The following is a 144,179-nucleotide window of genomic DNA, read 5'->3' as shown; positions in this document are numbered from 1 at the left end:
ACTGGAGAGTCCCCTTTTTCCTAATGTTTGGCCAGGAACCTAGGCTGCCAGTGGACTTCTTGCTGGGTTAGAATCGAGAGTCCTATTAGTGGAACTGTTCGCGAGTGGGTTCAGGAGCATCAGGCCCCGACTGCGGGTGGCATTTGAGGGGGCAAGGGAGCGTTACAGCCGCGGCTGACCGCAGAAAGCAAACCCATGACAGGCATGTTAAGGACCTGCCACTGAGTGAAGGTCAATTGGTGTTCTTGGCGTGACTTCAGTGCCAGGGGGCCCCATAAGATCCGGGATCAGTGGAGCTCTGTGAGGTATAGAGTGTCGAGAGCACCCAGGGAAGGTGGCTCAGTGTACACCATTGTGCCAGTAAATGACCCGACCAAGGTCAGGCAGGTTCACCGCAACATGCTGAAGGCGGTGGTTGGAGTGGACCCCCTGGTGGTGCCTCTTTCCATAACTTGGTTGTGGAAGAGCCACCCTCTGTGGATGAGCATTCAGTTGAGTATGACTTGTGGGTTCTTGGACAACCGCCCTCTGTGCACCCTTCTGCTTTGCCCTCTGACAGATCGAACCCTGGTGACCCTTAATCCCTACCAACTGCCAGTACCATCTGACCCAGATTCTCCGGGGTGTAGCGCGATCGATGACTCCACATGTTGGAGCATCGCCAACTTCTGGCGGCTCCTCCAGTTGGCTGTCCTGGCCCCAGCCATGAAGCGCCCACGTCGGACTACCCGGTCAACTGCTGGCCACCACGCTAATGTTCACCATCTTCCACGGCTGGTGGGAGAGGTGGGGGCTGCTAATCCTCCCACTGTTGTGGCTAATGCTGTTTTTGCTCTTTTCAGACCTTGGTGTTAATTTGTAGCACTTGCTTTGATTTGTCCATCGTCGGGCGTCGATGCAAGAAGGGGGGTAGAAATGTAGCAGTATAGAAAAAGTTGTCTTGTTGCGCCTGCTGACCACTAGGGCGGCAGTATATAAGTGCGGCCTTCCTTCTCGCGCTCCCACTGCTGCATCATTTCCGGGTCAGGTGTCTGTCTGTGCAGGTAATAGTGGTGGGCAGATCGAGGCTTCGTGAAACTATGAAACAGTTGAAGCAAATGTGCCATATTGTGTCGAGGCTTCGAAACAATCCGACACCCGTCTCAACGATGACACCTAGTGGTCACTTGCAGGTGTTACTCTGAAACAACCATGACAACGAGCCATTAAAAAAAATATGTGAAGCTTGTAGGCTCCTCACTGTGCATAATGTTTTTTTGGTCATGGAAATAAATGAATATTAATAAAAGAAATCAAGCCACAATGTCTCACTTTTTTATAGATTTTTATTCCAAAATATTAATTTCTCTGCTGTGAGGACGAACGACTACGTCTACTTCTTTTTACAGATAATTTCTCCAGCCTTTGAAAAAATCCTCTTACAAGGGACACTTGTTGCTGGCATGCAAAGATATTTTTTAGCAAGGACATACAAATGAGGAAAGATTACTGCTCTCTCTTTCGAGTAAGTTAGAGGATCATGAGTTCTGGGCAAAAACGCATAGTTGAGGTATTTCTTCACTTCCACTGTGGCATCAGCTGTAGCATCGTGTATCATCTTGGTTTCACGGATACGATCATCAAAACGTTCCCATAAACTGTCCTGTGCTTCTACTGGTGTTGATGTTGATTATGATGGGCCTGATGTTGACATTTGTGGCTCTGAATGAAAATGAAAACGGAGCTTCCATTTCTATCTATCTATCTTAATCTGTCTATCTATCCATATCTATCTATCTATCTATCTATCTATATATATATATATATATTAATCTATCTATCTATCTATCTATATATATATATATATATCTTAATCTAGCTAGCTAGCTATATATGTATCCATTTACTAATGTGTCACTGTATGTATACTCTGTCTGTCTCTAGCCTATCAGGCAATGTGTAAATTTAAATGTAAGCCTAAATATAACTAAACAAATCGCACTATAACTGTCACTATATCACCAAAAATCCGCTATCTCAAAATCAAACTCCTCTCACAAAACCCCAAGAGATTGTGTGGTCTGTTCCAGACCCTGTCAATCAAACTCTGATTCGGTGGACCATGCCACCTGTCGAAACCCTCGTGAAACACTCCGATGCTTCATTTAGCCGTAGTCACGTGACATGGGTGTTTTGAATCACGCTCGGATCAGTGTTCGAAACATCGCGCGGGGCCGATCTCAACAAAGCTTCAAAACGTCAGTTTCGCGGCCAGCCATCCGAGCAGGTAATGCGCTACGCGCGTTGCGCTTTGCTATTGTTTGTTTCAGCCTTTTTATATCATTATGTTCCTTATGTTTTAAAGCCTGCGTTTTCACTGCAGAGCAGCGACCCGTGTTCGCGGTGGGCGTTCTCCATTTTTATTTCCTGGTTCCCTTGAGCGGTAATAAGTGTTCAGTCTCTCTCCGTGTGTTAAACCGGGTGCTATCCTGTAGCTAATACTAGTGTGGTCACAGGTAGATGTCTGCTGTCGTGTGGGTCTTTCTCTCCCTCCCTCTCGCTGTGCAGGTTTGACTTTGAAAACAGGTATGCTACCTTAAATTTAGCCCCCGAAAACCTTGATTAATGTAGCTTAGCCATGCTAATTTTATGTTTATTGACAGGGAATGCTCATCAGCTGGCCGAAGTCTACCGGTGGTGATTGAGGTGATTCCATCACCAGCTGATTGGGGCCGCTGCTGTTTTGTCTCCACTGCTAAATGCTGCTTGGTCTGTTTTGTCTCCACTGCTAAATGCTGCTTGGTCTGTTTTGTCTCCACTGCTAAATGCTGCTTGGTCTGCCTTTGTCTCCACTGCTAAATGCTGCTAATTGTACAGCTTTCTCTGCTGCTAACTACACAGCCTTGTCTGCTGCTGTGCCTCGGCTGCTAACTGCACAGCTTTGTTTTGGCCGCGAACTACACAGCGTGTCGCTACTGCTTGGCACTGTTGTTGCTGGCTTTTGGTGCGCATGGTGAATTGCCAACACCGACTTTTAGCTTGTTTATTCCTTTAATTTTAACTGACTGAGGAATTAATCATTTAGTTTGTATTATTGTTTTTTTTTTTTTACTTTATTATTTTGATCAAGTAAACTGTTTTTGTTTATCTTATTGTTTTGGTTAACCTGATTTTGTGAATTATCTCCTGTTTTGTTGTACATTTTTGAGATTAATTTTGTTGTAACCTTCTTTTTGTTTGTCCTTTTGGCGCAGTGGCTGCGGGCTGGTGGTGGTGCTGGTGACGTGGGTGGTGGTGTTTTTCCTTTCTGTGTGCCGTGTTAACTTGGATTTGGTGATCTCACTGTGTGTGCTTGTGAACCTTTTTTTTTTTTTTTATTTATTGTTTTTTGTTCTTCTTCCCCTTCACCTGCCCTTCCCACCAGTAGGCCTCAGCCCTGATTAGGTTTCTTTCCTTTTTCTTATTTGTGATCAATGCTATATTTTATATTTATACAGTTTTATTGAATAAACTATTTTTGTAATCTGGGAACCACGTGTTTTTGCCCATTGAGTGGAACGAACCTGTGTGCTTTAAAGGTCTTGGGCCTATCCCAAGTGGCGTTGTCGGAAATCTTAAAATCTCAGAGTGTCATCAAACCCATTCGATTTGCCACATTATTATTATTATTATTATTATTTGAGGCACTTTCTTGCAGGATTTCACTGAACATATCAGACAACGAGGGTGCATGCCCCTCATCTGGTGCAGAGAGACGAGTCTTTTTTTCTGCGCTCTGATCTCCTCCTGCGCGTGGGCGCGCGTTCGTGCTGCTCCGTCTCCGTCTCCACGCGGGTTCTCTGCATCCATCGCGGCCTGGATCATTTCTCCGCGCTCTGCTTTATTTCCGCATCCGTAATGGTCTTTATAACGCGGATCAAGTCCAGTCGCGATGAAGTGCAGAGGATCCGAATAGATCTCACTGAAACGTGTGCTGACAGACTCTAAGAGCGGCGCTTTTCATTGTTTTCACTCCGTGGTCCGTCTCAACCTCTTTGCTTAGGGGACAAGGGGGTAGGCGAATATTCGGTGCATCCCTAGTGCTGATATTTTGAAGTATTTTATGTTATTACTTTAAAACTCTTACTTTTCTAAAGAAATATTTTGAGCTGAAGTTAAACTCTAACCAAGTAGCTAGCATATTAGCTAGCTAGCAAGCAGAGTAAGTCAGCCAACAGCAGCAGAACATAGCAACCATTGCTAAGCTCAGAATGCCCTAACCCTAACCCAAGGCCTCCACCTCACCCACTGCACCCAGCCACCTGAGAAAGCCACAGTATGTCCTCCACAACTTACCGCTCCCCCACCAATCCAAACTGCACCCTCCTCTCCCCACCCACTTCAACCTGCCCAACCTGCCTTATCCCCTGCACCACAGACACACTCCCACTCCACTCCCTCTAGACCATAAATTGTGCTCCTAATAGATTAAAATGGAAAATCCATTGATGAAAAAAAACTACAAGAGCCCTGGAGCTGCTAAGTGAGGACAGACTTGGCTCTCCCAGCCACATCATCATTCATACTGGCACAAATGACCTGCAGACCCAACAAGAGTGAGCGACCTTATCACTAAGGAGAGTGATCGAGAAAGCCAGCAGAAACTTTCCTAACTCCCGCATTGTTGTGTCCATCCTTCTACAACAGAAAGACTTTCACCCTGCTACCATCCAACGGATCAATGTCGGCCTCTCCCAGGACGGTGCCCTGAGACCCAACGTGCACCTGGCCCACCACCCCACCCTCGACCTAGACTGCCTGTATGATCACGTCCACCTCTACAAGCAAGCCGTCCACATCTTCGCAAAGACGCCAAAGGACGCCACTCTGAACCGCAACCCAGCCCCTCCACCCTTTACGTCGCCAAGGCTACCAAGAAATCCCACTACATCAGCAGCGAGGACCCCTCAACCCCGACCGCCCCAGCTGCTATATCACCATCCCCGCCACGTCACCGGCAGGCCGCTCCCTCTTCTCCCCCCCTGAACTGACAATAGCCCCTACAGAGAGACTGACTGACAGACAGAGCTACGCCCAGACAGCGAGAGGAACAGCCAACCCACCACCCACCAGCCAAATGAAGGACATCCTTCAGCACGTTTAGCCTAATCTGTTCACACCGGATGGAACCTTAAACACAATAAGTACACACACACACACACACACAACACACACACACACACACACACAGACACACACAACACAACACAACACTTTAGTTTGCTTTTTATTATTATTTTTTAGCTAAGAAAAGAAAACATTTACATATATCGTTAACAGGAGTTTGTCTCATTTAGATTATTTTTTGGGTCTTTTTCCTTTTATTATAGCGACGAGGGGAGAGAGATGGGGGATGACACGCAGAAAAGGGCCACAGGTCGGATTCGAACCCGGGCCGCTGCAGGACTTAGCCAACATGGGGCGAGTGCTCTTACTGGGTGAGTGTGTGTGTGTGTGTGCGCGCACACAGAGAGAGAGAGACTGTGTAGTACGTGAAAGATCAGAGTGGGTCACGACACAAACAGGTGCTCAGTCAGATATGCTCGTTCGAGATGAGCCAGATCTGCGCAGAATCAATCACCGGCGATCGCCGCCCAATGCATGCCGGTTAGATTTGTGTCCGACTTGATCCCGACTTGCTCTGCACACGTGGGTAACGATAACCTCCCGAGATCTAGGCGGCCACAGTTCTGAGGTGCTTTTCACCAACTGCAAGAGCCAGGCGGACCCAGTGCATGCTGGGAAACGCCGGCCTCTCCCTAAATCAAAAGAGCTGATTGGCTCTTATTTGACTAGGGTTTTGTCAACAAACACCACTCGTTGTAAAATACGTTATTATTTTGTAGGCTATAAGTCTCATGTTGTGCATTAAGAGGTTTGATCTTGTGTGGGTGATCATGTGGGTGATCATGATAAAAAGATTATTCAGCACTGATTAAAATGAGCCATTACAAAATGCATTGCAATGCAGAAACAAATAAGAATGAACTTAATGCCATATATAAATATATATATATATATATATATTCACTTATAATGTAATGTTTTTAGTTTAAGAATCCCACAGGTTAGAATATCTGATTATCTTGACCACTGTAAAAAGTAATTTAATGGCATTAAAACTAACCAGAATTATCAATTAACTCATACAAAGTTTGTTTTTCTATCTGTTAGGTTTGTGAGAATAACATAAAAACACAAACCACATCTTATGTGTGTATTAAGATCATTGATACTGTGAAATTTGTGTAACCATTATTTTGTGGCAAACTGCAAAAAACTAATTACTCACACAGAGTCAAAGTTCAGTTTCAATAAATGTATTGGTTTATTTGACAATTGCAGTAACAACATCATCAGTAAAACTGTCAAAACACTATGCAATTACTACTCAGATAGGCACAACCTGTTGGCAATTATAAAGGGGTTTCCACACAATAGAGCAAGTGTGTGGAGATTTCTTGTCAGACAATTAGGTAGGTATAAAAGGCACCTGCAGAGCCTGGTTTTGATCACAAACAATGGAGGAAAAAATCTATGTCACCGTGAGGGATAGCCAAGGTGCTGTGATGCTGAGAGTGAGCAGAGAAGCAGCTGAAAACAAGAAAAAGAAAAGTCAGTCATCTTAATAACATTATACATGTGGGTGGCAATTATTGAAATGATTGAGATCTGTTTTTTTCAGACAGCAGATATGCCAGTGAGATACCGGAGCAGGTTAGAGCTGCAGAAACCAATCAAGGTACATTCTTTTTTTACAATGCCAGACGTGAATATTAAAATGCATGTAGACCATTCTTTTCAATGTTCTGCTGTTAATACCTGTCCAAACACAGTCCAACCATCACCATCACACGACCCCTAATTCTGAAACCAACCCACCACAGCAGTCATCCTCTTCAGGCAGCTTCCATCCATTTTCATCTGGACAGCCAGAATCCCAGACAGGTACAGTGAATTTGTTTGTATTAGAATATAATGTTAATGGCTTTTAACAACACTGCAATGTTTTTACAGAATTCACACACACAGAACTACATTGCTGCTACTGGAGCTGACCAGACAATACCAACACATCTATAACAACATCAAAACAGCCTTTTACAAAAAACTGGAACATACCTTCACAGAAAGAGGATACACATTCACACTGGACAAGATAAGGAAGAAACTTGGTAACATGTAGTCATGAAAATAAAGGAAACACATTGAATGAGAAGGTGTGTCCAAACCTTTGGCCTGTACTGTATACAAACACTTTATTATCATCTAATATCATCTATATAAACACTATTATTATCTCTAATATCATCGATATAAACACTTTATTATTATATCTAATATCATCTATATAAACACTATTATTATCTCCTATATCATCAATATAAACACTTTATTATTATATCTAATATCTATATAAACACTATTATTATCTCTAATATCATTGATATAAACACTTTATTATTATATCTAATATCGTCTATATAAACACTATTATTATCTCTAATATCATCGTTATAAACACTTTATTATTATCTCTAATATCATCTATATGAACACTGTTTTATTATCTAATGGTTAAGCCGATGTTTTTCGGGGGTAATGTTTTTCGGGGGTAACGCTATTCACTTTAACGGCAGTATTGACAACAGATAAAGTCTTAAGAAGCTCAAGCTTGTCGTTTTATTGTTCACTTTACATCATCTTATCTCTTTTTCCTCTCACTTTTCCTCACAGCGGCATCCATATGCTACTCTCCATTACTGCTCTCTCTCTCTCTCTCTCTCTCTCTCTCTCTCTCTCTCTCTCTATATATATATATATATATATATATATATATATATATATATATATATATATATATATATATACACAGTGTATATAATATAGATACACTACACTACAGCAACAGGATACGGCGGTTGTGCCATCTGGCAAAACGGTCCACAAATACATCAAGATCCAGAGCCTTGGCCCTTCTGGACTCTATGCTCAGGACTCTAATCACTGAGTCTCTCATCAGTAGTGGTGGACCGCAGGAAGGTTTTTATCAGTTTCAGTGTGGAGAAACTGCGTTCGCAAGAAGCTGAGCATACAGGAAGGGTTACAGCAATCTTGCACAGTCTAAGGAGCTCAAAGAAAACTTCCCTGTGTGGCTCAATAAAACCAACCAGCTCAACTGTACTGCATGGCATTGTTGACTTCACCACTCTGTATTTTTCTGTCCAGAACTCTCTTAAATTGATGGAGTTCATGCCCTAAATCTTCATTGTCTGCATTATACAAACGGCCAAATGAAAAAAAAGTGCTCTCCTTTAAAAAGGCATCAATCACTCTGGGGGCTGAGAGACTGAGATGCTTCTCATGAGCTCGCAGAAACGTCTGTTCAACTCATTGAGCATGCTGTCAATTACAGGAGAGAAAAATGACGTGAGAAACATATCTTTGTCACGTTCTGCCTCCCTCTGACCAACAGTGCTTAGTGTGCCGTAGCCACTGAGTCTAGAGCTCAGCATTTTCTCACGTTTCGCCACTGACGTTGTTGCAGAATCACACTACTCACAAATATTCAATGCTTCATCCCACAACTTATCAAAGAAAGACTTCTGCCTGTGGTCTTTCAATGTCAGGACTAAAGCATTTACTAAGTCAACAGCGCGTGACTGTAACATGTCAGACAGTAGCTTTGTCTCCCCAAACAACTTACGCAGAGTGTTATGACCCTGGGGTTATATTTTGTGGGTTGTTTTGCCCTGCACTGTCAGTTTTTCTCCTGAGGGTGCACAGGTGGTGTGGAGCAGGTGTGAGAAACGGATTGGTCCAGCAGAGCTGATTGCTGTCTCCTGGTTGGTCGCTGGGAGGGCAGCAGCCATCTTAAGCCTCATCAGACAGGAGCTCCGCCCCCCTCTCTTCACCCTGCCATTTTCCACCATGCGCCTGTGTAACCTGTATGTTGTGTTCCAAGTTATTGTGAGTACGGTTAGCTGCCTTCAGTAAAAATGGTTGTTTTGAGTTATTATCCTTCAGACATTTTTGTTTTAGTCTGGAATACATTTTTCTTTGTCTTATGTTGTTAGTAGCAGCCTGGTAGGAGTGTGGAGTCCTGTTTTTTTGTTTGTTCCCTTTTTCTCCTGTTTTGTGGTTAGAAGCTTAGGTTAGAGCTTTGTCTTTTCTTTACTTTTTGTTTCGGTTTAGGTAAGTTTAGTTTGCCTTTAGAATTGTTTTGTTTGTTGTGTTGGGGCCTCATCTCCAAAATAAATGACAACTGCTACTTTGAACTTCTTTGTCCTGGCCATGTTTGGAAGTGGGAAGAGTGGGGGGGGCACCTGTTATGTTGCGTCCGCATAACCCCTAGACATCCGGTCGTAACATAAATTGGGGGCTCGTCCGTAACAAGATGCTCAACAAATTCTAGGTCAATCTGAGCCAGAAGATCTCGGGCCTCAACAGTTCTTTCACCATGACGTTCTTGAGCAATCTCTCACAGTAGTCGTTTAAGGGCAGGTAGTGTCCATAATATTACGTAGGGCTAGAAATCGGCATGCCCAACTTGTGTCGCTTAAACGTTGCAGCTCTCTTGTTCTGCACTACATTTCTCTTCGGAGAGACAGCCATTTTGGGTACACATATGAGGAAGAAGTAAACATATGACATATGACAAGACTATGTAACAAAGAAAAAAACTCTTTCTGGGACACTTTTGACTACATCAACTAACACTAAATTCAGACGATGTGCACTACATTGGATGTAGAAGGCAAATTTAGCCTGTTCTTTGATCCTGAACCCCTGAATGCTTACCGCTCATAACGGCAGCGCCATCATACGCCATAACGTTCCAGTAAGTGCACTATTTTTCCAGTAAGCCCTGATGCATCTAACCTCTCTGTAGATTCAAAATGGAGAAAACTCTCCTTAATGGCCCAATTGTAATAGTACCTGAGTGTGAAAGACATCTGTTCTTTTTTGAAATATCCTTAAAACCTCACTTTTCTTCACTTCTTCTATGTTTTCAGAACGAACCATTTCTGCCAAACAACACTACACCTCATTCTGGATGATCTTGCTTGTGTACTTTGCATTATGAATGGAAGTTAATCTTCTCTTAACAAGTTGGTCGTGGTTAGCAACTGTGTTAAGAATTTCCCTAAAGTTTCCTTTGTTATTGGACTCTTCAGATTCATCATGTCCTCTTTGTACTATGTTTTATGTAGCTGTAGGTAACAGCACTATCCCCAACTGTTTTAATAAATGCCCGATTTTCTTGTACTTGTTTATTGTGTTCTTTGTCAAGGCGATCTGTTTGTTGCGTCAGTTTTAACAGCTCTTTGATAATCCCTCCATGCTATCATTGCACACTTGTGGCGTTCAGACTTTGCATGTACTGAAAACTCTGCATCTCTCATAGTTGCTTTTTTCCAGTTTCTTAAACCAGATGTATAGAAATATGTAGATTCCATCATGACAGAATACTCAAGCCATGGATGAGTAGTGTACCAGTTTGGCCTGAAGCTCTGTCTTCTGTCCCCCATCAATGTGGTTGGGAATACCTTCAAGTTGGGCTGTACTGGTACGTCATACTTCTATAGAAAGATGTACAGTAAACATAGGGCACAACTACAACTTTTATTTACTTATTCATGTATATCTGCATGTATTTCAAAATGTAGGCCAAGTATTTACTTAAAAAGCCATATTAACACAAAAAAGAATTTCACAGCAGAAAGCACCATTGTAAAGACACATAGTAGCCCTACAATGAAATTGTAATTGCACTACTTTTCAAATAGTAAGAACCTTCTTCATCACAAACCTGTTGGTGCGTTACTTGATCCACATGGATCCACATGCTGTCCCTCTCTCTGTCCCTGTATGTTTTCTTCCTCCTCACCCTCTTCTTCATGCTTCTCACCCTCTGGAATTCCCTCTCTGTGTCAGATCCCTCACTTTCATCACATGTTGGCTCTCCCTCTTCCTGCTCCTCAACTCTCTCAAAACCTCGATTTGTTTCTCTCACTTTTTTGTTTGCTGGGGCAAAAAATGACGCTATGTCCCTTCCTCATTTCCACAGGGGTGGCCAGGGATATTTCTAGGGAGGCATGGGCCTCCCTAGGCCTCCGTGTAAAACTGCCACTGGTTCTGATGACTGTTTAAGTAGCAAAATTCACTTCAAATTCACAAAGGCTACATCAGCCTCAATGTTTTTCCAATTGTCTCTTTGTGTCAGTGGCGTAACGAGCCAACACCGGGCCCCTATGCAGGATTATCAAGGCGGGCCCCCCTACTACAGCACGTGATGACGGCGCAATGTCCACAAGTAGGCTACCATGAATGGGACAGGATAGGATCATAGAGACACAGCATATAAGATGAGGGATGACTGACAAAATCAGGGGTAGCCTACACGCAACACAACAACAACAAAAACACAAGGGCAGTCACTACAGGATTCCTTTTTTTTTTTTTTTTTGGATTATTGCGGCCCAAAATGCCTGATTTCGCAGGAGCTTTTGTAAAAAAATTGCGATAAAAGTTGTGATGTCTTTTGTATGTTTGTTGCAATGAAGTTTCAGAAGACAGTGAAAGTTGCAAAAAATATATTTTTGTTGTATAGTTCTTTAAAAATAACAAGGAAACTTGTTTTGGGGAGAATAATAATAATTACTATTAATTAATTACTCTGGGCTGAGATTTCCTAGGAACCTTACCACAAAGGCTCAGGATGCTGCAAATGTTGGTATAATATGAAAATGGCTGGTGGATTGAAGACAAAAAATAATTTATTGAATGAATCAAATTAGAACATATCTGTCACTGTCAGTTGCTTGTTGTCTTTACATTGTTAGTTAATTTCCTATCCTGGGCTGGGACACACATTCATACGGTTTGATAAAGTACTTTAACTTATCATTGCACTTACAATAACGAGCGTAGCTGTTCTCAATGTAGGTCATCGTGTACGTCTCCTCTCCGGTTTTTCCTGAATCCACCGTGTGTGATTGTGTGCGTTTGTGTGTGTGCGTCAGTCAGTCGTGGGGGGAACTGAGCAGCCCCACCAGATGCAGAGAGTCGACAGGATTGAAACAGCAGCAGCTTTCAGCGACCTTATAGTGATAAATCATTACAGCGTACATTGATGTTAAAATGTATACAGGTTGGCAGGACGGTCTGAAACGTTTTGCAAGGTCTTTTGCGGTACGTTTTGTTTGTAAATGTGAGATGTTCGAGTCACACACGTGTCTCATCCATGAATGTATTAAAGTGATGGTTCGGAGTAATTTCACTCTAGGGTCCTTTGCACCATGAACTCGAGCCAAACACCCCCAGAAGCTTTTTTCAGCTGGGTCTAACATTGGGCGAGTTAGCGTAGAGCAGCGTTATCAGCTGAATAGCTTAGCGCAGGGGCTAATGGACCCACGTTTGTATCTCGTAAATGACCCCACTAATAATGCCCGAAATGATACCAAAGGTCTACACTAGTACATATAGGTTATGCTCTCATAAAACAATGGATTGGAAAGTTTGTAAGTACACCAGAAGTTTATGTAAATAACACTTGCCTGCTGGCTTCTCCTCTCTGCTGTTGTTGTTGCTGCTGCTGCTACCTGCAGTTAGATGAGTGCTTAGGGCCGTCTACAAATTACAACACCGAAAAGAGATGCAACAAAAATATTTTTTAATTTAACTTTTTTTTTAAGTAAGTGCTGTAGTATAACTAGCAGGAGACAAGTAATAATTGAGGTAAGTTTGGAGACATTACCTTATTTAATCATTAAATTAATAAATATTTTTGTTGTATCTCTTTTCGGTGTAGTAATTTGTAGACGGCCCTAAGCACTCCTCTAACTGCAGGTAGCAGCAGCAACAACAGAGAGCAGAAGAGAGCAGGCAAGTGTTCAATTAGCCTCTGCGCTAAGCTATTCAGCTGATAACGCTACTCTACGCTAACTCTCCCAATGTTAGACCCAGGTGAGAAAAGCTTCTGGGGGGGTGTTTGGCTCGAGGTCATGGTGCAAAGGACCCTAGGGTGAAATAACTCCGAACCATCCCTTTAATGAACCAGTAAAAGGGAACAGGTTTAAGTCTCTTCCCCCCCTGCAAATCAGTTTTGAGACAATATGTTTAATAGTTTAACAAACATTAAATAAATGGCAAAACTGAAATCATACATAACCCTTCCTCTATTCTTCATGTTGCACAGGCGCGGCACTACTGTGCCATTAATGCCACAGTACCGGTGCTGCAGAGGTACTATGGAGGGGAGGACACCCAACCGGACATCAGGCTGGGCAGAGATGCCATGCAGCACCTGATGGTGGTCCTGAAGACGGACAGGCAGCACGGGTGGGGGCCGACCCTGGAGACACTCTTGTGTTCCTGTTCTTGCTGGCAACCGGTTCAGCCTACCGAGTTGTCTCCAGGACCTTCTGCATGCCTCTACCCACGGTGCACAGAGTGGTCCACAGGATGGTGGATGAGGTGGTGGCTGTTCTCCCCCAGTTTGTGCACTTCCCCAACACACAGGAGGAGCTCCAGGTGGTCGGGGATGGCTTTGCCCGGCTGGCTCATCATCGAGCATTTGCCAAGGCAGCAGGGGCGGTAGATGGCTGCCACATCCGAATTAAAGGGATACTTCACAGATTTAGCATTCAGCTTTGTATCAGTAGAAACCCGGTAGTATTTCTGAATGACCGTGCTTCCCTCCCTCATGTCCCCCTGAGACGAGAGAGCTCTGCATTGGGGGTCTGGAAAAAATCTTCCGATGACGTAAAATTACGATTTTTGCGTCATCGGAGGATTTTTTGGCCAGAGGGAAAAAGGACTACAGCCAGTAGTAGGAGCTACTTCCACATGTTTTCAACCCGCCCATAGGGGGTTGGACTGCCGAGTCTGGCCGAGGTATTCCGAATGAAAATGACTGTCAGCCATCTTGAAGCTTCGCTAAACAGGCTCTCTGTTTTCAGTAGCAAACATTTACAACAATTATCTGCATTCAAACTACCGCACGTGTGTACCACCGGGATACATTGGTATAGATCGGAGATTATGCAGGAAACGTTATTACAGATGGAATACTCACTACGCACTACTCACACTACGCGAGCTTCGCCTGCACGGAGACCAGCGGTGTCGCTCAATGCTGCTAGCCGGCTAGGGGACATCCTCATCGGCTAGGTGGAAAGCTAACGCTAGCCGGCCACCTGTTCCATCAATCCTGCTTGCAAGTGTCTGCTCATTAAACAACAAAAGGACTACATCCACATTCAATGAAACTCCCAACGCGAGTTCAGAGACTGCTGTGTTTTTATACCGGACTGTCCAGCTACCAGGCCTGCTAGCCCTCCGAGCTAGAGATGCTCTGTCGCCGGGTAAAAGAGGTGGGCTGTGTTAACACAGAGTGGTGCAGAAATGTGGTGATTTGTATCCATTTAACTGCTAACTGCTGGTGGAGTTTGTGAATGTTAAATGCCGACCATTCTACATTCCACGCTAATTCACGGCTGTGTTTATACTCAGTGTTTACAGCCCACCAAGCGCTAATGCTTGCATGCGTTAGCTGAACTTTACGGAGCCTATAAAGTAGGCAGCACGGGTGGGGGCCGACCCTGGAGACGCTTGTGTTCCTGTTCTGGCTGGCAACCGGTTCAGCCTACCAAGTTGTCTCTAGGGTCTTCTGCATGCCTCTACCCACGGTGCACAGGGTGGTCCACAGGATTGTGGATGAGGTGATGGCTGTGGATGAGGTGGTGGCTGTCCAGGTGGTCGGGGATGGCTTTGCCCGGCTGGCTCATCACCCGAGCATTTGAGAAGGCAGCAGGGGCGGTAGATGGTTGCCACATTAGAATAAAATGTCCTGGCGGCCCTGATGGTCACGACTACAATAACAGAAAACTCTTCCCTCTGTGGTGCTCCAGGCAGTCTGTCGCTTTATGGACATCTTTGTGGGTGACCCAGGAAGCGTGCATGATGCACGCATCCTAAAGAACAGCCCCATACACTAGGGGGACTTACCCTCCACCTGGGTATTTCCTCCTAGCTGATGGTGGCTACCCATGTCTAGAGGAACCCCTGGCCCTTATCACACAGAGTAACAGTTTAATTATTGAAGCGGGTTTTCATCATTCCAAAAGGCACGCTCAATGATTGCGCGACCTTTGGAATGATGAAAACCCGCTTCAGGTGCATCTTTTTAGAAGCACTTTAAGGCCATGTCCACACGGACACGGGTATTTTCATAACCGTGACTTTTTTTACGCGGTTCGGCCTTCCGTCCACACGAAAACGCAGTTTCAGGGCACTGTAACCGAACATTTTTGAAAACTCCGGCCAGGGTGAGCATCTTCAGAAACGCCGGTTACAGTGTTGTCGTGTGGACAGTATAACCAGATTTTTTGCCTTGCGACGTCAGAGTGTGCGCCGTTATCCGCTGTGTTGGATGTCATATTGTGCGCCGCTAACTGCTTTGTTGATGTTTGTTGACGATTCTTTGCAATGGCGGATGTAGCCCAAATCGTGCTTATAATAACTGTGCTGCTAACAGGGCTTCTAACATGTATACAGATACATGCTCAATTATATCACTATATTGAGGAACAAAGGCGTCAGAATGCAATTCTACGCAGGGCACTGCTAATGACAACACTCCCAGTCGGGGGAGACAGACCCGCCGCCACCGACGCCGGTTTTGGACGAACCCGGTCGGACCTCTAGTTGGTGGGACAACTTTGAGCACGAAGTGGTTGTTGCTGAAGAATGGAGAGAGAATTTTCGTATGTCGAGGACATCGCTGTTGAAATTGAGTGACCTGCTTCGCCCGCACATTGAAGGGCAGACAACTGTAATGAGATCACCTGTCAGTGTTGTCAAAAAGGTTGCCTGCACACTGTACTATTTAGCAGACGAGGGGAGATTACGCAAGACGGCAAACGCCTTTGGAATATCTAGACAGGTGGTGTCGAAAATAGTAAGGCATGTATGTGAAGTAATTACAGTCCACTTGGGACCTATGTATATACAGTCACCTGTCACTGAGTGCAAAGTAAAGGAACTTATAGAGGGGTTTCACCGAGCCCATGGCATTCCTCAGTGCATTGGTGCCGTGGATGGGACCCATGTCGAAATAAAACAGCCATCTACAAATTCGATGGATTACTTAAACAGAAAGGGGAGGTTTTCTATTAACATCCAAGCCACATGTGACTACAAATATTCATTTTTTGATGTCGTAGTCAAATGGCCAGGTAGTGTCCATGATGCCCGTATGTTTGCAAATTCGACGGTGAACACACAATTGAAAAATGGCACGATCCCCTCCTCAAAAAAACAAATATTAGAACATGAGGAACCCATTCCAGTTTTTCTTCTTGGGGACCCAGCGTATCCTTTGCTTCCTTACCTGATGAAGGAATACGCAAATGGGGGAAGCACTGTTCAAGAACAGTATTTTGGACTCTCCATATGTCGAGCCAGAATGGTGATTGAATGCGCCTTTGGCAGACTGAAAGCAAGATTTGGAGCATTGAGAAGGGTGATGGACATTAATATAAACGACCTTCCCTTTGTCATCTATGCCTGTTTTGTGCTCCATAACTACTGTGAGGCCACCAAGGAGACGATGGATGAGAACAGAGTCAATGAGGCAATTCAGCACGATAAGGACAACCAGCCAGACACACAGACTTATTTCAGAGCCGACTGCTTAACAGCAGAAGGGAAAAGGGTCAGGAGAGTTCTTACTGAATTTCTTGATCCATAAAAGGGACTGTGGCCACAGTCTTCTCTGCCTAGTACATGAGTGTGTTACATTCCAGTCAAACCTGGTTAACCTGAAAAACTCTTAAGTGCCTTAAGTTAAAAATTGTTGCTGTTTTTTGTTCTAGGAAATCAGTTAAAGCAATTTTCTATGAAAATTTGAGTTTACAGAAAAAACGTGTGAGTTTACAGCATCTACAGTTCACAGTATTGTCTTATGTTAAATAAACACTCAGACATGTACAACTTTATAACTTTTTTTATTGAAAACATTCACATTATTGTGACTGAATAAAAAAAAAAAAAAAAAAATCACAATCTGCCTGAGTACTGTTTCAGCACAATTTAACAAATCAGGATCCATTTTCAAAAATCTTTCAGGAGCATAACTTAAAGAATGAACTGACCTCTTAACTTAAAAGTAGGCTGACTTCCTTTACAGAAAATCTTTCGTACTATAAACAAAGGGTTTGACAGTCCATTATTAAAAAAACAGACGTTATTTTACTCATTGTTTTCTACATAAAATATTGAAGCCATTTAAAACAAATGTAATAAATTTAACACCTCAAAAAAAGGTAAACTTAAACAGTCTTTTGAAGACAAAGTGAAAGTATAATAAATTAAATATAAAGATGCAGCCCAAACAACAGCTTTCTAATGTTTTTTTGTCAAGAACTTCAGATGTCATCCTGGTAAAGTGCTTGTGTGAATGAAAACGGTGTGAATCCCTGCACAGGTGAGGTAGAGCCAGGTGTGTGTTGTGACACACTTACGGTAGTGTTGGGTGGAAATGTGGCAGGTGTAGTGTTGGGTGGAAATGTGGCAGGTGTAGTGTTGAGTGAAAATGTGGCAGGTGGAGTGTTGAGTGAAAATGTGGTAGGTGGAGTGTTGAGTGAAAATGTGGCAGGTGGAGTGTTGAGTGAAAATGTGTTGGGTGGAAATCTGGCAGGTGTATTGGGTGGTGGTGGTGGTGGTGGTGGTGGTGCAGATGCATACACATGTCCATAAGGACCCCTGTTTTGGTATGGTGACTGGTTGAATGGTTGTGGTGGTGGTTGCATTATAACTTGTCTCAGCAGTGAAAACCCATCTGCAATTGAGCTTGTCAGACTCTCAAGATTGGTTGATAATTTTCTGAAATTTTCAGATGCTTGCTTCTCTAATGTCTCCATCATGTCCAGAATTCTTTTTTTTATCTGGATGTCTTCCTCGGCTGCATGCAGAAACTGTGTCTCAGCTGGAAGCTTTCTTTTAAGTCTGTCCTGTTTGTGTCCTGTGAGTTTTGCCTGAAAAAAAATTTAAAAAGTAGATTAAAATAATTATTTCAAGAAAATTTCAACTCCATAGGCCAAGATGATAAAAATGATACAAAATACACCATTGTTGGAATAAAGCTAAGTACACTTACATTGTACTTAAGTACAGATTAGTGTAACTTATGTTTAGACTATTTCCAATGTCTAATACTGCAGTTGATCATTAATACCCACCAGTTTATAAAGTACTTAAGTAACATTAACATGATTAACACATTGATAAGTTATCCAGTAATAACATTTTATTATTATTATTATTAAATTAATTCAGCATTTTTTCTTTTGATACTTAGTCTTTTCATGCTTTTTGTTGAAACGTATATTATTATACCTTTGTACTTTTAACATTTTGAATGCAGGACTTTTAATTGTAACAGTGTACCGTTCTACTGTCCTATTGCTACGTTTATTTAAACAAATGATCCGGTACATATTCCACCACTGCAACAGACACACCGGTACCTGCATGTATATAGAGTTAATCTACATTCAACTTTTATAAACAAATGCACTTCTAAATGTTCAACGATTAATAATACATACATTAAGTAGAGCTCTCCTCTCCTTCACCACTGAGGGGGTCAAATTGCTGCCATCAGAGTCTTGAAGTAGATCAGACACGGGAGACATTTCTGCAGCCGAGAGATCAAGTGTAGATGAAGATGCAGGATCTGAACTGCGATGAGAGGCCGTTTCAACATCTGTCGTTTCTATACCGGATTGAATGGTAGTCGTTGCAGGAGAACCACCCCATATCTGCTCACATAGTTCAAAATAAAGTAGAACCACTCTGCCATGGCCGCTTTTCCGACCGGAATCCACCGCTTGCCTGTATTTAACCCGTATCGCCTTAAGTTTATTGGTGATGATGGTCCTGGTTATATCCTCTTTACGATGAGGAAACTCTTGGGACGTCTCAGGGTAATGCTCTAGGAACAACGCTAGGATGTCGGCATACTTGGACTGGCAAGACTCCCAGTCCACATTTTCATGTGTTTTATTAACTTTATATTCACGTGTGACATTAAGTAAAATCTCAACTTCGCCATCAGTCCAAACATACGACTCTCCCTTTCCTCTGTTCGTCATGTTGTTAGTCTAGCGGAACCGGTAATAACTTTTTTCTAGGCTTCTGATTGGCCAAGGTGACTTTACGATTTGGGTTATATCGCCGCCTGCTGGTGTGGCATGCTCTTGACAGCTCTTGAGAGCGTGTTTTTGCATTTTCATGTGGACGGAGATTTATTTTAAACCGAGCATGTGTGGACGGGTTTTTTTTTTTAAACGGAGGAGAAAAAACTCCGGTTATAAAAATACCCGTGTCCGTGTGGACTAGGCCTAAGTACATCCAGTGTTTGTCCCTAAGGTAATAAATCACTGCAATATTTCTGTAGTGAATTTCATAATCAAATCATAATATCCTATTCAAAACAACAGTTAATGCTTAACAACTGCTAGTCACACTATCTTCTGTGTTCATGTTTTTTCATATCTCAACAAAGTCTCGTCTTCTTTTGCTCTGCTTTGTGCACAGGTGGTGACACACAACATTTGTGTTTGTGTAACTGACCAACAAGGTGTCTGCACTGCATGAGGCACCTCTGGACCACGACTATTTTTCCCAGGTGAATAATTATAAGTGTGGAAGATGACACATCCAAGTACATAAAATACATTCTTTTGTTTCTATGACTATTAGGACATAACATACTTCAAAGTTACCAGCTAGCAATTATCCTTAAACTACTGTAACCAACATATGAAAAGTCATTTAACAACACCATTGGTAAACACCCATACACAGTCAAGAAGGTACATTAAATTAACTTAATGTACTTTATTATGGTCAGTTCCATAATAAAGGTCATTACTAGTACATTAAGTACATTTAATTTACCTTCTTGATACAATATTATATATACTGCAACTGTTTTAGATGCGTTAGATACAATTATCATCTTACAGGACAGATTGGATTACCACTGGACTAACCTAAACTTTCTTCTTCTGTCTGCAGTCTTGAAGCAGCAGCAGCACCGGCAGCTGTAGCTGATGGCCGCTTCTTGTTGTTGGTCTTGTTGTATATAGTTGTAAATGTTTAAGTTTTTGTATATAGTTGTTTATGTTTAAGTTGTTGTATATAGTTGTAGATATGAGAATGTTGTTTGAATTAATGTTTTGCTTCATGTATATAGTTATTATTTATTTAAATGTTTAAATAAATAATTTTGTAACCAAGATGAAATGAATGTTTTTTGTAGAGCTTGGAATACCTAATCACAAAACGTTGTAAATAAGGTTGAAGATATTGTTCAATACATTGTTCTAGGCTTCACATGCTAGTTATTTGTTACTTACCAAGTTGTTTCTATTGCAGTCTAAAGAACAATAAACTTTTAGAAAAATGGACATAGTTTATATTAAATAATTAAAAAAAGGGCAAAGACAAAACCAGTTAAACTGAATTTACTTTATTTTTCCACCAACCTCTCCAACAGTAAAAAAAAACGGTTTGACCTCTCTCTGGCCTCTGCTTCCCTCCTCTCATCTGTCTCCCTCTGGTATCTGATGTCCTCCTTCAGTAGCTCTAGGAACGGATAATCTCTCCCTTCTCCTCTTCTCTCCTCTGTTCCTGCTCTCTCTGCTGCTGGATGTGACTCTCTCCTCCTCCTCATCTCCTCCTTCCTCTACCTCTGGTGCAGTGCTTGGCCCTGGTTTGTCCTCTTGGATCGAGGCAATAAGGCAAGGGGGCGAGACTGCCGCAGACTGCCCTAATGCCCTTATTGCCGTTGCCTTCCCATCCTCTGTCCCCTGACCTGTAGCAGGACACTTGCATTCCTACAACAGTGAAGATCAAAAGGTTGTTGTGATGATGTATTACTACTATAGTACACAACACTGCATCTAAACTTACTGTCAGCTGGCCCAAGCCTGTCAGGTTTACATCCAAGGCTTACTTCAAAAATCACAAGTTACATTAAGATGTGCATAATAATTATGTCCATACATTAATACCGCAAAGTACAATATCTCCCACCTTGTACTTCGTTTTAAGATTGTCCCACTTCTTCTTGGCCTGGGCGTGGGAGACCCTCCCTCCGATCCCCATCTTCTCCAAAATAAGCCTATGTGAATGAGGGGGGAATAAAAAGCAGATTACACAGCTATTACTTCTGAACATTACACAGCTAGCTATTACTTCTGAACATTAAACAATAGTGTAGCTTCTCACCGATATCCGTTCGCCGCGGTGTCCCTCCCCCCGGTAAACAGCTACTTGCTGCCTACCCGGAGACGTATAAACGTCTCCGTTTGTTCCTCAGTCCCTGTCAAAAAAGATGAGAAAGCTATCAGTATAACGTTGTGGATGGTATAACGTTAACGTAACATTAGTCTGTACAACTTACACTGCATGAAAAGTGGGATTTTCGTCAGTATGCGGCACTGTAGATTGTTGTGGAACTTCAGGTTTACGGCTGTATACGGCAATTTACAGGCAACACCGAAAACTGCCGTGAATTGTCGGAAATTGACGTGGGCCTTGCTTGGCAGTTGTCCCCCCATGACCCCTCCTCCCTCTAGTTCTAGGGGAGGCTTTCACATGTAAATTAAAATGCTGTGAGCTATACAAATGCAAATCAGGGTAGCAGGGGGAGTTTTACCCCAGGTGACATTTTTCTAAAAGGTATTAACTTAATTTTAAGAAAATCTCTTAAAATAGATCAGATTCAGTATAGCCTAATTGTAGACTCTTTAGTAGATTTATTTGATGAAAGTATGCTAGATTAATTACTGTGTATGTCATTAGTAATGACTAATTAGATGTAAAAAAAGATACACAAAATAATTTATTTCAACAATTAGTTTTAATCAGGCTTTGCCACAAAAGGTAAAATGTGCAATCCATGATTCATTCACAGTCTCCATAGAGCTCAACCACTGTACATAGTGACATGACTACAGTGATCTTTCTTTGGTCTTGCTCATCCAACATTGTCTGGTGGAATGGAGACAGAGGCTCCACTGTACAGTTTTCTAAGAGAAGTCTTTCTGCTGACACCAGAATGTGCTTCACATAAAGCATATCAGCTTTGTCATTGCATGACAAGGTCCCAACCATTTGTGTTCTTAAAATACTGGCAAATTCAGCACCATATTCACATGTCCATGACATATGAAGCTGTTGGCTCTGCTCAAATGGCCTCATAATCTAGACATCAATTGTCCTATTGTTATTAAACTTTCCCAGTATTCCATTAAATCTCACTGTAATTCACCTCCACACCAGTGGGGCGCTGTTCGCGCCCTGCTGGTTAATCTGCTCCTCTTTGTCTCTCTCTATCACTCTACCCCCGGTCCTCACTGCTACCATTTGAAAATAGCGCGGGGAGATTGCGGGAGATGAGTCCGAGAGTTACAGCAAAAGCTTCCGAAAATATGGGAATATTTCAGGCCAACTGGTAAAAGAGTTATCTGTACCCTCTGTCAAACTTCACTTGGAAACACACAGGAGTTGTTCAAGACATTTGGAGCGATTTTTTCTCTCTCTCCATGTCACCCCGCAGTCTTCACAACTCGGAGAGACAAACTGTAGCAGGCTACTAACCGGAACAAGGGTAAGATTTAAAGAATATGCTTTCATTGAATGAACTTCATTAATTTTTCTGTATAAGGACATAGATACCGATCTTAACCGTATTTTTTTTTTTTTTAACAGACTAACCTATATGACCTATATTTGTTCGGAGCTGTCTGCGGTCCAGATTTACATGACGCTGATAATTACGTGTTTTTTTAAGTATTTTTACTTTTCATCTTTCCTTGTTTAATTTTACTGTAACTTATGTTTTTTTAATTCATGCACATCCACTCTCATTTAATTGTTTTCCAGCTGCCTGTAAGACATATTACGGGAACAGCACGCAGGAGCTTCAGCTAGAAACAACCAGATGTGGCATCACGGGAATATTTTTCAGGTGCATTCATAGATGTGTTGTGTCCGTAAGCAGTGCATTTTGCGCGTTACTGATTGTGTTTATTGATTGATTTTACAGCTGCTGGAAGCGAGACAGAGTGTGCTGGCTGTGGGTGAGGTGGACATTTGGAAGCGGCCGCCCCATAGACTTCCAGGACAACGCACCACAGACGTCTGCTAAATGGACAGAATTTAGAGCGAATGCTGCCGGTTACCAACAGCTCCGGAGCCGGCCGCGGGTTAGATGTGGACGGTGCTGCTTCTCGTGTGCGGAGTATATTTGTTGTGTGTGCTGTGTGTCTCCGATCTCTGTACAGTTTTTTTCTGATTGCGTTTGTGTTTTGTGTCAATAAAGCTCTATCTTTGAATAAACCGCACGTTCCTGGCAAATCATTTTAACTATGATAATCATGACATGAATATACAACATAGCATATATGAAATAAATATAATAAATAAATATATATATATATATATAATTTTATTATAATAATGGCCCAGGTTGACCAATAACCTAACCCGTGACAGACCTGTCAACCAATCACAAGAGATTTTTCTTGTTTAAAAGTAGTGGTTTCAGCCAATAGTGAGTGAGGAAATTTCATCCAGGCCAGACGTTCTTTGGCCAGGCGTCTATTCATATTCTAATTAGACCCATTAGCACCTCCGCGGGGGCTCTCCACATACGTCATGGTTCGTTTCCGACAATATGTGGCACAGACGAACGTGACGTTCGCAGCCTGTAAATTGTCGATAACTGCCGAAAATTAGGGGGATTTCCGGGCGTTTACAGGCATTTACGGGGACGGAAATCCCACTTTTCATGCAGTGTTATGTAGTGATTTATAAAAGAAATGCCGGTGAAGGCAACCAAGCTAACAACTGTTAGCTAGCGTCACTGTGTCCACGTTCGGACACCATTGCTGCTATTGGCCATATCCGGACACTTCCGACGTCACGCACTTTCCGGTCTTTTCGCGGTACTTTGAATTTGCGATCATCGCCCAAAATGTAAGTATAATTGATTTATACCCATCAAACAATCTATGTATGAAATTTCGTATATGTACACGGACATTTACATGTCTATTTAGTATATGAAAGTGACTTTGATGAGGGAAAGTAGTAAAAACACTTGCGCGACGCTCGGGCGGCGATCTTTCGCTCTACAAAGTTTATTATTTTTACTGTACTGCTGATATGATTTAGCGTTAGCATGAGTATGCATTTTTTTGCTAGCTTTAACACGACTCTGTCTAGGCAGTACGCTTGTTCATAAGCCCAGCAACATCACGTTTATTCATGTATTAGCTAGCTAACTATCATCTAACTGCATGTGTGTGAGAGAGAGGGGATATTGTGTTAAAAGCCAGTAGTGGCTCTTGCTATTGGTAAATGTGGTTATAACGTTATAGCTAGCTAGATTAACCTCCAATATAATGCATTTATTAGCTAGCTAGGTTGACAAAGATTGAATGTGTTTTGGCTCTCAACGTTTGTAACTTAGCTACTCTTGTGTGGTTTATGTGCTTGGCTGAAAAGATAAAGAAAGTGAGTCAGAAAAGAATAAGGAATAAGAGAGACAGAAGCAGAGAAGATAAAAAAGAGGAACAGTAGAAAACAAGGTAGGCAGTGTGTATGTGTGTGTGTGTCTCTCTCTCGTGTGTGTGTGTGTGTGTGTGTGTGTGTGTGTGTGTGTGAGTGTGAGTGTGAGTGAGTGTGTGTGTGTGTGTGAGAGAATTGTATTTCCTTTACAGGAGCATCAAGCCCAAAGAAAAAGTGGATATAGAAATTGCCACTTTGGTTGAAGGTAAGTATTTTTGTGTCTATGTAATGTGGCAATTTATAGATTTTGTCAACCTTATTATTAAACAAGACATGACATGCCTAACCTAATTTTGAATTTTAATGTATTTCTAACAAGAAAATGTATGTGCATTTGCAGATGCCCAACATCAGGCAGATGAGGAAGAGGGAGAGGAAGACAAAAAAGTGGACCCAAGAGGCAATGGAGCAGGCCAAGCAGGAGGTGGAAGCAGGCAGGCTCTCTCTACGGCAGGCAGCCATGAGGTTTGGGGTCCCTAAGTCCAGCCTGAGTGACCGAGTCAGCGGAAGAGTGGCCTCCGATTTTTCCATCTGTCGGAGGTCACTCCTCACCCATGCAGACGAAGACTCCCTGGTGGAGTACTGTCTGTACTCTGCTCTGCATGGGTTTCCGCTGACAAAGCCTCAGGTCCTGGCCCACGCTCTGGCCATCTACAACCTCCGCCACCAGGATGCGCAGAGGACCGCGCTTGGCCAGACGTGGTGGATAAACTTTAGGGAACGGCAAAAAGATCGCCTAACATCCAGGACCCCAGACTTCATTGACCGTGGGAGGGCATCCTGTGCTAAGAGGGGGCCCATAGAAGACTATTTCCGGCTCCTCACCACCACCCTGGAGGAGCATGTGCTGAGGGAGAAACCCCGTCAGATTTATAACTGTGACGAGACGGGGTTTCAGCTGGACTCCAACAGACGCCATGTCATCGTGCCCCGGGGGACCAAGCATGCATACAGGCAGGCCCAGGGAACGAGGGAGCACATCACCGTCCTGGCCTGCCTGAACGCGGATGGGGAGGATATCCCCCCATTTATCATCTACAAGGGGGGATATCCAGGGGGCCCCTACAATAAAGTAGGGGTTCCCAATGCCCTCTACGGGAAGTCGCAGGCAGGGTACATAGACAGTGAGCTGTTCAGGAAGTGGTTTGTCGGGCACTTCCTGAAGTTTGCCACCCAGGAGCGCCCGCTGCTGCTGTTAATGGATGGCCACATGTCCCACTTGGATCCAGAGCTTGTCCGGACGGCACAGAGGGAGGGGGTCATTCTCCTTTGCCTGCCACCACATACGTCTCACATCCTTCAGCCACTGGATGTGAGTTTCTTCGGACCCTTGAAGGCAGATTTCTCTGGTGTTACAGGAGATCTGTCGGCAGTGAACCACTCCTTCATGGTTTCCAAGAAGGAGTTTTCAAGGGTCTTAAGGGACTCATACCAGAGGGTGAAGGATCGGGGGCTTGTGGTGGCTGGGTTTAGGAAGAGTGGCCTTTACCCTCTGGACCCGATGGCCATTGACTGGTCACGGGTCATGCCGTCCGGGCGTGGGACCTCCTCACCACCTCCACCAACCCCATCGGCATCTTCCTGGGCTGGGCCTGATGTTACCCACCCCATAATACCCTCACCCCCACTCCAGATTCCACCTACCCACCCCATAACACCCCCACCACAGAGTCCACCTACCCACCCCATAACACCCCCACCACAGAGTCCACCTACCCACCCTATAACACCCCCACCCCAAAGTCAACCAGCCCCTATCCTTCATCCCCAGAATCCACCAGCCAATCCCTACCTCACCCATCCCTTGGTAACATCAGGCCGGATAACAGTAGACCTGGCCCACCTCCTGGCCGAAATAAACTACCACAAAAGCACTGGCAAGGTCAGGAGGAATGTCACCAAGGCCAGGATACTGACAGCCCAGGAGATGTCCGACACCATCGAGGAGGTGGAGGACCGTGCTGCAAGGCAGGAGGCCCAAGCTCTGGTCAGAAGAGACCGAGAGCAGCAGCGGGCCAGAGACACCAGCCCGGCAGCCACTTCCTCTACCCTGCCTAGCGGCTCCCGCCCCAGCCGCAGAAGAACTTGGCCCCTCGGGGCTGCACCAGCAACCAGCTCCGGCATTTCCATCGCCGGTCCCTCAGCACCCTCTGCCCCCTCTTGTGCCTCCCACGGTCCCCAGCTGCCTGCCACCAGCGGCAGACCATCCCGGACGAGCCTGCCTGCAGAGGGACACCACCATCCTCCATCTCCTGGTCAGCAAATTATATCAATCAGTCAAAATACTTGTATTAAACCCTGTTATAATAATAAAATATTATTATTCTTTTAGAGCCTTCCACATCGGGCGCAGGATTGGGCCGCCGAGGGTCCACTTCTTCCTCTCCCTCCCACTGTAAATACTTAATATAATCTGTTAAAAACAAGCAACATTTATATTTATGTTAGTGACATTAGCCATGGTGAAAAGTAAACAAAACATTTTTATTTATACAGCAGAAAGAACCAGCTCCTCCTCCTCCCTGTCTGTTGGGCCCACGACATCCACCGGTAGTGTACTCAATGTTAACAGTCTTTGCATGCCAATTATTATTATTATATTATATATATTCTTAAAACACTTTTCTTTTTGTGAGAAGGTCACACCGCTGCAAAGAGGAGACTGGAGCCGACAGTCTGGCGGTGTGGCCGGTGCAGGGAACCCGAACCTCCAGAGGCTCCAGAGGGATTGGTGTCGTGGGTCCAGTGTGACAACTGCCACAAGTGGTTTCACACCACTTGTGTCAGCTGGGAGGAGGATGAGCTGAGCAACAATGAATTTTGGTGTTTTTGGTGTTCAGATGTTTAATTTATTTGTATTTATTTTTTTAAATGTTTTGTCTGTTTTTATTGTTATTAAATATAATTTTTTAACAATTATGAACACTTTTTTATACTATAAATCTTAGTATAATAATAGTATTTTATTATATATATATATATATATATATATATATATATATATATATATAATGTATGTATGTTGCTTATTTTCATGCAATAGTTGTAAGATATCGAAAATGAGAATTGGTAGTTTAACAAAACATCCAGTAGGTGGTGCTATAGGCTAAAAATGGAAATTAAGATGCTTTTATTGCACAATTCAGAGTTGTAATTTTATTGTGAAGGACGGAAGTATCATCCCGGAAGTTTTGACAGCACTGCAGCAACTTAATACCTCCGAAAACCCACCAGCGCCCATTGTTTACAGCGAGGAGATAGGGGTGTCCGGTTATGGCCAAGGGTAGCGTATGGCTAATTCAGCGGTGTTAGCGGACTTTAGCCAACTCTTATAAAGTAAAAGCTTAAGTAAATTGTTAAAACAATATACCGTTAGAAAGGTAAGAACTTACACTTTAGTTTAACACCATTAAATTAACTGAAAACATTAATAGATCATTTATATTCGTATCATAACAGATATTGTGATAGAACGTTAGCCAATAAGTGTCCGAACGTGGACACAGTGACGCTATATGACAGGTCCGGTTCAGTTAGCTTGCTAGCTAGCTAGCCTACCGTTAGCTTGTGAGGCATCTAGCTAATTATCAATAGCAATTTGTACTGGCATTTAAACTTTATTTTTATGTACTACCGTTTTAACAAATGTACGGTAACGTTAAACACTAAAGATACTTACATTTAAAAGCATATTGCCCCGTCACTCCGGCCCCGCTTAGGTCCGCCATTTTTTTGAAGCGAGGTCTTGGCTTGCTCCAGAATCCTGGCCGTCCAGATGCAGAGAGATGTTTAAATGAAACCTTTAATGAGCATGGAAACCGCAGTAGAAAGTAAATACATGTACTCCAGTTCTGTACTTCAGTCCAAATGTTGAGGTACTTGTACTTTACTTGAGTCTTTTCTTTTCATGCCACTTTCTACTTCTACTTGGCTACATTTCAGAGAGAAATATTGAAAACACACACAGTAAACATGAAATAAAATCCTAACACATGATTGATATGCAATTTAGGAATATGCTATATTCATAGAAAATAATCAATTCTAGATGATATTTAAGAAGTCAAACCCTTAAGTGAGTTGTGATGTATGTGTGTCTGTGTGTGTTTGTGTGTCTGTGTGTGTGGTGTGTGTGTGTGTGTGTGTGTCTGTGCAGTATGTGTGCAGTGTGTGTGTTTGTGTGTCTGTGTGTTTGTCTGTGTGTGTGTGTGGTGTGTGTGTGTATGTGTCAGTGTGTATGTGTGTGTTAGTGTGTATGTGTGCAGTGTGTGTGTGCAGTGTGTGTGTGTGTGTGTGCGCGCAGTGTGTGTGTGTGTGTATGTCTGTGTGTGTGTGTGTGTGTGTCTGTTATGTGTGTGTCTCTGTGCGCGTGTGTTTGTGTGTGTTTGTGTCACACATTACTTCTCTTTGTAGGTTATTGTGATGTTAATAAATTGAATAGAACTAAATAAACATCAAAACAATAGAACATAAACAATAAAACCAAAAAATCATTTTCCTTCCTCCATGGGTCCTGTAATTCAAGAAAATATTGATTAATAATCTGATATTACAAGTGACAGACTGCTCACTATTAAAAGTGTGTTTATTACTTACCTGAGGTCACCTTTTCATTAAGTGGTTGCTGGTGTGACAAAGAAAAAATGTAAATGATTTGATCTCTTGTCTTTTGTAGAACAGATAATGTGATTTGGTGTGTTCTATGTCCAATTCTCACTCACTGCTTGCTGCCCGCTATATACTTTAGGTCCAAGTAAAATCCATGTATCACACTTAACATCCAAAACTCTTTATTGCTTCATCCATCACTGATCATAACATCCAAAACACATCAAAACATTCCATCACACAGGTGGAATGACAAAAACTAAATATATCCCACCCACAGTCACAGCAACATCACGTGACTTCTGAAGATGACTGCAGAGTCAGCAGTCAAAACTGTCAAGGTATGACAACAAACTTTAAGCCTGTCGTATAAGAAAGAATCACTTATAAATACAAATAGCAGGCTAAATGAACTTGTTTGGATTATCACGTCAACATGGCCTTCAACTGAAGGCATCACAAATCACAAACTTCAAACTGACAGAACACAACGATTACACAGCCTGGTTCCCCCAAGTTAATTTACAGTCTACATATCCATGCCAGTACCATATGTAGGGCCCTCCTCCATCTCCTGCTGGTGTCATCTCACCATCTCTCATCTCATGTTTTTTTGGCTGTGCTTACACTTTTACGGCTCCTTTTTGCACTGGTGGAATGGACAGTATTGGCTTTTGAAATACTAGCCATGTCGTCATCCTTCATTGCATTAACAGTCTGTGCTCTGAAGCCACAATTTCTCCATCACAGCCAGCATGGCAGAGGCACCCTCATTAAATATAGAAATTGCCATACTGGCTGCAGCCTCAACTCTGCTTTTCCCCACAAAGACTGTTTTTGGACATCGGGCCCATATGACCGAGTTGAGGCATTCGATGGCATTCTGAGTGTTGGCATTCTATGCTGCATGCGCTTGTGTAGGCTGTCACTGGACATCCGGTGATACACAGGGAGGAGCTTCTGACCCACCTCCTCATATCTTCTCAATCATATACTTCTCATCAATCTTATACTTAACTCCAACACTAATTTTCAAAACCTAATAATACACTAGAATAATACACTATGTCTACCAAAACAATGCAAACATGTCTCAAAATCAAATAATTCTTCTAGAACAGTAACACATGTTGTCTTCCAACAGAAAAATTTAGTCAATCATAGCACACTGACATCAAACACACACACACACAGACACACACACACACACACACAGACAAACATGGATACACACACGCACACACACACTCACACACAGACACAGCATAAGTGTGGAAGTCAAGGCCGAAGGTAAAATGCAGAATGGGGTTCCATTCATTAGGGCATTCCTCAAGTGGAGTGGATTTGAGTGAGGGCAGTTCTCCAGCGCCATCACTGAGTCCATCCTCAGCTGCTCCATCACCATCTGGTACACTGCTGCCACTGCTAAGGACAAGGGCAGACTGCAGCCATGACAACCACTGAGACAGAGACAACTAAGTTATAACTAACTCACAACTAGCTTAGACTAGCTTTTGGCTACCCTTCTACTAGCGTGTAAAGTTAGTGTCTAGCGTCAAAAGTCCCAAAAAGTGTCGAAAGAGTCCAAAAAGCGTCAGATTGTGAATAGAACTAAGAAAAGCTCAGCATTACAAAGATATAAACAGTAGAGCAGTGTGCATACATGTGATGTAATGCTAAACAACAGCTGTGTTTCTGATCATCCAAATCTAACAGGATATTTGGATATTTATGAATGGATTAGTTTTAATAAAGATGATAAATGTAAGTAATCACAATGTTAAATAAACTAGCTTTGGTGAAATATGAATCAAATGTAATGAATCAGAGTTGAATATGTAACATTTATTAATCCTGTTGAGTTTAACACTTTGATCAGCAGAGGGCGATAAAACTCCTTCATTTCATTCTGGATATTATGGTATGTTGTCAGCATCTTTCATAGATTAGAATATTCTTCCTGTTTGGTTGGTTTTTATCTTCTACTCTCCAACTGGTCTCAACAAACTGTCTGGTTTGTTTCAATTATTAATAACTTGGATCTGCTGCAGGTTCCTCTTAAAACTAACAGATATCAGAGCTGCTTACTGATATTACAGTTTTTTCTGATGGCTTAGGCACATTTTTTGTAACTATTGGCTATTTTTGCAGAACTCTACACACAAATAAGAAAACCTTTCACCAAATCAGCAAAACATTGTAGTTCTCTTGCAAAAGCTAATAAACCTTGCTTAACTCTTCAAACCTTTGTAAAAATTGTATTTTTGTATCAAACAGTTAACACAAACCATCACATTAATAAGCACACAATGCGCCAACTACACACTGATGGCATGAATAAAGAACACATCTGGCTTTTGCTTTCTCTGTGCACAAGGGAGGCTATGTCAGTTTGAGGTCATAGTTCTGTAAACATACAGGGATCCAAACTTCAAGTATTGGTGTTATTTACAGACATCAAAACACAAAATAGTAATTTCACTGAGAAGAAAAAGAAATCAGTCTACATCGTGTCGTCTCTCTGGGTCCGGCCACAAAATTTCGTCTACATCACATGCAATGTCCTCTAGTCCAAGGCACCGGGGAAAATATCTTCTGGAATGCCGTATCCAGCCCTGACATGATGCCTGGTCAATATCCCCACATGCCTCCTCCACTGCCTGTAAAAGGGCTATTCGTTGATGGGGATGACGGTCATAGACCTTCCAGCGCCAGGCAGAGAAGAACTCTTCAATTGGATTCAAGAATGGAGAGTATGCAGGGAGGTAGAGTACAGTGAAGAGTGGGTGATCTGTAAACCAGTTGCGGACCAAAGCAGCCCTATGGAAACTAACATTGTCCCATATGATGACGTATCTGGTCTTCTCTGGTCTCTGAACATTAGTGAGCATGTCATGTAAGGTGTCCAGGAATGTAATGATGTGTGCAGTGTTATATGGGCTTAGGGTTGCATGATGGTGAGCAACACCATTTTGACTTATAGCTGCACACATAGTTGTGTTACCACCACATTGTCCTGGGGCATTGATGATGGCACGGTGTCCAATAATGTTCCTGCCACGTCTCCTTGTTTTAGTGAGGTTAAAACCTGCCTCATCCACAAAAAGCAGCTCATGACCCATGGCATCTGCCTCCAGCTCCATCACTCTCTGGACAAGACAAAACAAATACAGCACAGAAGCCCCATTCACAGCACTACAGTATGCCCTTCCAGATTCAGTACCAATGATACTATAGCTTACTTGCACATAATCATATCGCAGTTGTTTCAAACGTTGACTGTTTCTTTCAAAAGGGACTCTGTAGATTTGTTTCATTCGGATTCTGTTGCGGGCAAGTATACAACATAATACAGAAATGCTCACAATCAATCAGAGTTGAATATGTAACATTTATTAATCCTGTTGAGTTTAACACTTTGATCAGCAGAGGGCGATAAAACTCCTTCATTTCATTCTGGATATTATGGTATGTTGTCAGCATCTTTCATAGATTAGAATATTCTTCATGTTTGGTTGGTTGGTTTTTATCTTCTACTCTCCAACTGGTCTCAACAAACTGTCTGGTTTGTACATTGTGTATGTTTTGGAAGGTGGTGTCATCCTCAATTATGCGCTGCTGTATTTCTTGTAGCCTTATGGAATTATTTGCAATCACCATATTGACTATATGGGTCTCTTGTTCTGCAGTGAACATTCTTCCTCTGCCCCCAGCATCTGGACATCTAGCAATTCTGTAAAGTAACAATTTCAGTATTTTTACATGTATGGTATTGTTGTGTTTCTCATTAAAGTATGGCAGTGCTACAAAACTTAGTGCAAAGTGACTGTACTAACCGATTCTCATTTAGAAGTGTCCTTATGATGCTTGCTACAGTGTAGTGGCTCAAGTTAGGCTGAACCCTTTGGTCAGCTGCCCTCAGGGTCATTCCATGGTTGATTACATGGTCCACTATTGGAGCTCTGATGTCATCAGTAATTCTCTTTCTTACTCTTCTTACCCTTCCTCTTCCCCCTCCTCTCCCTCTCACTTCTTCACCTCCGCGTCCTCTTCCTCCTCCTCTTCCTCCTACTTCTTCACCTCCACGTCCTCTTCCTCGGCCTCCTCTAATTCTCACTCTTCTCACTCTTCCTGCTCCCTCCAATGTACTCCATAAGGACAGCTCACCTGTGGCTCATTTATAGTGCTTAGGCTGATTGCAAAGTGAACTAATTATCTAAAACAGTTTTCACATGTGACAGTGTGCCAGTTGGCAAAATAGTGTAAATAATAAAAATACATGTGTATAGTTTGGCTAGGAGTGTGTTGATCATTTGGAAAATGAGCGTAAAGCAATGAGTTGTGTTTACAGTTCTGCAAAAAGAGTGCTGTGCAGTGGATTGTACCTACAGTTTTGCAAAGTGTGTGTTACAAAATTGCAAACTGAGTGCAAAGCAGTGTTTGTGCTTTTAGTTTTGCAAACTCAGTGAGTGGTTTTGCTATAAGTATTAATAGTTTCAGAAATTGTGCTATGACAATCACAGATAGGGTTTAAGCGTTCAGAAAAAAACTAACTAAAACTAAAAATTATTGTGTGTATGTGTGTGTGTTCGGGTTTTTTTTACTTTCTTGATCCTTACTTCTTCTTCAAAGCCCTGCCCAGGGTAAGGTTGTCTATTAACGAAGAAAGTGACTAATCAAACTTGTGTTCAGCGGCAAAATTACCAGTCAGATTCATCTCTTATCAAAAGAAATCTCAACGTAGGCAATATTAGCATCACTGAGTACCTGTGTGTCTACCAGTGTTGTTCAAATTCTGAGAAAACAAAGATGAGTCATATTTCATGTTAAATCATGTTAATTGTGTTGGCAGTTAGAGTTTTCATCAGAGCCAGAGTTCAGAGTTTTTAAATCGTGTAACAGAACAACGTATTCATGACCGGGTTTGTATGTAATTAGGCGGCCGTATTCAGCAGATTTTTTTAAACATTATTACAGTGCATAACTTACTGGAACAAAACTGAGTAACGTGTTGTTGCTGGTGACCAAACCACTGATTAAATATGTACATTGAAATAATACTGGCGTTAAAGACCCGCTGATCGCTGTCAGATTCTCTAATATGAATGACGCATTGCATTGTGGTATATGGGCTTAGAATGCACCCAGCTCGGCTCATATCGTAGTGTTCTGTCTTACAGCATACAGTAATATTTCACTGGTAATAATACCGAAATAATATTATAAAAATAAAGAAATTCATACCATGATAACATCTAAATAAATGTTGATAGATGTAGCGTTATAGTTTTAAAAATATCAATAAAGAACAAAGCAATCCAGCTTCCCTGGCAATAAGACCAAAATAATAACATTAAAAGAAATACATATAAACCATGATAAGATCTGGTGAATAAATGTTGATTAAAACAGCGATTATTGGGCTAAAAATACCAATAATAGCAAAGCTGTATTCAGCTTCTCTGCTGCAGCCGACTAGCCTCGTGAGACCGTCCAGATCTGGCAAGCTCCAGTTTTCCACTCGCAGATCAGTCTGGCATCTTGAGATAGAGAAAATTTGGAGCCGTTCGCCAAATGACCGGGCCAATCAGCGTTGGTTTTGAGGCGTGTTTAGGTGATGATAGACAGATGGTTTATACAATCAGCTAACCAGTATTTTCAGCCAGCGGTAGCCCTAATTCTGTTAGCTGCTCGCTAATGCTTTTTTCTCTTGGATCCTTCTTTTGGAATATGCCTTCAGCAGCAGGGGCGGGCTTGTGGTTGTATTTTCATACGCTTCGTTGATCGGATTGGTTGATTTGGCCCATCTATCACCAACATAGGTGATAGACAGATGGTTTATCCAATCAGCTAACCAGTATTTTCGCGCCAAAGTTCTCCAACGGAAAGTTCCCAGATGGATATGCCGAGCAAATGCAAAGCAATCCATCTGGTGGAGTCAGGTTAGCAGCCGACAGGCAGAAAGAATTGTGATTAAATTACGTGAACATTTCACAAACTGCCATGAGTGGGTTGGATGCAGTTCCAATTGAATCAGGGAATCTGTGCGTAGACCATGCATGATGCCTGTCATTGACTTGCTCAACGGTGTTTTTTGCCCCCAACTGCTCCTTCCAGGCAGCGCTGCGACCGCTGCCTTCAAGGCACCTAACCCTAACCTTAACCTTAACCCTTACTATAACCATTGACTTACATAGGGATCACTTCTGTGGGCCCATCATGGAATTTTCGGAGATTCCATGAAACTGGCACAGATTTTGAGTTAAGGTGCCGTGTTCATTTCACGGAACTCTGTGAGACCAGGTTGGTATTATTCAACTTTTCAAAGACATTCATGCTAATTAAACCCATTCCCACTTTTTCAACTATTCTCACTGCTTCACCTTCTTCTTACAAAAATCAAGCCATCAATCCAGTGTAGCGTCAGCCTTTCAACATACAGCATTCACATCACAATTTCTTCAGAAATTGCATTCTCAAGGCAATTCTTTGTGTCTAACACAACGACAAATGACTTCCTTTTGTGGTGGGGGAGCTTTTTGTAACCACAGAGTTATGGTCATTTGAGTGGATCATGTTGCTGTTGTAAAAATAATACATAAAATATAAATAAAATCAAATATATATGTTTGCATACCACTTGGGTTTGTGCATACGTCATTCTATTCTATTCAAACCGTTAATATGTTTTGCTTTATACCAGGTTGTTGTAGTGGGTAGCTACTTCAATTATTATAAAACTTGTTAGCCTGAGTAAAGGTCTTTCTGTTAAATACATCTATGCCTACCTGATTTTGTTATGTGTGACTGTTATATCATTGGTGCAAAACATGTTTCAGCAGCTACCAAGTAAAACTGGAATCTATTCAAATATTTGTACTGCAGAAATGGTGTGATTATTGGAGCATCTATAGTCTACAGCTTATATTTCCCAGTACAGTAGGTGTGTCTCAATATCTGTGGAAAAATACTGCTAATTCATTTAAACAGTAACCACTGCACCTTGGATTTCATTAAGGTGGATATGTTTTTAGTATTTACTCTGTACCATTTGTGTTTTATTGTATGTAGGTATGTTATCAATGTGTAACTTTATTGCCTTCTTGGCCAGGACACCATTGATTTATAAAGGTCAAATATTAAATAAATTAAAGCTGCAAGAAGCGTTGGAGGGGCCCTCGCACCTCCTTGCACATCGGGGTTACTGGCGAAACAAAGGTGACTCAAACTACGTCTCCCGGGTGAAAGTCCTGAGTTGTTTAACCCATCCACCACCCCAACCTGTGTCCTGATGCAGAGCTTCAGTCTTTAATACTACTCTCTTTCATCATTTAACGTTATCTTCCAGCAACGTGGTCGAGCAGTTGTGACTGTGAGGCCAGAGCTTCTCATACAGACGTTTAAGGGTGCCATGTGCGTCGGTATCAGACTGAGGGCCACTGACCAAGCTGCCGTATTTGACAAGTTAAGAGTGAGAACCGGTTGTCAGATGTCAGATATTACTGAAAACAGACACACTTTGTTACAAAATAGTTTTTTTTTTTTTTTTTCACTAGTAATTGTTTGTCATCATCTGAAGGGCATTGTGTACACCATTTATCCATCTTGTGATATGTCCACAAATGGATTACATGGATGAATGAACTGCATGAAGAGCCAACAAAAGAATGAGTGATAAAAATGTACTGTAACAACAAAAGCGGGCAGAGGCGAACTGCTCTCTCCATCTTTCTGTTTAGTTTCATGCTGTCTGAGGCCAAACTTCCCTGTTGAAAGCAATCATCTGGAAAACAGGATCTGTCACAGGACACATGAGGTGGTGAGGAAAGGTAAACAGCAGCGTGAGAGGGAAAGCGGATTTGAGGAGGGTAAAAGAGAAGCTGTTATCTGACCGCTCTGAGTCAGACAGACTCTATCGTATTGACTTATGGCTCAAACATGCAGGCCTGTTCCGGGATTATCACGCTTGATGGTTGGTTGCATGAAAGTCCTTGATATGATCTTTTACATTGCCGGATGTGTCTGAGATGTGAAATATAAGTATTGGTTGAAGATTGCTATGGTTTTACAGTCCATGGATAGAAGCGGGACATTCTTCTTGCATGCAGTGTCAGCTGTTTCAGGGTATTCTTCAAGGGCAATTGATGCTTTCCATAATGAGATTTACTGTTGAAACCTGTGTTTCTTTAGCCATCCAACCAGTGAGTGAAAGCCCTGATAATGTTCTTGCCATGTTTATAAAAATCAATTGCTAAACTTATCTTCTTATCTCCGACACTCAAATACCTGGTAGCCTCAGTGGTGAAGCTATGAGACTTTGGATAGCATGTCTTTCTTATCAGGGACACTGAGGGCTTTTTGACATCTGTCTTTGTGGCTGCTCTGAAGGTAGATGCTGTTATCCTACCACTTCTCTGATCAAACCAGATTTTGGACCTAGACTGTGCTCCTCCTCCTGAGTCTCCTCCTCTACGATATTACCCTGAATATATGATTCAAATGGTTTCATAATTACATTATTAAGTGTGCAAATGTATAAATTTAGTCTGACAACATACACATACAGTTCATGTTTCCGTTTATATTTGATTATTACCTCTAAGCTCTTGGCTTCATTTATTATAAACAATACTTTTATAAAATGATTTACCTGTTCTTTTGTCACAGTTATGTGTTCAAACAATGAGTCTTGTAACTGCTAGATTTTCCTCCCTTGTCTGCTTGTTATAGAGATTTATGCTGGGTTCTGGTAGCTCTAGCAGGACAGCTTTTGGCACATATGAGGACTGCTACCTTTATGATCTGTCCCTCTTGTGTACAGCTTTTGGAGAGGTTGTTGTAAAGTTGGGCCTGCTCTGTATGGGTCAGAGTTGGGAAAGCTGGTGGTACGGTAGAGTGGCCTTTGGATGATGTCTGTTTTTTGCCTCGTGATTTGTGAAAAATGATGTCCTACCCTTGCTAAGATTCTACTCTTCAACGATTCCTCACTTTGTGTGACCCACTTGCACTTCTTTGATGTTACAGCTACCTCGTCTTATCTTTCTTGGTTATGCTGCCACACCCTGAACAACACAGCTGACATATGGAAGCAGCACTCACCCAGTCCAGCTGTGCAATTACAGTGGGCTCCTAACACAACCCCATCATTCCTGACAACCACCCATGGCTTCAACTGAGGATCATTCAGTGTAATAATAAATAATTCTCTGTAATAAAGATGTAACGGCATTTTTGTGATTAAAAAGTGCACTGATATAATGTACGTTAGCCAACTTTAGTAGCTAACCGTTGGCAAACGTTACAGACTAGCTAACGCTAGCTAGCTATACAAGTTATAACACTGACTGCATTAACGTCACACTTTAACTTACCCTTCCGGTGACGACAAAGCCATTTTTAGCCGGTAGACTCCAAAGCTGTATATTCTTCATAAATCCAGCTGATTGCATCCATTTATATCCCTCCAGGCTTTTGTAGGCTTTCAAAGACTCTGCAGAGTAGGATGAAGGAAAGTTGATTAGATAGTTGTAAATATCTGGATACTGAAGGTCAGGGAAGCTTTCCATTTCACTTGTAAAGGTCGTAAAAATAACTCCGGGAGCATTATATGGATCACTAATAAGTTTTGCTTTATAGATGCCTATGTTTTTTGAATTAAAGTGCGCAGTGAACTCAGACGGGTTGAAATCCGTGCTGGCACCATTCATTTTTGCCACTACTTTCCTACCAAAATGAAGGCGTAAACAGACAAGCCACGTGACGCCTGGAGCTCTATTGGACAATGTACACTTAAGTTACACCCACTTCCTGTTTCGATGGTGAAGTGCACAAAATGGCCGCCACGCCACGGCCATGCCCTATGACCAAAAGATTTTCTTTTAACAACTTTTCATCTTTAACATCTTAAATTTGTTTTGATGTAATTTATCCATTCGCACCTCGGAAAGTTTTTTCACCTGTCGGTCGAACATTGAGAGTTAATAGAGTATCGTAATAGCTAGCGCTAGGGTAATGGACCCACGCTTGTATTCAGGGGCTTATTCACTATAATGCTCGAATGATAACAACGTTTACGTAGTATAAATAGTTTTGCTTCATAAAACGATGGATTGAAGTTTTAAGTACACCAGAAGTTTATGAACACTTGTCCTTCTCTCGTTTCTCTTTGTTGTTGCTGCTGCTACCTGCAGTTAGACGAGTGCTTAGGGCCATCTACAAATTACTACACCGAAAAGAGATACAACAAAAAGATTTAATAATTTAATGATTAAATAAGGTAATGTCTCCAAACTTACCTCAATTATAACTTGTCTCCTGCTAGTTATACTACAGCACTTACTTTAAAAAAAAAAAGTTAAATTAAAAAATATTTTTGTTGCATCTCTTTTCGGTGTTGTAATTTGTAGACGGCCCTAAGCACTCGTCTTACAGCAGCAACAACAACAGCAGAGAGCAGAAGCCAGCAGGCAAGTGTTATTTACATAAACTTCTGGTGTACTTACAAACTTTCCAATCCATCGTTTTATGAGAGCATAACCTATTTGTACTACTTGTAGACGTTTGGTATCATTTCAGGCATTATTAGTGGGGTAACTAACGAGATACAAACGTGGGTCTGTTAGCCCCTGCGCTAAGCTATTCAGCTGATAACGCTACTCTACGCTAACTCTCCCAATGTTAGACCCAGGTGAAAAAAGCTTCAGGGGGGGTGTTTGGCTCGAGGTCATGGTGCAAAGAACCCTAGGGTGAATTACTCCGAACCATCACTTTAAGATAGCACAGACCAAATTTGAAGTCGATTGGATGAAATTTCTAGGAGGAGTTCGTTAAAATACGACATGTGGAAATAACCAAAATTTCAAACTTTCAATTCAAAATTGGCGGATTTCCTGTTGCGTTAAGGGTATGGCTCCCATAAGCTTTTTTGTACGTCTTGACATTCTACTTATAAGTACCACGTTACGTTACTCTACGTTAAACATACTGCAGGGGCTACATTTTTTTTTATTTTGTAGGGGGCGCTAGCGAACCATTTTTGTGCACCTTTTCATTAAAAACCTTAAAATACGTAAATGTTCACCAGGCTTGATGCGAGTTTTTGAGTATGTTATGCCCCTCAAAAAGGTGATTAATTTGCCGGAAAAAGAAAGAAGGCATAATTAAAGCTGCAAGCAGCGTTGGATGGCCCCTCGTACCTCCTTGCACGTCGGGGTTACTGGCGGACGCCGCTCCTTGCGGCCATGCATTTGCACGTCACTCAGACAATGCAAATCATACCATGCATATTTATGAACATTATTGTATAAAAACACCATGTAAATATGTCAGACTTCTGCTAGGCAGGTGACATCAGACTAACATAGAGACAGCCAGCAGTCATACAGCACTCATTCACTATAAATTAAAAATACACATAATGGTAACATATACATCGACAAAACAAACAAACAAAACCAAAATATGATCACAAAGACATTATTCATCCACCTCTATACTGGATTAAATTTAACAGTGAAAGTGTATTGGTGATGAAATGTGTGAAAAGGGAACTCTCTGCTGAGTTCAATATCTCACACAAGACTTACGACGTCATACAGTTCATTAACTGTGAAATGGGGCGTAGCTAAAGCATAGGGGGCGGGCCAAACCTCATCCAACGGGTCATTAGTTCTAAAAAAAAAAATGGGCATGGCTACAGCATAGGGGGCATGCCAAACCATAACCAATGAAGAAGGAACTCTTTGCTGAGTTAAATGACACCTCACACAAGACTCTACCTCAAATGGGTCACCAGTTATGAAAGTGGGCGTGGCCTGTATATATGGGCATTGTTAAAGTATATGGGGCGGCTCAGTATCACATGTAGACCACACATAAGTTTCATGTAAATCGGATGTTTGTCATATAAGGCTGATTTCCTGTTGCCAGTGGGGGGCGCTATGACCAAAAGTCAATTTTGTCCTATAGATGTCCTCAGGCCTGGACAATCGTGAGAAACTTCTTCGTTCATTGATAAATGGTAAAAAAATGGCCACCACGCCCACACTGTTGGACGAAAAGATTTTCTTTTAATAACTTTTCATCATTGAGGTCTTTAGATGACACAGACCGAATTTGAAGTCGATCAGATGAAATCTCTAGGAGGAGTTTGTTAAAGTATAGCACCTATAGTTTTGGGCCTACTTCCTTTTGCCACTAGGGGGCGCTATAACTTTGAGTAAATATCTGTCTCTAAATGTCCTCAGGGTTAGACTCTTATGAATCATGAAAAGTTTTGAGCCAATTGGACAATGTAAACTCAAGTTAGCCCCACTTCCTGTTTCGATGGTGAAACGCATAAAATGGCCGCCCCGCCACGGACATGCCCTTTGACAAAATTGTTTTTATTTTAATTTTTTATAACTTTTCATCTCTAAGGTCTTAAGATGGCACAGACCAAATTTGAAGTTAATCGGATGAAGTCTCTAGGAGGAGTTTTTTATAGTACGACATGGGGAAATAGCCAAAATCGCACAAAATTCGACTTTCAATTTAAAATGGCAGACTTCCTGTTGGGTTAAGGGTATTGCTCCAATGAGCTTTTTTGTACGTCTTGTCATGCTACATATGAGTACCATGTTTCGTTAGTCTACGTTAAACGTACTGCAGGGGATCAATTTTTTTAGGGGGTACTAACGAGCTACTTTTGTGCACCTATTCCCGAAACCCTTAAAATATGTAAATTTTCACTAGGCTTGATGCAACCGCCAATTTTCGTGAGTGTAATTGTAGGTTTACATGAGGAAGACTACTTAAATTATTATTATTAAACATCCTGGGCTGAGTAAATGTCTTTCTGTTAAATACACTGACTACGTTTACATGCACATAATATTCCAGTTTTTGCACTTATTTAGACAATATTTCGAGTAGGCTGTTTACATGGCAAATGGAAGTGAATATTCTTAAAATATTACTCTTTACATGCAGCCTTGCAAAATAGTACAGAATAATTTTTTCAAAGTTGCACTGATGGCGGATTTGTTGGACCATGTAAACACAGCCTCCCTCTTTCATTCCTTCAACCATCTTCTTGAAAAGGTCGGCGTTGCGATGCAATATGTGCACGATGTGCATATCCTAAAACCTGTTGATTTCCAAATCTTTGATAATGTTTAAAAGTATCTGTATGACTCCTTTTCTTTTGCATGCATCTTTACCGGGTCCGCAACCCTGCAAACTGTTTTCTAGTTTGTTTGAGTACAACAACCATAGCAACACACAGAGCTGACTGTAACGGGCCTGCTACATTGCATGCTGCAATTGCAGAGCGGATGTTCCAACACTACGCTTCCACTATAATCAATGAAACCGGCTAAACCGGTCACGAGAACAGCATCTTATTGGTGTGTATGATCTGCTCTTTATATTTTTTACGAGAGATGTGTGCGGCCCTTTAACACAGTAATAGATCATAAAGTTTCTATGTGTCTTTCAAATTATACTATCGATAAACAGGAAATTACTTAATGTCAAGTCAATGTGTGTATTGGCAGTTTGGTTTTGAGAGTTTTTCATTCTTGTTTCCCGCACCTGCGACACTGCTGACAGTTGATGGATGTTTCACAGCGCTGTGCCGGCTCCAAAAACTGAAAAAACAACAACAATCTCAAAGCAAAAGCGCTCCATCTCGCCTGTGACTAACACAATCCTACGCCGTGCGTGTGCAGCAGATGTAGCCAGTTAAAAGATACATTCCGCATATCAATGTAGCTAAAGTGCGGTATTCAAGACGGTTCAACAGAAATGCAAACGCCTCAACACAAATACAAAAGTTGCAACACAAAGCTGTAAACTGGCCATAACTGGCTGTGAATTAGTGATGTGCGATACGGGAATATTTGGTATTGAAGTAAATACAGGACTAGTATCGCTGATACTAATACAATACCGATACTTTCTAATAATTAAGGTGGCTACATCATCAAATTGCTGAATCTGAATGAATTTTCATGACCCTTAAGTGTTTTTGTAAATTTACCTTTGGATTTTTAATAAGTTAAAATCCAGGAAATAATTTGGATGTAAAGCTTATTGTGTTACCACTGTATCTTGCAGCCTTTTTACAAATTATACAGCTTGACATTTTTTAAAACCAATTTTTCCAAAAAATTTAAACTTTTTTTTTCCACTTTCCCACACAAAAAAACAAAACAATCTATCCAAAAAAACCTTCTAAAACCTGAACAAATACCCTAATATATGTCTTAATAGAGGAAATAATTATTCGGCGTTTTCGATATCCAAAAGAATATACTGTTTGTATGACCTGTATCAAATTCGGAATATTGTTATATTAGGAATAATAGTGGAATATTAGTGTGCCTATCTGATTTTTTTCTGTGACTGTTAGATCATAGATGCAAGATATGTCCCAGCAGTTACCAAGTAAAACTTAAATCTATTCAAGTATTATTTCAACAAAAGCAGCTTTATCATTGGAAAGTCCCACAAAAACAACCCACAATAAGAGCATGCTTTCTTTGCCTTCTAACAGGTGATTTAGAGTACCTTCGTTTAGACACATCAGTCTATCCTGTTGCTAAACCTAAATCATTGTGCTGCCAGTTAACAAGACAGGGGCCTTATCAAACTTATCTCTTATTGTTTCTTAATGTAGTCCAGCATATTTAATGAAGTCGATGTACCTGCATTATTTTTGCAATCTTGGGTTGTATCCACATGGTTCTGAGGAAAACCAAAACAAAACACACTTCAAGATTAGTACCACGAAGAATCTAACACATCAGTACTTGTATTTGTCTGAACGATAATAACCTAGTGATATTATCTACGATCTGACACCCGGAGTGAGGAAGAACCGGGGCTGCTTACTATACCAGTATTGTCTACTGATTTGGCCAAAATGTAGCATGTAGTATGCAGTACGCAAACAAAGGCAAAATCTGCAAAATTCTCTTTACCTTGCGACACCATCCACAGCTTTAACACTTCATACATTACTTTTTGCAATCTGCCCAGGTGGCCAACTTGTACAATGCTACCTCTCTCCATTTAGCCAAAGAACTTAGCTTCTAAACTCTTTGATTTAATGTCAGCTCTGAAAGATATAACGTTATTTGCTCTATGAAAGACATTGACAAAGACGAAAACTAAGGACATTTACTCAATCATATTATTTTAGTTATTTTTGCAAACAGACATTACAATTTTAGTTAGTTTTTGTTTTTTTAAATTTTTATTTCAGTTACCTTTTTTTCAACCCGGTCTCACGCCAGGTCGTGCAATAGTCACGTTATTTTGATTCATAAATTCGTGTACAGGTTACGATTTTGACGTTTTTTTCGTGTATATGCAACGACTTTTGAACGTGTACAGGTCACGCTTTTCGAACCTGCTCTGGGGGACGCAACAACGGGGAAATGAGGCGCCGCATGCCGGCCAAAACAACGGGACGGGCCGCCAGTCGCGATCCACCCGCGCAGGGGCACACAACAACAGGGAAATGAAACGCCACACGGCGGCCAAAACAACGGAACGGGCCGCCACTCGCGGGCCGCCACTTGCAGGACACGATCCCCGGCAATAACGAGACGGTTGGGGTTAGGGAAAAAAACAACGGGGAAAGGAACCGTCACACACGGGACACGCCGACAAAGGAACTGCAACACACGGGACAAAGGTACTGCCACACGCGGGGCGCGATCCCCGGTCTCCGGGGTGAAAGTCCTGTGTTTTCTGTGTTTTCTGACCCATCCACCACCCCGACCAACCTCCCTACGCGGACTTTCGCCTTATCAACTACTCGCTACCATCAGCGTTCTGGGATCACGAAATATGCTTCCCATTAAAATGCATTGCTTTCAATTTCGTAATCGCCACACGAAAAAAAACGTCATTTACGTAACCTGTCCACGACTTAATAGATTACAATAACGTGACAATATAACGACCTGGCATGAGACTGGGCTGCTTTTTTTCATTCCTAGATGTCCTTATTTCATTCGTTTTCGATAACAATTATAACCTTGGTCAACATAAAAACACATGAGAAGATAAGATTTAAAGATACCCTTTTAACAATGTAACCATAGATCATCAATGTGTTTATCTTCTCGAGGAAATCTTCTGTGATATGGGGAAGAAGTGGTTACACCCTTGTTCCGCAAACTGACGTTTACACATCATGTGTAACAATATAAATTAACAATTCAACATCTGTGACGTCCTTTTTGCTGTTTTTTGCTGTAGGCTTCTATATAAAGCACACACAGGTTTACAGATGGCACAGTTCAACAGTAAGCTGCCAGTTCGAGAATGAAGATCTCTGTGAGTTTTATGATGTTGCTGCTGCTCGGCTCCGTCCCCGCAAGTGAAAGTGTTGAATGCCAGCGGGCTTTTCCTGAAGACATCTACGCTGCGCTGAGAGAAACAACCGCTTCGTTGGTTCAACTGAAGGCGGACATGACGTTGCAGACTACAGGTACAAAAATTATCTGTTTGCATCGTGTCATAGCAGTTCGAAAATATCCAAAAGGATAGAAATAAGTATTTTTCTGTGTAGTGGAGCAAAGTAGGGCTGAAACTACCGATTATTTTCATTGAGGATTAATGTGTGGAATATCTTCTGGATGAATGGATGAGTTGTTTAGTCTCTAAAAGGTGGATCCGTGTTTCCCAAAGTCCAAGATGACGTCCTCAAATGCCTTGTTTTGTCCACAACTCAAAGATACTCAGTTTCCTGTCACAAAGGAGAGAAGAAACTAGTAAATATTCACATTTAACAAGCTGAAATCACACAAGTTTACCTGTTCTTTTATAAAAAATTACTCAAACCGATTCGATGATCAAAATAGTTGGAGATTTCTTTAATAGTTGACCACTGATTCATGCACCTCTAAAGCTATGTCCATAGAAACTGTCTCTGTTTTTGCAGGTCAAGCACAGCTGAAGACTGAATTGGACAAGTTGAAGCAACAACAGCAAGGTATTGTTCTCTGATAATTTTTCTTGCTGCCTGCTGCTTCTGCTGCTGAGAGATTTACAGCGAGACATTTCGTTTTTACTAAATAAAATAATGGTGGCCAAACACTTCCAACTTCTGGTAAATTTAGACAAATAAACAATGTTTAATAAAATAAATGTTTTCTTTCCACTCATCTAACCCTAACCCTGAATGAAGGGTGGCACTAAAGAACAAAACACAACATTTCACAAATTTTGTGTTTTATCCTTAAGGGCCTCCAGTAAGGAGACATTTTAGGGAAGATAAAGAGTACAAAAAAACTATTAACTGTTAAATGTGTCTGACTGTAGTGTCTCCTCTCAATTTAAAAGTTTGCAACCCCTGCTATTTTCAGCTTCTGTAACAATGAAATGCTTTTAACTGTCAAGCTTCCACGATAGATCATTATTTATGGTTTTGCCTTTCCTTGGAGGATATATTGTTTGTTATTGTTATTAATGTTATTCTGACCTCTTCGAAAAGCTTTTAGTAGCTTATTTAGGGTTCACCATTTTGCACGTTCTACATGTGAACATTGTATCTTCTGAAATTGAGTCTTAAAGACGTGAAGATGAATTGTGAATAAACGGAAACTGAACTGAATACATTTACAGAAAAGGGTCAGAATCTTGACACCTATACGTGAACATATCCTGATTCAAAACATGTATGCATGTATGCATGTATGATCCAATAACTATAACATTCTCAAAAAACAATTTAACATTCTGTTTGTATTTTAAACACATGTCTTGCTTTCTAAATATTAAACCTTGTAAGGAATGTCGTAAATTAAACACCGTGATTACACAGGACTCAAAATTATCCTTTTAATATTTGATGACTTTTAAAATAAAATAGCTCTCTCTATCTATTTCACTCTCTCTCTCTCTCAGTCCGACAGGTTGCATTCTCAACCTCTCTGCTGGCTGGAGGCAAATCAGCAACTATTGGACCCTTTCCCTCAGACTACACCCTGATCTTCAGACACGTTACCACCAACATCGGAAATGCCTACAACTCAAACACAGGTAGCTCTGATATTCTTAACACATTTTAGGGATGCACTGATATCAAAATATTGGCTGATTACCAATATTTTAGTTTTATGGTCTGTATGAATCAAGTTTTTATGATATGTTTTACGCACCGAAAAACAAAGGTAAACACTGAATTTGTAAAAGTAATGTATTTCTGTTTTGCAAAACATTATGTAAATAAACAGTGTTTATTTCAACCAAACTAGATTGTTGGAAGATGAACGACGACTTTTAACAAAAAGTTCTATCTGTAGGGATCCTTTCCATAATGTTGTCAGACACAATCGGAGTCTGTCAGCGGCAAAAACAGAACTTTTAGTGCATGCTAACTGATGCTGAACATTAGTCCTGTAGGGTTACATTACAACTTGTTTCTTACCGACCCATGTCAAAGATGTGATATATTGTGCATCCCTAATATATTTCACTTGTATTTTGCTGTTCAAACACTTTTTTCATTTTCCATTTAAAATGACAAAAACAAATGTCCAACAGGTCTGTTCACTGCCCCGGTGAGAGGAGCTTACCACTTTGAGTTGCATGTCGGTGGAGAAAATGGCGCCCACGCTTCAGGGTGTTGGTTGGTCAAGAACGCAGAGAATGTTTTCATTGCATACGAGAATCAGGTTGCCGGTTTTATGAGTTCTTCTAGTGGCGTTACGCTGTTGCTAGAGGTGGGAGACGTTGTGTTTGTGCGTATGGTGGCTACCACTTTTGTGTTTGACAATGGAAATCACCACACCACCTTCAGTGGGCATCTGCTGTTCACCATGTAAGACAGAAACAGCAGCTCTGTGATAGTCACACAGGTTTTTGTTGTCTTAAAGAAGTCTTCATAGCACTTCATAGATTTGCTCTGATTTCATCTGCATCCAAAATATATTAAGAAATAATTGTAGACAGGTATCTTTTTTCCTTCAAATATAAACTTGTTAATGTTTCTGATTCTCTCTTGTTTGTCACTTTAATCAATTCAATCAGGAGAGACTTCTTTGCAATTATGAACATATTTATTGTACATACAACATGTAAATGTACGAGTCTCTGGAGATTGGACTCCATCGAACCCAAATATCCTAAAGGGTTTAAGGAACCCAAACAAATCCCCTGATGGAGTCCAGACACTGGTGGTGGAGAATAAATAGAGGGACCATCAACAGCCAAGCCGAGATGCAACCCAGGTCCGAGGGCGTGACCACCGGTGGCAGAAGGGGAGGAGGCGGACGCACTCTATTTCCTGAAACGACAACTGCCAACCGTGGAAGAGAGAGCAGATTTAAAGCAGGGTATCAAGCTGTGATAGGCTCGTCGACAAATGGTCGACCCTGATTGGTTTAACTAACAACAACACAGCTGTTCTGATTACTACTGACCAGTGACGTACCGTGAAACAGCTTATCATTATGAGTGATGGAAAAGTGAATGAAGTCTTCCTTTAAGAATTTACGCTGAGCTTCATTTCAATCAGGAGAGACTTCTTTGCAATTATGAACATATTTATTGTACATACAACATGTAAATGTACGAGTCTCTGGAGATTGGACTCCATCGAACCCAAATATCCTAAAGGGTTTAAGGAACCCAAACAAATCCCCCAAAAGGACAATTAGTGAGAAAACTAGTTGGCGCATACATACCTCATGAGCCGCAGGACTCTGCAGACGAACGAGAAAGCAAAGTTGACATAAAAGTACAATAACTAGCCTACCAAAAGCAGAAAGATTACTGCCCACACCATGAAAATAAAAATTTCGGCCACAGCCTAATCAAATTAAAACTCGGCACTCGCCGGTGTAAGCAAAACAAAACCTCGGCATACGACCGGCGCAAAATAAATATGAAATAAAAATAATTCGGTGCCCACCGAATGCAAAACCAAACCTCGGCATACGACCGGCGCAAATAGTAAACCATGGATCTTGCCCATCCACAGCAATAGACCTGTGAAAATAAATGCAAAATAAGAAAGGCAAATAAAAAGACGGCGACAGCCGTAAACCAAAACTCGGCAACTGCCGGAGCAAAACCAAACCTCAGCCGCCCGGCCGGACGGAACATAAGAAAGGCAAATAAAAATCTGCCACGGGAACAGTGGCGAACTAAAAGCAAAATAAGAAAGGCAAATAAAATCGGCAATGGGAAGGGGAAAAATAAGAAAGGCAAAATAATAAATGTAACTACAGATGTAACGAGGCACACAGCCGTTTGCAACATCATGCAATAACAGGCACCCAAGCCGGTTCAAGAGCCACGCATTAGGCTATTATGCCTGAAGCCTGATGCACACGGCCGATGCAGGTATAAGCAGCTTGACAGCGCATGATGCGTACAATGGATAAGACTGACAGAAGCCCACAAAATACACCACCACCAGTTATATGCAAGCATACCCACCATTATGGTTTCAGGGATCTCTGGTTCTCGAGAACGTTATCGACATCCGGACGGATGTAGGATGCGTAGGCAGAGGATGACCATCGTCCCAGTTGTTGCAGAGACGTCCTCGACATGCCCTGATTAGCCGCCGTAGTAGCAGCTCCTATTCTAAATGAATGCCCAGAATAATGCTGGGTGGACATCTTAGCTTTGAGGAGGACTGCATTCAACTGCTGATTAAACCAACATCTATGCATAGGGAAGAACCCAGGAATCAGAAAGAGTGGAGCGGGGGAATCAGTGCGTGGTCTAAGTGACAAATAACTAATCATAGATTTGAATGGACAGAACTGTGAGTCTGTGCGAGCAACCACAATAGAACAGGCGCCACCTCTTTTAGAATGCTTAAGTTTCAAGCAATAATGACTAGCATGAAATACCAGATCAGAGAATGTAATATCTCTACTGGAGTTGAATGATTTTGACTGCGTAGTGAATTCCCCGCACCTAAGGAAAGCATAGAAAGCAACCATAAACACAGCCTCAAGTAACATGTCAGTATACGCGGAAAATACCCCCTGCCTAAGAACACCCACCAATTTATGCAATATACCCAAAGTAATAGGTTGCCTATGGTCGGGGGAAGAAGGGTGAGCTTTATTGATACCCTTCAAAATTAGTTTAACAGCCGGGCGAGAAAATAAGCTAGGAAACGATGGATCATAACACCTGATATTAAATTGGATGCCGGCCAGTAACCCCCTCGTATATTGGGGTTTAAAGTGACGAGTATCAGTACAATAACAAATAAAAGCACAAACACTAGTAAGGAGAACAGGTTTAAGGGGGACACCAATAGACACACAGAATAAAGCAAAAGTACACCACGCAAAATCATATGTTTTCAGAGTAGACACAGCTAAGCCTTTCCTCATATACTCCCTAGCCGCTACTAAATAAGCATCAACGGGATTAGGAATCAATACACTGCTAGCTCCGTGAGAGACGGTAGCACTACTGGTACAGGCCAGGCTGCCGGGCAGAGGCTCCAAAAGGTCTGAAAATGAAAGCGAGACAAAGCATCAGCCACAGAGTTATGATGTCCCGGGACGTGGCGAGCAGTAATAATAAAATTGTGCGTGACAGGCCAGACCAGTGATGCTCCTCATCAGAGGCATTATCTGACAACATGTTGAGCGCCCTCTATTAATAATGTCAACCACACTCTGATTATCACACAGGACTGAAATCCGCTTCCGTGTCCACAGACCGCCCAGGCGACGAAGCTATAGCAATCGGGTAAATCTCATATAGAGCAATGGAATCCGCCGGGGAAAAAGTGGGAGGCCAGTGGCCAGCAAACCACTGCCCTTGAAAATACCCCCCAAACCCCGCGGAAGGTGCAGCATCCGTGTAAAACCTCAACGAATCAGAAGAATATACTACGTCGTCGTAGAAAAACGAAATGCCGTTCCAGTCATCCAGAAGTCGGGACCAGAAACGCAAATCAGACCGGCACCCGTCATCCAGGGACAACACATCATGCAACCCAGGCACCGAAGATGCCAAATCCAGCAACCGGGATATAAAAGAGCGCCCCTGCGGAATAACGCGCATAGCGAAATTCAAATGCCCCAGCAATGAGAGCAACCGCCGCTTAGTAACAAGACACTCAGGCACAAAGGACGCAGCAATGGCACGAATGCGTTCCAACTTCTCACCGGAAGGGACGCTTCCATCGGACCCGAGTCGGGTGATGCCCAGAAACTCCAACCGCGTAACGGACCAACAGTCTTAGCCTCAGACAGAGGGACACCGAGGGAAAAAAACACCGTCTCAATTTGCCCAACGACCCAACACTATCCCCAGGGGGTCAACGAGAAAAAAATCATCCAGCAAATGAATCACCGCTGGAACCCCAACCCTGTTAAGCAGGATCCAGCAAAGTGCCTCGGAAACATGATTAAAAATACACGGGCTGCTCCGGCACCCGAACGTCAGACGCACACCAAAATAGTATTTGGAATCCCACCTGACGCCAAAAAGAGGCCACTGCGAAGGATGTATAGGGACTATCTTAAAGGCATCAGTAATGTCAGCCTTGGAGAGCCAGGCCCCCCTCCCCGCCAACTTAATAAGTTTAACCGCATCATCAACAGTGGCATAATGAAGGGAGAAAGGGACCGGTGGAATGAGACTATTGATACTTAACACGGGCCCGCAGCGCGGCGCGGACAGATCAAATATAAGGCGCTTCTTCCCAGAATATTTCCCAGTCGCAACACCCAAAGGACTAGTGCGAAACACGGAAACGGAGAGGAATCAAACGGCCCCACTATATACCCTTTGCTAACCTCAGACGCAAACCCACTTAGCCACCGTATCAGGGTCAGAAACAGCCGAAAGAAGATTCTTCGCCACATATGTAACCTCCGGATCGTGAGAAGCGCCCACCGAAACCTCTTTGGAAAGCCCAGACAGCAGATGATCGACAAACACAGAATTAGGATGACTAGACAGTTCAGATGCCAACACACGTAAATTTAATGGGGTAGAGGGATGGAGCTTCAATATGTCTTGGAACCAGTTTGAGGTTGACCCCGAGGCTTCCGGCGAGGGGCGGGGCGCCGTGGGCAGACCGACCTGGGATGAGCATCCCGACAATCGCTGCAGATGTGAAGAAAACAGCAATTCCCATAAGTACACACACCTTCATTAAAATTATTACAAATCGGATTATTGTTGGACGTATGAACCTGGCGCCCCCGAGCATCCACTCCAGACACGGGAAACCGCGGGCACCGCGCGGTGCGACTGGGCCGGGCCGGTTGGCTGCCCCACACCCCAGGGCAGAGCGAAGCAACATGTCCCGCAGCCCGCGAGTGAGAACACAAAATAGCTTGAGCACCCCCACGACCATAACCAGGATCTCAGTGTCCAGAATTGACCAGTCCAGGCGAACGTTAGCACGGGCAATATGAGCGGCAGCTTTCCGGAAAAGCTCTATGGTACTGCCAAAAATAGTTCCGCCCGTACCTCAGGAACAAATCGCCCACCAACGCCGAGTGCAGATCCAACTCCACCCTCCGGTTGGGTTACACGGAACAAATAACGTCCGAAGAAATATACCAAACGCCACCACGAACTGCCCAAAGGAAAGATCCTTGTTCAGCCGAGGGTCAGCGGACTTAACCACCGCCGAAAACCCATCCCCCGCCACCAGAGACTTATCACACTCCGGGGACGGCAAAATAAGACTCACCAGATTAACATCACGGCCCTGCAGAATTTTAGAGCGCAGCCTACTGGAAATATTAGCAGACACAGGGATGTAAGGCCTACCTAGGGAAAGAGAAGGCACAGCAGTGGCCAAGGAATGACAATGTTCCACGGAAGGAGAAGGCACCGGCTGAACACCGACCACCGCTGGCACAGACAGGGGAGCCACGAGCGGTAGTAATAGTACCAGACACGCCGCCACCCGCCATGCTCTCCACAGCCCGCATCCTAGCCTCCATGGCCTGCATCGAGCGGAGGGACTGCAGTAGCGAGGATGAGGCCCGAATCGAGGCGCCCCGGAACAGCCGTATCAGCCGGCTGGCTGAGTGCCGCCGCAGCTCTCCTCTTCGCCGGGGCCCTGGCAGGCGGATCCGCCTTCTTGGTCCGTTTCCGACCACGACCACTGGCAACCGGCGTGGCCACAGACGGGGCTGGCGACAGGCAGTCGCCAAGAGCAGCCAGCTCCCGAAGCTCCGGTGAAAGCACGCCCGGAGCCGCCACGACGCCCCGATCCCGAAGCCGAGAAGACATCCGGTCAGCCTCCCCCGAAAGTGAACCAGAGACGGCGGTCAATCTAGAGCTCCGACGCACGCCGTCCGGAGACCCCGTGGAAGCCTCCACGTCCAAACACCCACCAGGACCATCCGACCCCGGATCCAACTCAGAATCCGACATAGCAGCCACAAAAAGCACAAAAGACAGCGTAAACAGGAATGCCATGCAACCGGTCAGGAAACGCACGCACTCTATTTCCTGAAACGACAACTGCCAACCGTGGAAGAGAGAGCAGATTTAAAGCAGGGTATCAAGCTGTGATAGGCTCGTCGACAAATGGTCGACCCTGATTGGTTTAACTAACAACAACACAGCTGTTCTGATTACTACTGACCAGTGACGTACCGTGAAACAGCTTATCATTATGAGTGATGGAAAAGTGAATGAAGTCTTCCTTTAAGAATTTACGCTGAGCTTCATATAATAAACAACTATCATTGCAATTACATCTGTGAGCGTTTCTTAATTCTTCATGTTTCAACTTTAACTTGAAAGCAAATAATCAAATTCAACATTATTATAGTATGAAGAAACAGAGAATGCTAAGCTGTTGTAACATATCAACTCTGTACGATGTCCACATGAGCTTGTCTGGACATTGTAAGGTTCAGTCTCGCTTTCTAACATGAAGCACACAACAGAAGATTCTTAAACTTAAATAAGTAGTTTTGGTGCCTAAATCAAACCAAACTGCATCCATTTCCCAGCGTTATCAACGTATAAAAAAACCTATATAGCTTTGAAAAAAGCTATTTTTTGTTGTTGAAAGAGCAACAAAAAAGTCAATACGAAAAATATGATGATTGGTGTGTATGTCTGTGTGTGTGTGTGTTTAACTTTCTTTCAATCATTTTTGTGTTCACATGAAATAAGCATGTCTCTAGACCCTTCAGAAAGGGTGCTGCCAGTCACTGGTCCTCACGACATCATAAAAAACGTGTGTGTGTGTGTGTGTGTGTGTGTGTGTGTGTGTGTGTGTATATAGGCAGACAGACACCCACCCACACACACACACACACACACACTCTCTCAGAAAAAAAAAGTACAAAACAGTACCTTTAAGGAACAAAAGCTTGTCACTGGGGTGGTACCCTCAAAGGTACATCGTTGTACCTTGATTCAGAGGAGCAATTTTGTACCTTACTTGTTTGTACCTTCTAAAGGGGCAGTAGAGCAGGGGTATTCAACTAAATTTAAAAAAAGTCCAGTTAGAGAAAATGTTTTGAAGCAAAAGTCCGGAAGATCATAATGTCTAACAATTTAGTGTTATATATATTTAAGTAGCCTAGTAGTTGTATCAACATCTGAATGTAATCAATAACTGACCATCAAATCAAATTAATTCAGTACAATTCAAAAACTTGATGACTATTTATTGTCACGTAACATAGAACTGAACATATATGTATGACTGTAGATATGTATAATGTTCTTTCATTAACTAAATAAAACTAGGGCTGCATTTCAAAATAAGAGAAAATAATAGACATGCACCGATTACAACTTTCTAGGCCGATTCCGATTTTCATTGAGTTTGAACTGCCACTATGCCGATTTTAGCCGATTCCGATTTCATTTTTTCCAACCACTTTACAGCACACACAGATATTTATTTTCTATCTTTTCATTAATAGAACATTTTGCCCAGAACATAAAACATTTTTTGAACAGATAATGGATCACTATAAAATAGAACTATATAAATGACTCCTGGTGTGGAAAATTCACACACATCTCAAGTACAATGTTAGAACGTTAGCTTCTTGTCTCATCTGGGGTCTGATAAACAGTCAATTCATAAAAGTCAGTGTGCCCGACGCTGTCATATTTCACGGGACCCGCGGTTTTCATGTTTCACTTATTCAGCCTCAGAGGGGAGAGAGAGAGCGGCTGAGATCAGAGCAGACGGCTCGTGTATAATTATGACTTTAAAACATTTCATAAACAGCTGATTGAGCGGCGGTGCGAGTGTATTTGACCGGCATAAAATCGGCATATGTCAGACTGACCTGCCGGTCGCAGGTCATGGCCGAGCACGTGAATATTGCCAATTCCGGTCACTGGCCAGTCAATCGGTGCATCTCTAGAAAATAAAGAAAATGTGAAAATTGTGCATTTTCAAAAAAAGTGCTTAACTTCGGAAAAATAATATAAAAGGGAGGAAAAGTTTGAATTTCCCCTTTTCTGTTTCACATCTTGACTCAACAGTCTCAACCATATTCCACTCCCCCATGTTTTTGCTCAGTGAGAGAATTGAGCTTTAGCCTGTCTTGCCAGGATTTTAAACCTGGGCACCTGGACACCTAACATGTCTTCACAGAATGTTTTCTGGTCTGTGTTGAAAAACCTGGCATACACTAACAGCTGAGCATTGTCACATATGTCAGTGGACTCATCCACAGCTAAGCCTACACATGGTGCCTTATGAATGGCTTCATCTAGCTGGGTTAGCACATCCTGAGTTAATATTTCACTTTTCTTTGTGGCAGATGATGCTGACATGGGAATTTGCTTTATTTTATCACAAAGCTCATTTTTTTTCTTTTCCCTCAAGTAGTGTTTCAGGTATTGCACTCATGCATTCTTTGACAACCCCTCCATCTGTAAATGGCTTTTTGTGTTTTTACCCAAAATCCAAGAAACTCTGAGGGAACACTCAAGAGCACGATGTTGGGCAGTGAATGTGTTGCTCAGGATCCTGGTGGACTGGCCATATTGGGCTCTGAAACTACTTATTTTTTGTGATCTCAATTCAGATTTGAGTGGGTATTTTTGTTCAAAACCTTTATGTTTTGTCTCATAATGGCATTTCACTTCAACTTTTAATAAGTGCCACGGTTTCTGCACATATGAGACACACTGGTTTTGTGCTCCCATTGGGAAGTATGAACAGAAATGAGTCTGTCCATTCTGGATTAAATGCTCTGTTTTCACTGTCCAGAGAGTGCCATTTGTTCCTTATTTTTCTCTGTTACTCTTTTTCTTCCTCACTCATCTGTTTCGCTCCCTTTCTCCGTCTCTCTCGTCTGTATCTCTCCCTTTCTCCGTCTCTACTGGTTAACAAGTTAGTACTACAAACCGAAGTAAAAAACAAACCTGAAGCTGAAGAAACCCTAAACGTTAACGGAAAAGACCCGCGAACCTGAGTGACTGAGGGAGAGACAGAGAGAGAGAGAGAGAGAGAGAGAGAGACAGCTGTTCTCTTCTCAGTGTTCTGTGTGTGAGTGAGCAGAGCGGGACACAGCAACACAATAAATCTGTATGTGTGTAGTAAGGCATGGATACCCGACCCGAGGCCGACGGGTCCCGACGGTACCCGACGGGCCGGGCCGGGTTCGGACAGATATTTAGAAATTATGGTCGTTGTCGGGTCGGGCTCGGTCACATCATCGCAATAAGGCAACAGCTTATTAACGTGCGCTTGTTGCCCCGTGTGCGCTGATGCGCTCATCTGTTGACATTTCCGAATGCCTTCCTACAGCTGTTTAATAAAAGCGAGCTTTCCACACAAACAAACGTAGCCTACATGTGTCATTAGTATGAGGAAAAAAGATTAGATTTTAACTGTGTCGGGCTCGGGCCGGGCTCGGACACAAATTTCTTAATACCTGTCGGGCTCGGGCCGGGTTTGGTCACGGCTCTGTCGGACGCGGGCCGGCCTCGGACAGAAAAATCCGGCCCGATCCAGACTCTAGTGTGTAGGGGAGGGGCGCTGTGACTAGCCTATCACAGAACGCAGACACAGTCAGCTACCCAATGAGGATTTTTATTCAATCAGAGCACAGATATTGACTCGTATTACTTGTATAATACTCTTACTCTGCAAAAGTGCTTTATCCGTACCGGATACTCGTTTCAGCCGAGTATCCGGCTCAACTCTAGTCAACAGTAGGGCCAGGAACTCCCTGCACTTTGGTTATATTGGAGGGCATCACCCAGTACGCTTCAACATCTGTTGGAGTCACATTTCCCCGCAGACGCACAGCTGTATCGATCTTGTACAGGAGGGCTGCCACATGTGCGCACTTCTCTGCCACACCAGCCATACAAGTATAGTGAGCGCTCTCCACTTCCCCACATGCTGTAAGTATGACCCATGGCTGGAGGGGCTTCTGGCTCAGTCGTATGGAGTGATTCACCTAAGACAATAAAAGCATTATTAATAGCTTGTAGAGAAATACAAAACAGTAGGGCTGTAACGATTATAATCGTGATTAATTGCATCAAAAATAAAAGTTTGTATTTACATAATAAATGTGTGTGTACTGTGTATAATTATTTTGTATATTTAAAAACACATACGTGCATGTATATATTTAAGACAAATGTGTTATTTACATATAAAATATTTATATATAATATCAATTATATATAAAATAAATGATATATAAAACTATATAGCTACAGTATATACATGCAAATATTTCTTAAATATATACAAGCATGCATGTGTTTTTAAATATACAAAATAATTATACACAGTACACACACATTTATTATGTAAATATAAACTTTTATTTTGGATGCGATTAATCACGATTATAATCGTTACAGCCCTACAAAACAGTACTAGCAAGTCACATTGAGCTATTTGATGCATGCAGCCAATCAGGGGTACAATGTGGTTGGAAGTGGGCTGGGGATGGATGGGCTTACCTGCATACTACACTGATTTGTCCACAACACCAGTAAACTCACTCCCTTCATACATACAACACACTGCCCCCAGCCCCCACATGTAAACCATTCATCACCTTTACATGATTCATCTCTCCCCTCTATCTTAATGCAGCCCTTAGCCACCCCCGACCCTTCCTGCCCCACCTCCCCCCCCATGCTAACTATCTTTTATTTTAACAGGCTCATGCACCAGTAGCTTGCAACAGTGTTTTACTAGAAAGAGCATTTAGTAAGAGCAGTAAACGAGTCAAAGTTTTCACAATTCACCATTTAACTTGTGCATGATGTGTTTGTCTTAGTAAGTTACGTTGGTTTGTTGAATTCTGACTGCATGCAGATAGATGAGAGAGAGCGAGGAGTGTGGTGCTTAAAACATTAGCATACCTTTGAACGGACAACAGTTTTCTTCCCCACCTTTACAATCTCCAGGTCCTGGACCCATCCATCTGTAATATAGACCTGGGCCTGCTGCAGCGACTTGAAGTTACTGAAAACTTTGTGTGTGTATGCACTAACACTTAATATCATGTAGTTGTATATATATGGGTGCTGGAAGTTGGGCAACAGGTTGACGTCCCTTGACCAGTCGCTATGCACGTAAGGATCCAGTCCTTTGATTCCCTTTATTTCCTCGTCATATCTCGTCTTTGCATTAGGATTTAGTTTTAGGCAGTATGGTCTGACAATGTTTTCTTTAGCCCGCTGCATTTGTAGGACTATATTCTATTTTTCACGCTAAGTTTTCATTATTTTTATGCCAGAACACTAGCCTGCTATGTTTGCCCATGTAAACTGGCCAAAGATACCCATAATTATTTGCGTTCTGATGACGTTGCCACCCACTTGGTCACATGTCTTAGCAATCTCTATAGCTAAATTGCTAAAGCTAAACTGGTTGAATAGCTTAAATCCATATGAAGAAGTTGAAGTAGTGAGAATAGTTGGAAAAGTTTAATTCAAGTTTAATTAACTTGAATTTCATATCATATTCGATATTCGATGCCACTCGAAAGTATTCGGGTAAAAAACGTTTAATCATCGACCTTTCCGCTCCCAACATGGCATCATGACTTTGCGTAAATATATACGCCACTTTCATAAAGCCAAATGGCGTGTTATTTTACGCCATTTTCAGCTATCCACGTGTATGATACACGCTGGAAACAGCTGATGTAAACAGACCCCGCCATCGGCCACGCGTTCGCGGCGTTATCGTGAAACGCTGCATTACGACTAGCGAAAGCGCGACGTACTATCGCGAGAACAACGTCACAGCCTGTCAAGAAAAAAAAAATGGTTGAGTTTAGGAAAACAACACAGGGAAAGGCTTTAGTAACAAAACAGTGACAAAAACACGGAAAATAACGACTAAAACACGCTTACGACAACAACAAATGGTTGGGTTTAGGAAAGAAACATTGGGTAAGGCTTATTAAAAACAATAATAAAAAAAAAAACGGCAAAAAACGGCCGAAAAATCGCCACACGCAGGGCGCGAACCCAGCTCTCCCAGGTGAAAGTCCTGTGTTTTACCCATCCACCACCCCCAACCTACTTCCTTACCCAATCCCCCATTGCTTTATACCACTCGCTACGGCGGAAATGGACTCGCAATATAGGCCAATGGCGGCCAATTTGCGTTGAAATACACGCAAAAATGCGATTATGTGTCTTTATAACACGCAAAAACGGAATACAAATTGGCGTGACATACATATGCAATTTCATGAGATCAGTCTGCCGCTCCCCACAATGGTTTGGCTGACAGCGTCAATAGCCTTATTCCTTTAGCCCCTTTTCCCCTGTTTTATAGCACTGTCGATGACGCTATCAACTTCATAAAAAGGGCAAGACGAGGAGCTTGTCTTGCAAAAGCAGATATTTTAGATGCTTTTAAAGTAATGCCATTGCATCCTTCACAGTGGCATTTGTTTGGCGTTCAGTGGAGGGAAAAAAATTATTTCTTGGTTAGATTCGCTGGATTCTTCTTAATAACGACAAGTTATCATTCGTCCTTCATCTTTTAGATGATTTTCTCCTGGTGGATTTTCCGTCCGCGAAATCGGATTCTTCTATCTCAGCTCTTAAGCGCACCTTTTTTGATTTGGCCGTTCCTCTCTCGGAGGAAAAGACCGTGGGTCCCGTTAAAGTTATAGACTTTTTGGGCATTACTCTCGATTCCACCCATATGCAAGATTCGCTGCCCCTTGAGAAATTATCCCGCTTAAGATAAGTTATGATGCTCAAAATTCAAGGTCCTTTTCCAAAAGGGACTTGCTCTCTCTTTTTGGGCCACCTTAATTTTGCGATGTGGGTAATTCCTCAAGGAAGGTCATTTATTTCCACGCTTCTTGACCTATCCAAATCTGCAAAAGCTCTCGCTGATGTTGTTACCTTGGATGCAGGATGTAGATCTGAGCTAAAAGTTTGGTCTCTGCTCCTAGATAAATGGAATGGCATTTCCTTTTTTCTTAATGATTTCATGGAATCGTCTTTAGCTCTCCCTATTGTTGTAGCATGCATTCTCTGGATTAAACATTGGTCTAGGAAGCAAATTCTGTAAGAAGCTACTGTTAATATTATTAATAAGAGGCGCTCATCTGTCCCATTCATCAATAGGTTCATGAGACGTCTTACATGGCTGTCAATTTTGGGGAATTATTATTTTCGCGCAGAGCATATCCCTGGTTTGAATAATCAAGTGGCCGATTCTTTTTCTTGATTTAATTTTCAGAAATTCCATCTCCTGTGTCCAGCTGCAGACCAATCGAGCCTGGAATGCCTTCCTTTCAGCCAAACCATTCTAGATTGAATAACCCTCTCCAATCTTATATGCTGTGCAGTACATCCAGGGGGGTCTGGCTAGGTCTACATTAAAATTGTATGACTCAGCTTGGTCTTATTTCATCACCTTTTGTGCTTCTTTATCTGTAGCTGCTCTGCCTGTCAGTGTATCATATATTAGTGCTTTTATAGTCAACTGCTTTGAGGATCGAAAACTGCAGCCTTCTTCCATTAAAAGTACGGTCGCTGGCATCCAATTCCATCTGCGCTGCCTGGATCCGTCTGCCTCCAGTATTTTGGAAAACCCATCCATTCGCCTTTTGCCTAACGGCCTCAAAAGACAGTCACCATGAGGCAATGATAAACGTCTCCCTTTCACTTTACCTTTGGTTAAACAAATCATATCTCAATTACGGAATGGGTGTTTTGGGCCTTACACCGATCAGTTGTTAGAGACGGTGATTCTCACAGCTTTTTTTGGTTTTCTAAGGGGTGGTGAATTTCTTCACGCACATGTTTGACCCAAATCACAATCTGACAATTTCTGATGTTTCAATTAATGATCACCAATTCACATTGTTTCTGAAACACTCCAAAACTGCTAGAAATGGTGAAGGTGTAGTCGTATATATCTCTGAGTCTAATACTATCTTTTGTCCTCTGATTTCCATGCTGACCTACTTGAGGTGCCGTCCTGGTGCTGGTCTGCAGGAGCCGCCGTCTGTCATGCAAGCGGGGAAACCGATGTCTAGAGCCTGGTTTGCTTCTCACCTACGCCTCCTCTGCCAATTCTGCGGAGTGCCTCCAGACCGTTATACTGCTCATTCTCTACGCATTGGTGCGCATTGGTCCGCTCCGGTTTTAACCCTTAAAGCTATGGGACGGTGGTCTTCTGCTGCATATGAACGTTAACTTCGTCCTGATGTTCGAGCTATTCTTGAACCTCAGAAGGCTATGAGCTTAGGTCCCTGATTTGTTCGGCTAAATAAACAATTGTGCCTCATCTGCTTAACCTTACTTGTGCTTCTTCTGCTTTAGTGACAATTGCCCCTGGATGCGCTTACCGGCTGCTTAATTCCATCCTCTTGTTTTATTTTATCTCAGGAGGTTGCTGTTATGGTCTGTTTGGGGGGAATAGTTCAGCTCTCCTAGTCCTAATTTGTGTGAGCATCCCCAAATGCTGCTGCTGTCCCCTGACTCTCTGCTAAATTCATGGTGCTCATGACTGGTCAGGAGACTCATCTGAACAGAACCATATTGCCAACTTCATTTGTAATTTATTCATAAAGATTCCTAAGCATTTTTAATTGTCTAATTCCATCCTCTTGTTTTTATTTCACAAGAGGATTGCCAGGTGTGGTTTGTTTGGGGGGAATAGTTCAGCTCTCCCAGTCCTAAACTGTGTGAGCGTTCCCTAATGCTGCTGCTGTCCTCTGACTCTCTGCTATTTCATGGTGCTCATGAAAGGTCAGAGGACTCCCTAAACAGAGCCATACTGCCAACATTTCATTCAGAATTTATCAACTTGAATTGTAATTTATTAAATAAAACTTTCCTAAATAATTTTTATTGTCATTTGTGTTCTTGACTTAATGGACCTGCAGTTGTTCATACAACACTTTTCCAGTTGGAAGGTCAATGCCCTTCGCCACAAGCGAGTCTGCTTGGCGCTTAACAGTGGCACCAATTCCATCAGCTGGGCCCTTCCCAATGTTCAGCCTCCAGAAAATTCCAGGTCACCTTTTGGAATCCCAGCTCATATGGTACTTTGCTCCATCTTCTTCATCTCCTGCTCGTACATCTGCTCCCTCTCTTATGAATCCTTCAGGGCCTCCGCGACATCCACTCGCCTCCGTTTTGGAGTTGATGCCGTGGAAGCCCTGGCTGCGTCCCTTTCTGGGGTCACCACCAAGGAGGGTTCAACAACCGCCATGTCTTGGCATGATGAGGCAATGAGGACAGGCGGCGTTACAGATGGCCTGCCCCCAATTGCCTCATCCATCAAAGAGTACCACTTCCAGGACACAGCGGTTGCCTCACCCCCCTCATTGCTGACTCCAGTTCTGGAGCATTTCAGATCCTACGGACAACAGAAAACACTCCAATTTAAGATCAAAACATAAACTAAAATTAAATGCTTACATCCTTAGGGCTGATTAACTCACAATTATTCTGACAGTTAACCAACCTTGTATTTTTGTTTGAGGTTTTCCCATTTAAAAAGAAAAAAAAGGGGGGGTAACCTTGTCCTGCAGCCCTCGACTTTCAATGTACGCCCTAATGAAAAATACAATTTGTATGAGGCTAGCAATGTAAAAAATAGGTCCACAGTACAATATATAACGATAGGAAGATATAATATACATTTACTTATTCATATCCATTCAGGGCAGCATTCCGCTTGCCCGTAAAGCTGGAGGCGTTCACTCTCCAGTTAATGAGGGACCTTGTGTCCTCGTCTGTCCCTAACGATTATATAAGTCAGATCAGGACAGAAACAGCACTGTTAATACGTTATAACATTACATGCATTAACGTACTGTAACATTACTGCTAACGCTCGCAGCTTAATGTATATGTATATGTAATGTATATTTACAGGATCACGCATTTAACGCTAAATCTTCTACAGTGAGGACGATAGGTTGGCTAGTTTTCGGCGTAATTAGAGTATTTACAGTTTGAATTTCGTCACGCCACTTATGTAAAATCTACCCCAAGGTCTAATAAAGCTAACAATGGTGTCGGATTTCAATTTAACAAATTTTTGTGAACATCAGGGGTATAGAAGTAACTTCATACTCTTTGGTTTAACTGTGCCGCTGTAAGATAGCTAGCTAAGGTTAGCTAAAGCTAGCTTGATACAAAAATCATCACCGACTGCAAAATTATCTTAATATACATAAACAGGTGGCTTATATGTTATACAAGTATAGCAAAATGATTAAAACTTACATTTGTAATGCTCCGTCGCTGTCGCGTCTTTGGTCGCCATTATCGAAAGTTTTTTAAACTTTTGTTAGCTCCACCCCTTCCGCTCATAGCAAAGATGGCGACCGTTGAGTGTGGAAAGTGTCCATTGATCCACACTCAACTTTTTGACCGTTATGAGTGCACCATCTGGGTACTAGTAGTGCACTGCATTTACCACACTTCGACGAGTGACATTTTGAGTGTACTCAAATAGTTAGTATAAGTACAGAAGTGCGCGATTTGAGACACACCATTAGTCTTAGTCTTGTACCAAATGTCCTTGTTAGTTTTAGTCATATTTAGTCATTCACATATCTTTTTTTGTTAGTCAAGTTTTAGTCGACTGAAAGTCTCGTCATTTTAGTCTAGTTTTAGTCAAAAGAGAACTCAAGGTATCTTAGTCAAGTTTTAGTCGACTAAAAGTCTCGTCATTTGTCTAGTTTTAGTCAAAAGAGAACTCAATATATCTTAGTCAAGTTTTAGTCAAAACATTTTAGTCTTTTTTTAAATAAATTATTTCTGAGATTATTTCTGATAACCATTTCAGTCAAATAGTTATATAAAAATAAATTATATAAAGTTATATAAATATCGAGCCTCTTCCTTATTTCACCAGTAAATTCCTGTTAAACGACAAAAACAACCACTGAATAGAAAAATGGTATTTTACAATAACATTGAACGCACCACGAGGTTGGCAAGTCGAGTTTGAAGTGAACGCAACATATGTGTTGTTTTTCAGACAACGGCAGCTGCAGACTGTCGTACGTCCCCCGGTTGGAATCCTACAAGGTGAAATACAGACAAACTTTACACCGTTTAGCTGTCAGCATTTTAACCGTGTTTACTCCAGCTGCTAGCTAACAGTAAGCTAACGTTACCTACCTTAAAATGTAGTATTAACTAGCGTCCCGTGCAGTGATGTTTCGGTTGCCTCTAACGTCCGTTTAGGAGCATCAGAGAGAAGCGCAGGCATTTAAGTAGCACCGAAATCCGCGTTGCTATTCGGTCTGGTAGATAACCGGTCGGTGCCGTATTAGGTCTCGGTACCCAACCCTAGTAACAGCTGAATATTCTATCTCATGATAGAAAAGTAGAGACGATTGTAGACGAAAACGAAGAGAGATTTTATCTTAGTTTTTATTTTATGCAAGACATTTTAGTCTCGTCTTTTTTCGTCAACAATAATTAATTAATTTAGTCTTAGTCAGCGTTTTTGGACATTGGCGCAGTCTCGTCATCGTCTCGTCTTAGTCATGGAAAAAAAGGTCGTTGACAAACAAGTTTTGTCTCGTCTGACGAAATTAACACTACCATACAGCCAACATTAATATATCTAAGAAGCTAGACATTTACATCATATAATTGATATAATTGATATTCAAATTAGCCAAAGCCACAAGACATCTTGATGGCTAATAAATGTATTACTTAAAATTCATGTCACTTCCTGTTACCCGGAAGTCAGAGTAATTTAAACCCAAGGATCGCGGAAAACTTTCCCTTATAACAAAGAGAGCACATGCTGGTAAGACAAAGATCATGTTACCCTCTATTAGCTTTTAAACTCAATAAAGACACTAGTTAACAAAGACAAAAGTGTTGCGTGATTATTTTACACTGTCATGTTTGTAAAGTAACTGTTATGGTTTTAAACAATCAGAGAATGATGTATAGATGGTTGTAGCAATTGCATATAAATCACCGTAGTATTAGATGTTAAATGTGTACACAAGAAAGCTACGGGGATTACTGTGGGGAATTTGATGAATGACTAGGTTTAACAGATGATTTGAAACCAATATGATAAGTAACAGAACATATTGACACGTCAAACAAACATATACAGGGAACCTCTTCACTTAGTCTTTGAGATATAAAATAGGTAGCGCATGGCTACCGTGACGGCAGCCATGCGCCCCGTCACAGAGTGGTGTTTGACCGCAGTGTCCAGACACCACAGAACCTCCGCGCGCAGCGTTGGTGTGGCGCCCATCATCACCCGGAGGTCTGCCGTAGTCGATGCTGTAGACATAACGTTGTGTTGGACGGTGGCACTGGTTTGCGTTGGTGTAGGTCTACTGGTAGCAGCAGCACAGAAACTGGAGATTGATAACTGATATTCCAGATTTATGGCTGGTACATTGCAGATGCAACCGAAGAGTGTTAACCCCCATCCAAGTTATGCTGATGTTTTTTTTTACAAACCGAACAGTAAGCCTGCCGGTCTTTCCCCTCTACGAGCTTGAGCCAGTCTATAAACGCCGGGTCCTCTAGCCATTTATCATTTGCCCATGTTTGTCTAGGTAGCCTAGCTGTCAGAGCTGTTAAGGAGCTTGACATTCAGCAGCCACTAGTCATCCAGTTCAGCGTGCAAAATGTTTCATCCACGTTCCCGCGAACTGATGTCGACGTCAGGATCATAGATAGGCTTAGCTTAGAAATCTAGGCGCACCCTAGCGGCAGCATATTAAATATAAATTAAATAATTTGCAGCCAGGGTCAAAAACTTGATGTGGGTCTGGCTTGTCAGGCTAAGATAGGCTATCACCCGATGCGGGATAGGATAATAATATCACACAAACTTTACAAGATCAATTTAAATAGACATAATAAACAAATGGATAACTCATAGTTTGCAAAAAATTATTCAAAAAGTTTATACCTTGTAGAATGGTGATTAATACATTTTAATACCTTTTAATGGCCTTTATTTTCACTAACTTGATTTACTGCCTTTTAATACTTTTTAAAACCCCGCGAACACCCTCTCTCACTCTGACTATAGAGTCAGTACTCGCCGAAGCTATTCACCATCACTAGCCCCCCCCCCCCCCCCCCCCCCCCCCCCCCCCCCCCAAAAAAAAAAAAAAACTAGCATTTTATCGAGCCGCACGGAGTTAAGTGCTGGCCGGGATTGCTGTAATGATAGTGGCTGGCTGTTGGCTGGCTAGGGGCTAATGGTAACTAGCTATTGCTACATGTCCAGGGCTGTGTTGTCAGCTCTCATCCCGAATGAAGTCTCTTTGCGCTGGGGGAGTGAGGCAGACCGACCGGGGTGTGCTAGCTGGCTAAATTAGCATTAGATTAGTCGTCTATCTATAGGCTAACGTTAACGTTACTGGTGAACTCGTTCGTGGGTTAGCACAGTGCTGCTTTTATCCGTGGTCAAAACAATCATACTACTAATAACTTTATGAGCGTGTTGAACCCTATAATGTTATCCACCAAGCATTAGCATTAACGTTAGCTACTTGTCAACCAGCACATTGTAGTAACGTTAAGCTGGATAGATATTGATATGTATCAATAAATAAGATCTCTGCTGTATTACTGTGTCGCAAAGTGGCATGTAATTACTCACAAAATGATGCCTTGTGGCAGAAAAAGCAGTATTACGGTGACCAGTATTTTTTTCTGTGGCATTGTATGATTTACAATTACTCTTGAACGTATCATCTGGGTGCCTGTGTTTTGACGGAAGTTGCGAGTAACTAGAGCAGGGGTGTCAAACTCAACTTCACTAAGGGCCAAACTGGAAAAAGAGAATCACAACAAGGGCCATACATATATAGTTTATTGTCATGCTTTTATTTACAGGGTGTCTACAGGTAAAGTTAAATTTAAGACTTTATAAGACCTTTTAATACCACTTCTAAATTAAATTTAAGACCAAAGTTACGATGGAAATACAAATCTTAAGTGGAAATATACAGTAATCTTTCAAAGTACACACACTGATGTCTGTTCAACATAAACAGTATGGTAAAATAATAATCATTTGAGTTTAAGAACATTGAGTGTGTGTAATGCAAAAGGGTAACAAAAAAAATGTCATTGCTGTCCTAAATTATATTATTACAATATTTTCAGAACATTTAGGTCCCATGAACAATATAAATAAAATTCAAGTAAATATAAAAAAATACTGGTCATTTTGAAAAAAAAAAAAAACATAAATAAATAAATGACAATTCCAGCTGCTTTTAAAATGCAAATACATTTACATAAGATAATGTGTGTGTGTGTGTGTGTGTGTGTGTGTGTGTGTGTGTGTGTGTGTGTTGTGTGTGTGTGTGTGTGTTGTGGCAGAGAGAGAGAGAAACCCAGATGGATGGGTTGCAGTTCAACCCAGTCTCACGGCAGTTCGTGTAAATGTCCACGTTATTCTTAATCTATTGATACGTGTTCACGGAGACGTTTTTCTCGTTTTTTTACGTGTAAATGTCACGTTATTTTCTCGGGGAAAGGACGCCGAGAGGCGGCCGAAAAGGACGCTCCATAAGCCGGGAGGCGGCCCGCTGGGTGAGGCGGCCCGCTGGGTGAGACGGCCGAAAAGGACGCTCCATAAGCCGGGAGGCACCTGCGTGGCGGCCCGCTGGGGAGGCGCCACAAAAACGGGATGGCGGAGGTTGGGTTTACGAAAAACCTTACGGGGAAAGGGCGCCTTAAATGCCGGGAGACGCGCCACAGTAACACGCGGGACAAAACGCCAAACAAAGCACCACACGCGGGACGCGATCCCCGCTCGCCCGGGTGAAAGTCCTGTGTTGGCTTTTTATATTACTCCCTACCATTTTCGTGCTGTGGCCACATAATATGCTTCCCATTGAAATACATTACATTCGTGTTGTCCGCCACGTAAAAACCGACAAAAACGTCTCCGTGAACACGTATCAATAGATTACAATAACGTCACATTTACACGAACTGCCATGAGACCGGGCTGTGCAGTTTGTGGAGGACTCGTTGTGGACAGAGAGTAGACAGCAGAGTGTGTAAGAGTGTTTTGCGGAGGTGTGTGGGAATAAGTGTGTGTGTGTGTGTTTGTGTTCTCATGTCTCTGTGACCGATTAATACGTAATTACAAACGCACCGCATTTTGTATTTCCAAATTTAGCCACGTATCTGGTCGTCTTTTCCACAAGCTATTCCACCACTCTGATCCCCATTGTCCCAAGTTTGAAATTCTTCCGACACATAATGCAGTTCGCTTCATAAGCATTTCCAGGCACCGACCTTAATGAAGAATACTCGTTCTTTTCAAGGCATTTGTAATTAGTGGGAATGCTGATTCAGCAGCATTCCAACTGCATACGTTCAGCTATTAAAACCATTCAACTTTTAAAATGTTCAGCTCTTTCAGCAGATGATGGGAATTCTTCAACTTTTTTTCTACTATTTATACTTTTTTAAATATTAAGCTTAAACAAACCTGTTCAAAATTCACAGTAAACCAGCATTAACACTACATTCTTATTAAACATGTATTATTTAAAACATTTGCATGGCACCAACCAGATACCACTTAGAGCAGAATAAGACTTTTATACCAGTCAAACATGGTGCATCAGTTTTGATTACTCGGAAAAAATGACATTGACATCCTGGATAGCCATAATATACAGCAAGTCATTACAGTAGAGTAGTGGGAAAATATCTTCCCTGGGGAGCTTGTCATGATTTCACAAACTTGGTATGGATAACAGGGTCCATAAGATCTTTATGCCTGTAAATTAATAAATACATAAATGAATAATTAATAAGGTTAACAAGGATGAAGCTAATGCGGTAGTCTGATGTCCCATATACTTTAGAATATGTGATTTGTGTGATAGTTAAATTCATATTTGACAGCAGGTATTACTTCCTGCTTCTAAAAAGATGAAGTGACAATTATATGAGTGTAAATCTGCTAAAATCACAATGAGACCGCAGCAACTGTAGAAACTAAGCATTGTTTAGAAGTGGTTTTTGTGAAGAGAATTTTTTTAAACCTGTATTTTGAGTTTATTAGGCTATGATATGTGTTTTGTATCAGCATCAAATCAATAATATTGACGAGCAGAACATACAGTGCATGAGACAACAGTAGTTTGACAGCCCAGCCACTCTATAAATTAAACGGACTGACAGACAAACAAACTGTTATTCTACAATATTCCAAGGAAGAGACGAGGTAGGTGACAAACATTACACTGACATTAAACAACTTTTTAGTTAATACCTGTATATATAAATCACCAGCAAAGTCATGTATAAATAAACTTACGAAAAAAAACTAATCATTAGACTACTACAACGTCAGCTGCGCTGACGTTAATCAACATTAAGAAGCCATTAACCAGCATTACTTAGCTTCGCAGCATTGTCAGTTGGTAGCAGTTACTTAGCATTAGTTAAGCTCACGTAACGTTAAGAGTTATTTTTTCATCAGTTTAAACAGAAATATATGAACGACAATGAATATTTATTTAATCTAGAACAAGAAATGGGTAAACAATGTAAAGCTGTTCTGCAGCAATGGAGGTTGATCAAACTTTGAAAGTTGTCTGGATTACTTACAACCCCCTCTGTTTGTATAAAAGTATTGTTGGAACACACTGTGGTACCGTACCCTCGTGAGCATTATTTGAACAGTATTGTACTGCAGAAAGTAGTGTGTTGCTATAAAAATGGCGGGAAAAAGGCAATTAACAATGGAAGAGAGACAGACCATCATAACACTTAAGAATGTTGGTCTTTCCTACGGAGAAATTGCGAAGAAAGTCAAGGTGTCAGTGAGTACAGTATTCTTCACCATCAAAAGGCACTTAGAAACTGGGGGAAACTCTGACAGGAAGAGGTCTGGCAGACCCAAAGCCACAACAGAATCAGAAGACAAGTTTCTGAGAGTCAACAGCTTGCGTGATAGGCGGCTCACAGGACAACAGCTTCAAGCACAGCTTAATAGTGGTCGTAATAAGCAAGTCTCAGTTTCAACTGGAAAGAGAAGACTTGGAGCTGCAGGTTTGATAGGTCGAGTTGCAGCAAGAAAGCCATTGCTAAGACGTCAGAATAAGAAAAAGAGGCTTGCCTGGGCCAAGAAAACATCGTCAATGGACTACTGAAGACTGGAAGAAGGTGTTATGGACTGATCTTTGGAAATCTTTGGTTCATCACGCAGGATTTTTTTACGCCGTTGAGTAGGCGAAAGGATGGTTCCTCAGTGTGTGTGTGGGAAGCGTGATGGTCTGGGGCTGTTTTGCTGGATCCAGGGTCGGTGGTTTGTACAGAGTGAAAGGCACCCTGAACCAAAACGGCTACCACAGCATTTTGCAGCGCCATGGTATGCGCCTAGTTGGTCAGGGGTTCATCCTACAGCAAGATAATGACCCAGAACATAAGTCCAAGCTATGCCAGAACTACCTCAGGAAAAAAGAACAGGATGGTAAGCTTAAAAACATGGAGTGGCCAGCACAGTCACCAAACTTAAACCCCATTGAGCTGGTTTGGGATGAACTGGACAGAAAAGTGAAAGCAAAGCAACCTACAAGTGCCATACATTTATAGGAACTTCTGCAACAGAGTTGGGAAGAACTTTCTGAAGAATATTTGATTTCCATTGTAGAAAGAATGCCACGAGTGTGTTCAGCTGTTATATCTGCCAAAGGGGGCTACTTTGAGTAAAAAATTTAGAATACATATTGGTTTATAAATTGATTCCATGATTTATTTTTTAACTTAAATTGTTCATTTGTTCTATTCTTTCATTTCAGAGTACAATAAGACATTGAACTGCATGAATTTCAATAAAAACCTGGAAAAATTGGGGTGTTCTAAAACTTTTGACCGGTAGTGTATGAACGCCAATGAATATTTATAAATAATCATTGATCAAACATCGGTGATTGTGGAGGATATCTGACGGGAACACGCTGTAACTTTAGCAAGTTAGTTAAAGTTAATGTAACCTCACGCAGGGCCTGTTTTGAGTCTTATGTAGCTATGCTACAGCAGTTTTAACACCCCACAACTAGCTAGCTAGCTAGTTTAATGTAACAATACATTGACGGTAGCTAGCTACACTTAACAGTCATCTTGACTCCTAAATCCAAGTAATGTTAAGCTCTTTAAACATCAACAAAAATCACTCTACAGTAACGTTAACAGTAATGATAATTCAAAATAGGAAGTTTAGCTATACTTTTAAAGTTTTAACTGCATCCTCATGAAATTCTCCCAAAAGATAAACAATTCCTTCAACGCCAGCGTCTTGCTGTGTACAGCTTGTAATCATAGACAGTTTACAAGAACGCTTGTAATACTGACACAGGATCCGGAACCACTTTTTGGTTGATTCTTTAGAGGCAGGCTGCAACCGACTGCAAACCAGCGCGAAAACTGCATGCCGCCCCCTACTGTATCCGAGGGTGCAACATTAACTTATCAACAGTGTTACTTCATAAATGGTTTATCTATTCATAAATATATCATGTATAATAATAGTTTATGTATAATATTATGACATTATTCTTTAAATTTTAGTTCACAGGCTACCATTTATATGTAAGCTACTGAGAAAGAAACATATTATGCTGTGTTTGTTGTATTAACAGATTGATGTCACCTGTATTCATAAAATTGTATTTTTTGTGTCTGTATTTTCAGAATGGCATTACTGAAAACGTTCAACTCTGCAACGAAGCCCTATGAGAGGAGGCCCAGTATGACCATAAAGGTCATTTCAATGAAAGAGTCCACCAGAGTCCATAATTGGGAGCTTGTGGATGGGGGTGCAAGAGCCCTGTCCAGCAACACAAATACTGCTGCTGCCGTATAGGATGGCAGCACAGTAATAATTTATATTATTTGAGGGGTTGGCTAATCAAATAAAAAAGGGAAATACTTATGTCATTAAAAATGATGGAATGAGCAGGGTGGGAACCAATAAAGCAATGCTTTCGCAGAGAAATACTGCAATTTATAATTGTCCAGCAATAGAAGTGCCTAACCATTTAGAGCAGGAGGCCAAAATGATGCTGTCACCACCGTCCAAGGATGTCAAAATTGCTGACCTGCAGCCAGGGATGCATCACTGTAGTAAGTTTCTGGAGATTTTTTGTACTCCCAAACAAACTTAAACCTTTGCATACTGACAGCTAACACACATTGCACTGACTTTATATACAATCTTATATATAGCAGCCCATACTGCACGACAATGAAATAAGATTGAAACAAAATCATACATGGAAGACTGCACACACTCAGTTTGAAAAAAAGTCTATATTTCTAAATACATTATATACATCTTAACACACTACTCAAATAACTTTTTAATTATCTCCAATACACATTATACAACAGATAATTGCCTAATTGTATTTTGTTTGTTTTTATTACCCTGTCACATTTAGTTGGAGCCTGTACAGAAGTTTCAAACCAATTCCAATGAGAATTGTTTACATCAGGGAGGTAAGAAAATGTATAAAAAAAAAACTTTTGATAAAATGTGTGCTTATTTAAAATATATAATAATAATAACATTTTTCTCAGTCAAGTGAAATGTAAAATTATGAAGGGGAAACATTCCCCTTCATATGGGTACCTCATGCAGTTCACCTCTTTCACTGAGGTTCATTTGAGTAAATTACTTCATACATAATATTGATGCTTACTTTAGGATTGGTCTTTTACTGGTTCATGCAGCAATAGTCTACCGGTATATCCTTGAAGTTCCAGTTCTGGGATTGCTCCGATGCTGCAGGAAATTCCTTGCATGGATGCATGTCTTTTCTGTTTCCTTTTGCTTTTTTTATGATGTAACTTTAAACTCTGGTTGATTTAACTATGGTTAACTGATCCTCAGATCTCTGCAGCGTAAATCCAGACAGCTAGCTAGACTATCTGTCCAATCTGAGTTTTCTCACGCATGAGTATTTTACAGCGGCTCCGTCCTAAAGAAATGCCAATAAAACAGAGCATGTTTTTCTCTCATCCATGCATGGTGTGTGGACTAGCCAGACCTTCCTCTGCTCCGCAGCGTGTGGATGGTCTGGCAAAAGCGAGACTAACTCATCAATGACTAAATATATTTCTTTTCTATAGGTTGTGACCGGAAATTGACTAGTGAATGTAAAGGGTGTTCGTGTCCTCCAGGACGACAGTCTCGAAATTCTGGATGAATTCGATATTAAGCGCATCATCCCCGCCGAGGTGTGGGAGAAGGCACTTCCAGGGGAGCTGTGCGTGATGCCAAATTCAGTGACCCTGGCATACAAAGAGGGAAGGGTCGAGGCAGTTTTTCTTAATGAAAAATAAAACCCTTTCACCCCCACCCCCCACTATTTGAAGAATCAGCCTATTGTTGTTTGTTAATTTTAAATTATAAATGTTAATATAGAAAAATAACGTTTTTTTTAATGTTATTAGTTCATTTAATTGGTTTATATTGTTGTTTATTTATGATGTATTTTATTGTTAATATTATAAATGTAAATATTCTGTAATATATTCTATATGTCATGATTATACGTAAATATTAACTCAAAAGCCGACCGGAGACACCTTACTACAAGCCCCCGCCTGTTCATATTGCAGCAGTCGCAACCAATGGTGTCCTAGTGTTTCCAGGATGGGGCGGTGAGGCCATCTGTGTCCAAAGATAACACAGTCGTCGTCACATCTGACGGAAATACAGTCAAGAAAGTGACTATGTACGAGGAATTTGCCTCCAAACTAAATACAGGTTCCAGTTATGTAATGAGGGGGTACGCCCTGCGGGGCCAGACGCCGCCTTATAGAATTAATGTCACAAAAGAGACACAATTCTTCCGTTCAGCGCCGCTGGAAGTGACAGATGAGCTGCGGGCCGAGGCTGAGAAGCTCCTCTGCCCAAACTCAGTATGGACCGCAATAATGGAAGCTGTCAGGGTAGAGGGGCTTCTGACCGTCCAAGGAGAGGTTATAGAGGTAGTGAATTTAAAAAAATAACATTATCTTCATTGTGGTGTTGTGAGTAAAATGTGTTGTAAGTAGTCTATAAAAAGTGTAGCCTATTTAACACTAATACATTGTCCGTGTTTTTCAGGTCTCCGTGATAAAACAGGTACAGGTGGGGAAGGAAACGGTGACCCTAAAAACAATTTTTATAGGACAAATATCGGGTTGCGGTGAACATGTGGAGGGAGGCAGCCATGCTTCTAACTGAGTTGGGTCAGCAGGCCAGACTGACCCATGTGAAAGGAAGCAAAACCCCGTATGGCTTCCGACTTCAGTCAACGGGCACACAGCCCTTGAGGTAGTTTTTTTTTCATTGAGGTTTTAATTGTTAATTTAAATATGCAAAATATACAAAATATATGTAACAAGTACATATGTATGAAAAATAAAATCTCAAATATTTAAAACACCCTCTATAAATATTTCAATGAAGTGATTATACATGCAATCCCTTATTTTATTTCTAGCCTTAGACATTTAGACAAGTTTGTAGGTATTGTTAAATTGACTTAATAAAGGAGTGTTGAATGCCTAATCTCTGAAAGATTGCAGTGCATGAGTTCAGTACTGTGGCAACCCAGGGGACTTGAAAGCCAGATTCACAATGATCATAGGAAACTCAGAGACAGTTGGCTTAAACATAAAGCGTTCTTTAATAAAGTCGCTCGGGAAAAGGGTAGCGATACAAACTGTAACTTAGGATTCTTCCCGTCTGGGGTCCGTCAGCCTTCAGGAGGTGTTGTCCTGGGAGAGTTTAAGCAGAGGGAGAGGTTAGTCTTTTTCCTAGCCAATATCCTTATTGGCCATCAGCTCCTGAAGTGTTGCTCCCCTGGGCCTTTGTTCCTCACTGTCTCCTCTCCTCCTGCAGCCTTGGGCTGACTCTCTTAACACCTTCCCCCTGATTACCTGGTGGGCTGCAGGTGTGACCAGTGCCATGTACCAAGTGGCTGCAGCACATGCACAGGCAGATAGACTCCCTCTATCACCTCCCCCAGTCTGAGCCTATGGACCCGCCCCCTGTGCCGGATTGGCTGACGTGTTTCCCCTGGTTTGCTACAGTACATTTAAGAATATTAATATTCTGAGACATTGCACTCAAGCAAAAAATAACAAAAAAAAAATATATATAAATATTTTCAATCACCAGTGCAGTTTTGATTTTTAGGAAACACAATTGTTTATTGACTTTGATGGACTCCTCCAGAGGACGGATGTTTTATTTCAAACATTTTGATTACATGAACTTGAAATCTGTGCTAAGAAATGTTCATTTCCTCCGTCCAGGACATCGTCACCACGGCTGTGGTCAGTGCTCTGGGAACCACTGAATTCGGGAAGCCTGGCTTCCTGCAGCTCTTGGTTGAGGAGGGAGACACTGTCTATGACATTGAGGAGGCCCTGTGGGCTCCCCTTGAAAGATTTTTGATAAAGCTGCCCTTCTATTTAAAAATAACAACCTCAGGAAAAAAAATAGTTGAGGCAGAGGCCTTCGAGAAAGATGATTTAGTTTGCTAGTTCTTTTATTTAGTTTTATAGATTTGTTTGTTAATAATGTTGTTATATTGTTGTTGTTGTTGTTATATATATTCAGTTGAAATGTTAAATGTTACATTTTTTGCAATATTGGTTGTTCAGTTAATCATTCATAATTTCTTCAGTAAAGACTCAAATATTTACACAGGTTTCACATTAACATAGTTGCATTTACTGTTGCTTTATTTATTCTGTTAGAGAATAAATTTGCCATTTTGTTTAGGTGTTTTCTGTTCGGTGTGGACGTGAATCTGTTCAGAGACATTCTATGACGTTGCGCCGGTTGTGCTTATGCACCAAAGGTTTCTGCTGATGAGAGAGGATGTCACAGCAATGGTGAAGCAAGGCCTTCTATTGTGACCCCAGTAAACCTCAGAGGTCAAAGTGATGAGCCAGGTTTACCACAGGTATCTTATGCTGACATGGTCAAGAAAAGATGTTAGGGTTAGGGTTAGTGTGGCAGTTTCTGTAGTGTTGCCCTGCAGCAGTGTTCAAGGTAAGGACTTTAAAGAAGGCTAAACATGACAAGAAGCTGAATCTAATGCAGCCTTCCTAAACTACTCTGTGGAAAATAGCACTGGACAGAAATGTAGTGTTGCCCTGCAGCAGTGTTCAAGGTATTTAATTATTGTGGATTATGTAACTTTTTAACATGTTTTTTTGCATAGTCTGCAGTTTATTACAACAACTTTCTGTTTTCTCTTGTCAGGACTCGCTTCATTGTCCTACGTCCATAGCCTTGCATCCAATGCTGTGCACAGTTCATTGGAGCCTAACTACTGTTGACGTTTGGTGAGTGATCAGGTGAACTGATGCGGGGAACCAAACTTACGCTGATCATTCATTAGTCATTCATCACTGTCACAGAGACGGCTCCTCCTCAGTGCAGCATTATACTTTGCCCTAAACAAGTTGTAAAGGTAACTGTTATTTGTATTAACTTAGTACAAGATCCCTTTTTGACCAAACAACTAACAAAAACACTGTTGGCATTATTGTTTGTGGTTGCTATTTGCATTAGGAATACAAGGTATAATGTTTTTTTTTTTACTGTTTTTCCATCTAAGGCCTCTGCTCCTCCACGTCACAACAGTGATGCTGTCCTCACACCAAAGACTGGCCAGATACCTGGAAGCAGCAGTTCTACAGCCCGTGGATCATCAAAGGTCACAATGTTACATCTTCACAATTACACTGTGCTCTGTTAAGAGTTTTGGTTTGTGCCCACAATGGACGGATTCATCAATTAGCAACTTTAAACTTATACATATAATTTGAACAGTGTATGCTTATTTTGTATTTCATCACAATTGAAATCTTTTATTTTACTAATTTATTTTTCATGTCATCCTTTCCTTTTCCTCCTTTATCTGTTTTCTTGGAATACACAACAAAATTAATATATATATATATATATATATATATATATATATATATATATATATATATATATATATATTGCGTGGATTTTTCTGTCTTTACACACCAGAAACATGTCTACTAACCTTGTCTGTACACATGTACAGACAATGTATCCCATTGATAAAATGAAATACCATGTTAAACATAAATATATACTAATTTGATTACAGCAAAGACGTAGGCAGTATTGACGGCAAAATAGGCTACAGAATATTTCCGTTGTGCAATATTTTTTTAATTACATTCATATCTGCATTTATATCAAAACCTAGAGACATGTCATTTATTAATATGTATTCGTGTCTAAACGACATATAAACATCTTTTCCTATTATATTTAGCCTGGAAACTTCTATTTTTAGCAGGCATGCGTTTTTTGAGATGCAGGCAGTGTGTAAGCTCTAACCTGTTAACATGGGAGCCAAAATATAAACGGACACGCCAGGGCAGCCAGAGCTTCTTTGCAGCTCAAGTTGGCGGCGGTGTGTACGTACAGTAACCCTATGTTCCTTCAAAGTCAAGGATAACCCTGAATTATTTTAAAGGCTCCGTAAAGGCTAAATGCTAATTAAGCTAAATGTGGGGATAACACATTTCAAATGAGCGTATTGGTATGATTTTCAGTACAGATACTGAAGCCTGAGACATTACTTGGGGTTTTTAGCCTTCGGTCTAACAACCATGTGAAAAGTCTTTATTTGTAGGGTTGAACAATATTGTGAACCATTGAAATATACTGTACTGACCCATCGGCACAGTGGCTGCCTCTCTGAACAGTATGACACCAATACCATTTTAGTTATTTTTATTATTTATCTCCACCTTATACATTGTATGTTTATTTTTAAGTTTAATTCATATCGGAATGGGTGAAAATTCTGTGTGTCCACCATGGAAAAGCCCACCCACGACCTTTTCCTGAACCCAACCGTCCCGTTGTTTCCATGTTTTTCGGTGATCCGTGTTCATTTCACCGAATTCTTCCGTGGGCCCATCACAGGATTTTTTGCTTTTCCGTGAAACTGCCACAGATTTTGAGTTAAGGGGCCGTGTTCATTTCACGGAATTCTGTGAGATCAGGTTGTTAAATTCATGGTAGTACATGGAAAATGAACGAAATAAAAACACTGATGAAAGAGGGTGCTGATGTTGCCAGTATTAATGAAGGTGCAAATGAATTACTAAGACTGCTGTATGAATGTAAAAGGTGTCATGAATCTATTCAGGGACTGCTGCCTGAGGATATGAGAATGAATGAAACTTTGAACTGGTATAAGACCAGGACGGCTGCTACCGACTAAGCTGCTCTGCAGACCAGAACTGAAGCTCTCAAAATAAAATAACTTTATGTGGGAAGAAAGTAGTCGAGGAATGTGAAGACGTCTAAATATGTTTATTAATTTGTTCACTAGTTCTCATACCTGCAAAGTTGTCGCAGACCCGATGCTAATATGGCACCAGTGCCTTAACGACCGTTATCTACCGGACCGAATAGCAACTCGGATTTCGGTGCCTTATTTAGATGCCTCTGCTTCTCTCTGATGCTCCGAAAACGGACATTTAGAGTCAACTGAAACATCGCCACACGGAACGCTAGTTACGGTAACACTACACTCGACAGCAGGTAACGTTAGCCTAACGTTAGCTAGCAGCTGGAGTAAACACGGTAAAAATGCTGACAGCTAAACGGTGTAAAAGTGTGTCTGTATTTCACTGGAGAGGATTCCAACAACAGTCTATAGCTGCTGTTGAGAAACATTCAAAGTTATTGTAAAATACATTTTTCCCATCCAGTGGTTGTTTTTGTCGTTTAACAGGAATTTACTGGTGAAATAAGTTATTGTTATTACATTTTTAATTTATCATTTAATTTTGAGCAGACTGTTGTTTTGGGCTCCTTTTTTTATTCTTTAGGTGAACTATCATATATATATATATATATAAACAAGTTTTTTTTTTTAATCATTGCATAAGCATGGACGCCTGGCCAATAAATGCTATTGAAGGGTGGGTCTTGGTGACAACGCAGCGCATAGCAAAAAAATATTTGACCAAGCAGAACAGATTGCATTGCATTTTCACGGTGACATGACACAAACATATTTAAGACCCATCCAATCTGAATTTAAGACAATTTAATACTTTTAAGGACCTGCGGCCACCCTGTATTTAAGAGAAAAAGTCAAATATCTGTGACTGTATTATTGCATGTCTTATATAGTCTTCTCACTTACAGTTTGGTCGACATAAAGCCCCAAAAAAGTCAGAAAAAAAGTTTCTTAGCCATCATAGAAAAGAATCGCCAAAAAAAGATCGCAAAAGCGACCAAAACAACGGGTGGAAAAAAGCATAGAAAAAAGCGGCCAAAAAGAAAGTCTGAAACAGTGGCAAAAAGGTTGAAAAAAGCATCTGCAAAAGTGACAAAAACTTAGGCGGGCCAAAATTTATTGAGAACCTAAATTGATGTGCGGGCCGATCAAAATCTGCGAGGGGCCAGATTTGGCCTTGAGTTTGACACGTGAACTAGAGGGTGAAAGGTTATATTACGCCACTGACAGACAGCTAAAGGAAACGTCCTGTGTCAGAAATAAAATTTCTCAGATTTCTCTGGGTTTGACATTTGGTGGAAACATTTGGGATAGTGTAACTACACAACTCAAAAAAATATATATAACATAGGTATGGTCTTTTTTAGACATTTTAATGCAGAAATGTTACATATTGTACCTTCAACTTGGTATTACTGTTGCCTCTGGGGCAGCGGTGGAGCTGCTTGGCAGAGCAGAGGTGGCACCTGGCTCTTGAGTAGCGGAGAAGTTGATGGGTGGAGCAGAGGACTCACCTTCCTCTGGAGCAGCGATGGAGCAGACATCGGGCCGCTGGCCGCAATAGCTAGTGTTTAAAATAGTTACTGCATACTGTACAAATTCAAAATACTGGAGAGAGTCGTCTCCCCCGCCCCTCCTCCCCAGACTCGAAGATCACGGAGGTTACCAGGCTGAGACCGGAGCATCCTCAACAATGCTGCTAGACGCTTGTCTCACATAGCCTGACATTACTCCACAGCACAGCGGAGTAGCTAACGTTAGATGCTGGCTATATTGACAGTCATAAAAGCCCGTGCTCACACAGAGCTCTGTACCCAACTGACAGACACACTTTTCCGGCTTAGAATTACAGTAGGGACAGCTAAACACTCCACAACCTCGCCGTTCTCTCCACACTGCAGACAGACACTTCCTCGGCTTAGAATTATGTTAGGAACCGCTGAAAATACCACTACCTTGCCGTCCTTTTCCACTCGACAGAAATACACACTTACACACTATTGGCTTAGAATTACGGCAACAATCGCTAAACAAACTGCAAACTCACGGTCCTCTCTTCCCAATTTACAGCCCCTCTCTTGGCTTAAAATAACTCACCGTTGTCGGCTACGGCTGCTGAACAAGCTACACAGGCTACAACAGCCGTGGCCCGCTTGCCTGGTCCTCCGATAACGTTAGCAGTTAGCAGGGTTAGCATGGCGGGATAACTTTACTGGCTGTGTCTCAATTTATTATTGCGAGTAACCAACTTGGGTACTCTAGCATGTTTCCTTAATTGTCATTTTTTTAAATTTATTACAGTAAATGTAAATTACATATTGGACCTTTAAAGAGGGACCACCAGTTGTTGCTGAATCCCTTGTCCAGGTTCACCAGAGTCTTTTTAGGGCTACTTTCTTTTAGGAATGGCAAGGGCCAGGCATTTCATAATGCTCCTGGTGAGCGGAAAGCTGTAGTCTGCCATCCAGACGATGTAGGACACCAGGGCCTCTTCCTCCTTCGTGGTAATGGCCTTATTTGGGTTTTTTTCACCACACTCAAACTTTGCTAATTTGTGGTCAGAAAGAGTTGATTTGGGGATGCCATACCTCACTGAGACCTTCCTGATGCTCCCCGCTGCGTTAATTTCTACTAATGCTAATTGAAGATTTTCTTTCGAATACTTTGAAACTGACATCTACCAAAAGAAGACATGAATCAAAATTTAGAATTTGCTAGCAATTTTGTAATTAAGCTATAACAGTTTACTGTTGTTCAAATTTATATTTATGTAATATTGCTGTTAACAGTTATTATTTTAAAAGTTAGTTACATGTTGAGTGAAGTGTTTTTCAATACAGATTTAACGTTACCGTAAAACATTATTTTGCCTTTCATAGGGAGAGACCAGGACAAGCCGGGCAGAGAGGATGGACAGCCAGCCATTCAACTTAATTTTATTTAACGTTAAGTTATATTACTTTTATTCATGCTTTATTTATTTTCATTTATTTGTTAATAAAATCTGTTCATTTGACTCTAGATTCCTTTTTATTTGGGTCCCCACGCAATGAGCAGGTGTTAGTTTACGTTATGGCTTGAAAAGTTAACGTTATAAATGTGTGCTGTCTAGAACCAGATGAGTTAACATTAACGTTAATGTTACACAGATGTGTTGAAATATTTATAACAGCCGTTTTGAAATTGGTGTTCTTTGGGTGTGTTTTTTTGCCGCTCATTTACATCAGACAAAGGGCCTCTGTAATTGTGTGTATCCCTTCAAAAAAGCCAAAAGTATATACAAAAACTGACTAAAACTATTCTATGTGACCTTAAGACTGTTAAAGAATTTTTTCTGTTTGGTGGTCATGTTTTAAAACTGGTAATTTGAGATCGTAAGCCAAGCCCCCAGGAACAGTGCCATGTCTTATGCTACGTTTACACGTGGCCGGCTATTTTCCTAAACAGACATTTCAACCTCTCCGTTTTCAAAAATAACATCGTGCACAGCTGTCAGTTTTCAGAAAAGTGTTTGTTTACACGTACCATATACGTATATATGCCGTAAATGGAGTCAAGAGCATGCCAAACCTGTAGGTGGCAGTGTAACGAGAAGCTCAAGCCCACGTTAGCCAATCAGAATCCCGAAAATAGCAACGAAGGCAACAAATTACTTACTCTTTCTCTCTCTCGGCTGCCTAAACCTCCGTTTGTCTCAGTTTACATGCAAACGTGCAAACGAAGATTTCAATAATCTCCACTCTGGCCGGAGTTTTTAGAAAGACTCGGTTTCAGAGGCGAATTCTCCATTTGCGTGTAAACGAAGGGTACAAACAAAGGGAAATGTCTCCGTTTGTGAAAAATAACCATGTACTTATAAACAGGATCTTAAAACAACCATGGGCTTAGAGGCCAACAGTGGAACTGCACCCCTCTGGCCCAGAAAGACTTTTCCCATAGACTTTGCATAGCGAAAGAAACTTCTATATTTCAGTGGATAATTTTTTTTGGGGTACATCAACTTACCAACCCGAACCCTTAGAGGGTCCTTGTTTAAAAGTGCAATATGTAATACTGACAGCTAGTGTTCAAAATAGTTACTGCAGTAAAAATTCAAAATACTGGAGAGAGTCGTCTCCCCCGCCCCTTCCTCCCCAGACTCTAAGTTCACGTTGGTTGCCAGGCTGAGACCGGAGCATCCACAAGAATGTTGCGAGACGTTTGTCTCAAACCGCACACTTCTGTCAGTATACTGCTAATGTGCACTGACTACTTACTGCCGTAGTGCCCACTTTAGATGGTTAGTGTTGTCCCAAACGGAACACTTACGTTAAAACACTTACCGTTCTCTCCATACGCCAAACAGACACACTTCCTTGGCTTAGAATTACGATAGGAAATGCTAAAAATACCACTACCTTGCCGTCCTTTTCCACCAGACTGAACACACTTTACTGGCTTAGAATTACGGCAACAATCGCTCAACACACTGCAAACTCACGGTCCTCTCTTCCCGATTTACAGCCCCTCCAGTGTCCTGCTCAACCTGTAACGCCCTGCAGTGCCCTGCTATGCCATGAACTAATACAACTACTATTTCTAGTCACTGATCCATTATCTTTATTGCAGCGGTGTAGTCTAGTTTTTTGTTGTGAGTGTACTGTGATTTGTCCCTCCCAGCTTCATACTTGCCCATCCCAGAGCAACAAGTCCCAGAGCGTAGGGCTGGGCAATAAGTCAATATGATAATTTATCGTCTTTCAATGGAATCATATCGTGATGAAATCATATTGAGATATCGTGATATACTGACAATCACGTTGATAAGAACAAGCACATACTAACTCAATTTTCTCAGAAAATCTGTCAAGTATATCGTGATATCTGATTTTCTCCATATCGCCCAGCCCTACTAGAGCGACACCCGATGCATATTTTGTATTGTTACCGCGTATAGCATCAGCCTCATCTGGCTCATTTTCTATATTTTCTGTACATTAACGTCTGCTGCAGTGTCACCTGAAGCGGCAGTAGCTTCATGGGCCGGCTTACGAAAACACTGAAAGAGTGTAGGTTTGAGTTTGCTTTCGTTTTATATCTCCTATCGTCTATATCGATTCACATTAACGCCAAGCAACTGTGTTGTTGTTACTAAGTGACTCGCAACACAGACGGTGAATTTATGAGTGAAATTGTAAAAGTTCTCTCACTAAACAATCATCATTACGTATACTCAGATATTTTGTAAGTGGGTATATGGAAATTCTTGACCTTTCCTAGTGGTTATACGGCGTATACCTGCGTATCATGTAGACTACACCACCGGTTTACTGTCACATAAGACCAGGTTTCGAATTATGATTTCATCTTTGTGGGGGTCTCTTTAAAAAATAAATAAGTTGTGTATGAGCATCAAATTTTGAGCATTAAACCATAGCTGCCAACACTCCCGTTTTTCCCGGGTTTCTCCCGTTTTTTTAGCCCTATCTCCCGGACCCCTCCCGGTTTGTTATTTCTCCCGGGAAACTCTATAAATAATCAGACCAATATGTTTGTCTAATGTTAACCATTTTTTCAGATCTTGTATGGAATCCTTTTCACACAATCCACACACCATATACATTTTTCAATCCGTTTGTCACCTCAACCTGGCAACCTGTAACCCAGCTGCGCAGTTGATCTCTGCGCAAACTTCACGGAAAGTTCAGACCCGAAAGCGAGCAGATGAAAATGGCAGAAGGTGGTGTTCCCGCAAAAAAATAGAAATATAGCCGTAAATTTCAAGAGTGTTGGGCGCAACAATTTACATGCATCTTACCTAGTCATATCGACAACCTCCACGCTTTTTGTAAGGTGTGTCGCATTGATTTTAATGTAGCGCACGGCGGAGAAAATGACACTACCCAGCACATTAAAACACAGCAGCACCATTGTGCAGAAGAAGCACATAACGGGTGTCCCGGCTATTAATTATTAAGGGCAAACGGGTGATTTCATTCCCCCCTCCCCCCTCCCGGTCACACTGCCATGCCACCGCACAAATCTCCCGGATTTTGAAAACCAAATGTTGGGAGGTATGATTAAACACTTCATTTCCTGCATTCTGGTGAATTTTTATGCACCTATCTTTACCTTTTTCTGAATCAATGTATGCTGGAAATATCTTTATGTAAATTATGTAGATTACAATCCAAATATAAAAACATATTGGAATATATTGCAATAAGGCTCTAAGGCATTCTGTATGGCTTTCATCTATTTATTCTCCTTTGGATCAACTTTTCTAATTATATCTGAGTCAGCACACATGTATCCTAGGCATAATTTACTCTCCCTCCTCTTTTGCATCTTTTGTTGAGGAAGTAACCTCCTTAAATGTGCATATGACAATTATTCACCTCAATGATACATTAATTAATTTGAATGAATGAATAAACCCCTAGACTGTAATATATTAAGTTTGAGCAAGATTTCTGCTCATGTCCAAAACTGTGCAGATTCAAAATATAACTAATCCCATCTGTGTTCTCTGAGATTTGGAGGAGTCGTGATATTTTGAGAAAAATAAAGTTATAACAGGCTATTACAAGAATAAAGTCACTATATTTCAGAAAATAATCCACCTGCACCATAGTCTGCTGTGCATTACATGATTGCTCTGCTGATACGGTAGATCTCAGACCTCCTGACAGACACAGAGCCCCGTTTGAGACTCTGGTCTCTGAATGAGACAGTTTAGGGAAGTGGCTGTACGCTGCTCTACATCGGAGGTGGAAAACCGAAACTACGGCAGAAATACACGGAGCACAAACGCTTCACATCTGCCACAGCATGTCGACAGCAGAGCGTGTCCATTATAAACCTGAAGCTGCACAGACCACGGACGGAAGGAGCGCTGCTTATCTCTATTTTTACAGCGAGAGTAGACACTAAGCAACGCACAGATCTGCTTCAGAGCTCCGTGTGTTTGGGAAAAGTGCTTTATTTGTGATTTAAATAATGGTGCTGATGATTTTTAGAGACCCCCAACAGGTGTTTGATTTTACTGCTTTCATGGGAGCTCATCCTCTCTCTATGGGAGCTCAGCTTCCACTGGCTCCCACGTAATTCGAACCCTGCATAAGACACAGAAAAGCTGTAAATCCTCACATTTTAGAAGCTTGAAAAACGGTATCTCTGCTTGAAAAAATACTTTAATCGATAATCTAAAGTTTGTATGCTAAATATAGCCTGAAACAGCCTGCACCCAGACAATACAAAGTTGTAGTAGAACACTCCCTGTACAACCAACACTAATGTGTCTAATTAGTGAGCAATAGAGGTAATTATAAGCAGATTATGTTACTTCAATGATGATTGAATCAGGGCTGCAAAATCGTTATATTAAGAATTGATTAATCTGCCGATTATTTTCTGGATAAATCGTTTGGTCCTTTAAAATGTCAGAAAATGGTGATGAATGCTTGTATATCTTTCTCAAAAACAGTCGTAAACCCAAAGATTTACTGTCACAGAAGACACAGAAAAGCTATGAATCCTCACATTTTAGAAACTTGAAAAACGTTATTTGTGCATGAAAAATGACTAACGATTAATTGATAATCAAAAGCCCCTTAATAAACAGACAGGTACCTCAAACAGAAAGGCCCGCCCCACTCTCTCCCCTCTCATTGGCTGTCTTTGAGCTCCCCTCCGGCCAATCACGTCTCCTCCCTCCTGTGTCGCTGCCGCACTCTGCTCTCAACCTCCCACGCTGTCTGTGGTCTGGGTGTCCTCCCCCAGGGTTATTTTGAGCGTCAGAGACTAAAATCCTGCATTCTGATACACTTTTATGAACTCATTTATGGTGGGAATACCTTTATTTATTCTATGATAAGGAAAACACAGATGGCATTCAAAATAGTTATTTTAAGTGGGTATATGGAAATCCTGGAGATTTGTTAGTGGGTATACTGCGTATACCTGCGAATAACATACTGGCTCCAAGTCATCTGATCTGAGATGTTATTGCGAGTTCTCGCTGTGCGAAAGTCATTTCAGTCAATCCTTAATATCTATTTAATTACAATTACTTCTTCAAAATGTATATATCTACGGTGGACGACAGGGGCAAACACACTGCAGCTTAATCAAACACACGCAAATAAGACAAAAAACAAGCAGATTAAGAAAACATCTTCATTAATTTGACAACACATGCACAGCATTTAGCAAACGTGCTGCAAATACACACAACACAACCAAATACACAAATGCGCTGCAAATATAGAAACGATGCAAAAAGAAAAGCACATCCTAAAATAAATCCTGAAACTAACAGTTAACCGCCAGTAAAGAACAGCAAGGACTGGAGTGATGTGGTAGCTTTGTTTAGTAAGCAGGCAGCAGCGTTTTTTTTAAGTAAGACTGGGCGTTTTATCTGCTGATACTATCATAAAGTTTATTGCAGTAGTGGAGTCTAGAGGATATAAAAAACTTATCTAGATCTTAAAATGAAAGGAATAACCTCATCTTGGGTGCATGTGAGAGAACCACTCTAAGTAACAAAGTACACGTAAATTAAAGGCCAATAAAAACAACATTATTTGATAAGTCAGCCAGACCAGAAGAGAGAGTGTTAATGCTGCGGAGGCTGAAGGGCTATAATGGTTCTTATAATTATGTACAATTTAGAGTAATTTAGCTGCAGGACATTTTGTTTTTTAGAAGGACAATAATAATAATGGACAAATCAATGGTACCAGGACATACAGTATCATCAGCAATAAAACCGTAACAAACCTACAGAGGGACAGACCCGCAAACCTGCAGAGGAGTGATATGAAGATAAACAAAAATAATTTAGTAACCAAGAAAAACAAATGCTTGAGGTTGACAGAGATGAAGAAGAGGTTAGCTGAAGCGACAGAGCAAAGAGAGCAGTTATTCTCTGACTCCATCTAGTGTTCAGCTTTTGTTCTGTTGAAGATATGAGGTTTTATTTTGAATGTGTAATCTGTAACTAAACACTGCTCTATCTCTGTCACCTCCTCAGGATCGTTTATCAGCTTCAAGTTTCTTCTGTTGGATTTTCCCATCCATAGTCCAGCGCCACATGTGCTCATGCTGTGAGTCCACACCTGTAATGACACCGGTGAGAAGAGTCCTTACACAAGCAGATTGATAATGCTAGAAGAAAAGGCATCTTGAAATATTTCACAAGATCATTTAAAAGTTTCGACCTGCAGTGGAGAAAAAGACAAGAGGATCACCAAAGTTATAGGGATTAATTCTCTGGCGTCACAAATACAATACTCTTCATCCCTCGACTGATTCAGATAAGTACAACTCCACCAAAAAACTTTAATGGAGGAAAAAGTGAATCAACTTAAGAAAGAGCAAGAGAGGAGGAATCTGTCTCACAGCACGGACAAATGCAATGCAATAGACTGCAGACATCTGGGAGTTTTCTTACTTTCTTTGTTGTTATAAAATCTAAATTCTGCTGTGTGAAAATATGCGCAAACTTCACATAAATGTCTAAACTAAATGTCATGACACTCTGGGCTAGATTTACTAACACTAGCGCAGTTTGCGCTGCGTCCATTTATGCGAGTTCGGTAATAGCGCACGCTATGCTTCCACATTTTGCGTAGTATTTATCAACCCTGACACCCATCAGGCAATCAGCGTCTTTCTCCGCCCACTAGACCGTAAATTGCGCTGTAGCAAAGCGGTACTGGTGCTATGATACGGCTGAGTGCAGACTGCCATATTCCCACTGCTGAAGCTATGACTGTTTGAAATGATCCTGATGCCAATATTTGTAATGTAGCGAGGAGTTTAACAACTGCTGGAATGGGATGTGAACGCTGAGTGGGAGATTCAATTTCATCTTTGATTTCTTCCAGTAACTCTAATATTGCATGGCTGCTTGATCTGTAACGCTAAATGATGTTGTGTTCGCTGACAAAGCGTGATTCTTGTGTTAAAAATATTTTCAGCCTCGCCTATGTCTTCGTCTTGCTCAAATTACTGTTGCCATTTCACCAGCGGCATATAAAGTTCTACGAGGAAACTCGACTGCGGCTGGTTTACACCTGCTTTTAAGAGGCGGAGAATTTCCCCCGCAGAATAGAGGCGCGCTCTTACTGACAGTCTTTGTAAATACCACGGAATATATAATTAGGGGCACTTTGCGCTTATCCTCCCACCTTTTTGGGTGGAACTCCCACTTTCCCCACGACCCTCCCACAAACGCATAATGAAAGCGCAACTTGTCTCTTCTCGCTCATGTGGCAGACAATCTGCCATTTTACCCAAGTGTGCCCTGTTTGTAAATAGCCCGCATCGGTTACGTCCGTTTTTGTGACCAATTAGCGCCTGGAAACAGGCGCAAACTGCTTGATAAATCTAGCCCTCTGTCCCAACAGGTGTTGAGATATTTGAGTGTAGACTGAAACATTTTCCATTCCATAGAGCTGTGCTGCTGATGTGGCTAAACATACATTAATAGGCCTACACGTTTTTGTGTTAGCATGTAGCCACTCCCAATCTAATATTTTCCCTGTGTGTTATTATGAAAAAATAAAAGATGTAAACGCACAACATGAAAAAACAATCTTCTGGGCAACACTTTACATATCTGTTATCATCACACATTACTGCAACAAACCTTAAAAGAAACAGATATAGAATGTAGCCTATACTTAATGTCACATTGTTTTTAGTAATGAAAAACTGTTGTATTACTTGTGGAAAAAAAGGTTGAATTCCTGCAGAAACAAGACAGCTTTAAATCTACAAGCTGTATAACGGAATCTCAGCTGACACAATGACCACATCAACAACTGATAGAATCAAGTGATTAATCATTTATTTACTGTATTTTATAGGACATGTAATCTTCTTGATCTTTTTATTTGTGTTCTACAGATTTTGTTATAATTGCATCTCAGATGTGTGTGATATTGTCATGTTTGTCTTCAGTTGAAGGTCCATGACTAAAACGTTGATCCTCTCATAAACGTGTTGCTAACAGTTTGCAGGAATTCCACCTTTTCTCTCACATGGTTTCATTTTCCTGAGCACCTGTCTACCAGGTGTGCAGCAGATAACAGACGAGTTTGACTTTTAACTTCAAATCTACTTGACGAGAGATTTATGGGAACCGCTGGTCACCAACATCAGCCTTGCCAGTGGTGGATCTAGAAAATTTGACATGGTGGGGGCAAAGGGGTGGCGAAAGGTCTTGGCAGGGTGGCAGTGAAAGACACTACACTGAAACCTCTTATGTGAATGGCTTGTGTGGCAAATAGAGGAAAAACTGTAAAACTGCATAACATAATTCTATCATTTGTTTGACCTTTTGGTCGATCACAATTAGCGATATAGTAAGACAAATAGAATAGCATGTGTCTTATTTTATCAGTAATTATGATCAAAGAAAAGGTCTAACAAAAGATACTGTAAAACATCATTAGATAATCTATTTATATACTGTATGTACATATTTACATATCTAACCCTGTAACATATACAACAGAACAGAAATAGCAGTCAGTGACATGACATGTTCGTGAATTGTCCTTCACATGAGGAGCAAGATCCCGCGGATCCACGCCACTACGCAGGCGAAGTCTCGCTCCCCGTGAGAAAAGACCTTTATTCCCACAATGGGGAAATCCTCACTGTTGCAGCAGCGAGGGATAGAGATAGCTTCATATTTTGCTTCCTTTATGACAACTTTTAGCATGTACAAGATAAACATGAGCAGGGGCTAAACGGCTTTTCAAATCCAACATAAAAAGTATTGGACAGTTTGAATAAAAGTTTAAAAAAAAGTTTTATTGTGGTAAATGCACATCTACAATAATAGGTAGTTGCTGAGTGCACGTGGTTATTGGAGTTAGAGAAAATGGCGTCCCAACTGGCGCATACTTGTGTGTACTGCTCTTGTGCAAAGACATCCATCTTTTTCCTTTCCATATTTCATAAAGTGTTCTTTCTTTGCCATATTTTAGGAATCATCTGAAATCATTCCATTCATACTGTATATTCAAACATAAACAAACTGGTATCCCATAGCAACAACAGAATCAAAGATATAATGGAATAGAATCAATAACCATTTGGATTGAAAACGTAAGAATACATGTTGTTGTTGTCATAACGACACACTATGAATACTGGGACCCAACTTTAGTTCTGACACAAATTCACCCAGACAGCTGCAGTTTGTATCAGAGAGTCATTTGACTGTGACAATCCAAAGGTGCACGTTGCTACAGGAGAAAAGACACTGGACCAGCAGAATACAAAGTTGGAAAACATGGAATTCAACTCCGGAAAGATTGAACCGCAAATGAATTTCTATCTCAGTTCACTTGAAGAACAAGTACGGTGTGAACTGAAGGACAGCGAGGCCAGGCTCACCCAGAGTGAATCTGAGGGAAGAGTTCAGCTGATCATCCGAGAGGACTTGCTGGTCCTCGATCAGCTCCAACAACAGAGAGAGGGCAGCACTTGACAAAAAGCTGATGCAGAGGGAGATGTGTGACTTGAAAGTTCAGCTGGCTGAACGTGTCCCCTCCCCACCCAGGGAAACAGAGTATCTGAAATCCCAGCTGGGAAAAATCAGCAACAGGCTTCGAAAAGCCCAAAAAGATCTCGACTTGCAGTACTTCATTACTGAAGACCTGAAAGTCGAATTGGAGCAGATAAAGGGAGAGAAGGAGGCCCTTAAAAACAATGTGGAGACTCAGAAGATGGAACTTTGTAAGGAATGACAGACACTCGCAGTAGCTAAGACCAACGTAGAGTTAGAGTTGGAGAGCTATCTGGATATGGAGAGGGCTCTAGCTCAGGAGCTAAAGGATAAATTGAGCAAGATGGATGGAGGAAGATCTCCAAAAACAGGACAAGGAGGTGCTGGAAAGATCCCAGGCTTCTCATAGAGCCCAGCTGGATGAGTCTCTGGCTGAACATGTCCACTCCCCACCCAGGGAAACAGAAGAGTATCTGAAAACCCAGCTGGGAAAAATCAGTAACAGGCTCCGAAAAGCCCAGAAAGATCTGGACCTGCAGTACTTCAATACTGAAGACCTGAAAGTCGAATTGGAGCAGATAAAGGGAGAGAAGGAGGCCCTTAAAACTAATGTGGAGACTCTGAAGACGGAACTTAGTAAAGAGAGACAGATGCTCGCGGTAGGTAAGACCACCAACGTGATGTTGGAGAGCGATCTGGAGACTGAGAGGGCTCAAACTCAGGAGCTAAAAGATAAATTGAGCAAGATGGAGGAAGCTCTCCGAAAACAGGCAGAGGAGGCAAAGGAGATGCTGGAAAGATCCCAGCCTTCCCATAGAGCCCAGCTGGAGATGCAGGACAAAAGCAATAAGAACCTCATGGCTGCTCTTGCGAAAAAGTGTGAACATCAGTTAAAGAGTCATCTCAACCAGTGTAAGGAGGACAAGGCATCCCTCCTTCAGGCCACAGAAAGCCTGAAGCTGACTCAGCAGGAAAAAGAGCAGGAGTGGGAGAGGACCGAGAGCACCATGAGGTCCCAGCTGGTAGATCTTCAGAGCCAGATAATGCAAAATCCAAAGAAGAAGTGGTACAGAAAGCTTCTGCCTGGCTGAGGATAAGATAATGCATTTGTACTTGTATAGTGTTTGTCTGTCTGTCTGTCTGTCTGTGGATCTGTCTGTCTGTGTGTGGGTCTGTCTGTCTGTGTGTGTGTGGGTGGGTCTGTCTGTTTAACCCCTTAACGTTCCGACGGCCCGCCCACGGGCCGTCGGCGTCTTTTTAACACGTGATGCTATGTATACAGCTCCTATATTTAAGTAGTTACTCATGCCACACATCTTTAGAAAGCTAAAACTCTTGTGATTTCACTGATACAATCTATTCCAAGACACGATAACAACAGCAGGTACAAGCATCCCCTCTGTCTGAGTAACAAACAACTACAAAATTGAGGTAACTCACCTTTGAAGCCTCATTGTAATCCACAGATCCGTAATATTCTGACAAAAACGGTCTTGTTACATTGACAAAGGTCCAGACTATCAAATCCAGTAAACTATTTAGTCCAAACATATTATGACATTAAAATATATCCACGGACAGCTGTTTTTAAATTTCAAATTTCGCGGCAGTTATTTAATATTTTACTGTATTTCCTGGAGTAAATCTTGTTTGCATATATTTCCTTGCCGGTATCTGATATCAAAATGGCCCCTGCACTCTGACCTTTCGATTGACACCTCACTTGAACCAATAGGACCTTCCTGGCCTCGTCTACAGCCTAGAATAGCCAACGAGGGCCTGCGGTGAAAGAAGGTGTACGCCTTTTTATTTTGTGCCAATTGCAACTGGTTGTGCCGATGACTGACGTTTTGCATAGCCAATCAACTTTTCAATATGGGGAACTGATGCTTTCGCGGGTATTTACAATCCTAAACAAAGGAATGATCTGTCTAGTGCAAACACCGGCAAAAATACGTCCCACTACTTTCTGCATCCTAAACGAACGAGAAGTTGAGAATGGCGAAAATTAGCAAGTCAAGAAGATATACCCTCCAAGAGGCAGTGGAAGAGTGTACTCGGCCACGTGAAAGCGACGAGTCAGAGGAGGAAATGTCTGAGAAAGACAGTGAAATGTCTTGCATCGACTCCGTGGCAGAGGACATGTTTTTACAGGGAGGAGACATTACTCTCGACAAGTGAGTATTTTACGTATATAACGTTACTGTATATTTAGACAGGCTGTGACCTGGAGCTCACCGTCTGCTTCAGTTTGACTGTTGAAGAGTGTTTAGATGATTTAAATGTTTACTAATTTAGAGAATGGACAGTTCGCTAAGCTAACCCTAGCTTGCTAATTTCACCAAACTATCATGCTAACGTAACACTAAATGAGCCAGACAAAGTTGTCTCTCATCTAAAGGCAACCCTGCTCTCTACTCTTCTCGCTGAGAGCTCCACAGCTAATGTTACACATTTATGTTGCTCCACATTTACTGCAAGAAGTGTTGCAAAAGAAAACGTTTGAGTAAATACTGCATTACAAGTTTGGAGCTGTTATTGTATTTATGTAAATATCTATGGTAATATCTACACATTTGTTAATATTTTTTGGTGGCTTCGCATTCAGAACATTAGTTGTAATTACTGTTATTTCTTTATTTTCACATTATAGGAAATGTGATGTAGATATGGATTGGGAGCCAGCTACATCTGCACCAGTGAGCAAGTGGCCACATGGATTGGAGCAGCAGGACAGTTCATCAGGTGAGGAGCTTCCTTTTCCACAGAACAGCAGGAGACCAAGAGGTAGAGGACAAGGTAGTGGAAAAGGGAGAGGCGTAGAGCAGCAGGACAGTTCATCAGGTGAGGAGCCTCATCTTCCAACTCCCCAGAACAGCAGGAGACAAAGAGGTAGAGGACGAGGAAAAGGGAGAGGCTGCAGTCAAGCCAGATCAACCAGCCCATCTGAAGAGAGGTGGAATGATGTTGACGTTCCAGACATCACACCACCACAGCCCACCTTCAGACCCAGAAATGTCCCAGGACCCCAGCTCATACGTGCACTTCGTACACAGCCCTCCAGTTGTTTCAACTATTTTTTACCAACTCTGTTTTGAAGACAATACTTCAAAACAACACACCTGTGGATCAACACACCATTCAACACCCTCTATCCCGTGGATTGATCTGACATTGCAGGACATGTTTGCATTCATGTCTTTAGTTGTTTACATGGGTGTAGTCAAATGCTTTTCTTTCACTGATTACTGGCGTGGGGGTCATCTTTATAGCTTGCCGTTCCCGAGACGGGTAATGACTGGTAAAAAGTTCCTCAGGATCTCCCAGTCCCTTCACCTCAGCAGCTCTGTGGGGGATGCTGCTAATGATGAAAGGAGAGGCACAGGAGCCTACGACCGCCTGGGTAAGATAAAGCCGCTCTACGAGGAGATGAGGGACTCCTGTAGAAGAAACTATCACCCTGGCCAGGAAATCGCCATTGATGAGCGAATGGTGCTTCAAAAGCCCCGCACTGGTCTGAAACAATACATGAAAAACAAGCCTGTTCGCTGGGGTTATAAACTCTTTGTTCTGGCAGACTCCAGGAACGGTTATACATGGGACTTTTTGTTTATGAGGGAAAGTGTCAGGGAAACAGTGGTAAGGGACTCAGTTATGAGGCAGTGATGGAGCTAATTGATGTACAGTTGCTGGGCACTGGCTATAAGGTCTTTGTGGACAATTTTTATACAAGTCCAATCTTGTTTGCGTGACCTCCTTCTTAAGAGGATGGTGGCGCGGAACCATCCGCACAAACAGAATCGGATTCCCAAGGTCAAAGGTCAACATTCTGGTCTCAAAATCTCCCCTTGGCAGCATACGCTGGATCAGGAATGGCTCCTTGCTCTTTGTTCAGTGGCGAGACACAAGGGATGTTTTTCTGTGCTCAACTCTCCACAGGGCCCACGCAGAGGACACAGTGCAGAGGAGGATCAAAGGTGCAGATGGGCAGTGGCAGCTGAAGGACGTCTCAGTTCCACCAGTGGTGAAGGACTACAACCGGTACGTACTATATATTCAACTACATTTTCATGTATGCTCTTGGAAGTGTTATTTGTGTGCTGTATACATTAATGTTTTTGTATATTGTCTGTTCATCTACTGTAGGTGCATGGGTGGAGTGGACCACTCAGATGCCCTCATAGGGTATTACAAAGTCCTGCAAAAGACCCAACGGTGGTACAAGACTCTGTTTTACCACTTCATGGACATCGCAATTGTGAACGCCTTCCTCCTCCAGAAGGACCTTGCAATTGGCAAAGGAGAGGTACCTCTGCATCAGAAGGCATTCAGAGAGACGCTTTGCAGTGGAGCTGGCAGAGGCGGGGTCTTCCTCCACAGCCACACCGAACCACCTCCTGCTCCATTGGAGCACATCACAGGCCAGTGTATATCAGTGGGCACAGCACTGCTGGTCGGCTTAAGTGCAGGCAGTGTCATGCAAAGACACCAGTGAAGTGCTCCACCTGCGATATTCCTTTGTGTTTTGTCGCTGGCCGTGACTGTTATAATGACTGGCATGTTGCCAGTAACCTGTAATTGTAAATACTAGTACAGTGGCTGTTGAAAATGTGCCTGCAGCACATATCTGCGTTCATCAACCACCAGATGCGGACCGTGTGTGTCTGTGTGCGCGCAAAGAGAGAAGGAGAGATTGTGCTGTCTTATGTCATATGATCATTAACTAATTTAACACATCAGCACAGGTGCTCATTTTCCATACAGGTTTATTTAGTGGCTTGACGGTTAACAGTGAAGTATGGATTTGATTTGCTGGGTTCCTGCAATTTATAGATATGTGTATGTAAAAAGTTATATAATAGTACTCGCAATACTTTTTCAGCATAGCACTTGTTTTACTTTGTTGACCATTTTTACCAGCGGTTCCTTTATGGGTCTTCAAATGTCCTTTGTGCTTTGTCACTTGAGATTTTTACAATGTCTGGCATGTTGCCAATAACCTCTAAATATGTGGATTTAGATAATATGTAAATAGTTTTATAGTAATGCTTTTTTTGCACTACTTTTTCACCATAGCACTTATTTGAAATTTTTTACGAAAGGGTCCTTTTTGTGTCTTCAAACGTTCTTTGTGCTTTGTTGCATGTAGCAGATAACCTGTACATACATAATTGTAAATATGTTTATTTAGATATGTTAACAGCTGTAAATATTTTGTTACCTTTTTATACAGTACTTTTCCACCTTACCACTTGTTTTGACTTTTTTTACACACAAAGTTAGAAAACTGCAATTGATTGTGTTTATGCTTCTGTTACTCTGTGTCAGAAATACTGATAGTGATTCTGGATATGAGAGAGGATAGCTCTTAATGTAACCTTTCAATAGAGCCCTGAATGATGACTGTAATGTCAAATGTTCATGGGTAGCAGTCTTTTTGGTCTAGGTATGTGACCATCATTACCAAGGGTCCTTTTTAGAGTCACTAAAATGTCCGTTTGTGAACGGCCTAGACATATACCCCTTACAAAAACGGGTGTAGAATATTCATTTTATGAGATATTGATATGAAATTTCAACTGGGACTGTGTAAGACTTCATGCTATAGCCCCATTGTGTTTTCAGACTAATAGGTCCCAGCAAAAGTCATCTACAGGCATTTTGCTATAAAAAAAAATGCAGACGGACATAAAAAAAATATTTTCCAGTATATTCAAACTTCTATTACTCAAAGCCAATAGCACTTACATTAATTCTAACTGTTGGGAAAGAAGCCTCAGAGTGTTACCTTTCAAAGAAACAATAAACATGCATGTAAAGAACAAATGGTTCAAGAACAGCTTCCAATTTACTATGGGTATGCCTTGGATAGCGCGTTGCTGCTAATTTTACAGGAGTGTTAAGGGGTTAAATGTTAAAGTGATGGTTCGGAGTAATTTACCCTAGGGTCCTTTGCACCATGACCTCGAGCCAAACACCCCCCCAGAAGCTTTTTTCACCTGGGTCTAACATTGGGAGAGTTAGCGTAGAGTAGCATTAGCAGCTGAATAGCTTAGCGCAGGGGCTAATGGACCCACGTTTGTATCTCGTAAATGACCCCACTAATAATGCCCGAAATGATACCAAAGGTCTACACTAGTACATATAGGTTATGCTCTCATAAAACGATGGATTGGAAAGTTTGTAAGTACACCCCGGAGACCGAGGATCGTGTCCTGGCGTGTGACAGGTCCTTTCCCCGTTCTTCTTTTCCTAAACCCAACCGTCCCGTTGTTGTGCGCGTCCCCTAGACACCGTGTCTCGTGTCCAACCCAACCTCCTTATAGATGCTTTCCATTACGTGCTGACCGGCACGAATACATTACGTTCTCAGCAACACGAAATAAAGGAGATAATTGTGTCCGTGTACACGAATCAATAGATTAAAAATAACGTGACCATTTCACGAACCGTCGTGAGACCGTGTTGGTACTTCATGAGTCGGAGTCTTACGCTAGCAGAGCGCCTAGCATCAGCTACAACATTTACGGGTGTGTTAAAGACAGTTCAGAATGACATATAGATAGAGAGCGCTGCTCATGTTATTCTGGAAGAAATAGATAAAGAAATAAACACAGCCTCATTCATAGCAGTGGAAGTGGATGACACCACATAAATCATGCAAATGCCAATTGACGGTCATTATCCGCTACGTAAATAAAAAGGGAATGATATGTGAGCGGTTTCTTGGTTTCTTTGACGTTAGCCTTGAACGAGATGCTGAAGCCGTAACTGCTGTGGTGATGCGGGCACTTGCCAACTACAATCCTGAAACAAAGCTCATTTGTCAGACGATGGAGCAAGTATACATACTATGCTCACTGGCTTCCTCGGTCAAATTTGCCACGCACCGCCACTGGTTATAGGAACTGTTTTCTATAATTTACCTCCCACTTAGCATAATGATTTATGAAATTTCGACTTCATTTCATGAGTTATTACTATTCCAATTCAAGTTTGTAAGCCAGTTCAGGGAAATGTAAATTTCAATGTGTCAACTTAACTTAATTTGGTGAGTGGTTGCATTTTTTAATCCAATTTATTTTGGTAATTAGTTATAAAGAAATGAATTACTGTCACGTTTCTAAACACAGGATAGTTTAGCGCAGCTTGTTAATGCAAATGGTGGAGATGACCCTAACTTTACATTAAGTGTTCACAGTTTAACGTTAGCCCTACTTTTTACTTTCATGAAGAAGAAACACAAGCAGTTTTATAGTCTTTTCTAACATTCACCCACCACAGGAACACATTCATTGCGCCTGGTAAAAACTTTGCATGGCAGCGGTGGAGTTTTACAAGTAACGTTAACGTTAGTTAGCATTGTGTGTTTAGTGACAGTAATTAGCCGTGGCCCGTGCTTTTGTGTGTGGGGGCATCGTCGTCGTGTCAGCAATTAGCCTTGGCGGCGCAGAATTGTTACTTCGCTGCTTCAACCCAATCATTAGGGTATGCTTAAAATTATAAGGTGAAGTGTGTCGACTTTGTTCTTTAAAGCAACGTTATTCACGTACACTTGTAACACGAAAAGACTATTCTTCCCGGAGATACTGGAAGACAAAATGTTTGCTCACATAAACGCAGCAGATCCCGGTGAAATGTAATCCTTCAGTTGTCTTGGGCTCCGTCTGTTTCTGCTGCTTGTGTATTTAAGACTTTTTTTTTTTCTTGTTGTGGTTCTTGTTCTGCTGGTGATTCAATTGCAGTGGCTGCTGGTCAGTTGTGTAGTCTATTTTTTTGTAGTGAGTATACTGTGATTTGCCCCTCCCAGCCTCACTGTCCCAGAGCGACACCCCATACACTAAGCACTGTGACGTTTCCATATACGAACTGTACACGGACAACTGACGTTTCAATATTGATGGCGTTTATTTAAAGCCCTGGAAAAATAACACTTAAAGTTGAGAAAAGATGAGACAGATTTAACTTTTTGAGAAATGGAACCGAACCTGAACGCAACAGGACATCACACAAATGAGCCATTTAACCGACACCCCTACACTGCCACACAAAACCATAACTAATAATTAGCATCATCATACAAGCTTTGTATGTATTAGTAATAACATCTGCTGAACAGGGCCTAAATTTACTCAAAAGTATTTAATAAACTGTTTACAATCTTCAACACCATGGCTAACAAATGCATAAAAAGCAGACGAAAAGAGAAAAAAGCTCCACTCTTTCTATTTTAGTTATCTGACCAGTGATAACTAACATTACCATATAGTAATTTAATTGTGTAAGGTAATGCACATTTAAGATTTAAGAATTTACTGGTCATTGACCTTATGAATTTCCATTGCTTATATCAGCTTTGCAGGTGTGCTGATATTTACCTAACTTTCTGTCCCTACACTCTAACCAAGGATGCCTGTTTTTAAACTCCCTAACCTGACTTTCAGTCCACAATGCTGGCCAGGAGTTCTCACCATCGCTCTCATCATCTCAAACAAGGAAATATAAACACACACACACACACACACACACACACACACACACACACAAAATATCATATAGCTAAGCTACTCTCACTTACCAGGTAACAGTAACGTTGCGGTAGAATTTCCGTACTAGTTCCACAACCGCCACGTCCTGGCATCATGAGGCAATGAGGATCAGCCACCAAGAATACAACTAAGCTGAGGAGCTTTTTTAAGGTCAATGAAAAGCACAATACCAAGTATTTGGCTTTTTTATATTACTTAACTTGGTTTGGTTTTGTAGAAATAAACACAAAACAAAAAATATAAGTATACTGTAGGATAAAAGACATGTGCAAAGTCAAAAAATAAAAAAAAACCACAAGATTTTTGCTCTGGTCAAAAAGGTTAAGGCCCATAAGAATCAATGTTACCACTTTTGTGATAGGGAGCTCTGGGGCGTGTGGTGAATGCCATTAACATGCAAGATCAAGGACCATCCTTTGCAAACATTGAATTAACACTCTGCAACCTCTCTACCACTCTGCAATCTGCAAAGGTACTCATAATTTCATTCACTGAGTCCAACTGGGTTAAACGTGCGTTTAACGTATACAAACACCAAGCTGAATTCTCTCGGTTGAATGATCTCCCCCACAGTCACATTAGCTACAAAAGAGAGCGACATACACTCGCTTGTGGGCGCTCCTGGGCGTGCCTAGCCTACTCCTGGTTGCTTGGCAACAGTAAACAGAAATTCTCCGGTGCTATCTTCAAGCACGTCTTAAAAGTTACTTCAGAGGTATTGTTAAGTCACAAGAACGATGTTTTTGGATTTAAAAGTATTTATTTCTCGTTAAAAGTAACAAGATATATGAGATAAAATGCCAAACATATCAGATATATACAGAAATACAATGTCCTGAAGCGTTTTCCGCCATCTTGAATTATTTTCTTCGACTCGAGCTACTGACCTACGTCACGCTGCCCCTTCACTCCGATTGGCTGTCGCTTTGTCGCATCGCTCAGCATTTGCATAAAATAGACTTCTTGTCTATTTTGGCCCCGCCTTGCTCGTGGCAGCGGCGAGCTCGTCGCTTGTCGGTGGCAAACGGCCACTCCCGTTGAAAATGAATGGTAGCTTGTCGCTTCGTCTCTTAGTCTCTTGTAGCTAATGTGACTGTGGGGTTAATGACACAGCGCAGGTCCTAATTTTAAATCTGGCTGTAGAACACAGAGATATTCTGTTAAGATGTTGGACCAGATTGTTATGTCTTGTCAAGTTTGTTAAGTTTAGTTACTCATTTTTTGTCTTGTTCTGCACTTCCTGTTTTATTTAGTTTTTACCTTTCCCTCTTGTTTCAGATCCTGACTTCCCCTTTGTGTGAGTTTCCCGCCGTTGTGATTGTCTACCCTGATTGTTTTCACCAAGGGGGTAAGCTTCGCTTCAGAACTCGAACCTCCCATGGGATCGCTTTGTTGCTACAAAGCGATCACCTCCCGTTAGCATTCCGCTGACCGCCATTTTGTTTTTACGTCACTTGACAGCGAATAACTTTACATCTGAAGCGTTTAAAGACTCTATTTGTCCATTGTTTATTTCTACAGAAACACGAAAATGTATAAAAGGCTCCATTACCTTGTACCTCACGTTATGGCTCCGTAGCAGATGTTTTTGTGAAAATAGGCTAACGATTGTGTCATAACCACGAAACTTACTGTCACACAGTAGAGGAATTACCGTATAGTACAGGAGAAGCTCGCAGGCAGTTTGGACTTCCATTAGCTGTTTAGGTTTAATTACTAATGTTAACTAGCATGTTAGTGATCAATAATTAGCCTGTGTCTATGTTATCTCCTTACATATACCTACACTCTCTGTCTCTGTAAGATTGGGAATGATTGAGATTTCTCTTGGCACAGCTACCAGAAGACTTCACACTTTCAGACACGTTGCTCACGTCACATTTATGTTGTCTCTGTCAGTTGGAGGCTGCGCAGTAAAGCAAGAGATCACCGGAAAAGTGCTTCTAATAGCCTTCATTGGTCTCCGTCCAGAGCAACGGGGTCTATTGGTCCATTATATAATGTCTATGGTTTTCACCTGGTCTCCCCTATCTCTTGTATAAATAGTCCTTGTCTCCCTTTGTCTTGTGCCAGTTCGTCTTGTCTTGTCTCCATGTCAGTCTTGTCAACGGTCCAGCCAGGTTAAATACGCCATTAAGTTTGTTATCATCCTCCTTGTGAGCGCCTTTTTGTTTAAGCATTTTTCTAGTAAAGACTTTATTCTTATTCGGTTCTTTATTTATTATTCCCTCTTCCGTACATTTTTTGGCTCTCTGTAACTTCTGCATACTTTCAGCTATTAAAACCATTCAACTTTTAAAATTCACCCTTATTTACCCCAGTTCCTGAGTGTTTGTCTGCCTGTGTTTCTGAGTTTGTGTGTCCGTCTACCCCTGTTTGTGAATGTCCGTCCCTGCCTGACCTTACCTCTGTCCCTGTCACCATGCCTGTCTTTGTCTCTCTTCTCTGTCCCGTCCCTGTGCCAGTTATTGTTCCAGTCACCATCCCTGTTATCATCCTAGTCACCGTTCCCATTACTGTCCGAGTCACCATAGTTAGTAAAGCACGCAATTGATATGGGTTGATCAGAAATTGTTATATTTATTGCTGATTAGAAAACTATTTACATGACAGCATCAGCATTGAGCTTCAGATCAATATTTTTGATCACGATAACAAACAAACTATTTATACCACAACTACCTTTATTTTTTTTATAAAATACAGCAAGAAAGTGTCAGACACTCAGTGCGTGAAGTCAAAAAAACTTGTTAGAGCAGCAGACTGTAAAAAAAAAAAAAAAACTCTGATGACCGGCAGAGAGAGGGAGAGAGAGTGTGTGTGTGTTTGTAGCTAATTAATTTGTAATATAGTTTTATACCACTACTTCCTTTATTTTTTTCTGAAATACAGCAAGAAAGTGTCAGACACTCAGTGCGTGAAGTAAAAAAAAACTGGTTAGAGCCAGTTGACGGTTTAAAAAGAAAAAAATCTCCGACAGGCAGAGACGCAACGCGAGTCGCATTCTACCAAGCACCACGTCTGAACAAACCCCACGTTTACCAGAACTCTACTGGTTAATAAGGAAGTACTACAAACCTAAGTTAGAAACAAACCTGAAGCTGAAGAAACCCTAAACGTTAACGGAAAAGACCCGCGAACCTGAGTGACTGAGGGAGAGACAGAGAGAGAGAGACAGCTTTTCTCTTCTCAGTGTTCTGTGTGTGTGAGTGAGCAGAGCGGGACACAGCAACACAATAAATCTGTATGTGTGTAGGGGAGGGGCGCTGTTACTAGCCTATCACAGAACACAGACACAGTCAGCTACCCAATGAGGATTTTTATTCAATCCGAGCACAGATATTGACTCGTATTACTTGTATAATACTCGCATCGGTAAAGTCAATGCTTTATCCGTACCGGATTCTCGTTTGTCGCCAGTATCCGGCTCAACTCTAGTTTCCACCAAATGTCAAACCCAGAGAAATCTGTTAATTTATTTTCAGACACAGCACGTTTCCCTTTAGTCGCCCCGTCAGTGGCGCCATATAACCTTTCACCCTCCAGTTACTCTAACTTCCGTCAGAACACTGGCACCAAGATGATACGTTCCAGGAGTAATTGTAAATCATAAAATGTCACAGAAAAAATACAGCCGTCTCCCGGCGGTGTGGCGTTCCTTTCCCCATTGTTTTTTTCCTAAACCCAACCTCCGTCATCCCGTTATTGTTGCGCGTCCCCCGCGGCCATCTCCCGGCGTGTGAGGCGCCCCCCGCAGCCGTCTCCCGGCGTGTGAGGCGTCTTTCCCCGTTGTTTTTTTCCTAAACCCAACCTCCGCCATCCCGTTATTGTCGTGCGCCCCCCGCGGCTGTCTCCCAGGGTGTGACGTTTGCTTTCCCCGTTAAACCCAACCTCCATATAGATGGTTACCATATTCAGATAAACGTGTTGTTGTACACGAATCAATAGATTAAAAATAATGTGACAATTTAGGGCATGGCTATGATGTGATTGCCAGTGAAAGTGTGTAACATAACAGTGTAAGCAACTCCTCCCTCTCAACTAAAATCGTCACATCCGCAACCAGGATGGCTGTGCCCGTAACGGCAAACTCAACAACTGATAGCAGATCTCCACAAACCAATTCGCTGTCCATTAATATACAGTCTTTTTTCAGTTGAGTCGCGCCACAGCGCCATTTTGGACTTTACCATGTCCCTTCATAATTCAAATTATAAATGGCTAGAAAAATAAAATATACAATATCTGATATTATTCATTTAAAAATTGTGTTCCTTTACCATTTGAATGGCTCCTTCACCGTCTAATTACTGACGTATTCTGACAGTTGGCACTCCCCGTTTTCAAAATCAATTAATCAGATTTCATGCTGACTTTACACAACCGAACAACCGTCTTACTAAAATGTCAAACTGTTATTTTACATAGTGTCGTTTATAAGCAGGGTAAAAATAAACTTTAAAATCACAATGGAAGTTTGGTATAGCCTGTCATTAGACGGCCCCTGAACCTCTTCATCCTTTTTTAAATATAATTTAACGTTAGTTGGCAGCAGAGGTGTCAAATAACGAAGTACAAATACTTTGTTACCTTACTTAAGTAGAAATTTTGGGTATCTATACTTTACTGGAGTAATTATTTTACAACAAACTTTTTACTTCTACTTACATTTTCAGGGATATCGGGTAAGGTTAAATAAAGGTTTAAATAAAGCCTAACGTTAACATAAGCTACTGGCCTGTGCGTAAACGTTAGCCTAGTCTATATCCACAACGTTCCACTTCCAGGATTGCTCTGGTGCCGCTATAAATTCTGCCAGATGCATGTATTTTCAGCTGATATCAGTTTCCTTCCACTTTCTTTGTGTTGGAATTTTAAACTCTGGTCGATTCATGAGGACTATGGTTAACTGCTCCTCAGATCTCTGCGGGGTAAATCCAGACAGCTAGCTAGACTATCTGTCCAATCTCCCAATCCAAGTTTTCTCTCGCACGACTAAAACAACTTTTTAACGTACACGTGTTCCACCAAAACAAGTTCCTTCCCGAGGCTATTCTGCAGCGGCACGGTAGCTCCGCGTGGAGCTTAGCGCCGCCCAAGACGATTGTGATTGTCAGCACTTCATAATTTTATGAGCTTGTTTGTTTTTACTGTATTGTTTTATTTCCTCTGCCTAGCAAATGGAAAATAGGCCTATTTTATTTCAGATCAGCATAATTATGTGTATTGATTTAATTATTTTGCCCTCTTTGCCTGTAGCAAATAGCCTACAGCCTCTCTGCCCGGCTTGTCCTGGTCTCTCCCTGTGAAAGGCAAAATAAGTTTTAAGGTTACGTTAAATCTGTATTGAAAAACACTTCACCCAACATGTAACTAACTTTTAAAATAACTGTTAACAGCAATATTACATAAATATCAATTTTAACAACAGAAAACTGTTATACAGGGTTTCCGCGGGTCATTAAAAAGCATGAAAACTAATTAAAGGTGCAATATGTAATATTGTATGTAATACTGGCAGCTAGCGGTTAAAATAGTTACTGCACTACCAATTGAAAATACTGGAGAGTCGTTTCCCCCGCCCCCTCCTGCCCAGACTCGAAGTTCACGGGGGTTGCCAGGCTGAGACCGCAGCATTCACAACAATGTTGCTAGACGCTTTTCTCACATAGCCAGACATTACTCCACAGCACAGCAGAGTAGCTAACGTTAGATGCTAGTCTCACATAGCCAGACATTACTTCACAGCAGAGTAGCTAACGTTAGATGCTAGTCTCACATAGCCAGACATTACTCCACAGCACAGCAGAGTAGCTAACGTTAGATGCTAGTCTCACATAGCCAGACATTACTCCACAGCGGAGTAGCTAACGTTAGATGCTGGCAGTTTGTGACGTTATTTTAATCTATTGATACGTGTTCACGGAGACGTTTTTGTCGGTTTTTACGTGGCGGACAACACGAATCGGCCGCCTCCCGGCCGCCTCATCCAGCACGCGGCGTCCCCAGCGGGCCGCCTCGCGGGCGCCTCCCGGCTTATGGAGCTTCCTCTGTGACAGCTTAGTCAGGCAAAATGAGAAAAGGATACTGTTGTCAGAGAGCAGCACTGTATGACGGTGGTCAGAAAGCAACAAGAGTGCAGCAACGAAGTTAATATCAGTTTGATATCAGTTTGACCATGAAAATAAGTTACTTCTAAACCTGTGACAGGCAACAGCGGCACATTGTTCTCTCTGACCATCAGCATAGCTAAAGTCTGTCTAAGGCCGGTTACACACTGGAAGCGCTGCGCGAGCGTGTCAGCTGCGTGGCGTGTCCGTTTATATTTCGGCTCCCCTGTTAACAGGTTAGAGCTTACACACTGCCGGCGTGAGACGCGTGCCTGCTAGAAATAGAACCAACGCCTATTTTTCACGCGAGACGCGAGCGTGTTGGAAGCGTTTCCAGGCAAAAATTCACAAGTCGGCGCTTAAAGGCAGGCAGCAGTTAACTGTTTCGAATTTTCTGTTTCGATATACCTGTAAAAACGTAAACCCAGCACGCTACAGCTGTAACATTAGTACAGCCATGAAAGCAGCAAACAGGATCAATGGAAATAGATTCTACCCAACCTAAAAAATTGAATGCTTCTAATAGTTGCGTGACCAGAGACATAACAAACCCCGGGTAAATATTGGAGATGTATTTGAAAGATGGAGACATCTTAGAGCCCAAAAGGACGCAGAGTTGGCTAATTTCAATTATAATTAATAATTGACCTCTCGCCGGCCCCTCCCCCAAAACGGCAATTGTCCAATCACTCATCGTAGCAACCGTTACTATGTAAGCAGGTCCGACAAACACTGACTCCAAGCAAGATGGTGAAGCGGTGCGCCCACGGCGTTTGTAAATCGGACACTAAATACCCCGATTGTCTGGAGGATTCATTTGCACTAACGTGTTTACTATTTGGCAGCCTGAAAACTGGTATTAAAGGCTGTAGAAAGAATGCGGAATGAAAAGAGATCATGCGGTCAACAGTGTTGCCGTAGTAAATCGGACTCCAGCTGAAGTTTATAGCCTACATCCTTGACACATGTATTCTATAGTCCTAATAGTAATATACAGGCTTATATTGCAATCTCTTAGGCCTACATGTAGGTGTACTTATATTTAAATAAACACACAGTAGCTGAGTTTATGCAGTGTCTTTTATTTTACTCATGTTTTTTTCATGAGTCAGAACGAGGCAACAGCTGAGGGAGAGCTCGTGTCCTCCGCCCCCCCGTGCTGGACCCTGTCTCCTGACAGCAGAGGGGCTGGAAAAACAAGCCGAAATAACTCGGTCAATGGTACAAATCGTTCACGTTCAAGAGAAAACGTTTCATAAATGAGGGCCAACGTGAGCGGTGCCTACAGTGGATAAAACAATGTGGACGGCCCCGCTCCCAGTTAAATGTGTTGAACATTACGAAGCATAAATACGTCTGCTCAAAGGTAAGACTAACAGCTAACTAGTTACTGTGTTGTCTAGATCTACTAACTAGAGGCAAGAACACAAATTGGACCAAAGTTATGATTACCATGGATATCATTGCCAGAATGTTAACCTACTCTCTAAGCTAAGTTTAACGAGTCCTTTAGCTTTAGCCAACATTAGTTAACATGTTAGCTAATGCTAGCTACATTAGCTGCTGTTGTGTTGGGTCTTTGAGCTCCCCAACTTTATTTTTTGTCAGTTTACAACAAAGTTGAACATTTGAATATATCCCTCCACTGCATACTGTAATCCCTTTTGCCTCTATCTGGAGGATATCGCGGAGGTATTGCTCCAAAAAAGGTCACTGACACGCACGGGTATACCTCCTCCCGTCATGGCAATCTGTCGCGCTGGTCGTGTTTGACCATTTGTTTGTCGGACGTAGCAACAGTAACTAAAGGGGGCGGGGCTTGGCGAAAGGCTAATTGGGTTTTCCAAAATGGGGTCTCGCCCCATGCACAAATGCATGAGTTGTGTTTTAACATTACTTATGTGCGTGTTAAAAATCCACTAAGTAGACAAAGAGAGGACTTAAAAGTTTAACAAGTATTTATTTAAGTAAAATCATAAGAGCATAAACGTGTACACGGGTCCGAGTTGAGCAGGCACACAGGCTTCTCTCATCAGACTGAATTTTCTGGCTTATACATGAATTCATATATCAGTCTCTAAGAGCATTTTGATTTGTTTATTAAAAGTTGGAGGAGTACCGTGGTTTAGACTTGGCGTCCCCTGGTTGGTGCACAGACTGGTCCCAGTCTTTTGGCACACGCCCTCTTCATCAGCTGTTAGGCCGGTTACACACTGCACGCGTCTCGCGAGCGTGGCGTTTCTGTTGCGTGTCAGCTGCGTGGATTTTTCTGTGTCCTACATACCAGAAGCGTGTCTGACGCGGCGCTGCTCCTACTGCTAGATACAGGGAGAGCTGATCTCGGGACATAGTGCCGACAGATTCAAACTCTGAAAAATGGGTAAGTGGGCTGTCTGAACAACTTTGTGTAGCTGTAAAGAGCCTATATAGCCTATCTGATGTTGGACCGTCACTCTGAACACACACTACGTTGTTATCGTAGCCTATCCTACCATTTATATATAGCCTACTGATTTGATTAAAGCAAGACAACGTCGGCAGTATTGACTGCAAAATATGTTACAGAATATTTCGTTCTGTATGACAGGTGTAATATTTGAAAATCTTTTCTCTGAAATTTTGTATTACATTTATATCTACATTGATGTCAAAACCTAGACTTTCAAACATCAATATGTCATTTATTAATATGTATTTGTGTCTAAATGACATATAAACATATTTTTCTATTCTTTTTTGCCTGGAAACGCTTCCAACACTGTCCACCGTCATACAGTGCTGCTCTCTGACAACAGTATCCTTTTCTCATTTTGCCTGACTAAGCTGTCACAGTGCTCTTCCAATAAATACACTAAACACACAATACTATTCAACTATAATTTGTATCCTCATACAGCACAGCCAGCAACTGATTATTTTGAGTTCTTACAGACGTAACAACCCCCTGGTAAATATTGGCGATGTATTTGAAAGATGGAGACAGCTTAGATCCCAAAAGGACGCAGAATTGGCTTATTTCCTCCTGAACAGGTAAGCATAGCTTCAGGCTAATTTATCACAGCCACTAGGGACGGGCATTTTAGGTCATTTCAACATTTGTGTACTCACACTGAATTATATAGCTATAGTACCCGAGTTGGTTACTCGCAAAAACAATTGAGACATAGCCAGTAAAGTGATCCCGACTGGTCCTGGCTAACGCCACCATGCTAACCCTGCTAACGTTACCGGGAGGACCAGGCAATCGGGCCATGGCTCTTTACAACGTGTAGTTCCAACCCGGTCTCACGGCAGTTCGTGTAAATATCAACGTTATTCGTAATCTATTGATACGTGTTCACGGAGACCTTTTTATCGTTTTTTACGTGTAAATGTCACGTTATTTTCTCGGGGAAAGGACGCTGGGAGGCGGCCGAAAAGGAAGCTCCATAAGCCGGGAGGCGCCCGCGAGGCGGTCCGCTGGGGACGCCGCGTGCTGGATGAGGCGGCCGGGAGGCGGCCGATTCGTGTTGTCCGCCACGTAAAAACCGACAAAAACGTCTCCGTGAACACGTATCAATAGATTAAAATAACGTCACATTTACACAAACTGCCATGAGACCGGGCTGTTCAGTCGGCATGGTGGTGGTATTTTTAGCGGTTCCTATTGTAATTCTAAGCCGAGGAAGTGTGCCTGACTGGCGTGTGGAGAGGACGGTGAGGATGTTGTGTTTTTATCGGTTCATACTGTAATTTTAAGCCGAAAAAGTGTGCCTATCAGTTGCTTACAGAGCTCCGCGTGAGCACGGGCTTTTTATGACTGTCAATATAGCCAGCATCTAACGTTAGCTACTCCGCTGTGCTGTGGAGTAATGTCTGGCTATGTGAGACTAGCATCTAACGTTAGCTACTCTGCTGTGAAGTAATGTCTGGCTATGTGAGACTAGCATCTAACGTTAGCTACTCTGCTGTCGTATATATCTATGCTCTGCTGTGCTGTGGAGTAATGTCTGGCTATGTGAGAAAAGCGTCTAGCAACATTGTTGTGAATGCTGCGGTCTCAGCCTGGCAACCCCCGTGAACTTCGAGTCTGGGCAGGAGGGGGCGGGGGAAACGACTCTCCAGTATTTTCAATTGGTAGTGCAGTAACTATTTTAACCGCTAGCTGCAAGTATTACATACAATATTACATATTGCACCTTTAATTAGTTTTCATGCTTTTTAATGACCCGCGGAAACCCTGTATAACAGTTTTCTGTTGTTAAAATTGATATTTATGTAATATTGCTGTTAACAGTTATTTTAAAAGTTAGTTACATGTTGGGTGAAGTGTTTTTCAATACAGATTTAACGTAACCTTAAAACATTATTTTGCCTTTCACAGGGAGAGACCAGGACAAGCCGGGCAGAGAGGCTGTAGGCTATTTCCTACAGGCAAAGAGGGCAAAATAATTAAATCAATACACATAATTATGCTGATCTGAAATAAAATAGGCCTATTTTCCATTTGCTAGGCAGAGGAAATAAAACAATACAGTAAAAACAAACAAGCTCATAAAATTATGAAGTGCTGACAATCACATCCTCGTCGCGGCTTAAAGCTCCACGCGGACTTCCGTGCCGCTGCAGAATAGCCTCGGAAGGAACTTGTTTTGGTGGAACACGTGTACGTTAAAAAGTTGTTTTAGTCGTGCGAGAGAAAACTTGGATTGGGAGATTGGACAGATAGTCTAGCTAGCTGTCTGGATTTACCCCGCAGAGATCTGAGGAGCAGTTAACCATAGTCCTCATGAATCGACCAGAGTTTAAAATTCCAACACAAAGAAAGTGGAAGGAAACTGATATCAGCTGAAAATACATGCATCTGGCAGAATTTATAGCGGCACCAGAGCAATCCTGGAAGTGGAACGTTGTGGATATAGACTAGGCTAACGTTTACGCACAGGCCAGTAGCTTATGTTAACGTTAGGCTTTATTTAAACCTTTATTTAACCTTACCCGATATCCCTGAAAATGTAAGTAGAAGTAAAAAGTTTGTTGTAAAATAATTACTCCAGTAAAGTATAGATACCCAAAATTTCTACTTAAGTAAGGTAACAAAGTATTTGTACTTCGTTATTTGACACCTCTGCTGCCAACTAACGTTAAATTATATTTAAAAAAGGATGAAGAGGTTCAGGGGCCGTCTAATGACAGGCTATACCAAACTTCCATTGTGATTTTAAAGTTTATTTTTACCCTGCTTATAAACGACACTATGTAAAATAACAGTTTGACATTTTAGTAAGACGGTTGTTCGGTTGTGTAAAGTCAGCATGAAATCTGATTAATTGATTTTGAAAACGGGGAGTGCCAACTGTCAGAATACGTCAGTAATTAGACGGTGAAGGAGCCATTCAAATGGTAAAGGAACACAATTTTTAAATGAATAATATCAGATATTGTATATTTTATTTTTCTAGCCATTTATAATTTGAATTATGAAGGGACATGGTAAAGTCCAAAATGGCGCTGTGGCGCGACTCAACTGAAAAAAGACTGTATATTAATGGACAGCGAATTGGTTTGTGGAGATCTGCTATCAGTTGTTGAGTTTGCCGTTACGGGCACAGCCATCCTGGTTGCGGATGTGACGATTTTAGTTGAGAGGGAGGAGTTGCTTACACTGTTATGTTACACACTTTCACTGGCAATCACATCATAGCCATGCCCTAAATTGTCACATTATTTTTAATCTATTGATTCGTGTACAACAACACGTTTATCTGAATATGGTAACCATCTATATGGAGGTTGGGTTTAACGGGGAAAGCAAACGTCACACCCTGGGAGACAGCCGCGAAACGAATAAACGGGTAAGGGGCGGAGGTTGGGTTTAGGAAAAAACAACGGGGAAGAGCGCCTCTCCACGCCGGAGAGCGGCTGCGAGGGCGCCTCCACGCGGGCGAGATGGCCGAGGGCGGCGCAACAATAACGGGATGACGGAGGTTGGGTTTAGGAAAAAAACAATGGGGAAAGGACGCCTCACACGCCAGGAGACGGCTGTATTTTTTTTCTGTGACATTTTATGATTTACAATTACTCCTGAACGTATCATCTTGGTGCCAGTGTTCTGACGGAAGTTAGAGTAACTGGAGGGTGAAAGGTTATATGACGCCACTGACGGGCGACTAAAGGAAACGTGCTGTGTCTGAAAATAAATTAACAGATTTCTCTGGGTTTGACATTTGGTGGAAACTAGAGTTGAGCCGGATACTCGGCTGAAACGAGAATCCGGTACGGATAAAGCACTTTTGCCGAGTACGAGTATTATACAAGTAATACGAGTCAATATCTGTGCTCGGATTGAATAAAAATCCTCATTGGGTAGCTGACTGTGTCTGTGTTCTGTGATAGGCTAGTAACAGCGCCCCTCCCCTACACACATACAGATTTATTGTGTTGCTGTGTCCCGCTCTGCTCACTCACACACACAGAACACTGAGAAGAGAAAAGCTGTCTCTCTCTCTCTCTGAGGGCCTGATTTACTAACACTAGCGCAGTTTGCGCTGCGTCTGTTTATGCGAGTTCGGTAATAGCGCACGCTATGCTTCCACATTTTGCGTAGTATTTATCAACCCTGACACCCATCAGGCAATCAGCGTCTTTCTCCGCCCACTAGACCGTAAATTGCGCTGTAGCAAAGCGGTACTGGTGCTATGATACGGCTGAGTGCAGACTGCCATATTCCCACTGCTGATGCTATGACTGTTTGAAATGATCCTGATGCCAATATTTGTAATGTAGCGAGGAGTTTAACAACTGCTGGAATGGGATGTGAACGCTGAGTGGGAGATGCAATTTCATCTTTGATTTCTTCCAGTAACTCTAATATTGCATGGCTGCTTGATCTGTAACGCTAAATGATGTTGTGTTCACTGACAAAGTGTGATTCTTGTGTTAAAAATATTTTCAGCCTCGCCTGTATTCGCCGTCTTGCTCAAATTACTGTTGCCATTTCACCAGCGGCATATAAAGTTCTACGAGGAAACTCGACTGCGGCTGGTTTAGACCTGCTTTTAAGAGGCGGAGAATTTCCCCCGCAGAATAGAGGCGCGCTCTTACTGACAGTCTTTATAAATACCACGGAATATATAATTAGGTGCACTTTGCGCTTATCCTCCCACCTTTTTGGGTGGAACTCCCACTTTCCCCACGACCCTCCCACGAACGCATAATGAAAGCGCAACTTGTCTCTTCTCGCTCATGTGGCAGACAATCTGCCATTTTACCCAAGTGTGCCCTGTTTGTAAATAGCCCGCATCGGTTACGTCCGTTTTTGCGACCAATTAGCGCCTGGAAACAGGCGCAAACGGCTTGATAAATCTAGCCCTCTGTCTCTCCCTCAGTCACTCAGGTTCGCGGGTCTTTTCCGTTAACGTTTAGGGTTTCTTCAGCTTCAGGTTTGTTTCTAACTTAGGTTTGTAGTACTTCCTTATTAACCAGTAGAGTTCTGGTAAACGTGGGGTTTGTTCAGACGTGGTGCTTGGTAGAATGCGACTCGCGTTGCGTCTCTGCCTGTCGGAGATTTTGTTTCTTTTTTAAACCGTCAACTGGCTCTAACCAGTTTTTTTTTACTTCACGCACTGAGTGTCTGACACTTTCTTGCTGTATTTCAGAAAAAAATAAAGGAAGTAGTGGTATAAAACTATATTACAAATTAATTAGCTACACACACACACACACAAGCTCTCTCTCCCTCTCTCTGCCGGTCATCATTTTTTTTTTTTTTTTTTAACCGTCTGCTGGCTCTAACCAGTTTCTGACACTTTCTTGCTTTATTTAATAAAAAAAATAAAAGGTAGTTGTGGTATAAATAGTTTGTTATTGTGATCAAAAATATTGATCTGAAGCTCAATGCTGATGCTGTCATGTAAATAGTTTTCTAATCAGCAATAAATATAACAATTTCTGATCAACCCATATCAATTGCATGCTTAAAATGACATACTGGTTAAAGCCCCGCCCATTTCAAGACAACCCGACCACACAGAGTACAGATACAGGTAATTCATATGGTTAACAGATACAGATAATGCTGTACTCGCTCATCCCTAGTGGAAACATTTGGGATAGTGTAAGAACACAACTCATAAAAATATATAACATAGGTATGGTCGTTTTTAGACATTTTAAAGCAGAAATGTTATTGTACCTTTAACAGTCTATGAGCGTGATGCAACTGAAAACAATTGTAATCGGGGCCGGCAGCAGCAATCGGCAGGGGTGGGCCCAGCCCACCCAAACGTGTGTCTTGCCCACCCAATCAAAAGTTAAGAAAGTGTTCAGCCAATGGAAAAATTAACAGTACCATTTCTAATTTCTGATTGGGTGCCGGCCTAAAGCCCGCCTCCAAAGTCGCCCACTGCCCCTGTCATCATTATAGTGCTCTGAAGCAGACAAGCCCCCAGGAAGAGCGCCGTCACTGCCCGATGTGAGTCACGCATGCTCAGATTTAAACTGTTTACTGCATAATGTGTCTTGCTAAAATTTGTGAAATCCATACAATAATAAACGTTCTCTTTACATACAATAACAGAAGATGGTAATCATCATTTTAGCTATCTATGATTGTTAGATTGCTAACGTTAGCTCAAAACGCCATTCAAGTGACAGCCTTTGTTGTGTTTAATTGCTAACTTGTAGCCAGCAGCAGCAGTTATTTTAAAAACGTTTTAGCTATGATTGTTTGATTGCTAACGTTAGCTCATAGACCGTTAGCATCTTGGAGGCTACTTGTCGCAAAGTGACGCACAAGCAACTCGCATCTGTAACGCATGAGTGACTCAAATCGGCGCTTGACTCACATCGGGCAGGTAGGACTAGTCCTTCCAAGTCAGGTCCTTCAGAGGCTAGGCCCGGCTCCTCCTTAGCATTTGGAGAAAAAACATACAATGGAACAGGCTAGCAAGTGCACGTCATTGTGGGATGGTAAGTAATGTTAAAACACAACTCATGCATTTGTGCACGGGGCGAGACCCCATTTTGGAAAACCCAATTATGAGAGCGTTGGGCCTGACTAAACCGAGAAAAACCATACCGGCTCAGGATCTCGCTCTTTAACTTATCATAGTCATTGTTAATGCTACCTTCTACATCCTGGAAGGCTTGAAGTTGTAAGAAATAAAAAATAATCAGTCAAGCTGGCTATGCTTTATGAGGATACAAATTATAGTTGAATAGTATTGTGTGTTTAGTGTGTTTAGTGGAAGAGCACTGTGACAGCTTAGTCATCCAAAATGAGAAAGGATACTGTTGTACGTGCAGAAAGCAGCACTGTATGACGTTGGTCAGAAAGCAACAAGAGTGCAGCAACAAAGTTAATATCAGTTTGATATCAGTTTGACCATGAAAGTAAGTTACTTCTCAATCTGTGACGGACAACAGTGGCGCATTGTTCTCTCTGACCATCAGCATAGTTAAAGTCTGCCTAACAACTGATGAGGAGGGCGTGTGCCAAAAGACTGGGACCAGTCTGTGCACCAACCAGGGGAGGCTAAGTCTAAACCACGGTACTCCTCCAACTTTTAATAAACAAATCAAAATGCTCTTAGAGACTTGATATATGAATTCATGTATAAGCCAGAAAATTCAGTCTGATGAAAGAAGCCTGTGTGCCTGCTCAACTCGGACCCGTGTACACTTTTATGCTCTTATGATTTTACTTAAATAAATACTTAAATTCTCTCCTTGCCTACTTAGTGGATTTTGAACCGCACAAAGTGCATCACCGGATAAACATGGAGCTAACAGCCCTACCCACTGTGGTCTTGGCCATGCTTCTCGAGTGGCCGTTACTTCAAACGCCTGTAGGTAGGCTTCAACGTCATCATTTGTTCCTAGTTTAGGAATAAAGTCACTCACCTTGGGTTTGTGTTTGGCTGCTTGCACGAGTTCCCGTTCCTTTAATTGGTTTGCCTTGACTTGTTCTTTCAACAACTGAGCATTGGTTTTCTGAGCGTCCCTCTGCGTTTCCACCAACACTTGAAGCAGTTGCTCCATCTTGTAGAGTGCTGTCCCACTTTCAAAATCCAAATGACGTTCAAAAAGTCAAAAAGAAAAATTCTTTCCTTACCCCCTGTAGCGACTTCTTTGCAACCTCCATAAGCTGCCAAGAGTTGCTGAGTCAGGGAACAATCACCTGTATGACGCGCCGTTTGAATAATTCAGATCCACTCTGAGATATGCTTTCGAGGATTTATTGTTCATTTGAAAGTCGGAAAAACATTAATAAACAAAATCCAGTTGCCTGAAAAATACTGCGAAAAAGGTAAACGTAAATGTGGAAAAACTTGGGGTCAACAGAAAATGCAAAAACCCCTGCTCACCCCCTCTCTAGCCTCTGCCATGCAGGTGTCCAGGTGTATAAATAGACTGATTATTGTGAGACCAACCCCCATGACGTCCTACGTTACGTAATAGGTGAAAACTATAAACCATAAACAAACATAATATATATGGCTCCTACACCCCCTTTGCCTCGGGATGGCTTTTTTCCGAAACACATGGAGCTCTGAGGCCATGTGGGGATAAATTCAGCACACGCACAAGCCGTGATTACAGTATACTGGAGCTTTTATTGTCTACCATCCACTGTTAAAGTCACTCACAAAAAAAAGGTCAGAAAACATTAACCTAAACTTTTTCAGCTCTATCTCAGCAAGGTTGGTCCTTCACCACAGTCCTCCAGATAAATTCAAAGCTCAAAAGTCCAAAACTCAGGGTCCAACTTTTCAGTCCACAATTAACTTCCTTCTTAGCAGAGCCTCCCAGGCTTCTTCCATGTGTTCCTTTGTTCTCTCCACTCCAACAGACACTCCAATTGTTTTTTTGTTTCAAAATTATTTTGCTGTAATTTACACTCCCCATGTAGTCGAACAAGTTCAGTTGTATGTTCACGCATCTTGGCCTGTAGGACTTTTATCTGCTTGTCAGCAACCAGCATCCTCTCTATTTGCAATTGGTCGGTGGCTTCCATTCTTAAATCAGCTGCAGTGTAGAGTGGTGTGGTTGTAGAATATAAGAACAGTGCCAGGTGAAATGTGTCTCCAGGGTCGGCCCCATCCGTGCTGCCTGTCAGTGTTCAGGACCACCATGAGCTGCTGCATCGCCTCTCTGCCCAGCCTGAAGTCAGGGCGGGTGTCCTCCCCTCCGTAGTACCGTTGCAGTACAGGTACTGTGGCATTGATGGCACAGTAATGCCGCTGTCAAACTTGTTCGACTACATGGGGAGTGTAAATTACAGCAAAATAATTTAGAAACAAAAAAAACAATTGGAGTGTCTGTTGGAGTGGAGAGAACAAAGGAACACATGGAGGAAGACTGGGAGGCTCTGCTAAGAAGGAAGTTAATTGTGGACTGAAAAGTTGGACCCTGTAAAACAGGAAGTGCAGAACAAGACAAAAAATGAGTAACTTAACTTAACAAACTTGACGAGACATAACAATCTGGTCCAACATCTTTAACAGAATATGTGTTCTACAGCCAGATTTAAAACTAGGACCTGCGCTGTGTCATTAAGGAGATCATTCAACTGAGAGAATTCAGCTTGGTGTTTGTATACGTTAAACGCATGTTTGACCCAGTTGGACTCAGTGAATGAATTTATGAGTACCTTTGCAGATTGCAGAGTGGTAGAGAGGTTGCAGAGTGTTAATTCGATGTTTGCAAAGGATTGTCCGTGATCTTGCATGTTAATGGCATTCACAACATACCCCAGAGCTCCCTATCACAAAAGTGGTAACATTGATTCTTATGGGCCTTAACTTCTGTGTTTTGCTGTCTCCCCCATGCTCTGGAAGCCACGGGTGGGCGTGGTCACTGAGCTCCTGCCTTCACACCTGTGGCTCATCACACTACTCAGCACTCCTGTTCCTCATCGACCGTTTACTCCCCTTTATAAGCCAGGCCAACCTTCCACTCCCTGCTGGATCGTTGGCCTTACTAGTATGTTAGTCAGTTTGGAAAGTTTGCTCAGCTGTTTAGTGCTTTTGTGCCTGTTGCTCATCGGCCTCCTGGCCTCCTGTCTGCAGTTTTTTCATCTGGAGTATTCCCTACACCTCCACCTGGCTGTCTGCTTCACCAGCATTATTGGATCTTCTCTAACCCTCCAGCCGGCTCCCTTACACCCACTGCCCCACCATCTGGACTCACCTGTTTTCACGTTCAATGTCCAAATAAATACTCGCCTTGTTCATTCTACTTACCTCATCCGGGTCTGCTTTTGGGTACCTGTGCTTGTGAATCCTGACAACATCCGAGCGCTGTATGCTGTAAAGCCTGTAATGTGGATGTAACGTATAAATGTCTCTGTTCCCAAACTGCCGGCTATCGGCTAGTAGCTAACGTTAGCGGGAGCTAGTAGCACAATATAATGATAACGTATCCTTGGTTTTCTTAATACATCATACATACATCTTTTCTTTAGATAATCAATAAATGATGATTAACGAAAACACAATGTTTAACGTTAGCGAATATTTTAGACGATGAATGATGAGTTCTCTACCTATACTTTTTTCTATATTCACAACAAACAGCCCGGTCTCATGGCAGTTCGTGATATGGTCACGTTATTGAATCTATTGAGTCGTGGACAGGACACGATATAATGTTTCTTTTTCGTGTGGCGATTACGAATTTTAAAGCAATGTATTTCAATGGGAAGCATATTTCGTGATGACAGAACGATGACGGTAGCAAGTAGTATTGATAAGGCGAAAGTCCGCACAGGGATGTTGGTCGGGGTGGTGAATGGGTCAAACAACACAGGACTTTCACCCTGGAGACCGGGGATCGCGTCCCGCGTTTTGCAATTCCTTTCCTCGTTATTCTCTTCCTAACCACAACCGTCCCGTTGTTGTGGCGTTTCATTTCCCCGTTGTTGTGTGCCCCTGCACCTGGGGATGCGCCCAAGGATTGTGTCCCACATGTGGCAGTCCGTCCTGTTGTTGTGGCCAGCGTGTGGCGCCTCATTTCCCCGTTGTTGCGTCCCTCAGAGCAGGTTCGAAAATCGTGACCTGTAAACGAATCAATAAATCAAAATAACGTGACTATTTCACGACCTGGCGTGAGACCGGGTTGAGAAACAACCTCATAACGCGCTGCGTTGCTACGAAACAAACTGTCGCTAGTGCGTATGTACATTGTGATGTCATGGGCCAGTCAACGTGAGAGAGCCAGGTATTTTTTTAGCACAATGACTGCATAATGTGCTACAAAGCAACTCTCATTGGAATAAACAGGGCTTTGTGCTGAACGCTGTATTCAGTTCTCTTAAATCGTCCATGAGTTGAAATCACACTGAACTCTTAGAAAATGAGCAGATGTGCCACTTACTTTGAAGTACTCCTGCAGACACTGGTGTACTGTTCCTCCAGGCACCAGGTCCCGGGACATGTTAATGTAATCCTCTTCTCTTGTAGATGTCATACCACATCTGCGGAATAAAGGGCCAATTCAAATTGAAATACAGCCATAGATATTACACATTTTCTACCACAACCGTACATGGAAAAAAAAATCATGCACATTGTCCACATTGGGAATCTCTACACTAGGCCCTATGTATAAAACAGTCTGCGGCTGTGTATTCATACCTATTGCAGGTCCTGGTGCTCGACATCTGGAACGTGATGTTAGCATCAACAGGGCAGGTGTAACTGAAGCCCTTGTTGAATGCTACCAGGCCACGCTTCGGATGGTCTGGTAGTCACAGTTCCAGAAGAAGGATAATTCCAGTAAGGCACCTTCCTCGTCCTCTTCCTCGGCCTCCTCTAATTCTCACTCTTCTCACTCTTCCTGCTCCCTCCGATGTACTCCATAAGGACCTGTGGCTCATTTATAGTGCTTAGGCTGATGAACATGAAGAGTCCCACTTCCACAAACAATCTGGAAAGAGCATAAACAAAGAGCAAAGCGTTTTTTTTTGTTTTGGTTAGTATGTTGACCTGCAAAATCGGAGCACTGATGGACAACTTTGTGGAGTGACTTTAGCCTACCGTTAGCTACAGTAAACACTAATAACACATTACACAGCAGGTGACTTTAGCCTACCGTTAGCTACAGTAAACACTAATAACACATTACACAGCAGGTGACTTTAGCCTACCGTTAGCTACAGTAAACACTAATAACACATTACACAGCAGGTAACGTTAGCCTACCGTTAGCTACAGTAAACACTAATAACACATTACACAGCAGGTAACGTTAGCCTACCTTTAGCTACAGTAAACACTAATAACACATTACACAGCAGGTAACGTTAGCCTACCTTTAGCTACAGTAAACACTAATAACACATTACACAGCAGGTAACGTTAGCCTACCTTTAGCTACAGTAAACACTAATAACACATTACAAAGCAGGTAACGTTAGCCTACCGTTAGCTACAGTAGTAACTGGATTAAACACGGCTTAAATGCTGACAGCTAAACGGTGTAGTGTGACTGTATTTCACTGGAGAGGATTCCAACAGTGGGACGTCCAACAGTGTGCCACTAAAGCTATGAACTAAAAGACTCAAACTAGCACTGGTCACTGCTGTTGTCTGAAAAACCACACAGACGGGACAAAATGTTGCGTTTCGATCACGCAAATTTGATCATGGGAAGCCAAAATCGTGATCGTGATTAAAATTTGATTAATTGTGCAGCCCTAATTATTAGTGGGGTAATTTACGAGATACAAACGTGGCTCCATTAGTGCCTGCACTAAGCTGATAACGCTAACTTGACCAACGTACTAACAAGGGAAAAAAGCTTATGGGGGGTTGTTTGGCTCGAGGTCAAGGTGCAAAGCATCCTAGGGTGAAATTACTCCGAACCATCACTTTAAATTCACATTTTACAACATGCCAAAGTTAGTTTTAATTGTTTTTATTAATAGGCAAGATAAAAGGCAACATTCACAAGAAGTAAGAGACACCGTCAGAGTTACTTATTTTTATTTTCTAGTTTTCTTAAGTTTTTTTTTTTTAACCTTATGGTCCACTTAGGAGTTAACAACAAGTCACAGTAAAACAGGGTGATCGCGCATTTACTTCCCCCGCCAGGAACCAAGACACCGCTTGATTACATTAGACTCAAACGGTTGCGGTTACATTCGGTCTCGACATACTATTTACACACTCATACTGACCGACACTAGACTCACGCACTGGCCACGGTTACATTCGGTAGCCTGGTGCGTGGTCTCCTTGTGACAGTCTAACTACCTAGTAGCAACATTCACATCTACCATTTAACATAACTACCAAGATAACATTACGTGTATTTGTATGTGATATAATACTTTCCTCTTGGAAATGAACACCATTCTAAAATGCACGAGACATAAAGGCTTCTGCTATCGGTTGATAACTCAAACTTGCCGAGATACCCGTTTGATTACATAGACTCATGCATTACCCTCGGTTACCCTCTCGTTCAGTAGCCTGGTGCGCGGTCTCCTCGTAACAGCCTACCTACCATTCACTTCTCTTTTTTGTAAGATAATTTTTTGGGGGCATTTTCAGCCTTTATTTTGACAGGACAGATGAAGACATGAAAGGGGAGAGAGAGTGGGAATGACATGCAGCAAAGGGCCGCAGGTTGGAGTCGAACCCTGGCCCACTGCATCGATATATGGGCGCCCGCTCTACCAACTGAGCTATCCGGGCACCCAACATTCACTTCTCTAACATTTAACTTAACATAACTACCAAGATAACATGACATGTATTTGTACGTGATGTACTTCCCCATCGATAATGTGTGAATTGCCGTGAACACAATCCTCTAAGATGCACCAGAAACAAGGCTTGGTTAATAACTCAAACTTGCCAAGAACCAAGACACCGCTTGATTACATGACTCGAGCGGGCCGGCCGGTTGCACGGTTACATTCGGTCTCGTTTAGTAGCCTGGTGCGCGGTCTAGGTAGCTCATTTCCTGATTGATTCTACCACCACCACTCCAGTGGAGGCGCTAATGAGCTAGATTACTACACGCACAGCAGCAGAAGAATACCAGCTACACACAACGGCACGAATGAGGTAAAAGAAAAAAAACAGGAGTGAGTCGCTTTATTGACGTATGGCTCTCGATTCTCCCGGTTCAGTGACACGACTGGTCAGTGACTTCGGTCAGTTCGTCAACACTACCAGACTCCCCCCTCCACACACACACAGGCTGTGCTGGCTCACAGTGGGTCATCATCAATTTGGTCAAGGCTCTCTGTGGCAGGTTAAGCAACTGAGGAAGCTGACTTAAATGAGTAAGCAGCTGATGTGCCAAAAAGCTGCAAAACATTATCAGGCAGCTAGTGCTCTTAGCAAGCCTCACCAGACAGCTTCGGTCATATAGGACGTAAAGGATGGAGTTAAGGGTCTGCGAGGACATCCGATTTCTAAGTTTGCTTTTTACCACACTCATCTGGCTGAATACTCTCTCTACTTAAGCATTTGAGTGTGGCAAGGACAACACCGACACAATAGCCATGGCAAGTTCTTTAAACGGGTTGATACCAGCTGCATCCCTGAACGTCCAAATCTCACTCCAGAAGCCCAGTGTGGTTTTTGGCTCATTCCATTTACTAAGATGGATGGCACGCTATTGCTTAACTGTTTTGTCTATCTCTGCAGGGGGGGTAGCCAAGGAGCTTGGCTATTTTTTCTATGTCTCCAGAGCTCTTATTGTGCTTTAGAGTTTCCTCCACATTGAAAATCAACATGTACCGCAATGCTTCGATGTTGTCCGGCAGTCTCACTCTCAACTCATTAGTGAGAGAGAATGAAGGCTACACACCACTTTCGGACATTGCTTTCATCCTCAGGAGCAAGATGGAGTTCAGCTGCCTTGGACTCAAAAGGGTAACCAAGGTAGGGTTTGGGACTGATGTATCCATCTATTGGCCCTTTGACTACATCAACTTTTGCCAGTGAATTCAGCACCCTGTGCTTACAATAGATTAATATTAATATAGCTTCAAAAGGCTTTGGCCCCAGCACTGATCTTTAAAAAGTCAGATAAAAAATTTTGAAGGATCACTGTACATGGAATTATAAAACCTCAGCCATGTAGCAGTGTTCACCGGACTTGTTGACTGCAAAATGCAGCCTAAGCTCCTCCCACTGGTCCAAAATGCGTGAAAGCACAGGTTCAATGGAGAGCCAACGTGTGGCACACACCTTGGTTATTTGTAAAGGTTTCTCCCCACAGTTAATGGTCTCATATATGGCCTTATAGGCCTCCCTGCGCTTTGGAGACACTGAAAACCAGTTATAAGTCTCTCGTACAAAGTACTCCACACTACAGGGAACAGTGTCACTGGAAGAATGAGTTACAGCAAGCTGCAGAGAGTGGAGCCATACTCCTCCTTCAGCACTTTATGGACCCCATTGTTAATCCCCGTCATAACAGAGGCACTGTCAGTCCCTATCCCCAGGAGTTTCTCTTTTTTTAAGACATTTCTCCAGGAAAGCCACAACAGCACGGGGTATAGATCTGGCATCTCCTCCAAGCCCCCAGGAAGAGCGCCATGTCTAAAAGCCACCATGGGCTTAGCAGATAGAGGTGGTACTGCACCCCATGGCCCAGAAAGAATTTTCACATAGACTTTGCATGGCGAAAGAAGTCTATATTTCAGCGGATCATTTTTTTAATTATTTATTTTATTTTTTATTTATTTTTCTTAAACTTAATGAATTGATGCCCTGACTGGAGAGCACTTTAAATTTCATTGTACTTGTGACAATGACAATAAAGACTATTCTATTCTGATTTGTTTCGGTGTATATCAACTTACCAGCCCGAACACTGAAAGGGTACTTGTTTAAAATGTCACGTTTTAAAAAATTGTAACATTCACTAGAAGCAAATCCAGAATTATTAAATTTGGCGTGATGAACGCACATAATGGACGCGAGCAGAGCCATGGGACTGCGCCCGCCCGCATCGCCATGCTCATATGTTCTGAGTCCTGTAGCTGTAATAATGTAATGGATGTAGCTCCAGGAGCTAATAGCTGTAATTCACCATGCGTTTTATTAATACATCCATGGTATTATCTTATGATACATCCGAGGGATGTATGGATGTATGTATGTATGCTGTAAAGCCTGTTACGTGGATGTAACGTCATTACCGTTTCCCAAAACTGCCAGGGCTATCGACTAGTAGCTAGCGGTAGCTAGCATGGGAGAACGGCAACACTGTACATAGATAACGTTACAGACAACGTTTTTCTCAAAACATCCATTGTTTATTTTGATAAGCATTACTAATTAATACATGGCAAAGTGAAGTATGTAATATAATAAAGTTAAACATTATGTATGGTGGCACTCATTTTCACCTCCTGGTGATAATAATAAAAGCATTTAATTTCCTTTCATATCGAAATATGAGACAGACGGTACAACATCAACAATGATAGAAGGGTTTATTAAGAAATAGCAAAACGTGTAAGGTTGCATAAGTAGTAGCTTATATATTACATACAGTAGGCTATATGAAAGTGTGTAATATTTTATATACCAGAAAACTGATAAAGAAATTAAATTTTTGCACAGTTACAATTTTAAAGTATTGTTTTTAATCATCTTTGGATCAAATAAAGAGTCAGACAAGTAATATGAACTCTGGTCAGGACAAGGACATCGCTGTCTGAGAGGGAGAAGTCATCTAGCAGATAATGGACCGTGGCATGCCGGCAGCTGAAACTGGAAAACATGTTGCAAAAGACTCATAAATTCACCATTTTAACCGGATTCATTCTACAATTGCAGGGTAGTTAGCATAAGATGAGATTGGTTGAACAGCTTAGGTAACATATTTAAAATAAAAAAGGCCTGTCTTAGTTTAAAGCCCACTCACCACGTCAAGGTGCAGGCCTCGAGTGGGGACACGAGACCAATCACTTACAGTACATACTCAGACAAGACAATAAAGAACAATACTAAATACATGAGAAATCATGAATTAATTCAATAGTTAATGAACTATCAGTAATGTACAATAACTAATATTATCATGCATGAGTTAATGCAAAAAACAATATATTAATAAATGCAACAACTAAGGTGTTATTAATTCATCCTGAGTTAGTGTTTTATAGATAAGTCTGCAGTTAAAGGGACAGGCCAAAATACTGACCAGTCAAAGCAGTGCTTATATGTATCCTTTGAATTTCAAATGTTTATCGACTTTTTATGATTTTTTCATGTATGGCCCTTCAATTAAAGTGGTCCTAACACTGAAATAGATACTATTTGTTCTTGTACATTCCTGATAGTTCATGTAGTAGCACATTCATTATTCTTGTTCTTATTTAGGCATTAAGTTATACATTAATTTAGCTGTCCTTACCATGAAAATTTGCTGAACGTATGAGGAACTTAGTTAAAACACGTAAACTGAGTGCAAACAATGTGGGAATATATTTAATATCTAAACAGAAACCACAGTTACAAAATAATTTTTTTTGTACATTTTTTATTTGATGTTTTTTAAGTGAAAAAGGCTATCTTTTGAACAACAACAGAAAGCACAGACCAAACTATTAACTATATACACTTCCAGTGAGTTAGCTCAAAATTGAAACAAGAATTTGTAATCAGATGACATTTTTCTGATGCATTGTACATGTTCATTACAGACTTGTGCGGCGTTAAGAGTACTCCAAGCAGTATGTTGAACACTATATGCACCAACTAGAACTGTCAGCCACTGCATTTAGAAAGAAACCACAAAACTGACACTGACTAGAAGAAAGCTTGGGATGTTGCAGTTCACATTCACATATGTCTGTCCACTGTTGAGAACCATGTGTTGGGTTGCTAAAACAAAACAGAAAGTACAGATTGAGCACAATAAAATTAAAATAAATTTGAATAAATAAATTAGAGGTATATACAGTGAAAACTACAATATACAGCAGGTTATATATTACATGACACAGTTATATAAAAACACAGAAGAAGAAAGCTGTTCATTTAAGCAACCCTCAGCATGTAACTACTGATGATGAAAATGGACCAACTTGGTGTATTTATGCCTGACAATGTCTTTTGTCATTTTCTCAGTTTCACGTCTGGCTAAGTGGTGCATCCTTACTTTACAGCATATAGAGGATGCCATTTTCACCAGTAGATGTACTTGATTGTCCTCCAAAGTGGTTTCAAACATGTGGTCATGCAACTCTGGGAACAACATCTTGTCTGCACTGTAATCCAGAACTTGATATGTGATGGCTGATGTTAAGCCATATCCCTGGGGGAGCTTGCCAGATGTTGATCTCAAAGCCCGTTGAAAGCAACGCTCTGCCTCTGAACAAACAGCAACTATCCCAGGTGATGTTTTTTGCAAACCTCCACGAGTCTTCAGGAGAACAAAGTGGGACAGTGGGATCAGAAGTCAGCGCATCAGCACATGTCATGCAGTTGTGCTTTTCTTTGATCTTTTTTACAACAAAGCCAGCAATGTTGTTGATAGCTGTGTCTTTGTACTCAGAAATAGCATCAACTTTTGGGCATTGGTGGTAATCATGCTCTGGTTCTGCATGCTCAACAGGCTGAAGGTCATATCTGCGCGAGGTGTTTGCTGCCGCAGGTGTTGCCTCCAAGATGGTGGTGTTGTTTTGTCTTCACAAGAAGACGCTTGTATGCAGCTGTGAACTGTCTTGCGGTAGGGTTGTTGTTAAATCCACCACGTGCTCTGACGTGCTTCTGGAAAAGAACAGTTCAAGATGATCTCGACTCAGCTTGTAAGTGAGGAGATAACGGCATTGGGCATTTGGCCTACACACAGCTTCCTGGAAAACATTCCATACACTTATGCAACTGGCAATGAAACCAATTACACAAGTTTTTCGTTTCCCAGCATGCAGCAGTTTGCCTGTCTGATCTTTCAGTTCCAGGAGAGACTTTTGTGCCTTCAGAAGGATTTCTTCAGCGCAGCCTTTGTTAGATATCCTCAGCGGTGCTTTGTATCCTTTCCCTAGAGGATTCCTGCTGTTGAGGACATCGAAGGCAGCATCAATAGTTCTCAGGAAGTCCACTGTCTCTTCACAACCTCTGAACTGCGGCAGATGGAGCTGTGTGTTGCAATACTCAGGAGCATCTGCCACACTGCTGCTGAACACCTGGGCTGCAAGCTTCACCTTCATCTTCTGTTTATCCCACCGCCATTTTCAACTTGTTTCCAAGTCGCAGTCCCTGTGACTCCTGAAGTTTGTTTAACTCCTGGAGATATTTCCAACTGATTTTTTCTGTTGGAGTTAGCAAATTACTTCCGTCAGCCAATGTATTTCTGATCAGTTTCAGCATGTGGCACACATCAAGTACTGCATGGACCATTTTAGAGGGATCTGCTGGATGTGGAAATGAGGGTTTCATGTCATACACATCCAAGGTTGCTCCTAAGGCTCTCAACATGGAAAAGTGGCATGATGGACCATGACATGTCAGTGACATCACATGTGCTCCGATGTCATGGAGTGACGATATTAGCACACTCTTCTCCAGTCAATCCATCGATTAAGAAGTAGGCTACTGGGATTTTCCAGGAATCATCAATGGCAACAACCATGAGGACCAAGGCATCTTTGGCTGGTAGTAGGCTGTCATTGACAATGCCACAGCCTAGGTCCACGTATCCATGGAATTTCCCAGCAGCATATTCCACATGCTTTTGCATGGCCACTTCATCCATCATGAGGGCACACAAGGTTTCTTTTCCCTCACGTTTTCTGTCCTCCTACACGAGACGTGTGGCAGAAAAGGCTGGTTGTGTGAATCCAGGATGTGCAGAGATTTTGTTGTACCACGACCAAATGGTTTCGGGATGTGGCAGAACAAAGTCAAAGCATTCATGAACATAAGCTTTAGCGGAATAAAAATGCAGAGTCATGGCGAATGAACGCAATTCCTCAGACACTTTAACCTTCTTCTGTTGTGTGATTCGTGTGAGTAGCGCTTTTGGCACACCACTAAAGGAGGCTTCCAGCATCTCTGAACAGCCTGTTGATATCAGCAGTTTGTGATGACCTCAGTTAAACTGGAAATCCTCCTTTGCAAAAGTCTTGTCTTTGTTTTTCCAATTTCAGTTTTTTGCGGCAGGTGGTCAATTTATGTCCGATTTGGTGCTTCAATGTTTTGGGAGATACTCCGATATAACTGTGGTCATCGGTGTTTGGCTGAGTAATGCTATCTTCAACATTTCCTGACTCTGGTAATGTCACTTCCATCTCTGACTCACAAGTTGTGACTTCTCCAGAGGCAGAAGTACTTACCTGTGTCTGCATACTTGCCACCCGTGGCTCAGCTGTTCTGTTGTCACTGATGATGTCGAAGATTGTAGGCACAGCAGTTTAATTTAGTTTCCTTCCCGCACTGCCAGTTAGAAAACACAAATGTAAAGCTAATTAGTTTAAGATAGTTATTACGCTTGCTAGCATTAGCATAAATAAATAAAGAAACTATAATATAAAATATAATACTCTATATTGCAACTGAAATCATTTCAACATACCTGAACAGAGTAACCTTGGAACTACCATCTGATCGCTTCTCGCAGTTGTAGGCAACACAAGATGGCATTTTGAAGAATTTTTGATTTTCTTGCTGGCTGTAAAGACAAAGAAAAAGATTTACCGCCACAGACGCTGGAAAGAAAGGATAAGCGATCGGCCCGCGCTGTATTTAAATCTATAAATGTATTATTGGAAAAGACACACATAAGTAGTCTGAGTGCTAGTTAACTCAACTGAATATGCATTTGCTGATAATTTTCTTTGTTTTTAAAGTAGGGAGAACATAAAACATGTTTTTTACTTGTTGGAGTTGGAAGACGCTCCCAGGCGGACTGAGCCCAAAAGGACAAACCCCAATGTGGTCCCGACCGTACTTGGACAAGGTGAACTAGGCTATATTCAAGCATTGTTATTTATTCTATTTGCATAATCTTTTCATAAAGGTGATACACAAATTCATGGAATTTTTTTAGGGTATGATTAGTACCCGTAATGCTAGTCCTTTACACAATATAAAATGTATATGAGAGCTTAATAAACCATTTTTGTGTAAAGAAGAGCAAATTATTTTTAAATCCAATATATTTAATAATATCTAGGTCTGAAAGTGTGGCTGATTGGAGACAGCTACATCCAACATGGGGAGGAGAGAGCCAGACACACCACAGGGAGGAATCTGGGACTGGATGGCTGTGTGTGGTGGTTTGGCTGGGGTGTTCTGAGATGGAGGAACCTTCTTCCCTTTTTTCATCAGTCTTTGAGAGGAAGAACAGTCCCGGATGTCCTGCTGATACACTGTGGCGGCAACGACCTTGGCAACATCAAAAGGTGTGGAGCTCGTCACAGTGATGAAGCAGGACCTGCTGCACCTCCATGGCATGAAGATCATTCTCTCTTCCATCAATGAGAGATGTCACTGGGGGAAAGCAAATCCGGGAAATATCAACAAGACTAGAATGTGGGTAAATGGAGAGATGGGCACATTTGTCAGGGAATTGTGTGGAGACAGTGTAAGGCATCCTTGCATAAAGTTGGACTGTCCTGATATATTTATAAGAGACAGAGTTCATTTCACAAATTTGGGAAATTATTTTTTTTTAAATAGCATCGTACAGTCCCTTGAGGCTACAATATATACTAGATTTTACAATACAAGTTTGTAAATATCCAGGGCAGCCCTCTTTGTTTAAGGATATGTCTTCACGTATTTATGTAAATGTTTTACATTTTAGATTGTGTATATATATATATATTTTTTTTTTTTTTTTTTATTTGTTAATCATTCTGTTCACTCACATTCTGTGTTCTTCCTCTCCCTCTTGCCTTTATTTCTCCCTGCCTTTTCCTCTCTTGCCTCCACTCATCTTCCCCAGCCTCCTGCAGGTGGAATGCATTTTTTTTGTGAATCAATAATTCTCCTAATAATAATTGTATTGTGTTAAAATGTAAATATACACCAGCGTTGTTGAGCATTATTTTTGTGCTTTCCGATTTTTTCCATGAAAGGTTTGAGACAAAAGTCAACTTTTTAATAACAAAAATGTTGGAGTACATGTAACTTGCAATGAGCATCAGTTGAAATTGTTATTACACATTATGCATACAATTTCAATATAAGGTTTTAATACATGCATGGATTTTAATTCATTGTAAGGTATAGGTTATTGTATATTGCACACAAGAATCCCAGATAAAAAATGTTCATAGATGTCACGCAGCTGGAAAATAGGAGATGGATGAATAGATGATAACTGCACTCCCAAGGTTGGAGTTGTCTGTGAAGAAAAAAAGAGAAAAGTTATTGCAATTTAACAAAACAATGAGTGAAAGTTTCAGTATTAATCTTAAATTAAGATAATTAGTTTTAAAATAAGGAATGTTGTTTATAACTTAAACACAGTGTCACTGTCACTCGACCTGGTTTAGTGGTTTATTGCAAAAGCTAAAAAAGCTGAATGCAGGTCAAGCTAAATAATGGAGCTAGTTATGTAGCTAATGTTAACGTAATATCTTGTGTCCCTAAGAGCCGATGTGGGTTTAGGGTTTAACACTTATCTTATGATACATCTGAGGGCTCTATGCTGTAAAGCCTGTAACGTGGATGAGAGATAAAGCCATGGATGTATTAAGAGAAGCATCGAGGAGGAGGCTGAAACGCTGAACTTTTTCAGGAAGTATGGTGCTAGAACACCCTTAATCATTTCTGTGCACTTTGTCCTGTGCATTTTGAAGTGGGTAGCAGCAGTGGAGTCTGAAAAAGCAGCTTTACGTGCTTCTCCAATATGATCGCATGCCAGCATGGAACAGTGTTCAGCCATAGCTAATGCCATGGTGGCCTCAGCCTGTTTAGCATAGTCAATTTTAGTTATAAGGCTTTGGTTTTTCATTATGTTTCTTAACATCACTGAGTTTGGCGTAGAAATCAGCCTTACAATACAGGCAATTTGCACGTGTATCATCACCAATAAATGGTTTCAACCAGCCTTTGAATTCAGGGTTTGATTCCCACTCCTTTCTGTATTTTTGCCTGTACAGTTTAGACTGCGACATGATGGGTGATTTGTCTTTATGTATGTGAGATATATGTGTGTATGTGTTGTGTTATGGTTGTCTAAGCTACTGGATGCCCTAAAATTTCCCTCGGGATGAATAAAGTATCTATCTATCTATCTATCTATCTATCTATCTATCTATCTATCTATCTATCTATCATGAGCTAGCCAGCGAGATGTGTATCACAGAGAGGCACACACCACACACACAGTGGACGAGGTGAGTAAGTGACTGAGGCTGTGTGAGTCTGGACGCGGAGGGGTTAATATCTCCTGCTCTGGCTGCAGCTGGGAGGAACATCTTCATCCTTCCCTTCATCCTCGGCTGCAGCTGAGACTGGAGTTTCAGCGTTGGCTGAATCTTGTCGCTTGTCAGCTTCTTCTTCAGACTCCTCGCTGGTGTTATAATCTCATACCTGTTTTCTGTGGCAGAAGATGTCAGTTCTGTGTTTTCTGCCACATCTTCATCCTTCCATTCATTACATTACATGTCATTTAGCTGACGCTTTTATCCAAAGCAACTTGCAGGCGAAGAGGAAAAATGATGCGAGCTTATACGTATACATCCGCATTTATATGATAGTTCATCACAATTACACTCCAATATAATAGCTCTCCTCGTCCAAAATAGTCTTCGTCCAGGCTTCGCATGGGAAGCACCAGAGACACCAACTCCCCCTCCTGATCTCTTTTTCTGTTTAAAGGGCAAACATACCACCGCCTATCTCTGCGCTGCCTATTTTGTTGCCGCCGATGTAAAATTAGCAATAAGATGCACTCCTCTTCAGTTGCCATTTTGATCTGAATATCACCCGATTCTACTACCCCCTGTTGCGTGAGCGGTGTATTGCATTTCACGCATGGTTCGTGACGCTTGCGTCCGCTTGCGTCCACTGTTTAGACTATGAAAGGGAGCGCGTCGCTTGCTCGTGTCGACTCTGTAACGGCCTTTATCCTTCTTAACTGGACACTCCTCCTTCTGTTACTGTTGGTTGTTCATACAACAATCTGGTAGCAACATTCGGCTCTGTGGAACATACCTTGCTGCGAGATATAGCACAACAAGGTGCCTTTATTTTATTCTTTCCGGTTTGAGTTGTTATTCCAGTGTCAGGGGTGGGGGAAGCCTCCCGGCCTGCTTCACCATCCTCAGGTTCCTTGGTGCTGTTGACTGTAATGGGAAAATTACATTTAAGCATAATTCCTTATATTTTTATGTTTTATTTCTACTTTAATTCTCTCACAAATGCTGAAAGAGTCTATCTCATTCCCACATGTAGATTTTGATTCTAACTTTGTGAGACATCCAGTCTGGAACATTATGTGAGCACTGTTAGCCTGAACCGATAAAGGTACAAGGTTAGTAGTTTAGTTTTCCCATGCCAGTTAAGATGTAACTGGGGGGTGAAAGTCATACAGGGAGGAGGAGGTGAGATGGCTCCAAGATGTCTCTTGTATTTCTCTGATTGTCTTCATGTGTATCAGATTGCATGTAAAAATTGTAGCGTCATACTAAGCCAAGTGTGTGTGTGCTGTCACTCTGAAGATGCATATAAGCCTGGTGTTCTGTTCACTCATTTGAGAGACTGACTCCACACGGGGCTGCGGCCTTTTGTTAAATCATGTTTGCTCCTATTCTGCAAAATATATCTTTTTTAATAAAATACAAAAACCCAACTTGGTTTTAGTCTCAGACTGTCTTATTTGTTTCAATTTACTAAACTCTGAAATTTCCCCCCCTGCTGCAAAGGAAACTTCCACTACATGACACTTTTTATCATTTCCTTTAAATTGAGAATTAGTGGGAAAATAATGAATAAGAAGAGATGCAATAGACAGTAAAATGTTTCTGTGGCAGAAGATGTCAGTTTTGTGTTTTCTGCCACATCTTCATCCTTCCCTTCATCCTCCGCTGCAGCTGAGACTGGAGTGTCAGCGGTGCCTGAATCTTCCTGGACACCAGCTTCTTCTTCAGACTCTTCTTCAGCGGTTAGCCGAATGAGCCGTTAGCTAAACTAACGTTAGCGGAGGCTAATGGCAGAAGCGAGGAACAGATGGTGATACGTGCAGTGTCTTAAATCCTCTTGACGGATCGTGCAGGCAGCTCCAGCATGAGTTCCACCAATCAGAGGCATCATTGTGGGATTGTTCAGGATTGTGGGTAATGAAGTACTTATCCAAGACATCGCGAATAAAAGACGTTTATCTCAAAACAAGGTTGGATTTTTGGCATCCATATGAGCATATACAATCACTTAGTCACGTCGGCATGCTGGTTTTAAGTCTATCATCAACAGTTTACGATTTTATGGCTTATACTCCTATTTGTGAATGGAGAAATTGCATTGTATTTTTACTTCCGGAACCCACTGTGGGGGGGACTGTTGAGCTCTACGTTCAGCTCTGATAAAGCTACCGTGTTACGACGGAACAACCTACGCCACCAGGAAGCCTTCTTGGCGTTTTCCTCCGGAGCCTCGTGTGGCCAGGGGGTGGGAGCCTGAGACTGGGCTGGCAGAGGGGGCCCAAGGGTCGGGGACCACAGTGTTTTGTTCTGTCCGTTCAAAAGTTGTTTTAGTCGTGCAACAGAAAACTCAAATTGGACAGATGCAGAGATCTGAGGAGCAGTTAAACATAGTCCTCATAAATCCACCAGAGTTTAGAATCCCAACACAGAGAAAGAGGAAGGTGATGAAAATGAGGGACATCCAGCAGAATTTCCAGTGGCAACGGAGCAATCCTGGAAGTGGAACGTAGTAAATATAGACTAACTTCTTTCAAAATTGGATTTTGGATTTTTTTTTTACAGGTTTACGTTTTTACAGGTATATCTGGCAGCCCGGCCCGGCTGTCAAAGTGGGCAGTTGATACCAACACACAGGCCAAAACACAAACATAAATTCTATGGAGTTATATTCCTATCTTTAATCAAGAGCGCATTCTTTCAATTTGAGAGCATTTCTCACTGATATTACGTTCAGATTTTGTAATAATTTCCCTCAAAACCTTGCTCTCACACTCAAATAGTCACTGCTCGCGCTTGGATTTGCTCTGCTTGTGCTCAAAGTTTGTGCTCGCGCTTGGATTTGCTCTGCTTGTGCTCAAAGTTTGTGCTTGGACTCAGATATGTTGTTGTTTGGACAGATTTCCTGCTCTCAGCTTTGAACCTTCTCCTCGCACTCAGGCTGATTCTGCTCACTTGCAAAGTTTCTGCTCTCGGATTTCTCCTGCGCGCTTGGATTTTTTTGTGTTATAACCCTATCAAAAGTCAACAACCAATAGAATGCCAGCTGTAGTGTTGACCAATGAAATGATCCCAACCCCGTTGAGGGTGCGTTCACTTTACTTTAGAACGTCTGTTGAGGGCGGCTGCACTGTAACCTGACTGTAACCAAGTTTATATATCCCCGCGCCGTTTATAGCTTTATTATAAGTATATGTCAACAATGTGCACAGAATGGTCGACGCACTTTCACCTGCACCCGTCAGGAAACGGGAGAAAGCTTTGAAGTGGGACGTATGAAGTTATGTCCACAACTACGAGGGTGAGTAACATAACTTAAGCACCTAGCTAGCTAGCTATATATGTATAATATATGTTCTTTATTGTATAGCTAGCTAGATTTAACGACATATGACGGACAGTATGTGTATATGTGATGACCCTACTTTGTATTTTTTCCTCGTTTGGTTAACCATTGTTCCTGGGATTTGGCTAATTTCATGTTAGAGCCAGTAGTAAAACCTAAACTGTAATATAACTGAAAGAACACAAGAAACTGGATTGTTTGTGTCAGTTTTTGCATCACTGTTGTGTGTTGTTCATCAGAATTTAGTCTTCATTCCTTCATATAACATTAGTTTGAAAATAGATTCATAGCAATCTGTATAAAACGTTGTAATGTTAAGTTCAATTTTATCACTATAATAAAAACAGATCTAGAAATGATATGGTTTCTTATTTGCTCCTTAAATAGCAGTTATTTGTTTAATTAATACAAAGCAAACTGAACTGAAAAAACAAGTATTTTGTTTTACTTTCTTTTCATCCAGGTGGGGCTGAGGGGTTTGACCCCTGTTGATCTGTGTGTCATATCACCAACCCATGATAGCTAGAATTCACCCTGCTACTCCAGATCTACCTGCTGTATGGCTGGCTACAGACTACAACCATCTGCTCCAGATCTACCTACTGTATGACTGGCTACAGACTACAACCATCTGCTCCAGATCTACCTACTGTACGGCTGGCTACAGACTACAACCATCTGCTCCAGATCTACCTACTGTATGACTGGCTACAGACTACAACCATCTGCTCCAGATCTACCTACTGTATGACTGGCTACAGACTACAACCATCTGCAAGTTTTGTTTGTAGTGAACATCATCAACAGCTGCACTTAAAGTCTCTTGGGTTCATATGGGACTTGGTCGTTCTCTATACTGCATCAAATACTATATTATTTGTTTGTGTTGTTATATTAGTACAGACAACAGTAAGTATCATTACTTAATCACAGTATATATTATTCTGGTGTACACTGTTGACTTGACTCCATGCTATTGACTATACTTTAGCTTGCCACCTCATAACTTTACCTTAATTGCTCTTGTATAGTTAATTTATCTTCTACTAGTTGTACATACCTCCTATTTAATTGAATTATTCTTAATTTGTGTTGCCATACCTGAATCATCCCTCTTGTGAACACTAGGCTTATCTTATCTTTATTCATAACCCTGCTCACAAACTCACCTGAACCTGGGTCATCTGTTTGCCAATATCAATGTTCCTGCTACAGTAAATCCTATAGGCACATTGTACTGCTTCACCGTAGTATGAACCATACACTTTTAAGGTTTTGTGTCAAATATTATGCAATTTGTTATGAATTACTCATTGTTTTGACAAGGTAAATTAAAGCTATTTACCAAGTGTCAGCTCTGGTAAATTTAATTGTACTGTTTTTTTTTTATAAATGTTATGGAACATGAAAAAACAATTTGCCTTGATCAGGGTTTTAATTTGTTGCAAATGTGAACATGGTTTTAATAATCTGTATCTTATTGCTCTGAAAAACTACAATGATTTAAGAAATATCAGTGATACTTATCAACATTTATTGAATTGATTGAATATATGGGCAGACATTACAGGCACCTATTCATGTCAACAGAGAAAACAATAATTTGTTCTCTCCTTTTATCACTTTGATTATCGCTGATGGTGCAGAAAAGGGTGAAGTCCTTGTAGATCTCTGGCACTTTGAGGACAGACCGATCCAGGAACTCTCCACTGTTGTCTTTGTATAGTATGCTCCTATTAAAGACAGATTCATAGACATCAACACGTAATATATTAGGTGTACATAGCTTGCTTTAACATCATTACTATCTTACCTTACCTTCTCTGATTTGGTTTTGTGGACATCAGTAATTTTCTCTCCCAGGCCTGGTTGTGCACCCTGTGAATTTAAGCAAGAAACATAAGTGTATGTAACATGATTTTACTATTATATTATTATTATTTTTACAATTGCATTATTATCAGACTTGCCAACCTTCTTGGTTTGTGCTACTGCTGCCTGTCCTCTGCACCCAGGTGAGTGATGTGCTGACTGGCACAGGTCCATGCACATAGTGCAGCTGTGATGCAGCTCAACGGGTACTTCAGTCACACCTGGAAGAAGAGAAACAAACCAACAAAATACTTGTTGTTTCTGCTCAGTTTGCTTTGTATTAATTAAAAAAATAACATTTAAGTTGCAAAAAAAGCATATCATCTCTAGATCTGTTTTATTAGTGGTGAAATTGTACTTAACAGACTGGGTCCGTCTACTTTTTCGTTCATTTGATTTTCATTTCATAAACAGGTATTAAAAAACAAATGGTTATTTGATTTTCGTTTTAAATCATGGGGATCAGACCTCCGGTGCTGGGTCTAATATTCTATTAGCTGCTGCAGCTAGCTAGCAGCTAGCTACCAGCCCTGTGAGCTTGGTCCCCGCGGTTCGCTCCCCCGGTGCTGACTGACTCTGGTCCGTCTGCAGAGCTGCGTTACCCGCTCTAGCTGACCTGGGAATCTACCGCGCTCGTGATTTATTCATATTTTATTTACTTTGCAGTGATATGCTATGATGCACTGATGTCAGGCAGGCTTGCTGCTGCTTTTAGTCTGAGCCTGTGAGATAACTAAACTTCCTTTGAATATAACGTGCATATAAATAGACGGAATAAATAAAAGTCCCCGGAAATAAATATAAGTAAAACATATGTATTTAGGCTATTGAACTATAATGACTAATGCCTATATATGTATTGCCTCATTTATGTATTTCATGTTCCATTTCATAGCCATATTTATTATGTAAAGGGGGCAAAAATGGATCAGTCGCTCAGGAAGTTATAGACTACAGTTTCCCTCAACAGCAGCCGGGACATTCTAACGCTTAACGTGAAAAAGCTTAACGTGGTAACTTAATGTACCTAAACAATGATCAATCAGATATCAATCAGTTATCAGTCACATAACGTCCATAATAATTGGACTTTGGGTTAGATTTTTTGACAGTTTTCAGTGGTTATGAGGAGCAATACGAGAGAAATTTGGTAATCATTGATCATTGTTTAGGTACATTAAACCACGTCTATTTGTTTCTGGACATCAAGCTAGGCCCATATGCTGCTAGCTAGCTAGCGGCGTTAGGTGCTTAGTTATGTTACTCACCCTCGTAGTTGTGGACATAACTTCATACGCCCCACTTCAAAGCTTTTTTCCGTTTCCTGACGGGTGCAGGTGAAAGTGCATCGACCATTCTGTGCACATTGTTGACATATACTTATAATAAAGCTATAAACGGGCGCGGGGATATATAAACTTGGTTACAGTCAGGTTCGGGCCACCCGCCCTCAACAGACGTTCTAAAGTAAAGTGAACGCACCCTCAACGGGGTTGGGATCATTTCATTGGTCAACACTACAGCTGGCATTCTATTGGTTGTTGACTTTTGATAGGGTTATAACACAAAAAATCCAAGCGCCGCAGGAGAAATCGCGAGCAGAAACTTTGCGCGAAAGCAGAATCAGCCTGAGTGCGAGGAGAAGGTTCAAAGCTGAGAGCAGGAAATCTGTCCAAACAACAACATATCTGAGTCCAAGCAGAAAGTTTGAGTGCAAGCAGAGCAAATCCAAGCGCGAGCAGTGACTATTTGAGTGTGAGAGCAAGGTTTTGAGGGAAATTATTACAAAATCTGAACGTAATATCAGTGAGAAATGCTCTCAAATTGAAAGAATGCGCTCTTGATTAAAGATAGGAATATAACTCCATAAAATTCCATCACAGAATGTAAATTTCAAAAGGAGAAGATACTGCCATTAGCATTGTCATTAACTTAGCATGTTTCCTTAATATCTGATGATGCATTGGGGTCATTTTTGGATTTATTACAGTAAATATATTACATATTGGACCTTTAAACTACACAAAGAGACTTAAAGTAGCTTATAATGATGCTATGAGAATATTACTCAGTCCCTCCAGGAATTTGCGATGTTGCGATTGCAACAATTCACACAAATTCAACCAATCACCGTGAATTCGGTGCGACTCGCAATTTTGACCCATAACCGGAGTTCCCCACGACTTCAACCAATCACAGCAGTCCCACGTGCCAGACTTTGCGTCAGTATGTGACGCTGAGAACCACTGACCAAGCGGAAGTGAGAACGGGTTGACGTAACACGTACGTGACGTCGCCAAATTCATTTCCTTGTTTCTGATATGAAGACGAGACTTGTGTGACTCAAACATCTCAAACAATTACCAACAGCGAAAGACAAAACAATTCAGACCGTCCTTCCAACCTGTATACATTTTAACAATAATGTACGCTGTAACGATTATTTACTCTAAAGTCGCTGAAAGCTGCTGCTGTTTCCTGTCGGCTCTCTGCAGCAGGCGGGGCTGCTGCTCAGTCCCCCCCCCTTCCGGTTAACCATAGCGTTCTTGCTAGTCAATGTTTTTCAGAGGGTGGCTATCACTATGTTACAAAGGCAGTGAAAAATTAGACATATGTATGGCTACCGCTTGTAAACCCATTCGTATAACAGGCAATTGCAGCCAACACATTTGTTTTAGTTCGTCAGTATTTCCAACATAATGTTATCGACCACTAGATGGCCCTATTGTCCATTCAATCAATGCCGCATCTTAGCATACTTTCCAACAACAACACAAAAGGGTGTACGTGTAATCATTTTACTATCAAAATTCAGGATTACAAACGTATCGATCCATCATGTAAAACTCAACAGTTATTATATTAGATTCAGCTTTATTGTCATTGTGTAGAGTGCAAATACAAAGACAACAAAATGCAGTTATTATTATCACTCAAACTACATTGAAAAGTTAAAGGGATACGCCACCGTTTGTTGAAATAGGGCTTATCACGGTCTCCCCTAGCTGTAGATATGTGGGCCAACGCATTTTTTGTGCATGCAACTGTTTTGTAATATAGTGTGTTGTATCGCAATCAGTAAAGTATAGTATATACAGTATGTGATGCCTATTTATTTAATACATGATATGTAGGCTATGAATTTCTGTAAACAGCTTTGTGAGAGAGAGAGAGCGCGTGTTTCCATACCTGTTACTCTCCTTTGGTGTCTCTGATATGTTTTAACACGAAGGCCAGGAATCCCCAAATCTTTGCTGATTTGTAGATGTGTAGACGCTTTGTCTACGTATCTTCTTTTCAGAGACTGCACTCCCCTGCTAGAAAAACCAGCATAGACCAGCATATGTTGTGTTTTAGTCAGAGGTGTCAAAAGTATTCACATTCATTACTCAAGTAGAAGTACAGATACTAGGGTTTGAAAATACTTTTGTAGAAGTTGAAGTATCAACTCAAGCTTTTTACTTAAGTAAAAGTGTAAAAGTACTGGTTTAAAAACTACTTAAAGTATAAAAGTAAAAGTAATGTAAGGCAGAGATCTTCAACAGGAGGTCCTTAGAGTCATTGCAGGGGGGCCTCCAAATTATTGTAAATTTTTGAGTCTTTAAAAAGAAAAGAAAATGAAAATGCCTTAACATAATTCCAATATATTATTAGCAAATATAAATTCCCACTGATGATAGGCTTACTGGCCTATAGGTTAGGTAGTCACTAAGATATCAGCCCACAGATACAGTTAATCCTAGATTTACTGTGCCACATATGTAACATTCAAATATGATTTATAAAATCATGCCAACAATTAATATTTTAATAGCTTATGAAAAAAGGGTATGTAAGAAGGCTTCAGGTTGCCCTAACAGTTATTGTAAGCCCAGTTTAATATGCAACTTAATTTCATACAATATGTAGTAGGGGGTCCCTGCTACATCTCACTTTAAGTTAAGGGGTCCTTGGCTTAAAAAACATTGAAGACCCCTGATGTAATGCCATTAAGGACAAAAGCTTAACCCCAAAACGTGGGGACAAAACCCCACTTCCACAAAAAACATTTTTCTAAAGGCCATAATGACTATAATAGCTAAGGTTATATTAAAATCATACCTGCAAACTCAGAAGGGCTGAAAAAGGTGACACATCTCTTCTGTGTTTTTCAGACAAGGGCAGCTACAGTCTGGTGTTAGAATCCTCTCCAGTGAAATACAGACACACTTTTACACCGTTTAGCTCTCAGCAGGGGCGGATCTACCGGGGTGGCATAGGGTGGCAACTGCCACCCTAAAAGAAAGCCTTGCCACCCCTGCTGCCACCCCAGTTGGCAGCAACGAATTACGGTAAAAGTTATGGCCAATTTGACAATTTACGAGCGTACGTCTCCAATGTCCGACTGCAGTGAATGCAGCATAAGATGACGCCAGAGCGGAGAGAGTTTTGTTTGGAAAACTGAGTGGCGCGAAGCGAGGGAGCCAGGAGTCGCGATGAATGGAGACACAGGAGGAAAGAGGTCAAAACGGATTAACTATCTATCAAGAAATGAAATTATAACGAAAGCACAGTGCTAGCATAGTTGCGATGCTGATTTTGAGATGATAAAAATCAGGTTGAAGAACGTTATTTCGCCAACTATACAATGTTACTTAGGGTCTGACGTCTGTTCTGTGTAAAGTAGGCTACAAAAGCTAATATTGATTCAACGTCTGTCAAGGAAAACATTGTTACTTTGAATCGTACAGAAAGGTAAAGGAAAGGTAGCATATTCAGTTTTTGTCTCCAAAGAGAAAGGCGAGAGAAATAGAAAATGAACAAGTGAGCAAGGTAGATGGAGAAGATGTGGTGGAAGGAGAGAGAGAAGAAGTGGAAGGAGAGAAAGAAGAGGTGGAAGGAGAGAGAAAAGAGGTGGAAGGAGAGAGAAAAGAGGTGGAAGGAGAGAGAGAAGAGGTGGAAGGAGAGAGAAAAGAGGTGGAAGGAGAGAGAAAAGGGCAACAGAAACGCGACAGAGACAGAATACAAGGCCAAGGCGACCAGGGACAGGAGGAGGTGGAGAAGACCACAGCGGTGAAGATATGGAGGGAGAGCATCACCGAGAGGAGGAGGGAGAAAGAGTGTCTATGCATCTTGCAGGGTTTATTTTCTAACGAATTCGTGCAATTTACTTGTTGGTAATAAACATTTAAACTGTTACCCAACAACATCAAATACAATGGATATCACAAAACGGAATAAAGTATGAAAAAGTAGTACTATTTTACAGCAATGATTTGCGTGCATTGCATTACGTCACGTTGGGGAGATGACAAACGAAAGCCCCGTCTCGGTTCACTGTCTATGGTCACGGTTTCTGCCACTGGTTGTGCAAAATATGGCTTTTGGTTAGGGTTGGGTACCTTTCACATCTGAACCTATACCACTACCGATACCGGTTCCTGGAATTCGGTTCTGGTACCCAACGGTACTTTTTTCGGTACTTTCCTTCATTTTTTATATATATATATATATATTTTTTTAATATAATTCCAAACCTATTTACTTTGAACATTGTTATTAAAACAAAAACAAAACCCCTCCCTCTCTCCTCCCAGACCCGTCCCTACAACCTATTAAATTGAATAATTATGAATTTCTTATTCACTGTAACTTTCATTGTTGTATTTGTATATTATTATATTTTAGCTTGTTTTATTTTAATCATGGCCGTTTTTAATTGCTCTTTAATGATTCATGTGAAGCACTTTGAATGCTGAAAGGTGCTGTAGAAATAAGTTGCCTAGCCTTACAACTTCAGCCTGTCAGTCAGTCCCCAGGACACCGAAACCACCGTTGTGCCTGCTCGTGTCATAGGAAGTGTAATGTCAACAGCACCGCGACTGCTTTCGGCTCGCCATTAATATCATATCGCGGTGAAAGGTGTTTGCGGGAAGTTATGAAAAACTGTAACCACACTTGAAACCACTTTATCGGCATTGCCGTGACTCACTGGGACTTCAACAAAACTGCAGAGCCGACGTTGCTCCGTCCGCACCTCTGCACGTGCGTGTGTGTGTGTCAGACCTCTGCTCTCTGTCAACATGCAGAGAGGACAGATAAGCTTGCGCTTCCTCTCAGGTACGAAATTTGTCACCGTTTGATTTTACGTGAACCAATACTCGTAGTACCGACGTGATTCGGTCGGTACCGTTATAAGTACCAGGTTCAGTACACAACCCTACTTTTGGTGTCGACCGAGTCCATGTGTCTTTATTATATGTATAATAATATTGGAGAGAAAGTGAAACACAGCTTGGACGGGGATGCTGTTCGGCTTTTCACAAGTTTAGACAGCTAGCCATGCCGAAGTTTGCTAACATTAGCGCAACAGCGTTAGCCTAGACTGCTAGTTAAATACGGTATTACAACTGCCTTCGGAGTTTCCTATATCTGCGTCCATGTTGTCAACATAAGACATGTGGCGTTAGTGCTCCTTTTGTACCATACTTGTATTGAATGAAATATTAAAGCGGTGATAGAATGATTATATAGGGTATTTCACACTGTTCCTTAAGGTCTCCTAATAGGGTATGTGTCATGGGGTTAGGGTTAGGGGTTAGGGGGGTGAGGTGACTTACCAGATCTTCATGCCACAGCGGAAACAACCACTTCAAACATTTCACATTAATATGCTGAAGAAATGGGTGCCCCGGTTGGTTCCAGAGGCATCTGTACCCCATTCTCTTTTTGTTCGAGCTGTGGAGGAAGAGGAGGATTTGGTGGAACAATATCTACCTACTGAAGAGGAAGAGAAGCAACTGGATCTCAACCACCTATCAGATGGGAGGAGAAATGAGCTCCTGGACATCTTGCCTCTCAACCTTTTTCTACAGACACCTGGAAGGACAGAGATGGTATGCCATCATATCGCCTTGAAGGATTCAACCCCTCTCCGTCAACCAATGTACAGAGTCCCAGAGCGTCTTTTGCTAGTTTTGAAGAAAGAGCTGGACATGATGAGGGAAATGGGAGTGATAGAGCCTTCTGTTAGTGAATGGAGCAGCCCAATCATTCTGGTGCCAAAGAAAGATACAACACTAAGATTCTGTTTGGACTTCAGAAAACTTAATGGTGTTAGTAGGTTGGACCTATACCCCATGCCTAGGGTTGATGATCTCATTGAGAGACTAGGCAGTGCTAACTTCATCAGTACACTGGATCTATGTAAGGGGTACTGGCAGATTCCACTCACCGAAGGAAGCAAGGAGGTGACAGCATTCAAAACCCCTTTTGGACACTTCCAGTTTACAGTGCTTCCCTTTGGCCTGCATGGGGCCCCTGCAACATTTCAGAAGATGATGGACAAGTTGCTGAAGGGTACAGAGTCCTATGCTGCGGCCTATTTAGATGATGTAGTGGTCCATAGTTCAAGCTGGGAGGATCACCTGTTTCATCTGACGGAAGTGCTAGGGAGAATTAGTGATGCAGGCCTG

At 41.7% G+C, this 144,179-nt stretch overlaps 2 protein-coding genes and 2 long non-coding RNA genes across 4 annotated transcripts; all 4 read left to right on the top strand.

The window, feature by feature from the left end:
* Positions 1-37,222: 37,222 nt before the first annotated feature.
* Positions 37,223-48,190, top strand: LOC120568374 (complement C1q-like protein 4). Its single transcript, XM_039815867.1, has 5 exons — positions 37,223-37,249; positions 45,529-45,760; positions 46,214-46,264; positions 47,179-47,313; positions 47,818-48,190. The coding sequence occupies exons 2-5, from the start codon at positions 45,595-45,597 to the stop codon at positions 48,096-48,098; spliced, it is 633 nt and encodes a 210-aa protein (XP_039671801.1). The 5' UTR covers positions 37,223-37,249; positions 45,529-45,594; the 3' UTR covers positions 48,099-48,190.
* A 26,268-nt stretch (positions 48,191-74,458) lies between these two features.
* Positions 74,459-76,163, top strand: LOC120568376. The gene is made up of 3 exons (XR_005640711.1): positions 74,459-74,703; positions 74,822-75,031; positions 76,018-76,163. It is a non-coding gene; the product is annotated as an uncharacterized LOC120568376 (long non-coding RNA).
* Positions 76,164-76,420: 257 nt separating this feature from the next.
* Positions 76,421-77,508, top strand: LOC120568375. The gene is made up of 3 exons (XR_005640710.1): positions 76,421-76,673; positions 76,976-77,186; positions 77,334-77,508. It is a non-coding gene; the product is annotated as an uncharacterized LOC120568375 (long non-coding RNA).
* Positions 77,509-92,725: 15,217 nt separating this feature from the next.
* On the top strand, positions 92,726-94,619 carry LOC120567704. The gene is made up of 2 exons (XM_039814673.1): positions 92,726-93,698; positions 94,175-94,619. The coding sequence occupies exons 1-2, from the start codon at positions 93,520-93,522 to the stop codon at positions 94,617-94,619; spliced, it is 624 nt and encodes a 207-aa protein (XP_039670607.1). The 5' UTR covers positions 92,726-93,519.
* The last annotated feature ends 49,560 nt before the right edge of the window (positions 94,620-144,179 follow it).

The sequence above is a fragment of the Perca fluviatilis genome, chromosome 11, assembly GCF_010015445.1.
Source record: "Perca fluviatilis chromosome 11, GENO_Pfluv_1.0, whole genome shotgun sequence".
NCBI classification, from domain to species: Eukaryota; Metazoa; Chordata; class Actinopteri; order Perciformes; family Percidae; genus Perca; species Perca fluviatilis.
Note: the sequence above shows the minus strand (reverse complement) of the source record. Positions and strands in the feature narration are given on the sequence as shown.

Bases quoted from the DNA above. Each gene is read 5' to 3' on its own strand.
- LOC120568374 (XM_039815867.1), top strand. From the start codon at position 45,595: ATGAAGATCTCTGTGAGTTTTATGATGTTGCTGCTGCTCGGCTCCGTC. The intron at 45,761-46,213 runs GTACAAAAATTA...CTGTTTTTGCAG, and splicing joins CATGACGTTGCAGACTACAG to GTCAAGCACAGCTGAAGACT. The intron at 46,265-47,178 runs GTATTGTTCTCT...TCTCTCTCTCAG, and splicing joins GTTGAAGCAACAACAGCAAG to TCCGACAGGTTGCATTCTCA.
- LOC120567704 (XM_039814673.1), top strand. From the start codon at position 93,520: ATGGCGAAAATTAGCAAGTCAAGAAGATATACCCTCCAAGAGGCAGTG. The intron at 93,699-94,174 runs GTGAGTATTTTA...TTCACATTATAG, and splicing joins GGAGACATTACTCTCGACAA to GAAATGTGATGTAGATATGG.